Source organism: Barbus barbus (genome assembly GCF_936440315.1).
Source record: "Barbus barbus genome assembly, chromosome: 37".
NCBI classification, from domain to species: domain Eukaryota; kingdom Metazoa; phylum Chordata; class Actinopteri; order Cypriniformes; family Cyprinidae; genus Barbus; species Barbus barbus.
Window position 1 is genome coordinate 1,089,617 of NC_136715.1, and position 144,179 is coordinate 1,233,795.

A 144,179-nucleotide genomic window follows, 5' to 3' on the forward strand; every position below is an offset into this window, starting at 1 on the left:
TATGAAGGCACGGATTCAGAATAATTCTTGTGTTTTCTGGGAGTTTAATCAGATCCACTGAAACTGAAAGTGTTTGGTTCCCTTCACTTATCCGTTGCATGTTATTCTGTTCAGACAAAGGTTTATTCAAACCGAAACAATAGACAAGCGCTCATGGGTTGACATGACTGTGACCAATCAGAAGCAAAGACGGCCAACAATGTGTCTACTGTCAGATTAATGTGAAATAAGAGCGTGGTTCTACCTACTTAACTGTATTTTGGAGACAAATTTGTACCTAGAAGTGTACTTCAAGAAGCAGAAGTTCCAGATGTCAAAATAAGACTTTATTAAACAAAGTAACAAAGCTGTGATAACGGTAACCGCATCTCATTCTCTGTCTGTCCGCTGACCTTTTTTACTACCCAAAATAGTTTTTTATTGGTTATGTCTGTCTGGTTTGCCACAATCAATTACTAGCCCACCTGGTCCATTTTTTAATGGTGGAATTTGGCCATTTTTTAAAAACTTTTATTTTATGGCCTCCTATTGGTTGGAGGTGGTCACATGAGACATGCATCAAACTTGTTTACCTGTATCTGTCTTATTCTGGAAATTACCCATAGGGTTATTTAAGTTCACCGGTACAATCCATTGGAAAACACCAGTACTGCCCAATGGATGGCCCCTTGAGACTCACCATCTGTATTAAGACATCCAGCATATTAATCAGTATATGGATTACATTCCTGACCATACATCATATTTTGAGTAAAATAATACCATATTGAGTAAATAACATAATATGACCAGCTTTGTTTATTAGCTGTTGTTTATCTACAGTGTCATGATTGTGTGTTAATATCCTTATTATCTCATTATTACACATTAAACTGTCTTAATTTAATCTATAATGATTTGTAGTAACTGATTAAACTATTTGAATTTTGACTCAACGTCGCGAAGTTTGAATCATTTGATCGAATCGGTTCTTTTGAACGGCTCGTTTTAACGGTCGCCTGGATGGTGTGAATCATCAAAAAGATCCGGTTTCACAGAACGATTCACTCGCGAATCTGACACCGGTCTGTGAGGAAGCAGCTGCACCGGGGGTGTGTGTCCGTGTTGTGTTTTCAGCTGTCGCTTGTGTGTGTGTGAGTGCGCGTGTGTGTGTGTGTTTCACCAATGGAGTCGAACAGTGTGGCGTACGGAGCTTCGCTCGCCGGAGCGGGATTCGATCCAGTCAAATTCATCAAACAGCCTCAAACTATCATACGGTTCCTCAGCTGGGTGAGTTACATGTGTCACGCTCAAATCATCAGCTTCTTATGATTAATAATCGACAGCAGGATCAGGGTGAAATGGGTTTAAAACGTTCGTGAGTTTCTGTCAAAGTTATAAGCAAAACCAGTTACCTGGTATTTAATAATGTTCTCAAAAAGTTCAAAAATGTTACTTATGTATCTTTTTCTGAAACGTTTTAGTTGAATTAACCATCGCTACTTGTTTCAGAACGTTTCATATAAAAGTAACGTTCTCTTAATGAGAATAAAATGGAACGTTCCCTTAAATGTGTTCCTTAATGTTTGCATAAACCAAGAAAAATGTTTCGAAAACATTTAGAAAACTCGATGTTTTGAACATAACAGAAATAACGTTTTCATAACGTTAGTAAAACATATGCATGTTTTGGTAGCTGGGTTAAGTTTAGAAAACAAACAAAGATTATTGGCTTTATCTGAGCTGCTTTTAAAGTCGTTTCATAATTGCTGATGAACTGAATCTTAATTGAGTTGAATAATAACTGCTTTACAGCTGCCATTTAGCATCATAATTAATGCATTTCACAACATTAACGCTGTTTTATATGTATTTTATGTGTATAAAGTGCTACAGAAATAAATATGACTTGACTTAATAGTGTAAATTTATAAAAGAGTCAATCTGCATGCTTTAATTTCAGGACAGAAATCAATCATCTGCCTTTTTTCGGACTGTTTCAGAATCATCCTACTGATTAACTTATTCTTTTGTAGACTCTCTATCTCAGAAAACATCCTCAAATCTGCCAAATCCCTTGAAAGAGACTTTGTTCAAATGTAAATTCTCAGAATAGGAGCTAGATTGTGAGTTCACTAGTGTAAACGTGGTTAATTTAGCTGTTCAGGCATATAATATGAAGGGGCTTTCCATAGACGCTGAGAAAGGAGTGATTCATATCTAGTCCTGGTCTAGATGAGACTGCATCAGATGACCTTGTCAGCCATGTCTAGATTTGCTCGGGGTAATTTGTTTACGGCATCATACACATTTGCACAGCAGCAGTGTGCTTGGTTGTGTCTCTCTGGTCACTCAGTAGTTAGTTAGTTGTGTCTGTGATGCATCATGTGATTTAGTGCAGAAGTACAGAATGTCCCAGTGCTGACATGTAAACACAGCAGATGGCTTGTAATACAAGAGGCCTGCAACAGAACGGCATAACACTTCTCCGTTTCTGCTACACTGATTCTGAAGTTTTTGCATGAAACATTTGCATGAAAACCCTTCAGCGGAGGCCTGTGGCCGCGACCTCTTCCTGCTCTGTGTTTCTATCTTCCTCTCGCTGCATGCTCATCCATTTCATATGCATCTTTACTTTATAATGTAAAACATATAAATTATTACACTTGTCAGAAGGCTGCCGCTCTTCCACAATAACATGAAACTCATACAGACACATGCTTTTAACATTAAAGTGTGAGTTCACCCTAAAATGACAATGACAAACAATCCTTTGCAGTGAATGGGTGCCGTCAGAATGAGAGTCCAAACAGCTGATAAAAACATCACAATAATCCACAAGTACTCCAGTCCATCAGTTAACATCTGGAGAAGACAAAAGATGAAACATCCATCAAGACGCTTTTAATGTCTAAAATACTAGTTCATAATTCTTCACTTTCAAACATTCAAATCCTTGGTGAATCTTGGTGAAATTGTAAACATCTGCCTAGAGAAATGTTAGAGAATTTCCCCATTTCCCATTGGGAAATTCTGAGCTAATATTTAGAGAGAGCGTTGCTTCTGAAAATGTGAAGATCTGGTTGTTTTATTTCTGCTTTTATGTTTGATGCAGCTTTCACTTCTCTTCATGTCAGGTGTTCGCCATTGTGGTGTTTTCCACCATAACCGCCGAAGGTTACGTAAACAGCAACGTTGAAGCCCAGGTGAAGTGCGTCTTCAACAGGAATGAAGAGGTTTGTCATTATGGCGTGGGTATCGGCGTCATTGCCTTCCTGGCCTCCTTCACCTTCCTATTGGCTGATATGGTCCTGCCTTCGATGAGCAATGCTCAGGAGAGGAAGTATGTGGTGATGGCTGATCTGGGCTTCTCAGGTGAGACGTTCTTCAAGTCGTTTCTGCGTCAGTGATCAAGGTTTATATTAGTTTCCTCAGAGCTGTCTGTTCCGTTTGTGGAAACTCAGGTTGCATTTTGTGAAGTTCTTTTTTCCACTTCACCTGTTATTGTGGCAACACATGCGCATGTCACTCAGATGGCCTCTTCCTGTGTGAAAGTGTGAGATGCCAAACATCCTACTTGTTTTTTCCACTTTTATTTAAAAAAATACTAACTTAAATGACAGTTGATGTATATCAGGGTTATTCTTGTTAACTCAATCCATAAGAAAAAAAATTATGTTACTTGAAATAAAATAAACATTAACTGGAATAAAATATAATATAAAAAACATATTTGATTTCAGCTAGTTGCTATGGCAACATTTCTCATTTTCATTTAGTTTAAGTAAAAAAAACATAATAAATAAACTAAAACTTAAAAATATAAATTAATAAATGGTATATTAGTGCTGACAAATGATTAATCACGATTAATCGCATCCAAAATAAAAGTTCTTGTTTACATAATATATGTATGTGTTCTGTGTATATTTATTATGTATAATATAAATACACACACATGCAGTATATATTTCAGAAAAATGTTATGTTTATATATTAAATATATTTATTTATAAAATAACATTTTATGAATATAAATGTAGACCTGTAAATACATGTAAATATTTTCCAAATATATACTGTATGTGTGTGTGTTTATATTTACATAATAAATATACACAGAACACATAATATGCAAACAAAAACTTTTATTTTGGATGTGATTAATTGTGATTAATCGTTTGATAGCACTATGGTATATAGACATTAAAAAACTAAGAAAAATGACAAAATCAACTACAAAATTACTAAAACTTTAATTAAAATTTTACTAAAATTAAATCTAATTCAAATTCATAACAAAAACTGTATATGATACCCATATATCAATGATGATATATGGGTATCATATACAAATATAAACCAGGAGTCTCTGTAGATTAAAATAAACCAAAATTATAATAATTAAAATCAAATCAAATAATAAAATTTCAACATTCCAGAAGCTGAATGAAGTTTAATGTTCTTCAGGGTTCCTGCTCTTTTTAATTAATGAATTTAGATGACTTTTCCAGTTGTTCATGATTAATTGAATAGGGTTTTACTCACAATTTCTAACTGAAAAAATATTTTAGAGATTGGCAAAACTAGATAAATATACATTTATTATAAAAATTCCCTTTGTATTTTAAAATTCAATTAATTTCATGACTTTTCCAGGTCGAGAAATCAGACTTTTAAAATGAAGCTTCCTCATATCCAGGTTTTCCAAATTTCTTCAAAGATAAAAGTATGTAAAATGGATACAAATATGGATTAACTTGATTTTTAGTTGTTTTATGTTATTTTGATGCTTGTTTTATCTTATTTTAAATCACTTTGAGCCCCCTTCTTGCAGGGTTTGAAACCAAAGTCCTGTATTTCCTGTGGCTTCAGTTAGCTGGGTTAGTTTAATTTAATCACTGACCTATTTTGTCAAATCTTTGTTTTAATATTAATATATTTTAATACTATTGCAGTAATAGTTCACCCAATAATGATCATTCAGACTAGTGAAAAGAAAACATCCAGAGTACACAAGTGTTTATTTTATTGCACTTCATCTATATGCGTCTGTAGATTTCAATTACAATACAGTTCTTTAAAAGTTTTTTCTCCACTTCAGCAGCACTTACATACACCAAACTTTACAGTTTTATTCCTCTCTATATTCTGAAGGTTTTTATTGTGGGGTTTGTTCATATTTCACTCACACTGATTTATACAACCTTTTTTCACCTGTTCATTCTGTCATCATGTACACACCTTTTGTGTTTTCAGTGTGTGAATGGTTTCATGGTTGATTTGTTGTCTGATTGTCTAATCAATGACTCGTGTCTGTGTTCTCTGTTGATCAGGTGTCTGGACGTTCCTGTGGTTTGTGTGTTTCTGTTTCACAGCGGATCAGTGGTCAAAGACTCAAGACATCAATGGCATCCCTACAGACGCCGTCCACGCCGTCATCGCCTTCTCATTCTTCTCCATCGTGTCGTGGGTGAGTGTGTGTGATCTGTAAAATATAAATATAACTGTGTCAGAACAAATTCATCTTGATAATATCAGATAACTTTGATAGAAAGGTATGTAACAAAACATGTTCAGGTCAAAGTGTCTAATCAAATTTTTATAAATTTTACTGGTAGTCCACTGTATGAAGAATTTTGGGGTATAATATGTCAGATTTTACTTTATTTTGCTATCCCCACTTACATAAATTAACTATAGTGTCCTGCACCCATTAGTATAAAAAAAATCAAAAATGATATCTGGTGTCTGAATAATTTTAGGTTTGACTGTATAGTGAAATTGATTAGTTCATATTTTTACCCTGTTCTCCTGTGGTGTCTTGCAAAAAACTAAATTTATAAAAAACCTTGACACAAAGGGTCAGCTCACCCAAAAATGAAAGTTAGCCTGTGTTTTACCCTCGAGGCATCCTATAGGTGACTTTCTTTCAGACGAATCCAATTGGAGTTATATTAAAAATTGTCCTGGTTCTTCCAAGCGTTATCATTGAAGTCAGCGGGTGTTTCTGTTCAACAGTCCAAAAGACGCCAAATAAAGCGTGTGCATCCATAATAAAAATGTGCCTAACACAACTCCAGGGTGTGAATAAAGGCCTCCCGTAGCGAATCCATGCGTTTTTGTAAGAAAAATATCCATATTTCAAATGTAATAAACACTTCTCTCTCACTTCATCTAACTGTCATACGCGGAAGCTGTTCTGGTGAATGAGGTGCGTTTTATTATGGATGAACACGCTTTATTTGACTTCTTTTGGACTGTTGAACACAAACACCCATCCATTGCAATGATAAAGCTTGGAATAGCCAGGACAATTTTTAATATAACTCAGATTGGATTTGTCTGAAAGAAGAAAGTCATATACACCTAGGATGCCTCGAGGGTGAGTAAAACACAGGCTAATTTTCATTTTTGGGTGAACTAACCCTTTAACTTGACTGACAGTCGAATCTCTCATCTTCTCAGGGAGCGTTAACGTACTTCGCCCTGATAAGGTTTCGTCAGGGCATTACAGACATGACCCAGAACTACACCGATCCGCCAGCAGACCCCACATCACCGTATCCCACCACCTATGCGCCGCCCACATATCCGTCCTTCCAGAACACCGGTCAAGACATCTTCCAGCAGCCGCCCATCTCACCGAACCCTGACCCATCCGACCAGAGCAGCTATAAGCCACCTATCTACTGACCCCTGACCTGCACAGAAACCTGAAACACAATACCAGGTCACGTGACGCCCCAGGCAGCCAATAGGAGACTGTTTGGCATTTTACATGTGGCCTTAAATGTGTAAATATTGTTTTTTTTTGTTTTGTTTTTTATGTGGCTGTAGATTAGTTCAGATTTGCACTGATGAGCTGGAATAAACAAGTTATTGTGGAACAGGTCTGTCGCTCACACTGGAATCACAGGATTTGTTTTGTTAACGTTTTCCCAGCTGAAAGAGTAGGAATGTGGCGGAAACAAAAAGAGCCCATTGACCCCGTTTACTAATTGTGTTAGCTGTGCTATTCACTTTAGAAATGTGGGAGAGTTACCAGATTACAATCAGTCAAGCTGCAATGGAGGTTTTGGGTTGAAGCTGTTATGGTGCTTTTATTTGCTTCCAAATCTGAAAACATCTGGTTTAATGTAAAAAACTGATTCTCGAGTGACTGGTTTTGGATGTGAACACGTTCACTGATCTACATAAACACACTGTGTTGTTGATCTCTGGTGCTGTTTGATCTGTTTTTCTGGTTTACCTGCCTCACAGCATTGAGTTGAACTTTATTCATTACACACGTGCATACATGAGTATTTAGAAAAAAAATCTCAGAAATGAATTGATTTTCATCATTTGATTTGCAGTTTGCTTAATGGGTTTAGCATTTGATTTTTGTGCATCTTCAGATTAGATTAATTTTTGTTGTCGTTGCTGTCTTCAAACTCTGAATAACCAGATTTTTTCTTTAAGTGCAGCTAAAAACAAAAACAATGGTTTGTATTCTAAATAAAAATAATTGCAACCGCTTGGATACATGTCATTTTTAGATATCTGTGAACTGGGTTCTTGTGGGTCTTAATTTGCCCTTTCAGAGATTTAGGCCTTAAAAAGCTTCTAAAGTAGAAAGTTTTAAATTCATAAAGCCATGGCGTTAAAGTTTGCATGCATAAAAAAAAAAAATAATTGTCGTCTTCAGCATTTTTGTTTTCCAAATACAAATATCTAAACATCCTCAAATCAAGGTATATTTACTTGAAATGCAAATATAAAGTGAATCGAGTTTATGCTTAAAACAATATATTTGTTTCAATCATACACTCCAATTTCACAGATAACAAGACTTCTGCATATCTCATCTAGTCGCCCTACAAACCCAACATTTCTATATTACAAATATTTCCAGCTCTTTGATGAATTATTCTGTATTCTGCTAAATACATGAAATGTAAAATATTTCTGTTGTAACATGCACACGAAAAGCAACACTGAAAAACCATACCAAATCACTTATACTCTCATTTTAATCATCATACATCACTTATTGGCAGTTTTCCATGGTGTCAGCTGGTTGTTGTTACACAATTATAAATTAGTTTAAAACCCTTTAAATTAAAACATATGATTGACTCATTTTAAAACGGAAAATACAAACACCAAATTTTGCTGGACCTGCTTTAAACTAGGTTAAAGTTATTATATACAAAGAAACCAATAGCAAAAAAACACAAGCAAACATACAAATCAGATGCTAGAGAGTTAAATCTGTGTAGTAACAGTGCTACTGTAATACACTGCAAAAAATGATTTTCTGCCTTAGTATTTTTGTCTTATTTTCTAGTATAAATATCTACAAATTCTGGAATTAAGATGCATTAACTTGAAGTAAAATTACTTAAGATGTGTCAGTTTTTTTGCGTAAAACAAGTCTACCAGTGGGGTAAGAAAAATAATCTTGTTTAGCCTTTGAATTAAGAGAATTTATCTTACTCCACTGGCAGATTTATTTATTTTTTTAAGAAAAGACAAAATCTCTCAAATCATTTTACTTGTAAATGCATCCTGATTCAAGAATGTTTTTATATTTAATATTAGAAAACAAGAATACAAAGGAAGAAAATATTTTTTTTGCAGTGGTACGGCTGATGAGATATTTTCATAAATGAAGGGAAGCGAAGAGTTTTCGTGGAGCGCTTTGATTGGGCTGTTTTCCTGCCATCACATGCGGCGGCGTCTCCTCTCTCTGCGGATCGCAGTTCTCCTTACACACCGCGAGCCCTCCGTAACACCCTCGACACACAGCGTGATACTTATCAGCTCCGCCGATCACCTCCACCTGAGGAAACCAAACACAAGATGCCGTGAGGTCTCACTTCTGCTGACAGAATGAGGATGTGACACGGAGCGTTTCTGCTGCGAAAGTAAAACACCGTCAGACCGCAGCGCGAGTTTGTCCAGACGGCACAATCCTTCAGTCGTCTGGAAGGATTTTTGTAATCACCTCTTGTTCAGCTCCGAGTCTTTTAGTGTAAGCGGCTTCTTTGAAGCACTGCATGCAGACGGCGTTCAGTTTGACCACGCTCTCCGCTAGAGGCACCAGATTCAGGATATTACCGAAGGGCTGCACAGACACAAGGGTCAAAGGTCATCAATATAATACTTAAAAATAAGTATTATAAACAATGTTTTTATAAATTACTCATGTAAATGTGTATATGAATAATTGTATATTTGTGTAGATATATACATATAACATTTTGTAGAAATACTTATTAACATAATTATGTGTATTTAATTTATATAAATACTACATTTTTAGAAATATATATTACATACTCCTGTACGTGTGTGTGAGTGTGTTTGTAGTAGTAGAATATTTATTTATTTAATGCCATGTCAGCATCTTAGGCTATTTTCATGGCAAAAAACGATAAAAAAAAACACAAGTCTAACAAATACAATAAAAACCAGCAAACAAACAAAAGTTATATTACACAAGATTTTTAACATGATAAAATTCTGGCAAAATTATACTAAACGGTTTAAGTGAGGTCACATACATTAAAATCAGGACGGTCTAATAAAATATGTTTGACAGAAAGGGGAATCTTGCAGAACATGCGTTGAGTAAGGTCTTCTGTGTGCGTTTATCAAATTACATTTAGTTTATACAAATAATTATGTAAATGTATAGATAGAAATTTATACAAAATACATTTACATAAATATTTGTATAAACGTTATAGAATTTTGAAGAAATATTTATAAATAATACTCAAGTAAATATATTTACATGCATGTTTGTAACAAACACATCTATAAAAAATAATCAAATATTTATTCAATTTTGTAGAAATCTATATAATTATGTATTTATATAAATATTTACTTATATCAACTTAAACCCATTTCCATTTATATAGATATGCAAATAAATAATTGTTTGTAAATATACATTTTATCAATTTATATAGAATGGGGTAAAGAAAAATACAGCAGATCTCTCATAATCGCACCTTTCTCTGGAAGGTTCCATCAAGTGCTGCTACGATGATGGTTTTTCCCATGTTGGCCATTTCCTCACAGAACTCGACTGTGTCTGGGAACTGCAAAAGCCAAACATCTCAATTAATAATCAGGACATTCAATGCATAAAGTGAGCTGGATAATGACTGAAGTGAGTGGAACGGAAACATACGAACTGTCCCTCGTCGATGCCGATGACACAGGCCTGCAGCGCCAGAGTCCGGATGTCTCGCAGACAGCTCGCAGGAACGGCCTCCATCATACTCCTGCAGCACAAACCACACCGACCCCTCAGATAACCACACATGCACTCACACACACACACTCGCGCTCACACACACACACACACACACACACACACACACACACTCTCGCTCTCACTCACACACAGTAAACTTTCGGATTCTTAAAGCACTCCCAGATACTGAAAGTGCTTTTTGTTTATCACTTGCAATGGTCTCACACACTCGCGCTCACACACACTCGCTCTCACGTGTTTGTTTTTGTGAAAAGTGGGGACATCCCATAGGTGTAATGGTTTTTATACTTAAACTGTGCGTGCTATTGCCCTACACCTAAACTTAGCCCTCACACCAGTGTTAATTTCGTCGACGAAGACGAAAAATATTTGTCAACGAACCTTTTTTCTGTGACTAAAACGAGACGTTGACGAGCTAAAACTAATATTTGATGATAAAAACTATGACGAAATTTATGCCACATCTTCGTTAACAAGACGAGACGATAGAAGTGCTCTCTCTCTCGCGCGCTCCACTTCTTCAGTTCTCATACAGCGCGCGATCAGTTCTCAGTGCTCAAATACACACACAGCAGTCCAAATGTCTCTCATGTAGAGCATCTCACAGAAATACAGTCCGTTATGGTTTAAGTGAGCTTAAACAGGTGGGTGAAAACTGAATGTATGTCAGTAGGCTGTTACATGTATACCTTCTGTCTTAAATGGACAGCATTCCTAATTATCTGTCATAAATGTTAACCAACAAAAGATGTTAAATAAATGTATACTTGTTAAGTAAACCTACTGTATCTGAAAAATGAGTTTCATTTATATCTCTACCAAAAAAAGAAAATTTATTCCAGTTTTTCCCAATTCAATCCTTGATTCAAATTTCTCATAACTAAGCTTAATTGATTAGGTCTAAAGAGAGAAGTATTGATGACTATTTTTGTTAGAATACTACATATAAAATAGCTACCAAAATAAATGTTGGTAACTGCAGTTTGACTAAAAGTTGACAAAAATGCAATGACTTTTCGTCGACTAAAACTAGACTAAAACTATGATAGACTCAAATGACTAAAATGTGACTAAGACTATTAAGCATTTTCGTCTCAAGATAAAGACTAAGACTAAATCAAAAATGCCTGCCAAAATTAACATTGCCTCACAGGAGACTGTGCATTTCTACTTTCCCAAACAAAACCTCACTCTGTATGATTTATAAGTGTTTTGAAAAGTGGGGACATGGGGCAATGTCCTGAAAAGTCACCTTCACCTTGTAATACCTGTCATTATACACATTTATGTCCTCATTTATCACACTCTCTCTCTCTCTCTCTCTCACACAAACTCACTCTAACACACTCAATTAATTAATTGTTGAAATTAATCGTTGCATCGATGCAGTAATACACCATAACCAATTATAGATTATTGGCATCATTCGCATACGCACGTGTCACGCGACACACTCTCCATTTTAAAATCCGAGCTTGGCTTTTTGCTGCATGTGTGTGTGCGCTCGAGACACAGAATATGTGCTGTGAGACACGTCTGCATTGTTTAACAGTGCTTCCACTCGCTGTTATTTCAGTCTTTTACTTTAGATATGCTTGTATTTCTGCCGTTTGGAACGCAGTATGCATTACATGCACTCATTAGATGCGCTTTGTGTTTGTTTGTCCTGAAGCTCGATCGCGGCTGCGGTTAAATGCACTTGCATCTCCAAACACTTATGAAATTGATGTAAACACAGTCAGTTATGTTTTCAGAGCAGGACAAAACATCTGAGGTATATCAAAATAGATGTGTGCATTAGTCTATTAAAGCTGCCACTGTCTATGATCTCATCAGTAATAATCAAACGGCAATAATGCTGAAGAAAAAAGAAAAACCCATAACTATGACGGTCTGTAAACTTTCAGATTTTTAAAGCTCTCCCAGATACTGAAAGTGCTTTTTGTTTATCACTTGCAATGGTCTTTTTCCCCCTTTATTACTTTATATTTGATTGTATGTTTTGAAGCTATACTTACTTCGTTTAATTCTTAATAATTAATGTATTAATTTAAGAAGTAGCCTGCTTATATAATGTAATAAAAATGCACAATATAAATGTGATATAATCATGATGCATCCTGATATTGAATTGAATCATGAAACCAGTGCCGACTTACACACATCACACACACACTCTCTCTCCCCATCACACACACACTCTCTCTCCCCATCACACACACACGCTCTCTGAATGAATGATGCATTTATATAGTGCTTTATTGTGTATTGCTGTACACCCAAAGCGCTTTACAATCATGTGGGGGTCTCTCCTCAACCACCACCAGTGTGCAGCATCCACTTGGATGATGCGACGGCAGCCACAGTACAACGGCGCCAGTGCGCTCACCACACACCAGCTACAGGTGGAGAGGAGAGAGAGTCATAGAGCCAATCAAGTGTATGGGGATTATTAGGAGGCCATGATAGATAAGGGCCAGTAGAGGGAATTTGACCAGGACACCGGGGTTACACCCCTACTCTTTACGAGAAGTGCCATGGGATTTTTAATGACCACAGAGAGTCAGGACCTGTTTAACGTCTCATCCGAAAGACATTAAAAAACGTCTCTCTCCCCATCACACACACACACTCTCTCTCCCCATCACACACACACTCTCTCTCCCCATCACACACACACTCTCTCTCCCCATCACACAGACTCACTCTCTCTCTCTCCATCACACACACACATATACACACACACACACACACACACACACACACACACACACACACACCAGCCGCTCTCTTACATGTCATGTGTTGCCATCCCCGTCTGAGAGTAGCGTGTGTCTTTGGCGTATTTGATGAGCAGACAGGAATACTGAGCCACCTGGAATCTCCGCACGCGCCGCATCAGTTCAGTGCTGAACACACACACACACACACACACACACAATGCATTCAACACATCATAATCCAGATGATTTTATGATAACCTAATGATATGCATCAGAAAATGTGACATTAGTGCTGCTGTTAGGAGTCTCAAAGAGCCCTGATATCAGACTGACAGGAGTGCATGATATATTTGTTGACTTTGATTGTATTTTTCAGCAATGAGACCCCAAATAATGTCAGATACCAATGACTTCTAATTAGTTCACCCAATTAACAAGAATGCGCTAAGAACGTTTGGCTAACGTTATGAAAACATTATATCTGAACGCTCTCAGAACAAAAAAAAAGTAAAAAAAAAAAAAGCATGAAACATGAAGTAAACATTATATTTGGCAATGTTTGCAAACGTGACAGCAAACTTGACGCATTAACGTTTTTAAAAAGGTTATTAATCTAAACTAACATGTTTCAGAAAAGCGTTCATGAACAAATACCGCTAACATTGGGCTTTTTATCAAGCAGATAATCTTGAAGGGACATATATTTAACATTCGTGGAAGAATGTTTGTTTTATTACTTTGAGAAAACCTTCTGGGAACCTGTTAAATTATCGGTCTTTCATCATAAACCAGTGTCAGTCGAACTATTCACTTTAGAAAATGTGTATAATATCTACATGAACAGTATTATATTTATATTTAGTCATTTGGCAGACGCTTTTATCCAAAGTGACCTACAATCGCGATTCATCTTGAAGAGGCGGTCAGAGGAAGTGCTCAACAAACTGGTTTTTGGCGCTAAATTCTTGTTGTGTTTGTAACAATGTAACCGTTCTCCCGCCAAACAACTGTATTTGGCGCCATTCGCTGAACCAAAACTCTGTTTTACAGTTTATATCTATATATTTCATAACACAGCATGGGTGTACTGATGATTTATCTTCATCCTCACCTTTTTCCTGAAAACATCGGTCCGAAAATAACCTGAGAGGATGACAAACAGACTTATATTAACATTTACTAAAGCCGATCCACTACAAAACCTGAAAAACACCACGCTCGCTTTTTTAAAACATCATATTATCTTCACATCAATATTGAGATATTATCTGCACGTTATCTGTGAGACATAAATGATATTAAACTGATATTACCTGAATCTGTCCTCGTATCTTCCGTGGGGAATTCGTTGAAATCTTCGCTATATTCACGCAATCCATGTTTATTGTTTCTTATGTATTTATGACTGTACAGTTTGACTTACAGTAAGATTTGAACTTCGCGCCGCCGCCGCTGTGTCTTTTTATAGCAGCTGTGTCGTCACGGGCCTCTGGACCAATCAGAATCGAGGCCGCGCGCAGCCGCGTTTGCGCACAGATCTATCAGAGAACTGCTCGCTGCGGTCATTCATCAATCTTTTTATTTATTTATTTTATTTTTTATTAATGCCAAGGTACCAAAGACAAAAGAACATAAAATATCTTTAATATATTTTTTCATCAGGTTTATCAGTTTTATTTTATTGTCCTCATTTGTAAGTAGCTTTGTATAAAAGCGTCTGCTAAATGATGTAAATGTAATAGTATATCCAAACTATTTCATCTTCCAAGAATCTTAAAGCTGTTAAATTTATTTAGTTAAAGATTTTGTTTTGCATTGTTTATTTATTGTTACAGCCTATCCAGTGCGTCTATAAATCCCTGACGTCACCGGAAGCTCGTGAGAGGGGAATGCCACGAGTGCATTAAATTGATACACAACTTTTTTTTTCTTCTAAATTTTGTTAGCTTTTAATACTCACCGATCCATCACAACTATGTGAGAAATTCATCAAATAAACTATTAACTATGGTTATGAGCTGAAAGACGCGTCGCGCATCACGTGACTTTCACGTTGAGTTTTTATTAAACTCTTAATATTAATTATTGACTGTGTGTCAACAACACCTGAGCTTCTCTCGCTTCAGCAGCTCCAAAGGTCTCTAGTCCAGCAGAACACATCATCATGAGCGACTGCAGGAGAATGAGCAAAGACGTGAGTAATTCATCATTATTTATTAAACACACAGCACTAGAGTTTGAAGGGATTGTCGATTATGAAATGTGTTCATAAACCGCTAAACACTCGTTCTGGCACGTGTATGTGAAATATTTATATTTCAATTTATATTTTTATATTATTTATTTATTAATAATAATTAAAAAGCATTTATGACAAGCAGGTGAACTGCAGAGGAAGGAGAATACTATATGTGACCTAAAAACTCGAAACTTTGCATGCTTGGAATGTGAAAACTAGCTCACTATTAACTGAATGCGAGTATATACTTCTTATATTCTGCACTACATACTTATTATGACGTCAAACAGTATGCAACAATAAATGCTTTCTAACATTGTTTTGATATGACAAGTGTTTTATATCTTTATTTCAATTTTAGTAACATTATTAGTCATTGTGTGTTTTTGTCTTTTTTTATTAGTTTTAGTTTTTTATGGCAATATGTTTTTTTAAAATTACATTTTTAGTTTATTTATTTTTAGTAATTTCATTACTTCAAATTAAACCATGTGAGAGAGAAATACTGCTTTGGCATCTAACTGAAATAAATATTTTTATATTTTATTTTATTTCAGTTAAACTGTATTTTATTTCAAGTAATGATTTAAATTTAAATTTTTTTATTATAGTTAACCCTGGATATGATCTCACTGCTATGCATGTTTTATTGATATGCATGTTTAGTTTTATTTATATTTTTAATTAATAACATTGTGTGTGTGTGTGTGTGTGTATATATATATATATATATATATATATATATATAAATAAAATATTTTATTTTTAATTTCTTTAATATTTTATTTTGAAATCTAAGTATAAATAAATGTGATTTATTTTGCATTCTATAAAAGCCCTAACTTTAGCTAGTCCAGTAAAAAAAAAAAAAAGGCAAGAAAGAGATGTTGAAAATCACAGCTGATATTACTTGAGGGTTTTTTTGTCACACAGGAAATGGTCGCATGCGTTGCATTTGTCATGCAGTATTCTACATTAAGTGCACAGTTTTATACTGCACAAAATTAGTCCAAAATAATAAATCATCCTAGTATTGCATGCATACAGATAATTCCCATGCTGTGCACTGTTTGCATGTTGCGTACTGCAGAGATAGTGAGCGTAGTGTGCTCTTCCGTGCATACTGTGTGTGTTAGTGTGCTGTAATGACAGTGTCTCTCCAGCTGGTGCCGCTGTGTGTGTTTATCTGTGCACTGAGGGTTTCTGGGTAAATGTGTGTCTGTCTGTGTTGTTTTTGACAGGAGCTGGAACATCAGTTCTCTCCCAGCCGCTGGTCACACAGGATGTCTGCCGATGACGTGATCAGTGCCCATGTGGCCGCTCTCAAAGCAGGTGAGTGTGTGTGTGTGTGTGTGTGTGTGTGTGTGTGTGCTGGTGAGGGCTGTACTGCATTTCATTCATGCAACACCGTGAAAGAGCTCATCTTCATCCAGATACACTGCTTTTAAGACAGAAAATAGATTATAAATGAGCTTTGAGCATGTGACCTACATCTGTGAGTCTCTCACTGGGATTGTGTTGATGCTCTGTTGTGTTTGCATGAGCATGTGCAGTGACACTGAAATCAGAAGTGTGTGTGTGTGTGTTGTATGCAGGCACAGAGAAAGCTCGGTCCGTCACTCAGACTTTGCTGGACGTCCCGTACGGTGATGGTGATGGAGAGAAGCTGGACGTTTATGTTCCCAGCAGCTCTAGTCCAGGTGCGCATGAGAACTGATTATAATGAGTCTCTAATTATCTAACAAATGTCAAAAGAATAAATACAATTTTGTAACTTAAGACAATTTGTTTACAATGCACATTAATAAACATAACTGTAAATGTGCCAGAATTAGCCAAAAAGGCTTTTTTTTTTATTTATTTTTTTTTATCCCTTGACAGAATGTTAAAAGGTCACCCTAAAAACATCATTAAACATATACACATCATATGGAGAAAAAAAAGGAAGTTAAAAAACAAAAGAGAATTTTTTTTACAGAAACATATATTCACACCAAAAAAATAAAAATGTAAAACCTACGTCGGTGAGCAGTAATATTCACAAACCGTTTTAGTGGTGAAGTCAGGCTATGTATGGTCTTAAACAGTAGACCAATATCTACATATTTAATCAAGTTAACCCAGCTTAGCAAATTGTATTTTTTAAATATTGAACAATGATGAAACTGAACTGAGTTTTTAGTGATTGTTTATACAAAGACTGTAGTGGTTTCAGAGTACTAGCTTGCGACCAAGTAGTTAAACAGTAAATAATATGAGAAATAATCATGGAATGCACACACATCAAAGCGGCCTCAGACGACATATAATCATGAATAAATCTAAAATATATTAGACTAAATCTGACCTGGTTACAGACCTTTTTAACCTGCACCTTAAATGAAAGTTTGTAACCAATCAGAACACAGAGGTACATATATTCAGATACAACTTGTAATCTTTCCCCGGATACAAATACATCTGGCACTACACTTAAACTGTTAGTTTTGGTAATGAACATACAGATGTTTAACGGTAAGCAGCACTGTTCTAGCCAAGCTGTAACATGAACCATGCAACTTGTGACACTACTTCCGTGTAAATAAATAACAGTGTCATCTGCATACATTTGAATGTTAGTGTTCGGACAGACGGATGGAAGATCATTGATGTACAACGTAAAAAGTAAAGGACCCAGAATAGATCCTTGTGGAACACCAGTGGATATACTTATAATTCTGTATACTAACACACTGTGTGCGACCTGACAAGTATGATTCAATCCATCTTAACGTATGTGGAGAGAAATTAAAACTTCATAATTTAGACATAAGAATTCTGTGGTTTACAGTATCAAAGGCCTTCCTGAGGTCAAGAAACACAATCCTGACGACCCCTCCTTTATCTAATAGAGACAGTGAAGTAGTAATTTGCCATCTCAGTTGTTCTGAAGCCAAACTGCATTGCATGTAAAGCAGGAGAACTATTATTTAAATAATTAGTTTGTGCAGCCATCAATTTCTCTGCAACATTTGAGACTATAGGTAAAATACTAATAGGTCTGTAATTACTAGCAGAGGATCGCCACTTTTGAATATAGGCACAGTTACAGGTGACTTCCACGCACATGGGAACATCCCCTGAGAAACTGAAAGATTGATCATTTTAGTGATGGGATTAACTAACGACTCACTACCACATCCATACCAAATATATCCTTTGCTCTGGATGGTTTAAGAGATGTAAATGTTCTTGTGACGTCTAATTCAGAGCCTGCCCTTAGAGTAAGGGCTTCCACTTTATTAACAGATCATTAATGCAGTGGAACAGAGAAAGAACAGAGAATTGCTGATTTATTAATGTGTCTAAATCAGCAATTCTCTGTACTTTTCTATTCAGAAAACTGAACTGAAAATAGTCAACAATTGTACGTATACATACAGGTGTACTTTACAATTTAAATGATTGTTTTTATTAAAAAAATATAATATTACAATATATTAATAAAAATGAAAAGAATCAAAATAATGAAATAATTATTTAAAAAATTAAGTCTTTACAAAAAAAATTAAATAAGCCTTTTTTAAGCCATTAAGATTTGTAATATCATAATGACAATTAATTATTGTGCATTATTATAAATATGTAATAAAGTGCAATTAATAAATCAACAATTCTCTGTACATCTTTCTTTCTATTCAGTACTGAAAACAGTCAAGAAATATAAATAATAAATTATTACAAAATATTTTATTTTTATTTTAGGGTGAAATGTGACATTTGTATATGTTTTTTGTGAGATTCGCTCATTGTAAATGATTTAGAGATCTAATTTCTGTCTGCTAAAGCTTGAATATAAAGCTCTTTGTGTGTTTTTCTGTCAGTAGCAGGTCGTTGCTGACTGCCTGTCCATGTAATGTGTTTCAGACGTGCCGCTGGTCATTTACGTTCATGGAGGATACTGGCAGTTCCTCAGGTCTGATCCGACCTGTTCTCCTCATGTTTCTGTTTATTTCTGTGTCTAGGGACATTTTCATGTGATTTCCAAATCAAATATCAGTGACAGCAGAGCTTCACATTTGCATTGTGACCATGTGCTTTTCAGGCTGAGACTCACAGCAGTGGCATGCTGAACTGATTGTTGTTGTGTAATATAATAATCAGCATAAAGGCCTAGAGAATGAGTTGTGATTGTGAACTAAAATGCTATTTATTTATTTAAAGCTCAGGTTTGCTGTGCTTGTTTGTAGGGTTTATTAAATAAAAATATTAAACACTGTAAAATAAAATAAAAACAAGTATTTAGGAAAAATAATTACAGCATTACGTCTGTAAAATTTTCAAATGAATAGAATAATGAATAGAAAAAAGCTAAAATAAAAAACTACATAGACATAAAACGAAACGACAAAATTGAATAAAAATTACAATAAATATACAATAAAATAACTAAAACTTAAGTAATTAATAAACTTAAAATGAAAAGGAAAAAAAATGTTTCTTAAAAATAAAATAAACTACAATTAATAATATAAAATATTAGAAAACCTAATAATAAACTTGCTAGTTTAAATTATTAAAATCTATATAGACATTTTAAAAAAAGAAAAGAGAAAAAGACAAAAACATACAACAAAATTACTAGAGCTTAAATAACTTATAAAATTAAAATAAAGTGCAAAAAACTTTTTTTTTTTTACTGGAAATAAAATGAAATGAAATAAAACAAAACATGGGAAAAAAAAATGGAACCTATTTTTATTTCAGCTAGTTACCAAGGCAACATTTCTCATTTTTGATGGGTTTAACTCGCATTACTAAAATAACTAAATGTTTATCTATATAGACAGACATATTAAAAAAAGAAAAACACCTAAAAATAATAAAAATCATTTTGCTTAGTTTAATTTAAAGTACTAAAATAATTAAAGGTAAAACTGAAATAAAGGCAATTCGTTTTATTTTTAAGGCAAATAATTAAATAAATAAAAATGATGAAATTCCCCAACAAAATTACTAAAACTAAATTTAAAATGAAAACGGAAAATATAAAAGTGAAAAACCTAACTGATAATAGAACTAGATACAGTTCAAGACAAACTTTAGGTTGGTTTGAGAGCCTAGTTTGAAAGTTTAAAGCGGCTGTAAAAGCTTGAAATTTGAACATTTAGATGAGTTAACGTTGTTAGCATGAGCCGCATGTCGTTAGCATGTTTCCAGCATGATTAGCGTGTTGTTAGCGGGATTAACATGTCACTAGCATGCTGTCAACATGATTAGCATGTTGTTAGCATGTTTCCAGCATGATTAGCGTGTTGCTAGCATGTCGCTAACATGCTTCCCATAGATATATATGTATGTAAATGCCTCATTAGCGACTGTTTCTATGGGCCGTGATACGTAAGCCATCCGCCATTTTTGGAACGGTCTGCAAACCTTTGTGTTGACTGTGTGTGTCTACAACAGCAAGTTATATGCTTCTATATCTTTGAATATTCATTGATTATTATGGTGAATGACGTCAAGTTGACCGTTCCAAGATGGCGGACGCGTCAACGTATGTGGAGCGGTCAAATAGGTCATCTATACATAGCTATGATGTTTCCGGCATTGTTAGCATGTCGCTAGCATGCTTCTAACATGATTAGCATGTCGCTAGCATGCTTCTAACATGATTAGCAGGTCGCTAGCATGTTGTTAACATGTTTCCAGCATGATTAGCAAGTTACTTGCATAATTCTAGCATGAATTGCATGTTACTAGCATGTTGTTAACATGTTACTAGCATGATTAGCATGTTGTTTGCATGATTAGCATGTTACTAGCATGTTGTTTGCATGATTAGCATGTTACTAGCATGTTGTTTGCATGATTAGCATGTTACTAGCACGTTGTTTGCATGATTAGCATGTTACTAGCATGATTAGCATGTTACTAGCACGTTGTTTGCATGATTAGCATGTTACTAGCACGTTGTTTGCATGATTAGCATGTTACTAGTATGTTTCTACTATGATACTAAATGAACCCATGCTCTGGTTACAGTAAGGATGAGTCTGGGTTTCTGGCCGTGCCATTGGTCCAGAGGGGCGTGGTCGTGGTCGCCGTGGGTTACAGCATCGCTCCTAAAGGTACGGCCCACATGTGAGGATTGAGCAGGGATGATGGGAGTAATGTGTTTGTGCTGGTTTATTCAGGGAATATGGATCTAATGGTGTCTCAGGTGCGCAGGAGCGTGGTGTCTGTCGTTCAGCAGTATTCTCACATCAGGTCTGTTATATGTGACGAGGTGGGTCTCAGGTGAGGTGGCTGATGGGATACGTGTCCTTCATGGCGTCTCTCTTGTCGTTCTGCAGTGGTCTTTACCTGTGCGGTCATTCAGCAGGAGCTCACCTGGCCGCTATGGTTCTGTCCACGGACTGGACACAATATGACATATCACCACAAATCAAAGGTAAATCTGCATTAAAACACTCCTGCTGTTAATCTACAAGCACTCAGAATTAACCCTGGAAAGCCTGACATATGAAATAATAACATGTTTTACATCAACATCAGGTGCGTTTCTCGTCAGCGGCATTTATGACCTGCAGCCCATTCTGTCCACCTACGTGAACGAGCCGCTGAAGATGACCGAGTGAGAGCCTCATTTTTATGTAAAGTCTTTGAAAACATGCTGCTGTTGTTTTTTAAAGAACAGGAAAACATTCCCTAATAACTTGGTTTTGTTGCATCATGCTGTGAAGCCCCGCCCACAGTGGAATCTCATTGGTCCACGATCCTGTTCCGCATAACTGAGTATTAAACGTGCGGTTATGGGTTGTTTAACCCAAATGAAGGATCTCAGTGATGCAGCGTGAGTTTGTGTTTCAGGGAAGTGGCGTTGAGGAACAGCCCCAGTCACTTCCTGCCGCAGCTCAAGCTCTCGTCCGCTTCCTGTGACATCATCGTCGCTGTCGCGCAGAACGACTCGCCCGAGTTTCGCAAGCAATCGGAGGAATATTCTAAAGTAAGTGTGAAATCAAGCGCTTCACGGAAATCATGACATTTACTCTCACACATTATTATTTATGCACTTTATCAAACACTGTATTTTGAGGAAATTGTTTTTAATTTTATATTTTGAAGAAGTTGATGTTTTTGTTGTTCTAGGCTTTAAAATCTGCCGGTCTTAAAGTCTCTTTTGAAGACGTTCCCAACACGGATCACTTCAACATTATAGAGCAACTCGTCGATGAGAATTACCATCTTACAAAGGTTAGATGCTCATGTTAGGCCTGCGTGATTTAGAGTAAATAACCAATTGATAATTTTACTTATTTACTGATAAATTGCGATTGTGGTTCAAAATGCTTTTTTTTTTTTTTTTTTTTAAGTTTCAGGTTTGGAGGGCTGTACAATTAGGCTAAATAAGTAGATAAATACATAATTTATTATTATTAATAATAATAACAGCAGTATATTATCATTACTTTTAATAATAATAATAATATTTAACTGCATTTATAATGCATTGTATATTTAAATACGCAACAAATTATTATTAATAATAAATAAATAAATAGAAATATTAAATATGAATAAAAATAATATTTTTGGTTTTTAATAATAAAAATAAAATTAGAATTGTAATATTTTACTACTTTTCTGATATTAATAAATATTAAATACTATTTAATTTAATATTCATTACAATAGTGATGCTTTTATTATTATTGTAATATTTTACTCTAAAAATCAACCTATCAATCTAGATAAATTTACTGTACAACTGTAACAATACTAATTAAATACTACTAAGTTACAACAATACTAGTATTTATGGTTGTCTTAATTTCTTAATTTCTTGATCTTGCATTGCTAAGAACTTCATTTGAACAACTTTAAAGGAGATTTTCTCAATATTTAGATTTTTTTGCTCCCTCAGATTCCAGATTTTCAAATAGTTGTATCTCAGACAAATATTGTCCGATCCTAACAAACCATACATCAATGGAAAGATTATTTATTCAGCTTTCATATGATGTATAAATCTCAATTTAAAAAAAATGACACTTACGACTGGTTTTGTGGTCCAGGGTCACACATTTATTAATTAATTAAATCTCAGGCTTTGTGATTGGCTGCTTGCACTAAGCCGTATCATGATTTCAGGTTTATTTTGATGAATCGTGCAGCCCAATATGTTACTGATCAGCGTTTCGTATCTTCTAAAGCTCCTACTAAAGATGATGGGGAAAAGTTGACGATCGTCAGATTACCCAGAATGCACTGCGCTGGAACAGACCTGTTAGTTGAGCTCAAAGAGACCTCACTCTTTGTCCAATCAGACACTAGTGTTAACTGTTTTACATTATTATTAAGACAGCAGTAGTGTATGTCGGTACATTAAAGTTTCTGCTGGGAGAAAATTACTGTAAATGTCTTTAAATGGTTATTTAAATGTTTTAATTTAAAGTGTTACACTGATGTGCCATGAATCAGTTGTGGATCATATAAAATCACATATAAATATAGCCAATATTTAACATTTAAATTATTTGTTTTGATTTAATGGCACTGGAAACAACTCTCGCTCTGCAATGTTTAAGCTGCACAGATGTATTTGTTTGAGGTTTTATTGAATCGGCATAGATTACCCTTCAGGATAAACCGGTCTTGCACTGGTCTGCAATGTTTGGTTTGTTGTTGTTAGCTGGTCAAACTGATGGTTTACACATTTTTGGTGTTTGTGTGTGTTTTGAAGCATTGTCAGTTGAATAAAAGGCTGATATGAACACAGTCGTTGTGATTAATGTTGCTTGTTCATGTCACAGGCCGGCCCAGCAGATAATGGAGATATTGTTTATAAAAACAACACAGTCTCTGTATTGGAGGACCGATATTATTCAAGACATTAACTCAAGACAAACCCACTTTTGTACTCGATGTACACTTATTATATTCTTAGAAGCAGTTTAGGACCATATTATGACACACTGTATCCAAAACTACTCTAGTAGCTCATGAATATTAATTAGGTTACGCCGCCGTTCCTGCTTTGATATATCCAGTTGCGTAACCTAATTAATATTTAAAAGCGAAGTCGCATTGTGATTCTTTGATTGGTCGGCTAACTTAACGCTCGCCTCGCGACGTCTGCTTTCAACCAATCAGCGAAACGTACGTAGCGTTGCGTGATTAATATTCAAGCGGCGTCGCGTTTCATGGGCGGGGTTTCGCCTACCGGTGTGTTGGCAGCCGGCGGTTCGTTTCGGTCTGAACGGTGCCAGAACCGGGATGGAGCGGTGATGAAATACCGCCTCAACACACGAGACTAAGCTTCCACATCGGACTGAGATATACAGTAAGTATCTGATGCAATATAAAGAACATTCAGGACTTTCAGAGCGTTTCATCTTCAACGCGTAAAGGGTTAAATCCGGTTATTCAGCCTGGAGTTACTTCAGTCTAATGTGTTTCTTATTAAAATTAAATTTTCCAAGAAAATCAATACATTATAACTCACTTATAGCAAAAAAGAAATGTCTAAACGCTCATAAGTTTCGTTTGTAACTGTGTAAAAGTCGTCTTGATGCGAGGTTTATATTGACAAAGCTCAATATAATAGTACATTGAGATAGGACAAGCATTAAGAATGCTGAAATCCTCCAGAATGGCTATTTGTGATGAGATTATGCTGTGTGTTTGTGAGGGAATTGTGTAAATAAAGCCGCGCGTGTCTGCCGGAGTTTCCGCGCATGCGCAGACCGGGACACTTCCGGCTGGAGATGATGATGATGATGATGATGATGATGATGGTTTGGTTGAACTCTCTGTCACAGTACTTTAATAGCATTAATACTCTGAGATGCTCTGAGTGACCAGCAGTAGTAGTCTACATGTTCACGCTGACTTGTAGATAAAGTTAATTGTTATTAACTTATTATTATTATTAATATGAACAAATGCATCAGGGGGTGCAAGAGTTACAGACCCAAAGATTTTGTTAGCAACTCTTCATAATAACTTTTACTAGAAACGTGATCTAACATTACTACAATATGAAATAATCATCAGTTAGAAAGTGTAATTAATAGACAGAAATAACAATTTAATGATTTATTAAATAATGGAATAAAAACATGAATATATTTAAAATTTTAATTTACTATGCATTATATATTAAATTGTAATAAATTGAATCTAAAATAAATTATATATAATAAACTATATTTGGAAAATGTAATGATCTGTGTTTTGTTTTCTCCACATTCATGTATATATATATATATATATATATATATATATATATATATATATATATATATATATATATATATATATATATTAATGATAATTTAAATATTAAATTAGTAACAGTGTAATTATAATAGTTAACATTAATATAAAATATATAATGAATAATACTAGAATTATAATACTAATATTCTGTAAAATGTTAATTTACATGAAATAATTTATATAATAATTTAAATATAAAATTAATACATAAGTTAACATTAATATAATATTCTGTAACACGAGATATATAAAATGTATTAATATGTTATATCATATTAATGAACAATAATACTATAATTATAATAATGAATATTAATATAATATTCGTTCAAATTAAATATGTATATTAAATCAATAAATTACTATCATCAATAAGATTAATTATATATCATTCTAATTATACAGGATTAATTAAATACAATATAACCACTAATATAGTACATTTGTTTGTTCATCAGAAGTATTAACAGCTACTGATCTGATTCTGAGTATAATAGAGTATCAGCAGAATATTATATATATATGTAATAGTTTAGTTGAGCTGTGTGCGCTTCTCATCTGAGTGGATCAGACAGAAGAGATCTGCATGTTCAGTCTCGCTTGCAATCATTTACCAAGCAAATCAGCTTTTGTTCGAGAGAAACTGGGCAGTAGATATACACACAAAAACAGTCGGTATCATTCATTATTAGTCTTTAATCTGAGAACAAATAAACCCTTAATGTGTGGTTTCAGATCTCTGAGGGTGTTAAGATGTGTTTAATGTGGTTTATATCCGTCACCTCTGGCACAGAAGCTCAGCAGGTCCGAGTCTGAAGGTTAGTGAGTGTGCAGTAGGTTAGGGTTCAGTATTTGCCTCGTCATTGCGGTGCGGCTCAGTGATCTCGGAAGATGATGACAGATGAGCGCTGGGAGAAACTGATAATAAACCACAGCAGAGAGCGAGAGACGGACACTCACACTGAATGAATGAGACACACACCACACATGAGGGCCAGAAACAAAGGTTTGCGTTATTCCTTACTATTCACAATTACTATATTGAGAAGGACTGCATTTCTGTTGTAAAGCTTCTAATGTGACTTCATTCTTTAGTAGGAAGCTAAATTACGTAGTGAAATAATTGACTGAATATTTTTTATTTTAATGTGGTCCAGACGTTTGACTCTAGTTGTAAAAAAACAGTTCTGTGTGTTTGCAATCTCATTACTTCTTGTTATTGTTTTTATTTTTGCAACTTAAGCGTTAGACACATTTAGCTAAAAACAGTATGAATTATATCCATTACTAATTTAAATGGTTATTTTATTAATTGTGAATTTTATGAATTACAAATGATTTTTGAGTTCTGTTTAGTGTCTGTTGCTGAACTTGATGAACAATGTTAATTGTTGTTTAATTGCTTATTTTGTTGGACTGGTTAGTTCACAGGTGATCTCTCACCTTTCACAGGTAAAGTCATGGTTGCCGTGTCAACGATTACATACATTACAGGTGTGCTGTGATTGTTTGAAGCTTCACGTGTGTCTAGTGACCTTCAGATGTTTTCCGGTTAGATTAATTATTCAAGATTCTAATTTGATTAATTGTCCTTTTGTAGGAAGCTAGATTATTTAATGAAATAATGGATTGAGTATTTTTTTTATTTTAATTTTATTTTATCTACTAGCAGTGAAAATACTTTGGTTTTGCACGTTTTTATAAAAAGTTTTTTATTTTTACAAATTATGATTGGCATATGCGTTTAATATGCATTTAATCCATTTTGTGTATATGTACTATTTTAAAAGCTTATTTTACGAAGATTTTTGGCTCATATTCATGTTTCTAGTGTCTTTCAGATGTGTTTCTATGTTAAGAATGATCCAGTGTTTTCTGTGTTCTCCACATTTTTTAATTAAATCATGAGAGAGAAAAAATATAATTTTACATATGTAATTGTATTTATTTTTTTTACATTTTAATATTAGGCTGTATATTAAGACAGTAATAAATTACTAAATAAATAATAATTGTACTAATACAGTATTAGTATCTGATCTGGTATAATATATTACTGTGTTACTAAAGGGTTTTCACACTTCTAATGTGAATTAATTCTAATTTTATAGGACACTCAATTATTTAATGAAATTTAGTTTAATTGAATGAATACTGAGTGATTTTAAATACAATATGGTCCAAAAAATCTGACATTGCTAGTGAACGTTGTTTGTTGTATTGCTCATTTGTAAGTTAAATGTTAGGTCAGCTGTGTGTTTTATGAGGGTTTGTTGCTGAGATTTGTGTGATTAGGAGCTCTGGGCGTGTAATTTCTTAATGAAGCATGTGGTAATGACTCGGGCAGGTTGATAAACAGCCGTGTTTAGCGCTGAACTCTCTCGGGATGGCATGCTTGCTGTTGTTTCTGCATCTGTTGTTTCGTTTTGTGCCCGTCTGGGAGATGCTGAATATTTTGCTGCATGGGGAAAAATGCAAAAAGGCTTGGTTGTGCACCTTATTTTCATTATTTCATGGATGTGCATGCGTTGTTTGGCCGTTTATTTGAAATGCATTGTCAAAAGTTGATTCAGTAGTTTGCTGATGTGTTTGAGGTAGTCAGACGTGTTCGGTTTGGTATGATCAGCATTGCTGTTACTTAAGGATCTGGTTTGGGAATCCTGCGTCAGGAAATTTGATAGTCACACAGACCAATATAAACTCAGCATGTGATGCAGAAGCTGGTGTTTGATAGGCAACACAATAACAGCGCATGAATAATCATCTACTAACACCTAAAGTAAATATTTCTTTAATATGACCTAATCATGAGTATTAGTACATGATAATTCACGTGCTGTTATTGTAGAGTGTTACCAGTAAAATGTAAACTAAATATCAATATATCATATCAATATCACCATCCTGACCCAGCTGATTAATTAGAGTACATTAAGGCAATTGTTTTGTATTACAAGTTTTCTGAAATATGCACTAGTTTTCATTCATTTCCAGAACATATATCTGAACATCGGAAAAAGCCCTCTCTTTTTATCACTCCATTAATCAGAAAATACTGTCAACAGATAGAAAACCATGTTTTTAGGAATAAAATGTTGTATAGATCAGTGTGAATGATATATGAACAAACCCCACAGTAAAACCCTTCCGAATATAGAGAGGAATAAAACTGTAAAGTTGTGTATGTAATAGGGCTGAGCGATTAATTGCATTTGCGGTAATATCGATTACACTGTCACGTGACGCGAGAGCAAAGAGCTGTGTCAGACTATACTACAGATTAAAGAGATTTGGGTGTGTTCGACTCGGTGTAGGACATCAGTGCACGGCGAGAGGAAGCAAGGAGACGCCTGCTCTCTTATAGCTCTCGCAGTATTTGATGACACACAGTGATCGGTCTCGCTCTGCTGCTTCAAGCCGAACACATCTAAGCAGTCTTCAGAGGAAGCATCAAGTTAGCACGCTATGTTGCCAAGTCTGCAGTTTGCGGTCTTACATATCATGCAGATTTGACGCGCTACATTTAAATTATATCCTTTGTTGTATTTTCCTGTCAAAATAACGGAGTTGCTTTGGAATTCTTCAGCTTTTAAGAACTGCAGGGTTTTCTGGTAGTGGGCGGGACTAATGCGCAAACGGCAATCTCATTGGCTGGCGCTCAGCTATTATCCTCCCTGTTTTGAATTCAGCGAATCAGTTCAAGCGAACGCAGACAACCTGATTAATATTCATGAACCCAGCAGCTCAATAATCCTGAGTGCGTTCTATATTGTTTTTATTAGTAGTAGAATTCGTAGTAGTTTTATCTTATCAGTATTATTTGTAGTCCCCCCCCCCCCCATTTTTTTTATAGAAACACTAAATGACAAGCAATAACCAGACCTAAGTTCAGTCAACAAGACAAATATGCATTCATACATGGTTATTCTAATTACTAAAGTTCTATCATCATTTAATGCTAAATTATTATAATATCATATAATGTTTGACTGACTGATGCTAAGTGGGATATTAAAAAAAAAACCTGCCATTTTCCAAACATAATCTTTTATATATATATATATATATATATATATATATATATATATATATATATATATATATATAAAAATTAGTATATCAGATAATTAATATTAGTCTGGTGAGTAAACTAAAAAAAATGACAAGCCAGTGGAGATTCTATTGCCAAGTAGAGGGTTGATAATATTTACAATAATCAGTTGAATTTGATCGGTGTCTCTCATTGTCCCTCAGAAACAGTAAAATAGTGTAGATTAGTGTACAATGTTTTATAATAATAATGTATTCTATGTAGCAACCATTTCATTAATTTAACATATTTAATATTGGAGGCATCCAAGTTATTTGACACATTTAAACATTTTAAAACAAAAGTAACAGTTACTTTCCCTGGTAATTAGTTTATTTTATAATGATGTAACTCAGGTACTGTTTGTGAGAAGTAACTAGTAATACAACTAATTACTTTTTAAAAGTAACATGCCCAACACTGCATACTATGCAATGATTTATTACTGGTCTTTGTTGAATAATACCGAATATAAAAAGCTTTAAAAAATAACCGCATATTAAATCGCAATATTGGTCAAACAAATCGCAATTAGATTATTTTCCAAAATCGTTCAGCCCTAGTATTGCTGCTAAAGTGGAGAAAAAAACTAATTTTAATAAAAATTACTTTAAAGAAATTAATTATAATTTAAATGTACAGATGTTAATAGATAACGTGCAATAAAATAACACTTAAAATTGTATTTTGGATGTGTTCTTTCCATTAATATGTCACTAAATAAATCAGAAAATACTGTCAACAGACAGAAAAAAACAATCATCATGATTTTAGAAATAAAAACATTGTATAAATCATTGTGAATGATATATGAATCAGAATATAGAGAGGAATAAAACTGTAAGGTTTGGTGTAAGTGGTACAACATTTTATTCCTAAAAAATAGAAAATGTATTGGTTTTCTGTTTGTTGACAATATTTTATGATTTTTGGAGTGTAAAAACCTTTGACTCTAATATATTTATGTCCCTGCAGCACAAAAGCAGTCATGAGTAACACAGGTATATCTGTAGCAATAGCCAACAATACATTGTATGGATCAAAATTATACATTTCTCTTTTATGACAAAAATCATTAGGATATTAAGATCATGTTCCATGAAGATATTTAGTAAATTTCCTACTGTAAATATATCAAAACTTCATTTTTGATTAGTAATATGCATTGCTAAGAACTTCATTTGAACAACTTTAAAGGAGATTTTCACAATATTTAGATTTTTTTGCTCCCTCAGATTCCAGATTTTCTAACAGTTGTATCTCAGACAAATATTGTCCGATCATAACAAACCATACATCAATGGAGAGATTATTTATTCAGCTTCAGATGATGTATAAATCTCAATTTTGAAAAATTGATCCTTATGACTGGTTTTGTGCTCCAGGGTCAACAAAGTCAAACAAAAATTTTGAAACTGGCTTCATCCAATATTCAGATTTATTTTCTGGGAATGTATGCAAATTAAAACATAGCATTTCAGAAAACCTGTAATACCAAATAATTGTCTTAATGTACTTATTCACCTGTGGTGTCTTGCTTTAAATCTGCATTTGCACTTATATCCCAATCTCCAAGAGATGTTTTATTTACTTGTATTCATTCGTCATCTTCTTCTCTATTCCATGTCAACAGAGAGCCGTGACCCGATGCACTCCATGCGGGTTTCTGTTCATGGTGTCTCCATGTTCTCCTCCATCACCAGCTCCATCTCCGACCCTCGTTTCCGCTTCCGATGGCGAGCCATCACGGTGGCGACCCTCCTGGCCTTGGCCATCCTCGTGTACCTGCACCAAACCTCATCCAGCTCCACCGACAGCAAAGTTAGCGCTCAGCGCTCGTGGCGATCCAGCCGAGACGTGTCCGGCGCAGAGGTACATTTATTTGAGTATTGTACTCGAGTACACTTTGTCAGTATCTGTATTTTACTGGAGTATTATTTTTTTCTGGAAACTTGTGACTTTAACTTCTCTATATTTGAAAGAAAAATAGCATCCTTTTTTTCAGACAGTCTATCAGTAATCACTCTTGTAGGACTACTGGACTAAATCCAGAAGAACTGTGTCTCTGCTTCAAGAAACCTCCTGCAAAGCTCCTGAGAAACTCTGCTCAAGTGCACCGAGGACAAAAACTGCTTTAAACACAGAGCATGCTCATTTCATTTAGTTAATTGATAATCTATTTATGACATTATATTTGACAGCATCCTCATTTTACAGCATTTTTACACAAACTTTTAACAGCACTGTAGCTTTGCAGGAGGTTTCTTGAAGCGTCTTGGAGACACAGTTCTTCTGGATTTAGTCTCAGTTTGTTCTGTTTCTTCATGTCATTCCAGACAGACTGATGATGATCAGATCACATCTCAAACATCTCACTGGATTATTACTATTAATGACTAAATGAATGTTTGGAAACGTAAACTGATATTTCCTAATAGAAAAATATATAATTTTGACCCATACAATGTATTGTTGGCTATTTCTACAAATATACCTGTGTTACTGATGACTGCTTCTGTGCTGCAGGGTCACATATTTGACCAGCAGTATCTGTAGTTTCACTTAATAATGGAATTGTGCTTTGTGCACCTCTAGGCTGCATCGGTGGACTCACATTATAACGACACGTACCCGCTCAGTCCACCGGAACACACGGCCGGCGGGATCCGTTACCGGATCGGAGTCATAGCGGACCTGGATACGAACTCACGCAGCCAGAAGGACAACACGTGGTTCAGCTTTCTGAAACAAGGCCATCTGCTGGTGTCCGACAGCGGGGACAGTGTGTCTGTGGAGTGGGATCCGGAGACGGTGGTTCTGGAGAGTCATCTGTCGGAGAAGGGCCGGGGCATGGAGCTGTCTGAGCTGGTGGCGTTTAACGGGCATCTGTACAGCGTGGATGACCGAACGGGTGTGGTGTACCGGATAGAGGGCAACAGAGCCGTGCCCTGGGTCATCCTGACGGACGGAGACGGCAGCGTGTCTAAAGGTAAATACTAGGGATCAGAGGCGGACAGTAACTAGCAAAAAAAATGGGATTTGCCTGCAGTGTGAACGTAGCCTATAAGTACATTTACTTGTACCTAAGTACACTTTGAGTATCTGTATTTTACTTGATTATTATTTTTTCTAGAAACGAATGACTTCAACTTCACTACATTTGGCACTTTTCACTCCACTACATTTCTATCAAGGTCCTCGAAGTAGAAAGTTGTTACTATGTAGCAGCTTTGAAAGTCAGTGGGTGATATTTTTTTTTCTTCTCTAAAACATGACTTTTTTTCAGACAGTTTATCAGTCATCTCTAATGTAGGGATAGGTCATTTCCTAGCATTTATTTAACACTGACCAGTTGCAAATGTGATATTTATTTACAACAATTCAATAAGAATTTAATATTGTGATATATATTAGACACAATATTGTCTGATTTTGCAGAATTGTAAATAGAAATATTAGATATAAAGCCACAGAAGAACTGTTGTGCATCTCCTAACTAAACACAGTAGGTGTTGGACTTGAAGCAGCACTGCACAGATCGTTCTGTGTATGACATTAAAGTCTGCGAGAGCGATTCGCTTTTTTGCTTTTTTGTTCAAGCAGTGTTGCTGTTGTGAAGTTATACAGCTACAGTTGTGTTGCTGGGTTTTAATGGGGATTAATCACATCCAAAATAAAAATGTGTGTGTACATAATGTGTGTGTGTGCTGTGTATATTTACACACATGCATGTATATATTTAAGAAAAATGTTATGTTTATATATTAAATATTTATATATAATATAAATATGGATATAAATAAATGCATGTAAATGCATGTCTTTATACACACTACCAGTTTTAATGTTTTTAAAGAAGTCCCTTCTGCTCACCAAACCTGCATTTATTTGATCCAAAATACAGCAAAAACTTTGAAATACTTTTACTATTTAAAATAACGGTTTTCTATTTGACTATATTTTAAAATGTAATTTATTCCTGCGATTAAGGCTGAATTTTTAGCATTATTACTCCAGTCACACGATCCTTCAGAAATCATTCTGATATGCTGTTAAAAAAAAAAAAAATATATATATTATTGTTATTATTGTTGTTGTTGTTGAAAACAGCCGAGTAGAATTTTTTCAGGTTTCTTTGATGAATAGAAGGTTCAGGAGAACAGCTGTTTTACATTCTAATAATATTTCACAATTTCTACTGTATTTTTGAGCATTTCTTTCAAAGACACTACAAAATCTTTTGACTGGTAGTGTGCATATATTATGTAATTCTGTATCATTAGAAGTCACATGAAATCAGAATGGACTCGTAATACTAAGTATGAGAATCAAGTGCATGTACTCTTCAGTATGTTTCATCACATGGTGTCTGCAAGGAAGGTATTAGCTAGACAAGTTTATAATGCTGTACCGTTTTACACGCTGATAAGTACTTTAGTGCGCAGTGCAAGTGTGACCTCTGACCCTTGTCTGCAGGTTTTAAGGCGGAGTGGTTGGCGGTGAAGGACGAGCGTCTGTATGTCGGTGGTCTCGGTAAGGAGTGGACGACCATCACCGGCGAGTTCGTTAATAACGACCCCCAGTGGGTGAAGGTGGTTGGTTACCATGGTGACGTGGAGCACGAGAACTGGGTGCCGCGGTATAATGCGCTCAAGAAAGCAGCAGATATCAAACCGCCAGGTGAGTCTCACACACACACACACACACCTGAACATGATCACATGACCTCAGTGCTGGAGACAGAGATACATTCAATACGCTTCATTTCTGAAAACATGAAAAAAAACTTTAGACTTAAAACATGATACATTATTTGCTTATGTATACGAGTAAATACACTTGTTTATGGATTTTAATTTTTTGTAGTATCGTATATACTGTCCTATATAGTATATATTATCATAAGTCATCATATATAGTATATACTGTCTAATATATTATACTATCTTATAAATATTATTTTATATGCCGTCTTAGATTATACTCATTATTATAGTCATTGTGCAGAGTACAAGTAGAGCCAATGAAATGTAGTTAGCATCTAACCAGAAGTGCAAATATATCATATATAGCATATACTATCATATCACCTTACATACTATCTTATATATGATCTATTATATACACTCTTATATATCATCATATATAGAATAGACTCTTATAGTATTACTGTATTGACCTGAATATAAGACGACCCCCCTTTTATCTGACATTATCAAGATGAATTAGAATTAGTTTGTCATATTTTATTACCATTGTCTAAAAATTATAGTGAATAAACTGTGATAAAGAAATGTTAAAGGTGTCTGAATACATTTTGGTTTGACTGTATGTTTTCTTGTATACTAGTTTAAATGCATTATCTTGTGTGTGTCTCAGGTTATCTGATCCACGAGTCGGCCGTGTGGAGCGAGCGTCTCCAGCGCTGGTTCTTCCTCCCGCGCCGCGCTAGCTCCGAACGCTACGAGGAAACAGCGGACGAACGCCGTGGATCAAACCTGATCCTGAGCTGCTCGCCGGACTTCAGTCAGATCTCAGCGTCACGCATCGGGCCGCTCAAACCCACGCTCGGCTTCTCCTCCTTCAGATTCATCCCAGACACAGACGACCAAATCATACTGGCGCTCAAATCAGAGGAGGACGCGGGACAAATCGCCACGTACATCACGGCCTTCACGCTGGACGGACGAATCCTGCTGCCCGACACCAAGATCGGAGACGTCAAATATGAAGGGCTGGAGTTCATATAGACAGACTTCAGTGATGTAAAACAAGAAAACAGCAGGCATCCGTTACCCATAATGCAGTGAAACGGCGGCCAGTATATTTCCAGACTCGTGTTTATGTGGTCTATGCAGACGGATGTCCTCAGTGTGGGACGAGACGCAGAGAAACATCACTACAGCCGCTCAGGGGAAAGATGCAATAATAGAGGAAACCTCTAACAATAACAGCAGGGTTTAAAAACATCCTAATTCATGTTTTTACAAATTAAGGCCTAAAAATGTCTCGGTAACACTTTACAATAAGCTTCATCAGTTAACATTAGTAAACAAACAATACTTCTACAGCATTTATTAATCTTAGTTCATGTTAATTTCAGCATTTACTAATGCACTATTAAAATCACGAGTTGTGTTTAACATTAGCTAACATGAATAAACAATGAACAACTGTATTTATTAACTAACATTAACAAAGATTAATAGTGTAATAAATGCATTGTTTGATCATGTTAGTAAATACATTAGTTAATGTTAATAAGTGACACTTGTTGTAAAGTGTTACCAACGTCTCAAATCAGAGCAGAAAGTCTGTCACGGCATTAAATGATGCACGCACTGCAACAAATTAACATTTTCCAGGTAATATCCAATATGAGATTTGTGTTTTTAAACTGGTTTTAATGTTTTTAATGGAGGCTCTTCTGCTCATCAAGGCTGTATTTATTTGATTAAAAATACAGGAAAAACAGTGATGTTGTGAAATATTATTTCAGCATGCTTTGATGAATAAAAAGCACAGCATTTATTTAAAATAGAAATACTATCACTTATTATCCATTTAAAATCCTCGCAGAATAATAATAATAAAAAAAAAGTACAAAAATTGACCGAGTGTGTATTTCTATTTTGAATAAATGCTGTCTTTTTAATTTTTTTTATTCATAAAAGAATCCTGAAAAAAGTATCACAGGTTCCAAAATATTATGCCGCACAACTGTGTTCAACATTGATAATAATCAGAAATGTTTGTTGAGCAGTAAATCAGTATATTATTATGATTTCTGAAGATCATGTGACACTGAAGACTGGAGTAATGATGCTGAAAATACAGCTGCAAATCACAGAAATACATTACAGTTTAACACATATTCACATAGAAAACAGCTGCTTTAAATGATAATAATATTTGACTATTTTTGATCAAATAAATAGCCTTGATGAGCCGAAGCAAACTTAATTAAAAATAAATTACAAATCTTGCTGATCCCAAACTTTTGAATGATAGTGTAGATATATTGTGTTGCTTACATTTTTTTTGGTCTTAAAAAGTCTTATTTACATTCATCAAACCTTCAGAAACCCTTCATAATGTGCGTTGAGAAATACACTAATGAAAATAATTTAAAAATCCTTCCATAATTATTTGCCTTTATTAAAAACTACAACACCTCAAAGCTTGTTATTTTTGCTGATTTTAGTGTATAAACTACACTGGATATGTTTAATTAATATTCATGTGATTTATGGCATTAAAGACATTTAAAATGAATTTGCAAATAAAGATTTATTATTTCAGACATTTAGATTTTTAAGGTGTGTCTTCTTGCAGAGTTAATTTATGTTTGGGGTTTTATACAGATTTTACAAAAAAAGTAAGAACTAAATCATGGATTTAATCACAGAATGAATTATGAAACATAAATTAACAGTCAGAGTTTAGTTCCCATGATGACCAGGTTGGTCGGAAGCCCATCGGCTTTCAGAACCTGAAACACGTCCAGCGTCTTTAAGAAGTCGAGCATTCGTCTGTCGTTGGATCTGAACTCGCTAAAAACTCCTTTAGACCCTGTAAACACATGCGGTGACACTTAGACAGACCGCTTACGATCAATCAGATGAGACTGATGATGACTAATGTAACACTGCTGATGCTCTGATTGGTGGAGAGTGTTGTTAAACTCACCGCTGTCTCTCAGCGCTGACAGCATCTGTCCAATCAGCCGCTTGGCTGTGCTGTGATCAGGAACTCTGGAGTGGATCTGAATGGCCAGGACTGATGGGAAGTCCTGTAGCATCGTCTCTGGATACTGGAGGGAAGACAAAGGCCAGATTTACTAACAGCTTCTTTAGGCGTTAAACTAGTACTGTCAGGATTTACTAAAGACGTGCAGTGAAGAATTAGCAGGATGTGGTCATTTTTGCACCAGACCTTATTGAATATGCATTTCTAGGAGTTTCTCTTTCAGATGTGAAATTTATTTGGTGAGTATAACATCAATCACGTAATGCGATTTACTAACGTTTGCGCTCGTCATCTTTAAAGGTGATTTTTCCCCGCACACACAAAAAAAATATATTTGGTCAAAGTCCCATGTTATAAAGATGAAATGGTATGCAAGCAAGCACATCTCAGACCTCAAATACATCAAATATTACCCTCTTTAGACATAGTTTTTGAAGTAAAGAAAATACTATACAAAACTTAAACTAATTAAATCTCACAGGTGACCTATTATGATCTCAAAAAAGTGTGTTGTCACTGAAAGGTGAGGAGTTTGCATCTATGCCCCGTTTAGTAAATCTGGCCCAAAGACGTTGAAGTTGAAGATATTTGTTAAGTGTTAACACTTGAGGTGGTTTCCGTACCTGAGCTTTAGTCATGGCCGTCTTGGCATCGCTGAGGGCAAAAGCGTAGCCGCAAACTCCAGCCGCATCATCTAGGATCAGACCGCAGTTCTGCGACGGCGTCACATGACCCTCCACCAGCCTGACGGAGAAACCGCTTTGATTAAGTGTTCAGAGACTAACCTAACCAGACTAACTAGCTGGTGTATTCTCACCAGTCGCCCACCAGCTCCACCTTCTGCTGCGTCTCAGTCTGCATCTCCTTAAAGATCTTCTGCACCTCCGGCTGGAGAACAAACAGGGAGTCACAAGAAAATAGAGCTCAGATTTTACTGTCGCCTTAATGTTTGATTTTTATATATAATTGTACATTTTTCATAACATTGTAAAGTATGCTCCTTGCTGGTTTTTATTGAAATATGACATGTGAATGTACTTTCTTGGACTGAAATATATGGAGGGCAAATATATATATATTTTTTAATGCCTTTTAAAAAGCACTTTAAAATATATTTTCAAAAGTATACACAAAATGGCCAAAAAATATATTGGTAGAAAATATATTTAAGTAAATATGTTTTGAAACATTTTGAAATGTATTTAAAAACTTTTTTTGACATAGGTACTAAATGGTTTAAGTTCCCATTAACTGGTCAAATGACTGGAATCTGTAAGATTTTTTTAATGTTGGTAAACAAAGTCTCACTAAGGCTGCATTTAAAAAAAAAATTCTATGTAAATATATGTACAAATGTAATTGATTTCTGGTTAACATTTCTGATTATTATCAATGTTGAACACAGTTGTGCTGCACAATATTTTTGTGGAAACCAAGATACATTTTATTTTTCAGGATTCACAGATGAATAAAAGTTCAAAAGAACAGCATTTATATTTTGCAACATTATAAATGTAGAGAGTAGAGTATTCATTTCTTTAAAAACAAAATTTACTTCAAACTTTTGAATGATAATATCTCGGTTTTCCACAAAAATATTGTGCAGCACAGCTGTGTTCAACATTGATAATAATCAGAAATGTTTGTTGAGCAGTAAATCAGTATATTATAATGATTTCTGAAGATCATGTGACACTGAAGACTGGAGTAATGATGCTGAAAATACAGAAATAAATTAGTTTAACATATTCACATAGAAACCTATGTAAAAAAACTTAAATTCTAATAATATTTTAAAATGTTTCCAGTATTTCCGATCAAATAAATGCAGCCTTGCTGAGCAGAAGAGAGTTTTTCAGAAACATTAAAATGATTATCTATTCCAAACTTCTGACTGACTGTTTGGCTACCAACATTCTTCACAATACAGAAGTGCCACAGGTTTGGGAAGACATGCAGCTGAGCAAGCAGTGATGTTGATGAGGACTCTCTCTTGAAGAGCGTGTCACCTGGTCTTGAGGAGTGCAGGGTCGTATGGTGTAGACGCGTGTGGCCGGAGGACAGCGGAACAGATCACGGTTCCCATGAGACGGCAGCATCCGCTGAACATCAACACAAACACGTCACGAGCAGAACAATCCTGGTAACACCATACAACTATATATATATATATATATATATATATATATATATATATATATATATTCTCTGGCCAAAATAGATTAAATATATGCTAAATGTGTGTTGTAAACAGGGAAGCGCAAAATAAATAGATTTTTTTAAATTGAAACTATATTTGCTTTCAGCCTTCATATACCAAACAATATTTCAAAATGTATTTCAGGGGCAATTTTACAGTAACCTTAATGTAAATTTTTTTATATACGCGTACATTTTTTGAAATTAAGATTTATGCATCATCTGAAGCTGAATAACAATCTTTCCATTGATGTATGGTTTGTTAGGATAGGACAATATTTGGCTGAGATACAACTATTAGAAAATCTGGAATCTGAGGGAGCAAAAAAATCTAAATATTGAGAAAATCTCCTTTAAAGTTGTTCAAATGAAGTTCTTAGCAATGCATATTACTAATCAAAAATGAAGTTTTAATATATTTACAGTAGGAAATTTACAAAATATCTTCATGGAACATGATCTTAATATCCTAATGATTTTTGTCATAAAAGAGAAATGGATAATGTTGATCCATACAATGTATTGTTGTCTATTGCTACAGATATACCTGTGTTACTCATGACTGCTTTTGTGCTGCAGGGACACATGTAAAGTAGCTCCTTGCTGATTTTTATTCAAATGTGACATATGTGAATGTATTTTCAAATCCCTTTTAAAAAGTTTTAAATATTTAAAACATATTTTCAGAAATATACACAAAATGGCCAAAAAATATATTGGTAGGAAATATAGGTTTTGGAACATATTTTAGAAAATATGCCAAAAAAAAAAAAAGACTAAAATATATATTTTGAAAGCGTGTCAGGAGCAGAAGGCCGGTTGCAGGTCAAAGGTCAGTACCTGGAATTCTCCGGACAGTCCTCCTCTGAAGCCCCAGGGCTCGGGGTCATCGGTCAGAGCGAGAGCGGAGTGAGGCGTCTGACCTCCTGTAACACAAACACATGAAGCGTTAATTATTATTATTATTATGCAGGACGAGCGGCTGGCGTCTGCTCTCTCACCCAGAGTCTTGACGTAGGCTTTGGCCATGGTGACGCCGCTCTTGATGTCACAGATGTAGTTGTAAAGGTCGTACAGGATGACCCGGTTGGGAACGTTGGACAGTCTGTTGAACATCTGCACCACAGCGACACACATGTCATCAAACTTCTCCGCTCTCTGCCGCCATTCTGTACCCTGCAGCCATCCACACACACACACACACACACACACACACACACACACACATCAGTGCATCTGACAGATGCTGCCCTCCAAAACAACTTCATGCATTCAGAATCACAATCAGATTTATTGCCAAGAATGTGTCTTGGTGAAGCTCTCCGTTCAGTAATCTAGTTGTCTAATAAACCTGACATTGTATATTATGAATATTGCTGACAAATTGCTTTTGTTCCTCTCTTTTAAGTTGATTGGATAATGTCTGCTAAATATGGAAGCCCGTTTCTGCCACTGAAGAAAACATTTAAAAGGTAATTGCAACTTTTTCCTCACAATTCTGATTTTTTTCTCGCAATTGCGAGTTTATATCATGCAATTGTGAATTTAGAAATCATAATTCTGACTTTATAACTCGCAATTCTGTGAAAAGAATTCAGAATTGTGAGATAAGTCGCCATAACCTTTTTTTATTCAGTGGCAGAAATAGCTAAATGCATAAAATGTAAAAAAATAAAATAATAATAAAATAAAAGTAATATAAAAACCATTGTCAATAAGTGAAAAAATATATATGCATACAAGACAATTATAATAAATAAAAGATTAAATAAGCAAATATATTAATTTATATTATTTTATATAACTATAAGACTACCTACACACCTGTGTGTGTGTGTATATATTTTTTTTCATTACTTTAAAATATATTTTCATATACTTCCATTGCTTGAAATAAAACAAAACAAGTCTTACTTCTCATTTAAGTTTCATCTGATGTAAAAAAAAAATAATAAAAAAAAAAATATATATATATATATATATATATATATATATATATATATATATATATATATATATATATATATATATATATATATATATATATATATATATATATATATATATATATATATATATATATATATATATATATATATATATATATATATATATATAAATAAATAAAATAACAATAAAAAAAAAAAAGTATAAAATAAGTAATTTTAAAAACAAGCCAAGACATTTTAAAACAGGCCTAGTGTTTGTGTGGAGACCTGCTGCGGATCGTCTGCAGTGTTGCTGTGTCTGCGCAGCCAGTGCAGCTCCTGCAGCATGAGGACGGCCGTGGCTCCGTGTTCATACGGCAGATAGAAGAGCTCGGACAGCAGCGTCAGATCCTCCAGCGTCAGCGGCTCGGCCGTGTACAGCGGGTTCTCTTTGGGTCCAGGAGTGTAACCGTCTGTCTGCATCGGCTCCTCGTCAGATGCCTCACGTTTAGAGCGGCCGCCGCCAGCATCTGAGAGCACAGGTACAACAAAACCAGGCATATTACAGAGTCACAGGAATTAAGAGAAACAAGTCTTTAGGACCATTAGAATTGTTTTGGAATCTAATATATATCTTCACAGCAGTGCCATTTTATTTATTTTGTTTTTTAATTTTTTTTCATTTTAATTTGTAGGTTTTTGTATTTTTGTCATTTTTATTAGTGTTGTTTTTTTTTTTTTTTTTTTTTTTTTTTTTATATATAGTTTTTTTTTTGGTACTTCAACAGACTATGAAAATGTTGCCTTGGCAACTACCTGAAATATCAATAAATAAATAAATAACCCTGTCGCACATGAAAGCAGGGTCGTTTATTTACCGTCAGGTTGATCTGCTCTGCCGAACTCAACCAGCCAATCAGTGAGCGCCAGCCGCAAAGCCTCATGGGGGTTGTAGTCCGAGCCCTGATCGTCTCCATCTGTGGAGCGATGACATCATGTCAAAGACAGATGGACATCAATAATGATGAAAACGATAGATTTCAACAGAACACACTCATAATTCAGCATATTTACCCATAGAAACGTCTTTCTGTCCGAAGCTGCACCACGTGGCCAGCGTGTGAATGCCCACGAAATTGGGCTCAAATTCACAGTTGGGGTTGGTGAGGACACCTCTGAGTTTGGGGAGGAGCTCGGTGGACCGGTTCTTGAAGGGTCCCATGAAGACTCTCTGTGGGTCGTAGTCGTTAGCGTGGATGTTGTCCCAGATGACCGGCGGACGCCGCAGAACAGCGGACACCTCCTCTATAGACGCCACACTGATGTCCTGGGACACCACCTTCGGCCCTGCCAGGACAAAAGCACATTATACACCTCAAAACAGTGCCTTTGACATTTTTACTGGTATGCATTCAGTTCTGATTTCTCATTGCACCAACATAGGTTTGATTCGCAGGGAATGCATGAACTGATCAAATGTAGACTCTGAATGCAATGCAAGTCATTTCTGCCAAATGCATTAATATTCGTGATGTTACCTGTCCAGAGAATGTCAATCCCAGCATTGAGTTTCTCACCGACCGTGTTCAAATACGCAGACTGCGGCACGCTGGGAGAGCAGAACGCAGCGCAGTAATCTGCAGAAACCAGAGAAATGCACAGAAATAATCAAGCGTTTGTTTGAGTTCTTTATTTTGTTGTGCATTGAAGAAACGATCAAAACTGAGAATGATGGTCCTGCTGGAGGAAAATATGGGAAATTATGGTTATTTCTTCTGTAGAGGAATGGTGTTATTTTAGTATCATTTATATACTATTATAGTTTTGTTAAAATTTTGCATGCTATCAAATAGAAAATTAAGAACAAATATTAAAAATGTTTAAATAATAATTATTATTATTATAGTAATGAGAATTGGTGGTAAATGTGCTTAATTTGCATTCAAATAAAACCATAAAGGTCCTAAAATAGGCCTAATCTAGGAAGAAACAAAAGAAGTTAACATGCAGCAAATGTGTAGAAATAAAGAAATGAGAGTTTATCGAGTGTTCGGTTGAGTTTTGGTTCTTTATTTTGTTGTGAATTGAAGAAACGATCAAAACTGAGAATGATGGTCCTGCTGGAGGAAAATGTTAAATACTGATATTTATTCATTTATTAAATAAATAAATACATAAACTCACATTATAGTAATGAAACTGTGTGAGTAAATGTGCTTAATTTACTAAATTAAAATAAAACCTTGAGGGTCCTAAAAATAGGCTTCATCTTGGCAAAAATGTAAGATGTTAATATATAATGAAATAATTTATTATTATAATTTTTTTTTTTTTAAATATGTATATATGTGTCCCTGGAGCACAGAAGCAGTCATCAGTAGCACAGGTATATCTGTAGCAATAACCAACAATACATTGTATGGGTCAAAATTATACATTTCTCTTTTATGACAAAAATCATTAGGATATTAAGATCATGTTCCATGACGATATTTAGTAAATTTCCTACCATAAATATATCAAAACTTAATTTTTGATTAGTAATATGCATTGCTAAGAACTTCATTTGAACATCTTTAAAGGAGATTTTCTCAATATTTAGATTTTTTTGCTCCCTCAGATTCCAGATTTTCTAATAGTTGTATCTCAGACAAATATTGTCCGATCATAACAAACCATACATCAATGGAGAGATTATTTATTCAGCTTTGAGATGATGTATACATCTCAAAATCAGAAAATTGACCTTTATGACTGGTTGTGTGCTTCTGGGTCACATATAATGTTTATATAAGATTTTAGATTTAATCTATTTATTTATTATTTAAACTGATAAATGTTGCCTTGGCAACTACATGAAACAAAATAAGTTTTCATGTAATTTTTAAAAAAATAAAAATGTTTCTAGCGAGGAGAGCCAGTGTTTACCGGTGGGGCAGAAGAGGAAGGTGTGTGGCTCCTCCAGGTGCAGAAACACCTCGTTAGTGACGGACACCTGAGCTTCAGCAAACGAGCTAAACGCCTCTTTATCAGCCGGACACATTTCCGTCTCGATGTCGTCAAACAGCAGCGCAAACGACCGGCAGCCGAACCCGCTCACCTGCATGCAATTCAGAATAAATGATTAAATAAGAATCAGTGATGTTAGGCGTGATTGTTTTCCAGCGGTCGCACCTGGCTGAGTTTCCTCTTGAGCGCCGTCACCTCTTTAGGGTTCGAGAAGGTGATGTCCAGCCCCGGTGAGATGGCATAGACGAACTCCACGTTATGCTCCTTAGCAGCGGAGATCAGCGTCATCAGCTGGGCTGGAAGACACAATCAAGCAGTTCATCTTCAGAAATTACCGTCTTAAATACATTAGAAATAAATACATTATTAATACACATTAACCTTTTAAATCTTTGTAGTCAGGCACAGAGTGCAAGCATAAGTGTCAGTCTAACATAATTCTGTATTTTTAACTAAGCAGAAACATGAATATTTATATTCTGGCTATTTTATCATGTTTTAGAAGTAACTGTAAAAAAAAAAAACTCTATTTTGCACTTTTATTAAGTAGAGTTGCACAAACATTTTAATATGAAGGGCTAAAAAAAATTAAACTTAACTGAGGCCTATGGGCCGAAAGTACATTTTGCATTAAATCCAATTCTATTATATTAAATGCATTATTAAAAAAAAATAATAATAAAGACACTAAACCAAAAATAATTGTTTTTAAACTTTTACAGTATTTTTTAATACAATTATTTTTGAAATCTTTTTGCAATTTCTAATATTGGTTTCCTATGTGAATATGTGTTAAACTGTAATATATTTCTGTGATGCGCAGCTGTATTTTAGCATCATTCCTCCAGTCTTCAGTGTCACATGATCTTCAGAAATCATTCAGTGTTGAAACTTCATATTGTTTTTGGGAACATGATACTTTTTTCTTTGATTCTTTGATGAATACAAAGTTAAAACAGCATTTGTTCAAAATAGAAATCTTTTCTAACAATATAAGTCTTTACTATGGCTTTTTATTCATTTAACACATCCCTCATGAATAAAAGTATTAATGTCTTAAAGAAAGAAAAATGTACTGACCCCAAACTTTTCAATAGCATTGTATATTGTAACACAAAATTTATTTTTTTAAATAAATGCTGTTGTTTTTAACTTTTTATTAATCAGAGAATCCTAAAAAAATATCACAGCCCCCCCCCCTCAAAAAAAAACCCAATTAAGCAGCACAACTGTTTCCAACACTGATTATAAATCAGTTTATTAATATGATTTCTGAAGGTCATGTGACAGATGATGAGCAGAAGAAACTTCTTTAAAAAATATTAAAAATCCTACTGATCCCAAACGTTTGAGCAGCAGTGTGTATATATAACTGAACTATATATACATGTAAATATATAACTGAATGCAGTGTAAGTCGTTCTGGATAAATGCATGTAAACAGCTTCATATATGTGACTGGTCACTGTCACCTGCTTCCTCCAGTGAATACAGATCCCTCCAGTACATCCGGTGTTTGTAATCATCTTTTGGGGCATATAGATATGTGTTCAAGCCCCATTTCTGCTCTCTATGAAGATAACACACAGAGAAGTAGTGAGATAAATGAGCTGATAAGAGCTGATGGCATGTGATAAGAGGTTCATTCACCTCCTGAAGAGCTCCTTCCTCTGGCTCATAGTCCACGGCCTCCCATAAAACCCTGCAGCACACAGAGATCACTTCATACATGCTTCAATATAACCTTCAGACATTCAACTTCAACGCAATGCTGTCACAACAATACAGTTTCGTGTATTTATTGTAATGCATAATATGCAATACTCTATAAATTGTATATCTTGTTTATTATATATTCCTTTTGTCCTGCATTTATAATAATATAAGTGGTACACTCTGTGCATTTTTATTATAATCTCACTAAAATACCAGTAAAAACAATATAAACATTGTGGTTGCGATTTAAAATTTGATTAAAAAATCAGAAATGCTGCCCTTGTTTTTAGGGCTGCACAATTTGGCTAATGGATTTTTTTTTAAATAAATAAATTACTAAATGAGAACAAAAAAAATTACTATTGTAATATTTCACGGCGAAATGTAAAAAAATTACTACTGAAAAAAACGAAAATTACTAAATAAAAATATTACTATTGTAAAATTTTCCTTCAAAATAAAACCGAGTATTAACCTTAACACAACCCATTTATTGCATCGTCATATTTGACGTATGTTCATATTATATGACATTTATAGTATGTTATAAAATATATTTTCGACGCCTCACCCTCGACTACTCCACTGAGGAACATCTTGGAGTTCTTGGACATGATTCCTGGTTTTGCAGCAGATCTAAAGATCAGTCGGTTGTCACATGCATGCAGCTGATTGCTTTCTGTGGATCTGCTGACACGGAATCAGCTGTTCATGTTTATGTTTATAATCTCTCTACTTCCTTATTGTACTCGTGGTCACCCCGTCGCGCATGCGCGCTTCCGCAGCTGTCAAATTAACCCCGCCCATCTGCGCGTAGCTCCGCCCACCGCCAGCACGCTTTAACTCTACAGCAGTTTGAGGTATTCCCGAATAAACTATAAAAATGGTAATAAAAGGCATGAGACTACACTACATTTGAAATTATATTATAATTGTATGAATTCATGTCAAATGTGCCTTTGAAATGTTTGAAAATAACACTGAAGTGAACATAAACATTGGTTTTGTTTTAGTCAGGAACTTATACAAAGGAAAACTGATAAATAATTAAGAAAATATATACAGCCAGGCATTTATTCTTCGTTTTTCCATAGAAACTAAACGTGTTTTGTTGGGAATATTGTTTTAATTGGTAATCAATTTACAGGTTTATCCGTACGTGACATCGTTTTATGAATGGATATTTGATTAATTATCTATTATTTTATGAATTATCTGATGTTTTATCTATTATTTGATGAATTATCTGATGTTTATCTATTATTTGATGAATTATCTGGTGTTTATCTATTATTTGATGAATTATCTGATGTTTTATCTATTATTTGCTGCAGGAACTTTTCTATTCACTTCACATATCTATATAATTTTAAAGTAGTGGTTTTAGTGTAAACATTCATATTAACATCATCCACAAACAATCATCTTCAACACATATTATAATTTCAAAACAATCAAACTTCTGTCAAATGTTTTAATTATAAAGTTTGTTTGAACATCTTTTACAGTAAATTACACCTGCTTTAATATTTAAATATAAAACGAGTCATTTTCAAGCGACTTAAGTGTTAAAATACTTCTATTTTAATATACACATCTGAATAGATCCCAGTATGAAAAATAATAAAATAATAATTTAAAAATATTATAGGGTGACTTCTATTGTTGTTTTATTTTTATTTTATTTTCAAATATTTTTCTAGTTTTATTTTATCAAGGTTTTTTTTTTTAAATCACAAATGACATTTTATAATTATTACACTTTTAGTATTTTGAGGCTGCCATGTGCTTTACTAAACTTGTGCAATTACCCAACCAGATCATTAAATTGATCAATCTAGTTATATAAATCTCATTATATATATAATATAATCAGAAACCAAAATGATTAGCAGATAACTGAAATCAATTACTTGAAAGCATTAATTTGACAGAGTTCTGAGTTTAGAGTAAAAGAAGAGACGTAATAAACCTCTTTATTCAGGTAAAGAGTCGTCATTCCAACTGAAAAACATGTTTTTGGTATCACTTCAAAAAAACTCAGCCTATATATATATGTATATACTATAAAAGACAAACCATTAACCATTCAATTGCGTTAAATGTCCTTTCATAATGATGATTTCATCCTTTAATGCCGTTCCATTCTTATGTACAACATTTAATGAGCACAAGTACTTCTTCAGAGGTTTTAACTGTCAAGTAGAAAGAGCTGAAAGCAAAGTCAGTTTAGTGAAGTGCAAATAACCCTGATGAAAAATATCAGCTTTTCCAGGTCAAGCTCAAGCGCAGCTCTTTGGACACCATCTGCAGGGCAAATGATAAGAGCATTTATATCTCGATTATTTCCAGCAGCTTACAGATGCTGTTGATAGAGCTTTACTCGTGCTTAACCCAGAATGTTCCTTTAAACCAGTGTGAACCAGCTTTAATCGTCTGTGGCCAATGTCAACAACTGTACTGGTCATTAAAGCTGGTCACTCAGTGCTCTGAGGTAATGTTGAGTCTCTCTTCATCTTCTGTGCTGCTAACTCGTCAGTCCTCTCTGAGCCTGTTTCAGCAGCGCGTCGAAGTCGAACGACTCGCATCGGCTCCTGGAAGCTGGATCCACATCCCGGTTCGAATCTAAATGACGGAACAAGAAATAAGGCAAAACCGAAACATCCTGATTTTAGTAATGCATTACACTGAGAAAGCATCAGAAGCTCACACACACTAACAGTTCTGCTCGATTAGGGGGAAAAATTCAGATTTTTCTGATTAAAAATGGTCATAATGGGTTTTATTTCAATTAATCTTGCAGCTCTAAGTCAATGCAAAAATACATTTCTCCTCATATCAGCTAAAAAGACCAGCAGCACAGAATAAGTAAAGTAATATGAAATGAGAAATTGTTCAGGAGACCAACCTAAATCTGCATAGTTGGATTTACAAAACTGTCGTCTGCCGCCAAAGCAAAGGTCAAAGGGCAGCTCGTCTGGGCGCCTCAGTTTACTGCCGTTCTCGATGGCAGCGTAAGCGTCGTCTGTGCTGTGATACGTGATGAAGCCGTAGTTATCTCTACAAGGAGAGAATAGAAACACAGAGAAACACATCAGCTGGGATAACAGAAGCCGAAGCGGAGCTCAAACACTTGTTTTCTGAGAGTAATGCACTAAATAAGGGATGCAACGACATAAATAAATCATGATAAAACACCGTTTCATATTTTAATTATCATTATAACCGTATAAGCACATTGTAACAATACCGTGATAATTTAGGTCATGATAATCGTGATAAGAAATGTTCATATCGTTACATCCCTACAGCAAAATTAATTAAATTAGCTGAAAACTGAAACTAAAGTTAATCAAATGTATTTAATAATCAGCACTCAAATAATAACTGTTGTATATAATAAATTGCACATGAGGCTCTTTAATGATCTAATTATTTTTCTACTCCAATTCATTGTTAAAATATAAACATTTCATGACAGATTTACTCAAACATGCATTAAATAACGAAGACACCACTAACATGTTAAATAAAAATATAATTAATATGTAAAATAGTGCATATATTTATCAAAATCCATCTCCTTTATTATTTTTATTTTTAGTAGAAAAATAATCTATTGTAATATTTCACTGTGTAAAAAAGGTATAAGAAAATATTTTATTACTACTATTATGATACTGAAAAACAAGTTACTAAATGAAAACAATATAAAAATATTAATATTGTAGTATTTCACTGTAAAATAAAAATACTAATTCTATTTTACACTACAACAGTTAAATTTCAATATTAACATTAATATATCTTAATTTATTAATTTTAAAACATTAAACCAGCAATTATTATTATTACTACTACTAAATAAAAACATAAAAATTACTCAAACTACTAATAAATGAATAAAAATGAGAAATATTAATATTGTGATTTGACTGTATAATGATACTGCTTTGATTTGCTGGTTTGTGTTTGTAAATCTCACCCGTGACTCCTGAGATGGACCGTGCAATCCTCCACCTTCCCAAACAGTGAGAATCGATCTGTGAGGTCCGACGGTGACATGCTTCCACGGATTCCTCCCACATACACCACCCTCCGCTCCTCCTGAGGATCAAACCCATCATCAGGCACACACACACACACACACACACAAACAATCATTCGTACACCTACGATGGCTTTCTGCTGGTGGAGTTTACGAGCCTCTTCATGTCGGCGCTTCAGCTCCTTCTGTCTGCGGCTGAGAATAATAAAGACTGATTTAGACTTGCAGTCAACACCAGAAGAATCACACGGTCACACTAGCTACGTTTCCATCCACAGATGCACATTTAACTTGTGCACAAATCTAACGAGTGAAAGAGAACAAAATCATCACTTCCTGATAAACTGGCTCTAAATATCACTAAGAAAACTAGAAGAAGCCACTGAATATTATAATTTTCATATATGTGACCCTGGAGCACAGACGCAGTCATGAGTAACGCAGGTATATTTGTAGCAATAGACAACAATACATTGTATGGATCAAAATTATACATTTTACTTTTATGACAAAAATCATTAGGATATTAAGATCATGTTCCATGAAGATATTTTGTAAATCTCCTACCATAAATATATCAAAACTTCATTTTTGATTAGTAATATGCATTGCTAAGAACTTCATTTGAACAACTTTAAAGGAGATTTTCTCAATATTTAGATTTTTTTGCTCCCTCAGATTCCAGATTTTCTAATAGTTATATCTCAGACAAATATTGTCCGATCATAACAAACCATACATCAATGGAAAGATTATTTATTTGAAAAATTTACCCTTATGACTGGTTTTGTGGTCCAGGGTCCATCCAGCTTTTTTCTTTATGCACTATTCCAAAATGCACATAAAAGTAGGTGGATGGAAACATAGCTACTGACCTCGTCCATCTGCAGTGAGACTCTCTCCAGTCCGGCTCAGGCGAGCGTGAACCCGAACGAGAGCGGCGCAATGATCTGGATCGTGATCTGGTTTGCGATCGGGATCGTGATCTGGAGCAGCGGCGTCCACGCTTACGAGGAGGAGAACGAGAAGACGACCGTGAACTGGAGCGCGAGGAGGAACTGCTTCCAGAATGCCTGTACCTAAAATCACAGACATAAACAATAGGAATGGGTGAAATGGGCTTAAAAATATATCATGATAATTTCTAGTATTTATTGCGATAACAATATCAATGACGATAATTCAGGGAATCTTATTCATCCACTAAGAGACCATTTTTTTTTCTTTTAAAATCCTGTTTCTTTAGAGAAAAGTATTATCTTTCCTATCTATCTTTCCCAAAATAGGGTGTTGTGAGCATTACTGAGTACACACGTTATGTATTGACTGTTTAATTCATCCTGGAAGCCGGAGGGCGCTCTTGTGCAGAGACTCCACATATGCATCACAGAAGTAATAGAACTGATGACTGATTGAATCATTATTCAGAAGTTCACAGAACATTTTTTATTTAATCATTTAAATTATTATATTTTAAAAATTTTAAAGTAATATAATAAGTGTATAGTTATGAATAAAAGTATATATATTTTTAAATATGTAATTTTTTAAATGATCTTATTACACGTTTATTGTTGCATGGATTCATATAAATAAGTTAACTGACGCAATTATTAATTACTAAAAATCAATAAGTTTAATATTTTATAATAATTTATTTTATTATTATTTTTAAATTGTATGTGTATATATATTACTTAAACACACACACACACACACAAATCCTGTTCCTTGTTACAAGGATGAATATACATAATCTTTGATTAAATTATTTGATTGCACCATTACTCAAATAATTAATAAAAATTCTTAACAATATATATATTTTTAATTATTATTGTTTATTATATCATTTTAATTATCTAGATACATTTCTAACAAATAATTTCAAATAATTTCTTTAATATAATTAAAATTATTTATTACATAATTTATATATTTATTTATTTTTTTTGCAAGAAAATAATGCTGCTCATTATTATATGGATGCATATAAATTAATTATTAAATAAATTTTGTTTCACTATATACTAAATTAATATTTTCATATTATATACTAAAAATCATGATTATTTTAACCATATTTTTACTGTATTCTAGTGGCAACAGCGTCCATTTACCTTTTTCTGGGTGGTGAACGAGACCTGGAACGAGAAGATGATGATGAAGACGATGAAGAACACGAGGAGCAAGACCTCGAGCTGGAGCGCCGGTATCCGCCATCATAACCCCGCCTCTTCACCCTTCCGCGGTCCAATGGTCTCAGAGAGCGGGAGGAGAAGTGCAAGCCCCGCCCCCTCAGAGACTCCGCCTCCATCCTGCAGGGGGAGCTGTCAGGAGACAGCAGCACCGAAGCAGACAGCGTCCTATAATTGCAGCGTGAGTTTGTGTTTGTCCTGCTGCCCTGAATCCCGCAGTAGTCGTGGTCCAGGAACGCGTGAGTGGGATTCAACGCAGGAGTGAAGGTGGGAAGTGAGGGTTTTGAATGAGTTTTGCTGCGTGGCATTGGCCGAGGTTCGATAATCTGAATAGTTTTGCAGGGAGATGGCTTGATGGATTCATGTTTTGTTCCTTTAACCGACGCCAGGGGCCTCCAGATCTGATGTGGAGGTGTGGCGGGTGGAGTTAATCCTGGAGAAAAGGAAACAATCATGAAAATATTCAATGACACAGTCAGACTAAAGCCAGCTTGAAAAGTTGCATTATGCTAATTAGTAATGCTCGACCGATATAGTTTTTTTGACAGCCGATGTCGATATCTTGGCAAGCAGGGTGGCCGATATCAATTTAATAATTTAAATTTAAGAAATTTGAAATCATTTTAAAATGGATTTAAAAATAACTGTAAAATAAACCCTTATACTTCAGATATCACTCGCTAAAAGACTGAATCGCGATCCATTTTTTCCCCGACCCCTAGTGTTTAGCAGGGTCCGGGCTCTGAGATGATCTCTCACCTGCAGTGCTGCTGAGGTCCGTCAGACGACTGTGTTGTGAACATCGATCCTGATGCTCGTCCTGAGAAACTTCTGGAAGCATCTGCCCTTCAGAAGCTGAAAAACCAACACAATATGATTGATTGATGAACCCACGCTGACCGGTAGCAGCTACAGGTATGAATACAAATACATTTCCTATGACGTCCAGTTGTGTTTCTAGACATTTAAACTCCTACGAACATACAAACATCATTCCCCATTTATGAGCTGATTTCCCATAGCCATTAAGTCATTAACGAACTGTAGTTCTTAATGACTGTAATGATTCTGCTTTAATAACACTGGGACTGTGTTCGTCTGTCTGCATTAAATCTGTGACAATATCGTCTTCTGTCCTGAGGAGACAAACACGGAGACAGGACAATCAATTCAATCTGAAAGCACAAGGCAAGATGAGCCTTTATGGACTGAAAATGATTTAGAGCTGATAAAGCGCATGGTTCTTATCTGAACTGATAGTACATGCGATCAGAAACGAACATACCTCGAGTCTCAAACTGCTCCAAAAGGCTGGTCAGATCAGCGGCTTCAATTCCTGCAAAACACAACATCAAACACTGTCAAACTGTTTATATCACCAATATACTACTGTAGTTTTTAGCAAATTAATCTGAATTCCTTTTTTAAATATTTTTCCATTTTCATTTTTAATTTAAAAGTTTTAGTGATCTTATTTTTGTGAGTTTTTTTTTTTTACATTTTTGTTGTAGCTTTTATTTAGTTAAAAGCTATATATATATATATATATATATATATATATATATATATATATATATTAGTGCTGTCAAAATTAGCACATTAATGCAGGCGATTAATTTTGTCGTGATCAGTTAAGTCATGAAGTTACCAAAAAGGCGATTAAAGCTGCGATTAAAAACTGTGCATGCATGTAATATATTATATATGAGTTACATTAAGAACATGTCTCTGAAATGGTTGTCCTGGAGCATCCTAGCACTGTCTCTCTCATCTAACACACTCGATTCAACTCGTCCGCTCACTAGAAGAGACTGAAATGTGTCAGAAAAGGTTGAGTTCAGATCAGCTTCATGTTCAGCAGCGGCAGCTCTTAAAGAAACAGCAGCCAATACAACCTCATAACCAGCTGCTGTGATATCTGTTCATCAAGAACAAAAGAGGAAATCCATAACTTCTATAGTTTGAAGGACTCATCTGTATTTAGTGTTTGATAACTTTATTCAATGTCTGTATATTTCTGCTGAGGGACACAGGTAGATAAATATGACATTTATTATAATGGGTTTATGTGAAGATTGTTTTAAGTTCACTTAAATTAGAAGTTATTTATATATTAGCTATATATTTTTTTCTTTTCTAATAAATGTTAATTTATTAATTAAAATGATTGTAAAAACTTAGTTTTTATATTTGCTTTCTTTTTAATTTTAGCTAAACCTTTTAAGAAATATATATTTAATTAGTTTTTTTAGTCTATTTAGTTTCTATTATAGTTTTTATTAATATTTTAATTAAATTTGTTTTTATATTTTCCATTTTTATTTTAATTTTAACATTTTAGTAATTTTTTTCATTTTATTACTTTGTTATTTTAAAAATCTATTTAAGTTTTTTTTATTTCTGTTTTATTTTTAGTTATTTTAGTACATCAAGTAGATTATTTTATTTAGTTTCTATTATATGTTTTATAAATATTTTAAATGAATATTTTTAGATTTTGCATTATTTTAATTTTGCTGAGTGTTCTTTGTCATTTTTATTAGATTCTGTTATTTTTAATTTTCTGTTTAGTTATTACTCATTTTTATTTAAGTTATTTTAGTACATCAAGTTAAACTAAATGAAAAACTAGTTAAACTTGATTAACTAAAATTGCTTTGGCAACTAGCTGAAATAAAAGAAGTACTTTTTAATGTTATTGTATTTCAGTTAATGTTTATTTTGTTTCAAGTAACAAAATGTTTTTGTATGGGTTTAGTTTACGAAGACTACCTTGCCTTGAAAGCATTTTAATTGAAGAGCAAAGTCATTATTGTCTTTAAACTCGAGTACATCTTTATCAAAGAGACAAATGGTCAGCTCACCGATTTCTCCACACGTCGTCTGGTTCTGCTGTTCTGTGATAGTCGCGGGCATCAGTACAGACGGCCGTCTCCTTTCTGAAGCTTCAGGTTTGACCTCCGAGAGTCGAACCTCTTCACAAGAAACACAAGCATCCGAGTCTGAGCCGAGCGGTTCTGAGGCCGAGTTTGTGTGTCCCGTGTGTTTCAAGGGCACTAAAACCGGGTTTGGAGGGTCAATGCAAAGATCTACAGCCTTTCTAGCATCTTTCCGAGAGATTTGGGATGGAGATGTTTTCACTTTAACAGAAGCTATGTTTGGATTCAGCTTTGGTGCGAACAAATCCAGCAGGATTGGCGGAAGCTCCTTGGGAAGGTCGGGAAGCGAAGGCCATTTGGTCCGAAAGTCCATCCGCTTCTCCTCCAGAGGTCTCTTCTTCTGTCTGAGGAGACGGTACTGGTCTAGACTGAGCGCTTTGGGCTTCTCAGGGGAAGTGATGTCATTTTTAGAGGATGTGGATTGAGGAATCTCTTCATCATCAGGTGGAATCTCGTGAACGGAGATTAAATTTAATGCAAAAGTCACTGTTTTCTTCACCCGCCCTGCATCGCTGGTTTGGACTAAAGCGCTGCGTTTAGGTGTCGTCTTAACGTTTTGGTCTGAATATGTGGCGTTTTCTTTCTGGTATGTATTCTGTGCATTTGGTTCTGCTTTCGGATTCAAGTCTTTTCCTGATTGGTCCAGAATGTTCTCGTCCTGTTCCTCGTAAGCTTCTACGTCAACAAACACCTCCTCTTCCTCTTCCTCCTCCACAGACACACGTGTCTCCTTCTCCAGGTGTGTCCTGATGCAGTACGGATGCATGTGTCTCACTAAATCTGCCAGTAATTCACGGCTGTCCTGTGGGAATAATATCGGGTCGGACTCGATCCGGAAGGTTCTCACAGATCGGCTTTTCTTCTCACCGTTGCCTCGCCGTGAAATCTCGCTCTGCATCTCTAAATGACGACGGGGTCTCAACTGTCTGTCTGACATCATGACCTCCTGATGGAGAGGAAAAATAAAACACAAAACACTGAGACACAACTAGAGCTTGAGCGATATACAGTGCTTTTTTTCAATAATCATGCTGTCTAATCAGCATCTTGATATGCCACACCTGTGAGGTGGATGGATTATCCCGGCAAAGGAGAAGTGCTCACTAACACAGATTTAGACAGATTTGTGAACAATATTTAGGAATATTCACACACTTTTCTTCCATGTATTACTTTTGACAGTAAACCTTTGTTTGTTTTCCAAAAAATAAAAGGTTTACCTAAAAATAAATACATTTTTTATGCCTTCATTTGATTATCAGAAAAATTAAACCAAGAATTTCTGGAAAAAAGAAAGAAAGCAAAAGATTGTAGGGCCCTATTGTTTAAAATGTTGAAATTGAGAATTCTGAACTTATTTTTTTCACTGAAATAAATGTTTTTGTTATTATACAGAGAGTAAAGTACTGAAAAAAGGTCAAATGTGAAGGGTACCCGACCCTAAAACTTACTCGTCCTGACTTTGCAGCCGGTGACTGAGAGCTTTTGTGCCGATCCGGTGACGACGGACTCAAATGAAGCAGATTCCTGAGCTGTGATAGAAACACGTTTGACAAAAGTAAATACCTTAACATGTTTTACATATGTGACCTGTGCTGGCAAAATCAGTCACGATGAGCACATTTTAAAAAATGAGTTCTTTTTATTTTTACATGCTCCATTAAAAGACCTTCAAAATGAGGAATTCAGAGAAAAACTGATTTAAAGTTTTCTGACGGTTCCAAAGCAAAATCATTTCCCCCCCACTTCTTATCTTAATAATCATTACTAGATTAATAATCACAATATAGCTATTTTTAATTTGTTGTTATAAGAGCCGATGCAAAAAATAAACAAATACAGAGAAAAGGTTCTCCTCTCAGAAAACGTACAAATAAAGATACTTTTAGAGGTTTAATTACTATTTGGATCGCTAGATGAGGACTTAATGAACTCATTTTTGACCAAAATCCACATTTCTAGTATTTTTTTGCCCGTAGCTCAAAATTAACCCGTGTAGGGATGGGCGATATGGGCTTAAAATATATCACGATATTTCTGGTATTTATTGCGATAACGATATCGATGTTGATAATTCAAGGAGTCCTGTTTCTTTAGAGAAAAGTATTATTTTTCCTATTTTCACCCATAATAGGGTGTTGTGAGCATTACTGAGTACACATGTAATAACTGTTTAATTCATCCTGGAAGCCAGAGGGCGCTCTTGCGCAGAAACACACATTGCTCCTCGTTTAGCGATAAACTCCTCAAATTCACGTCCGCCTTCCGCGATGTCGCTCCGCACACAGAAATATGGTAACAACTAGACTTTATCGTTATTATCGTGGGAAGACTAATTCTTATCGTAGGGAGAATTTTTACCGGTATATCGCAAACGATATGATATCACCCATCCCTACCGTGAACATTACTACTCATTTTGCCAGCAAGGGTCACATATATTGAAACACTAAACAATGATAAAGTGTCCATCTAACCATGTGATCCGAACCCTTCTGAGCCAAGAACATCTCCGTGTCTGGCAGCGTGTCGAATGGAGACAGCGTCTCGACGTCTACACTGTCCAACATCTCGGTCAGAGCGGACAGCAGCGACGCCTCGCTCTCCACGCTGTCCGTCGACGTCTTCTCCTGAAACATGGATAAAATGGACGGATCCAGGCTTCCGTGGAAAGCATCGGAGATCCTTCCGACGTCCAGCTCAAAGACGGGAACATCGTGTTTCCCAAATTCAACCTATGGATAAAACAAATCACACAAAACAATGTCAGATTCAGATCCAGGAGGATAAACTCTGGCCTTAATATTCCAGTAAAGTCATTATGATAAAGAAAAAAATAATACAAAAATTGGTAAAATAATACAAATTATTTTAACATTTAAATTATGTTTGCCCTTCAAAACACCATCGTACTGCCCTTAGAAAACTTTATCATGGTAACTACAGTAAAAATACCGTAGTTACTACAGTAAAGCTGTACGTGATATAATCCACCACTATTTCTAATTTTACAGAAGTAACAAATTAATATAACATTAACTATATATATTTTATTAGTTAATTGTTAAGTTTCAATAATAATTACAAGACAACAAAGTCTGAATTTTAAAACTGTCCATCAGAAATTTAGTACACTTTCGGTACACTAGATTGTAAACAACATTTGGATTAAAACAAAATCTAATATTTATTGTACTCTGCATTTTAATAATACAAAGTGTACAAGCATGGACTAAAGAACTAACTCTGCAAAACTTGATTTTCTGATGTATTAACTGTGAAGACGAGCAAGAGGAGGATTGTTGATTGATTCGGATTGAATCTTGATCTGAATTCAGTGTGATTCCGCCAGGCGTGCGTGCGCGTGCGTGCGTGAGACACGTCAGCGTCATATGAGCTGCACAGTCCCGCTGACAGCTGAGAGTTATCAGACAGTTAAGATAAGCTTATAATTACTGATTCATTTATTCATGCATTTAATTATGAACACGAGCGGAAAAGGTCGTGTTAAAGACTCCTTCATTCATTCATTCATTTAATGGCGTTTCATATTGATTGAATACAGAAGCTGTCAATGCAGCGATATTACTCATTATTATCAACTTAAACTATATTTTATTTTTGATGCACAATTATATTTCTACGCCATATTCATATACCGGTGCCCGATCATTTAAACAGTTTAAAACCTAAAACTGGTGTTCAAGATTCTCAATCGAACACTTAAACGGCATCGACCGACACACTAAACCACCTTTGAGCCGTTAAAGAGCTGTTATAAGCGCATTTCTGCAGATTTATAACGCGTGCATAACTTCACATCCGCCTCGAGTCGCGCTGGCGTCCACGTGTTCACATCTCCAGCGTCTTTCATCGCCACAGCGACTTTATCTAAACACCTGCAGATAAACAACAGAAACATATACAAGACCTGAGAGTCCTGCTGCGCCTGTGCTGCGGTATGATCCGTCAAATCGCACTTTAAATCCGTCGGTTTTACGCCATGCGGCGCCGCCATTTTGATTCGGAGAGCAGGGCTGCCTGTGCACGAGGCGCCGGGTGAGTCACGTGATGCGGAGGTTCCCGGGAAAATGACAGCTCGCCTCAAATACGTTTAAAAAAAAACGTCGTTGCAGTTGCCAGGCAACAACTTACAACAGCCGCCTACTCGCTTTATCTCAGATGTGTTTTACAGTATTCTATTATTACTATTATTGCTCATATTTTATTTGTTTTCTGTAATTAGGATGACGGAATAGAGTGGCATCTGGTGGACGGTTTTGTCAGGTAGGGCAGATTATTATTATTAGTCTCATTGCTTTCATTTCATTAGTTAGGAGCCAAATAACGGATTATTTATTTAAAATAAAATACTAATTTCTTCAACTCTGCATTTCACTAATATCACTCTTAACATGATTCATATTACAATATTACTGAAGTATCAAGATAACTTACATTTACCTGAGAAGTAATATACCATAAAGACTTCAAAACATAAACATTTTCATTATTACTTGTGATAAACATTGAAATAAAAATAAACTTAAACTTGTTTCTTTTTAGCTCGTTTCCAGAGCAACATTTCTCATTTTCATTTAGTTTGAGTTGAACATCACTACAACTAAATAAACTAGGCTAAATATAACACTAGAACTTAATCAAATGTAATATAAAATTATAATACATCATATAAAATGTATATACATTTTTTTTTATTTCGTTTATATAAATTTAAAATGAAAACTGAAAATATAAAAATAAAATCTAATTCAACAATAGTAGTATTGTCAATTTTACTAAAATAACTGGTTTTAAGCACAAGAATCTCTATTTTAAGAGACTTTCTTAATTTATTGCTAATAGTCAATATTAAATTATTTAGTGGATACTGGATATCTATGGAGGGCCAAATTACTCAAAATTAAATCATTAAATAAATGTTGAGATATATAAATAAATCGTTAAATGCATAATTAAATAATACATAGATAAATGCATAAATTTGTTAATTTATTTATTAATTTTCTCCACATTTCATTTTTAGCGTTATGGCACAACCGACAACCATAACCCTGAAAATGAAATGTGGAGAAAATTAATAAATGAATGAATATTTTTTTTATGCACTTAATTATTTAATTATGTATTTAACGATTTATTTATATTTGTTCAACATATTTTTCATAATTTTATTTTGAGTAATTTGGCCCTCCGTAGATATCTAATGCTCATCTCTCCCATTTGTACATTTAACGCTCACTTAGTTCATCAAAAAACAAAATAAACACTAATAAATTAATAACACTGTTAAATATCATCTTGATCTCAAAATGAATATGCATTTTTCATATTTTTCATTATTATAATTCATGTGTAGATTTTAAAACATTTGATTTTGGTTTTATTTTTTAATTTCTTTAGACAAAATAGTATGGCTATTGGCCATGCAAATAGATAAAGCGCATTAAAATAAACACTTAAATGTGTATTTTGGATATTTTGTCTCATTTGTAATTGTAAAATTGACCAGTGCATGAAAAAAGACTGTTTTCTGCTGTAGTGTCTTGATTTAATTTCAGTAAAGTGCGTTATAGTATGTCACATTAATCTCTTCTCAAAGAACAAGAAAAGTCCTGTTTTCCACAGTCAGCAGAGCGTTATTTTCAGATGTTCTGGTGGTAATTCCTCCTCTCTTTCTCTCTCTCCGAGGCGCATGCGGTTTGAAACGAGGCCAGCGTGTTTTGTGAAGCAGAAGGGAGCTCCGTGAAAGTGGGTCACCTTCCGGATCAATCCGGACCCTGCCGTTTCTCCCGAGAGATTGCCATTATCTGGACACACACAGGTAGATCCGCTCACCTCCAGCAGACGAGGTGCTACGGTCACAGAGCTTCCTCCTGTTCCTTCATTTCTCGCTCTCGTTTCACCCTCCTCTTCCCCCGTTTCCAGTATCAGTGTCCTCTCAGAATTTGGCAAGAAACCCAGAAAACCTCTCAAATGAAACATAGAAGAGAGAAAACACACACACTTTTAATTTCCTTCAACTAGTGTGTTGTTTAATGTTTATTTCTTTTGTTAGTGGGTAGAAATTAAGTTCATAAACTAATATGTGACCCTGGAGCACAAAACCAGGCAAAAGGGTCAATTTTTCTAAAATGAGATTTATACATAATCTGAAAGTTGAATCTGAAAAGCTAATTAATCTTTCCATTGATGTATGGTTTGTTATGATTGGACAATATTTGTCTGAGATACAACTATTAGAAAATCTGGAATCTGAGGGAGCAAAAATAATCTAAATATTGAGAAAATATCCTTTAAAGTTGTTCAAATGAAGTTCTTAGCAATGTATATTACTAATCAAAAATTAAGTTTTTATATATTTACAGTAGGAAATGTACTAAATATCTTCATGGAACATGATCTTAATATCCTAATGATTTTTGTCATAAAAGAGAAATGTATAATTTTGATCCATACAATGTATTGTTGTCTATTGCTACAAATATACCTGTGTTACTCATGACTGCTTTTGTGCTGCAGGGACATAAATACAAATAATTCTTACTTGAAGTGACAGTTCACTGAAAAATTTAAATTTTGGCATCATTTACTCCCCTCATGTTTTTCCGTGTGTGTGTGTGTGTGTGTTTTGGTCCGCAGAGCGCATCAGTCAACACACAGGACCCCTGACCTTTAACCTGACACCCCATCAGCCATTGGCAGCAGGACGCCAGCCTAGTTACTACAGCACTAAAAGCTGCTCTGTCATGTGTGGTGGTGCAATCATCTGATCCCAGATCAGCCTGAGAGAGAGAGAGAGAGAGCTGAGAACACAAATGTAAAAGGAAACAGGCTTTTTCTGTCTTCATACTCACTGTTCGTCTCTCAGAAGAGGAGGACATTAACATGTGTGCAGAGAAACTGAACGCTGAAACCTGACAGAGCGACACCGGAGAGACAACCGGCTTCGAAAAAGATCACAGCTGTAGAGGTACAGCACCCCACACACACACACACACACACACACATTTCTAGATACTGAATGCCAAATTTACACAAAAGCTGTGCATGTGACGCTCAGAATACATCAGAATAACTGCAGTAATATCTCCAGATGAACTCTTACTGGACTGAAGCAGCTCAGCTTTACTTGATTCTCCATCAATCATTTTCTAGATAAATCAGTGCGTCTCAAATCTGATCATCAGGATCTTTAGAGGAGCGTTTGTTTCCAGAAGCTTTACTTTCACTGTTCCTCAGCGGAGGAATGATCTTCATCTGAGGAGCGTTTATTATCTCTCAATCAGCATTGCATTATATGTTTGGATCGTTTAGATATCATCTTACTGAGACATATTACTGGGAAATTAAACTGCAAAAATTACTCAGAAATCTTCATGACTCTGACATCAAAGCCATGAGGGATGCACTGATATTCAGTCTGATGAATATAGATAAGATGGTTATTATTTTCATGTTATAGCTATTTTGTAAAAAAACTAATAATAATAATTAATAACTAAAAAAGCAGACTAAGAACTAAAATCAATTATTTTAAATGCTACAAATAAATTTAGCCATCACAAAAAAATGGATTTTCATTTTAAGATTACATTTATTAAATTATTAATGTTTTTAAAGCTTAACTGAGCATTACATATGGCACAGGTAATCTAAATAGAGCAGATGAACATTAGATATCCAATATCAGATAATATATCTAATAAATAATAAATAATTTAAAAAAATTATATATATAAAAAAAAAGAAAAGTCTAATAAACTATTAAAAAATAAGAAATTACACATTTAGAGACGTTTATGCTTAAAGCAAGTGAAAACAAATGTTATCGGAACAAGACAAAATAATTTTCCTTAAGTCTCAAGTCTTTATATAGTCTTTATATTTTGGTCATTTCTTCTCATATAAATAACTTGATAATTTACTTGAAAACAATACAGAATTACTAATTCAGTTCTGAAGCGGCATTTAGATGTATTTCTCAATGCTGCTTAGAGACGGCGTTTACACAGCAATTATAACTGTATGCTGTAACACTAGAGGTCAGAACAGGCTTTTATGCAGCATTGCGTCTTGACACTGTATTTTGAGCAGCTTTAACTCGGCTGTGTGAAAAACCTTAAAAGAGGTCGTACCCTTGACTTTTGTTTTATATGAAGCTTATTCTTCAGCAGAAAATGTGACTGCGTCTTGAGATCTCTGACGCAGCCTGCAGTTCTGATGACGCATGAGAAATCTGCACATTACAATCCAAATACCCCCGACGGGGCAGTTATGATCATATCAGTGCTCTCCTCAATCAGATAAACCAAGAGCCAATCACAGAGTTTCTAATTAACAGGTCTCAGATCGTAATGATCTCATACGGTTGTGTTCTGGCTCTGGTTACATTGAGCTGTCATTTAGCTGGTTGTCTGTCAAGGGCGAACACGCGTGTTTATGTGTGTGTGTGTGTGTGATCCTGCACATGTGATCTGCCACATTGCCATGGTGACACTGCTGTCTCTCTCTCTCTCTCTGTTTCTCCTGTAATGGGCTCCGTTCCTCTGTCTCTAACTCCAGCAGCACTGACAGACAGACGGAGGAGCTGAGTCTGCTGTTGCCACTGGCAAATGCATTGAGTGGAAAATGCATATTTTTAAACTAAAAATCAATTTGAATATTTTTAGAATATTTTATTTAAAAATGTATTAACATGTATAAATTCTTATTTTTAGCTTATACAGCGGGTAAAATAAGTATTGACCACGTCACCATTTTTCTCAGTAAATATATTTCTAAAGGTGCTGTTGACATGAAATGTTCACCAGATGTTGGTAACAACCCAAGTAATCCATACATACAAAGAAAACAAAACAAATAAGTTCAGAAATGAAGTGATGTGTAATAAAATGGAATGACAGAGAAAAAGTATTGAACTACTGAAATTTCCTTACAGGGGGGGTACAATGCTGTTTCGTCCATTCAGAGTTGTTTACACTGTTACAGAGTTGGATTCTCATACTAAGCAAGGGCCATAGTTTCAAAATGATTTGGAAGTATGACTGAGTATTTCTGTGGCAAAAATCTTCCTTCCGGGTTCGTACAAGTTTCGGAAAGCTCTTGCTGACGTAAACGACGGTGGAACTCCGTATATGGGCATTTCTCCTGGAAGAGTTCGCCCGTGCACACATCGACCGCAGCGAGAGCGAGAGCTTCATTCCACTGCACTGCTGCACGGGACTCGCTCAGGAAGAATGTCTCTAAAGAAGTGTGTTTTTGGTTGTGAGGGAAAGATAACCTTGTTCAGCTTCCCAAAAGGAATTTAGTGCTGTCAAAACATTAATCGCATCCAAAATAAAAGTTTTTGTTTACATAATCTCTATTCTGTCACCGATGGAGTTTTGGTTCCTTGCCGCTGTCGCCTCTGGCTTGCTCAGTTGGGGACGCTTCATTTCCAGCGATATCGCCGACCTTATTGCAAAGACACTATTCAAACTTATTGACACTTTATTTTCCTTTTTTTTTTTTTTTTTTTTTGATATTGTGCAGTGCTTTGACACAATTTGCATTGTAAAAAGCGCTATATAAGTAACGGTGACTTGACTTGACTTGACATAATATATGTGTGTGCACTGTGTATATTTATTATGTATGTATAAAGACACACACATACAGCATATATTTTGAAAATATTTACATATATGTACATGTATATATTTATATCATATACAAATATATTTAATATATAAACGTAACATATTTTTCTTAAATATACATGCATGTGTGTGTATTTTTATAAACATAATAAATATACACAGTACACACGATATTGTGTAAACAAAAACTGTTATTTTGGATACGATTAATCTTTTGACAGCACTAATTTAATTAATGTGTTGTTATATTATTAAATAATATTTCTTTATTAACAATTAAATAAAACATTTTTTACCTCCCAGCCTCAGTGGCTTTTGAGTACTCTGAGAAACATACAAAAATAAATAGGAAATAATTGTTTTTGCTTAGAAAATGTATCAGAATTAGCTTTATTTGAGGAATTTGTTGTGGTTTTTAAGAAGCTCTTGATACATACATGCATATATATCTGACATGAGAACAGAAACTTTTAAATAAGACTTAATAATAATAATAATGTGTATGAATCTGGAACAGAAGATTTATGTACAGATATGTGCCTTATTTACTCTATATATACAGCTGTATAGAAAAATATGCATATATATTTACATAGTACTTGGGAGAGAGTCAATAATTAGAGATGGGGAATGGTCAATACAAGACGTCATCCATCCCTCCATCTCTCTTCTCTTCCCTTTTTTTTGTCTTTCATATGGCTTTGTTTAATAATATTTGAGCTGCTGAGCTGTAAAGGCTCTGATGGAAGGTCTCAGTGCTGATGTATTTCCTGCAGCTGTATTAATTAATCCCTCCGTCAGTAATGAAGGAGGTTTATAATGTTTAATGAGCACTTCCATAGACTTACACTGTCTGATCATCTGGCAGACGGTTGCTAAGGTTGTACTGCTCAGTAACGGCAGGGTTAGTGAATTCAAGGGGTCAGAGGTGAACATCTGCAGGTAAAACAGCCGTGACCTCTCTGATGACTTGTAGAGCTGCTGAGGTCAGTGCTGATGGATGCGACAGGAAGGGTAATGGTGACTTCGGAGGGATGAACAGTAATAAAAGAGAGAGAGAGGTAACCTGTGACGGTAACAAGCCACTCACCCCCCATCTGTCCTCCCTCTCTCTCTCTCTCTCTCTCTCTCTCTCTCTCTCTCTCTCTCTCTCTCTCTCTCTCTCTCTCTCTCTCTCTCTCTCTCCTGTGCCAAAACATAGACAGCTGCCTTCTAAGGCAACATCCAAAATGAAACGACTGCTTTGAAAATAGCAGGCAAATAATTTGACAATAATGCGACACTGTTACTGTATATTATGTTGTAACTGTGATGTTTAGATCCTCTGTTGCTCAGATGTCTTTGCATGTTATGAATTCACAGGTCAGAGTTCATCAATGCTGATACATTGCAGATGAAGACGAAGATTTTTGTCGCATGAGCTTGTGTTTCTTCAGGAATAGAAGTGAATGGAGTCTAGTGTGACTGATTGCTTTCATGTGAGCAAAAGCAGGCGTCTTGGAAGGCAACATGACTGTGCTTCACAATGCCTCACAATGCCACCTCTATAGGCAGCTCGCTAGGATTTGGAACAGAGCCAGAGCTATTTTGTCTGAAAAAGCGAGAGCAGCTCCAATAATGTCAGATGAGAAATGATTGACTTCACAAATACTATAGAACATAAGATCAAATAGTGTGTAAATCACTGATTTTTTTAAATCAACAATGGTGATTATGACGATCAAAACGTCTAACTAAAATGCTTGCTATATTGAGCTGATTTCTCTTAACTTGACACTGAGTCTGTCCACTGATTTATGTTTTTGGATTGTCTTCATTTTGTGGAAAATATTGGTAGGCAATTTAATTGATTCGTTAGATTCATTTCCAGCATACCAGTAAGTTAATTAAATCAAACGAATTAGGACTTGGGGGCTGCAAGGGAGTATTAGGGGGTCCGTGGAAAAGTTTTGAGGAAAACGGTGTAAAAAATGTACAAATCAATTAAATAAAAAAAGAGTTATTAAACAAAAAATAAATAAATATAAAAATATAGTAAAAATAAATAACTAATAAAAATAAAAGATGAATGTATAAATTGTTTAAAAAGTTGATATAAATAAACAAAAACATAAAAACATAAAATATGTAAATAAAATAATGTATAAATTATTAAAATAAGTTATATAATAATTAAATAAACATTTATAAGAAGTAAAAAAAGATTAAGTAAATAAATAATAAGAATTGAAGTCATAAATATGCAAAATAAATTAAATAAAGAAACAAAAATTAAATTAGAATAAGTGAATAAAAAAATACAAATTAAATAATAAAAGATTGAAAATTAAATTAAAGAATGCTAACAAACAAACAAAAAAGATTAAACTAAATAAGAAAAAAATTAATTCATGAATAATTAAAAAAGTTAATAAAAAAGCAAATGCATAAAAATCTGTTAAAATACATAAATAAATAGCCAACAGTAACTTCATAGAAGCTGAATATTTTTCCAATAATATTTTAGACATATTTATAATTTATATTTTTCACAGTATAATTGGATGTTCATACAAGAAACTATATAGATGCCTTTCATGCGATGATGATCATATTTGGGGGTCTCTGGCATCTAAAAGATCGAAAACCCCTGAATTAGACATGCCTTTGAGCTGGAAACTGATTAAACCACAAATGACACTTATATTGAACTACAAAAGCCAAAGAAGCCCAGTCCAGTCTCTCTCCAGCAGCTCTGCTCTCCGCACACTAATGAGAGCAAGCGGCTCCGTCTCTCTCTGCTCTCATTCCTTTGTGCTTGTTCTTTTTTTAACCTTTCCCTCTCTCTCTCTCTCTCTCTCTCTCTCTCTGTTTCCAGTCTCTCCTCCCTCTCTGGCTCTCAGAGCTGCTGTGTGTGTGTGTGTGTGGAAAACAGACGCCCATGTGAGCAGCAGCAGCGGCGCAGGAGGATCTCATCGGCTCCGTTCCAGCGTTCGGCCGCGGCTCCGGCGAAGGGGATGTGAGAAGATGTCCGTGGGAGGCTGCGCGTGTCCCGGTAAGCTCCAGGCTTTCGCTGCAGTGACATACGGACAGGTTCAGAGGTGCAGAAACATGGCTGCCCGTCTTCTGACGTCTGACTTTTGAAGACGCTGCTTTTCATTTTGCTCAAACAGCTGGTTTGTGTTGCTGACATTTAGGAGGTTTTCTCCGCCAGGGTGCATCGGCGGCTTCGTTTCGTGGCCTAAATCTCAGAGTTGGGGGGTTTGTTTTGTTAAATGGAAGAGCAGGGGCTGAAGTGAAGGGATAAATCAAAGGTTTGTGGAGTGGCATGATTAGAGGATAAAGGTCATGTCGCGTTTTAAACTCGACCCATGCCGTGTGACGCTCACACACACACACACACACGACATCAAACGCGCTTTCTGTCACATCTCAGACGAGGGCTTTCCTGCAGATGATTTGTGTGTTTGTGTATGTAGTTTAGTAGTGGATGAGAGCAGGTATTTGTGAGTGTTTGACACTAAATAGAGACGCTCTCGCTTCAGTACAGTACAGTACAGCCACGTCTATCATATAAATCAACAAGTGTTCGGATAGCATGCATTTAATACCAGGAACATTGATAGAAAATAGTTCAAATTTAATTGAATCTTCTCAGTATTTTCATGATTTTATTAGTTTAACAGCATGGTAATGTCAAAATACTTTCAAACTATTGTATATCTTATATATAACACAATGCATTTAATAACAAACAAAAAGTATTTTACCCAATATTTGCACGTTCTTATTAGTTTATTAACATGATAATGTTAAACTATATTGTCAAACTATTATATATGTTATATAATATAATTAAATGCATTTAGTGCCAAAAATACTGACAAAATATTTTGAATCAAATTAAAAAGAAAATATTTTACCCAATATTTACATGCTCTAATTAGTTAATCAAGATGATAATGTCGTGTTGTATAATATATATATATATATATATATATAATGTGTTATATAACATAATGCATTTAATACTAAAAACAATTGAAGTATTTCACCAATATGTGCTTGTTTATTAGCTTATCACCATGATTATATCAAACTACTAAATAATATTTTATAATATGTAATGCAATGCATTTAATGCTAAAAACATTCATAAATTGTTCACATCTAATAAAAAATGAAGTATTTCATCCAATATTTGCTTGTTTATTAGCTTATTAAAATAGCATCAATCTATTGTCAAACTAGTTATATATAAAATGCATTTAGTACCAAAATAATTTACGAAAATATAATTAAAAATTAAGTATTTTACCCAATATTTTAATTTGCTTATTAGCTTATCAGCATGATAATGTCAAATTATTGTCAAACTATTATGTATTTCATATATAACGTAACATAATGCATTTACTAAAGCTTCGTCTGATTTGACTCGAACACTTTCTCAGCTCCTCCAGTGTTGTGTGGCGTTGCTCTTTGTGAAAGATAAACATTTCCATCTTTCCAGGGAATGTGTGTGATCCAAACACAGATAACGTTGGCTCTCAGGGGCCAAAGGGCCCTCCAGAGTCTCCAGACCTCTTATGTCTCCTGTGTTTACAGCGTGACGGAGTCTCTTCAGCGAGGCCTGATCTGATTCTCTCTCACAGGACTATTTTACAGTATTTACAGTCTTTGAATACAAACACTGAACGCTGTTGAACACAGAAGAAATTATAAGTCAGTCTGAGGGGTTTAAAAGCAAATAAAGTCCACAATAATAAACGCATCTGCTAAATGTAGTGTAAATGTAGAAACACATCACATTACAGGAGTCATTACTGTTGATTTTGTGTTGAGACTCTTATAAAGTTCAGTAAAGCATTCCTTCCTCGTCTGAAACTTTACGAAGCATTAAATTCGTTCAAGCACGTGAATGGAGCGGCTGTAAATCCAGACGCATTCAGCATCTGTCAGTCAAACGGGAATCTGAAACCTGAGTGTATACGGATTTATTGATTTGCGTGAGGATTCAGATTGATTTGTGGCTTCATAACTTCATGGGCTGTTAAGTTTACGTTTTGTAATTCAGTGGAAGCTCAGATTCTGTCTGTGGGGACTGCGGTTGGACTTTTGTTTTGTGGGAAATACAGGTGAACCTGCGTGTTTGACTGGAGAAGTGAACACAATACTTCAGCTCTGATCTCTGATATCAGCAGGTTTGAGTTCAGTTTAAGGCTAGTGTATAGTAAACATCATCACCACTGCATAACACCCCTCGTGTCTATGAGATGTCCTCGTGTGAGAGCAGTGTGTGTGTGTGTGTGTGTGTGTGTGGTCCCAATCCACGTCTACATGTGTGTTTGTGTAAAAACACTCATCTCATGTTTTCTGATGTTATGTTTTGCACTTCATTACCTGCAATTATAAGCAACCAGATGAAATACCGTTCAACAAGCACATTTATGATTTTCTGCTCAAATCAGATTCTTTGATGTCTCATATCAGACATGGATGTTTGAGTAAAACATCATATTGTACATTATCATAACATCATTAGCATGAACATTTGACCTGTATTGTCACCGTTCAAAGCAACACTTAATACTCTAGACTTTGAATATCAAATTTGATATTCCAGTTTATTCCATTTATATACACCAAAACAATTTTATGATATAAAACATTATTTTTATATCATATAGTAAAAATAGAATAGAAAAATATTTTATTATTTAATATATTATTAATAGCAATATTATATATATATATATATATATATATATATATATATATATATATTATACATGATATAATAAAAAATAATACATATATAATAAATACTATAAAAATATATTTCTGCACCTTTCTGTGTAATACTATAACACTAAAGTGCAATTTATAAATTATTATAACACTATTACTATAAATTACTATAATAATTATAAATTACTATAATAATTTACTACTATAGTAGCAATTGAATAGTATAATAGAATTAACACTGCAAGACTATAATACAGTTTTGTAATATGTGCCACATTTACATTACGTTACATGAGGTATGTATGAAACATTATATGAGGTATCATTGTTACATTATGACGAATGTCAAATCACACAAAAATGGCATCTGATTTATTTCGACATAAGAAAATGCCTCAGATTTGAAGTGAAAATGTAAAATGTAATTGTGAATTTTCTTGTTCAAATGAGGCTTCGGAGTGAAGGCAGCCTCTGGATCACACACACATCACCTCGTTATTGCTCTTTCCTCCTCTCTGTCTGCAGGAGGAGAGGTTTGTGCTCTCATGCACAGAGTCACATGATCTGCTTGATTAGAGGAAAATCACTTAAAGCAGAGCGCTGCGAAAACGGCAACAGCCCAAAGCAGCGCAGACAGACAAAGAGGAGGAGGAGCGGCGAGGATGTGTGTGTTGAAGCGGGGAGGTCGTGTCTCTGTGTCTGAGTGTTTCTCTGGCAGGCTCATCTGTCATTGGTCAGGCTGTTTCTGCTCATCAGACCTGCTGTCTCCTGCACAACGCCACAGATCTGGAACAAAATGGCTTCCTGTGCAGCATCAGAGCGATGTGACGTTACCCATCAGCCACCAGACACACAGACTGACACCGTGTGCACTTCACTCTGCCTCGTGTGATCTGAACAGTGAGCCGACTCTGTCATGTTATTTGGCTCATCAAACCGTTTGGAGTCTCAGAAACTCTTTTACAGCTAATAGCAAACAGTTTGGCATAAAGGACACTTGTGTTCTTATAAATAAACCATCTGTTTGACATTTTATTAGTAGTGAAGACGCGAAAAGCGGAGGAACAGACAACCCGAATCAATTGAGTGATTCAAACTCGTGACCGCGAGTCGTAACAGCAGCACTAAACAGCAAAGATCAAAACAGCGGCGCGGATCACATAACAAGCTCTCAGAGTCGTTTATGGCAAATATCTTTCAGCACTATATCCTCTAGTATTTTTATTTAAAGCCAAACACACTTTATTCAAGCCCTTTCAGCTCCGTGCGCTGTCTCTCTCTATCTCCGGACGTGCACCGGCACAGATGACGCGGTTATTTTAACAACAACAGAAACACAGAGAGCAGACAAATTATAGACTACTAAAACACAGCAGAAAACTACAAAGCTGCAAATATAGTTATTTCTCTTACTATCTATTAATCTAATAACCTATGACTATTTACAAACCAGATGTGAGAAGACGTTTCTGATCTACATTTAGCATTATTAATCTGTAGTCTAAGAACATTTCAAAAGAATCATGTAATTATAATTGCTGTTAGATGGCCAGGATAGAACTTAAACTTGCTGGTTATCTTTCTTTTCTGCTCAAGATGAGGAAGTCTTGATTATTGTAGCTACATTGTTTTTTGTAGATAATGCTTTTAAGTAAAATATTAAAATCGTACAGATTTCAGGAGGAAAACCCTGAACATAAACAGTATTTTTTGTCACATGGCCTCGCATGTATCTAAATGTATAAATACAGTACATGCAAAAGTTTTTTTTTTTTTTTTTTATCCGGGCCTCTGCTTGGAGGTTGTGCCTCTTGGAATATTAATTGAATACCCCTGACTAATATCATAAAGAAATACTTTATTTGTATGGTTTTGTAATATCTGTGTCACATATTTCCTTATGTGTCGTGGTAGATCGGACTCTTATTGTAGAATTTGATTACAGAAAAACTGTTTTGAACATGGTAATGGATTAAAACATGGAAGTAACAGGCTGGATGTACATTAACCTTACATCTTAACACCGCTTTAAAAAAAAAAAAAAAAAAAAGCAGATCATATATTTTGTTGATAGTCTATAAAACAGATTCGTAAATTGGAAGATTTCAAGACATGATGATTCTGAATGGGATTTTTTTAGCGAGCCATTAAATGACTTGAGACTCGACTCGGACTCGTGACCAAAAACTTCAACTCAAAAGTTAAAGACTTGTGAACTCTGGTGTGCATTACCTGTGTCTGCGCGTCTCTCTATAAACAATGAAGCTGGGATTACTTCATTAATCTTTTATTAATAAAAGTCGCAGGGCAGCGCTGACAACAAGTTTCTGTGTGCCCAGCGTGATTTGCGATCTCCGACCCCTCTCTGTCTCTGTGTGTGTGTGTGTGTGAGTGAGTGTGTGTTTTTGTGACAAATGAGGACATAAATGTGTATAATGACACAGGTATTACAAGGTGAAGGTGACTTTTCAGGACATTGCCCCATGTCCCCACTTTTCAAAACACTTATAAATCATACAGAGTGAGTTTTTTGGGGGGAAAGTAGAAATGCACAGTCTCCTGTGAGGGCTAAGTTTAGGAGTAGGGCAATAGCACACACAGTTTGTTCAGTATAAAAACCATTACGCCTATGGGATGTCCACACTTTTTGTGTGTGTGTGGTTGTGTGCTTGTTTTTTGTGGTGTGTTTTTGTTTGTCTTTTTTGAGCAACAGTAGGCAGTATTGTAGTATTTGGTTCGTGTCAGACTCTCACCACTAGGTGTCGTATGTTGTACTCGGTCAGTAAGCAGACTCGATCTGACAGCTCTTCACCGAGCCGTTTACTGCGTCTGAACAGATCAGGGTGTCTGCTGTGATCACTGAGTGTGTCTCCTGAGACTCTGCTGTCTGTCTGTAGTGCCTCCAGCTCGCTGCATCCTGATCCAAACGCTGTGATCAGCACTTTACAGCAGCATTGATTTACAGCTTAACGCCACAGATATACAGCAGCCCCGCGGGAGACCTGTCAATCATCACAGAGCCACGCCCACCTCTTTGTGTCAGAGGGGGAGGAGGGGCTTGGCTGCTCAGAGCTGTCAATCCAGGGTCACTTCTGTTCATTATATCTGTGAATCAGAGTGTGTGCAGAGGTGCATTATGGGTCACACTGCTTAAAGGGAATGGGTGCAAATGTCGCTAAGTTTGCAAATGAATAATCATTAAGGTGCGAACACTTTTATTGTTTATTTTCAAGGGCAAAATCCAGTCACTTCAATAGGAATTTATAAATTCATGGATTTATCTATATACAGTTTTTTTTAATTGTGTACAATTTTTTTTTAATTTTCTAGAAATAGTTTTTATGGAAGCCTGTTTTCGCCACAGAAGAAAAGGTAATTACAAAATGTGTATTTTTTTTTCTGTGGCAGAAATGGGCTTCATAGATTTTATGTGATGTGTGTGTATTTGCAATATAAATACCTATATACCTATATTTGCAAAAATGTATAAATTTAATTCAATTTAATTAATTTAAATAAATTCAAATGCATAATTTCAAAGGTTTTTAAGTTATAAATGAAATATAAAATATTGTCTTTTTTTTTTTTTTAGAAATTGCCATTTTTTAAACTGTGCAAAATATAAAAGGATTTTTAAAAATATTTATCCAGTGATTACAAACATGTGTAAAATTATTAAATTATTTCATTTTTGAGTGCAATTTATAAAAATATTTTTAAAAAATCTTTATCTAGTGGTCATTTTATTTAGCGTCAGTAAAAATAAAATAAAACTGAGATGACTTGAAAAAAAAAAGGATTTGCAATATGTTTTTTTTAATTTTCAAATATCACGTTTTTTATTATGTTATGTTTTTATTGTGTTTTATTGTGTTAGTTAGCTGTATTTTTTAACCAAATAAAAAACAACAACAACTGCAGTTTGGTTGAGATTAATTGGAATGCACAATGAAAAACATGCTTTTTGAAAATAGTTAAAAATGGAGTTATCTGTTTTTGCAAATTAACTTTTCATATATATATATTCATATATAAATGTTATATTCACATTTTCTGAATTAAAAATCTTATTAAACAATGCTGTTTGGAAAAATAATTATATTAAAATATTATTATTCACATTTTTCTGAATGATTCCACCTATATTTGCATGATCACACATGTGTGGAGAAGTCCAAGACAAATCTTGCAGATTCATTGGTTGTAAAGTGTGGGGAGCCCATTGACTCTGAGTATTAGTATGAGTGAGAGTATTGTGCTGTTATAATGCTAGTCTGTCAGCTGTGGGGCAGTTATCAGGGGCAGCGGGGGCTTTGCATTAGCGGCTGTTATCAAGCCTGTGACAGATGTATACTCTTGACTTCCTGTTGACTGGGGAACACAGAGGGGTTAGATAGACCTCAGCCTTCCCCCATCGCTGTAACTACACCCTTCAGCCGAAAGCCTGGCCTCCAGAGATACTCGAGCTCCACACACGTGTGTTTACTGTAGAGAGCATCAGCAGCATGACGAACCAACTCGACACATTCGGTGAGAATGGAGCTTTCTGCCGGATTATTCGCTGTTTTGGGCTTTGATTACTTGATTTTATGAAGGGTTTGACTTAATATCTATTTCATTTTAAAGTACTTTATTGGCATGATCGTGTTAAACTATAATATAATATTAGCAGAGTGTTGTACACAAAACAAGTCATGACAAGAAAAAGAAAATGCAATATAGCAATAAATATAAAATGGTGTTAAAGTATTGTACTAAGTAATTCGTAAAAATAAGATAAAAACAAAATAAATTCATTAAATAATGATCAATTTATAATTACATTTAATTAAATAAATCTAAGAAAAAAATATATCTATATATTAAAAAATTAAACATAATATAAACATCTATAATTAAATAATAAATAAAAAATGAATACAAGTAAAAAATAATAATTTATTTAATTATATAATAATAAATTACATATAACATTTTAAATAATTAAAAAATATGTATAAATATAAATTAATTAAATTCAAATGAATGAATGATGCAATAAATGATGCATATATACTATTATATATATGTATTTGAATGATAATAAATTAAACATTATAAAATTAAAAATAATAAAATTAATTGCTTATGTAATTCAATAATAATACATTTAAGATCAATAAAAGTTTAGGTAATGAATTATATATAATAATAATAAAGCATTCATTACATAAAAAATAAATAATAAACTACTTCAGAATGTCAAAATTTGATTGAATGATAATAAATAAAAATAAATACAATTAATTAATTTAATTAATATATATATTAGACATTTATCAAGACATTATGATGAACAAAACCCATAATATATGTTTGTGGATGGTCTTTGATTCTCAGTAGATGGGTAACTGTCTTCCCTGTAACGTCTGCATCACTGATATGATATTGAGTCAAAGCTGCTTTTCAGAGTGAATTGAAATCATAAAGACTCTGCACTGGTCTTTAGAAACAAAGAATGAACCCTAAAACCATATTTACCCAGTGTATTGTGTTGCAGAGCTGCTTTGTGCTTCTCCCAGCATGCTTTAGTAAAGTTAAACAAAGTCTGCTAACACGGGCCTGCAGTGCATCTCTAAATGGGTTTAGCAGCTCAGAGATGTGATCCCAGAGCGGTTCTGAAGGATCTGAGCGCGTGCTCAGCGCAGCGTGTGTCGGGTTGAGCTGTGCTTCTGACAGCTAAAGCTGAGTTTGACCCCCGCACACGTCAGGAGATTAACCTTTGTGTAGCGCTTCAGTGCCACAAGCCTTCCTGGAATGACACTGAGAGCGTTTCCATAGTGACCGCAGGAACAGATTCAGATCATACAGACATGTTGATGCATTGTTCGTGACCTCAGGACTTGAAGTTTTTATTGGCTGTATGTCTGTTGTATTCTGTATAATTCATGCACAGCATTTCTGGCCTGTGTTTTGGTGCATATAATATGAAGATGCTCTTTGAAGACAAGTTTTGACCAGAAAAAGAAATGGTGTTAATAAAAATGAGGTAAAAAAATAATTAATTAATTAATTTAATAATTATAAATATGTAATTGTATTTAATTAAATAATAATAGATTCAAAACAAATAAATTTAATTAAATATATACAATTAATAATACATTAAAAACAACCAAAAAGAATGAACATTAAAAAAAGTAAAAGTTAAATTTTGCTTTGCTTGTATTAGGGCTGGACGATTTTTCCGATTTTATTGATTGATTCGAATTTAATGTTTTGCCACAATTTTATTTGTTAGAAATCAAGGAATCGCGATTTTTGATTAGAAATATTACCAAACGTTATAATTAGACACTTTGAAAATATTCCAATGATAACAGTAAAGAATTAGTGATTAGAATGAGTGGTTAACCGCTCATATCGCTAGCCGCCGTTCACACAGAATGCGCTTGTGTGTTGATAAAGATGACCGTGGACTGTGGAAGAGGAAAAACATGCAAGAAGATGGGAGCGAACTTCTTTTAACTTGAGCGACGTGTTTTTATAATGCTGTTTCATGAGACGCGAGCTCAACAGTCAAACAGTCCATGTTTACATAGAAAAAACAATGGAAAAGCAGCGCAAGCGAAAAAAAACCCTGTAACTACTACTGTATGTCTGATATTTGATGTTTGCATCATTGTGACAGGCTGAAAGCTGCTGTTGTTTTTACAGAACATTTATAGTTAATAATAATCTACTGCTGTTATACCTTCAGTCCTTTTGAATTTGAATTACCTTGACTTTTGAGATTTTTTTAAAAACGTTTTCCTGGTATTATTTCTGAACACATAATATGTATAAGACAAGTTTGTACAATATATAGTTGTAGGTCATGCATCTTGTGATTTGTTTAACATTTACATCATGTTGACAGCTTCATGTGTGCTGCACTCGGAATAGAATTTTCTTTAACTACAGGATTAATAAAGAAAAAGTTAATGTTCAAGTTGGCTAGTTAGAAATCGTAAAAAATCGAGAATCGGTGAAATGTTCTGAAACAAATTGAGATTTAAATTTTTTTGCCAAATCGCCCAGCCCTAATTGGTATAATGTCTGCTAGGATGTTAAAAAATATTCAGTGTTAAGTAAATATTTTTAAATTGTTGTTTTGTAATTTCTTTCTTTGAAAAGCAAGACAAAATACATAGCGGAAAAAACACGGAAAATCATGTTCAGTATTCGGCCTTCGGTCAAGAATTTTCATTTTGGTGCATCCCTATATAGAATTAATAATAAATAAAAATAGTAAGTTATATAATTATAATTTAAAATATATATATGTAATAAAGTAATAATACATTAAAAATAATAAAATTTAAAAAACATATTAAAAATAAATATACATTTATCAAGACATTATGAAGAAAAAAAATATTTATATTAATATATGTGACCCTGGACCACAAAACCAGTCTTAAGTCGCTGGGGTATATTTATAGCCAGGGCGAGTGAAAATCGGCGTTGGCGAGTACATGTAACCGTGTCAGTCGCCAGTTGGCGGGTACAAGTTTTACGAAATATAACAATGCAATCTAATGAAAACAACAGCCAGTTTTTAAAGAGATTCACTGTTTCTGATGCAAGTGAATAAAACAATCTTTTCCAAAGACAAGATCATCGTGATTAGCTGTTCATAAGAGACAAGAGCAAATCAAATAATAGATACAAACGGACTGATAAGGTCAGAGCAGTGTGATGGCCAGCTTGTCTCTAGAGTTGGGAGAAAATCAGATATGTGTCAGATCCACGTCAGGTTTTAAAGAGACAGTGCTGATTTTAAAGTGAAACCTGCTGAAGTCTGTCATTGATGTAAATTAAAGAACAAAAGAAAAAGAGAAACCATTGGACTGTTATAGAGGCGGATTAACTCTTGTAGCTTCAATAAAGATTAATCTGTATAGTTTATGCATATACAATTTACAGTTTATGTGAAGATTGTTTTAAAATCACTTAGATTAAATGTTGTTATATATTTCAGAGCCTATTAAATGTTAAAAATAATGGCTTTCAATTATACAGTAATGTTGAATGGCTATATTTAATAGGTCAAATTGAGGGGAAATGCATTTAATAGAGACACCAGTAGCAGGACAAATTAAAAACATTGTAAATATGTTTAGTCATTTTAGTAGTAATAACTGCCTGTTTGTGCAAAAAGAGTTTCATAACCGGTCAAAAACAATTTGGTCTGTAAATTTTAACATGTCACTGGCCATTAGCAGGTGTGGCCCCGTTTATAGCAATAGCCAACAGTACATATGGGTCAAAATAATTGATTTTTCTTTTATGCCAAAAATCATTAGTGAAGTGACATTCAGCCAAGTATGGTGACCCATACTCGGAATTCGTGCTCTGCATTTAACCCATCCAACGTGCACACACACACAGCAGTGAACACACACACACACACACAGCAGTGCACACACACACACAGCAGTGAACACACACACACCGTGAACACACACCCGGAGCAGTGGGCAGCATTTATGCTGCGGCGCCCGGGGAGCAGTTGGGGGTTCGGTGTCTTGCTCAAGGGCACCTCAGTCGTGGTATTGAGGGTGGAGAGAGTGCTGGACATTCACTCCCCCCACCTACAATCCCTGCCGGCCCGAGACTCAAACCCACAACCTTTGGATTACAAGTCCGACTCTCTAACCATTAGGCCACGACTTCCCCCCTTAATATTAGGATATTAAGATCATGTTCCAAGAAGATATTTTGTAAATTTTCTACCGTAAATATATTTATATTTAATTTTTGATATATAATATAGTAATATGCATTGCTAAGAACTTCATTTGAACAACTTTAAAGGTGATTTTCTCAATATTTAGATTTTTTTGCTCCCTCAGATTCCAGATTTCCAAATAGTTGTATCTCAGACAAATATTGTCCGATCCTAACAAACCATACATCAATGGAAACATTATTTATTCAGCTTTCAGATGATGCATAAATCTCTTTTTGTTTTTTTAAATGGACCCTTATGACTGGTTTTGTGCTCCAGGGTCACATATGTATGTGGATGGCCTTTAATTTGCTGTTGATGGGTAACTCTCTTCCCTCAGAAATGGGTCAGCATCTCAAAAACATCTGAAACACACATGCATGACGTGCAAATGCACTGCAGCATGTTTTGACAGTGTGATGTGAACCTGGATTGTTTGTCAGTCTATAACGCGGGAGCGTAACGTCATCGGCATTGATTATCCAGCTCTGCGTTAAGTGGCTTACCATTGACCTGGGTCAGAATTGATCATTTGAAATTCCCAGCTGTATAATTGTCATTTATCGGCAGCTTGTCAGTCGAAGAGCGTCAGACTATGAAGTGGACTAATGCAATTGAGATGTTTGCGTGTGTAATTGAATCATTGATTTGCTTTGACAGGCTTGAGTATGCTAATCTCCTCAGAAGCGTGCGTTATGCTGTTATTAATGTTTTATGTTGTGACTTGCTGACCGAGTTTGAAAATGAACAACAAAAGCTGCAAAAGCATATGCATGTTCTTTGAAAGCACAGTTTTTTACAGGCCTCTGCATCTGAATTCTGCATTAAAGCCTGTAAACTGATCATAATGTTAGCTGCGCTTGGCGCTGTAGAGTTGATGTGTGCATTTGTAAGTCAAGATTTATTTCTTTATCGGTCGATATGTGAAGTGATGACAGAGAGAGATGTGAAATGTGCTTAGCAAACAAACAGCGCTGGGGGAGGGAGACGGACAGAGACAGACAGATCCATCTCACTGAGACAGACAGCGCTTTAGCTCATTATTTGTCATGCAAATAAAATGGACTACATGCAATTGAAGTGAATTGGAAATTCAGATGGGGCACAAAATGCATAAACGTACAAAATAACAATAACAAATAACCATAAAAAATGTAATGCAATAAGATGCAAAGTAATTATATATATATATAAACGTTTAAATTATCTTTTTAAATGTTTTATATACATTTTTATCTTTTATCTTACATTCATTACTTTGCACCTTATTTAATACTGTGTGTGTGTGTACATATAAAGTACACATTTATCAAGGCATAAGAAATACTGTAAATGTATTACATACAATTTTATACAAGTATTATATATGAAAAGCTTTGACTGTAAATAAGCGATAATCCTAAAATTGAAGGAGATGTAGATGAGGTGAAAGAACAGAGGAGGAGGAGGAGAGAGAGAGCAAGAGAGAGAGAGAGAGAGAGAGAGAGAGAGAGAGAGAGAGAGAGAGAGAGAGAGCATCAGTCTGGCCTGTGCGCGTCTATTGTTCGCTCCGCGCGTGAACACAAAGACTCTCGAGGCGGGTTCATCGAGCGCGAGCGCCGCGGGACCTGCAGCTCGAGGCCTCGCGCGACTCAAACCGGACGATTCTGCGCTAATAACCGCCGTTTCCCATGATTTCACACCGATTTTAACGATCATCCGCGTCCCGGGATTCGCTTAAAGCCCGTGTGGAGTCGCTCGGTCCTCCGGTCCATCAGTGTTTCAGGTAAAGCTGAGGGGTTTATTTACACGGCTCTATTTAGCCGTTATTCTGACAGACTGAGCGCTTTATTTCAACTTCACTGTCGACTTATTTTAACGGGTTTATCGGATTTTGTTTTGCTGTTTTACTTCAAAGAGTGTTCTGTTCATGTCGGTGTTTTATTGCGCTGTTAGCATTAGCATGTAGCCGCGGGCCTCATCAATGGGCTTTATTTATGAACACTCAGCTCATTCAAACCTATAGAGCGGGTTTCATTACAGTTTTGCGTTATTAAAGTCTATCAGACTGGGATTTCACAGCAAACGTGTTGTATTCGTGAATGTGTGTGTGTGGGAATATAGTGTAAACACTGACTGATCCGATCATATGAGCTCATGACCACAGATTTTCACTCACAATCTGCTGTGAAGACCATCATATTCTGTTTATTTCACGAGTAAACTGACTTTTTAGTGATTGTATTTCGGATGTACATTTTGAAACCTTTCCAGCCCAAGAATAAACGTTTTAAACTCTATTTCTGCTACTTAAAATGTATAGTTTTCTTCATTAAAACAGTTTATTTCAGATTTATGTGCATGCATGATGTAAAACTTGTCTTGCTGCATTTCATAAAACCGTTCATCTTGACAGGTTATTTAGCTGCTTTTCTCCTATAAGACTATTTGTTTCTATTATTATAACAGTAAAATATTCCTGTGTCAGCACATGCATTGACTCTGTAAGTGTTTTTGCTCTTAATTCGCAGTAATTTCCATTTACTGGAAGCCATCAGCATCATCTCGAGGGTCTCTGTGGTGTTGTGGTGAAAACACTCATTAGCAGATCAGATGATCATCGTTTCCCACTTTTCACATGCGATGGACCATTAGCTCCTTACATCAGGCATAAAATCAACACGACGTGTCTGTATGTTGGGCGCTTTAATGACGTCTGCTGTCCTATATGCGCTCAACTTATCATGTGGCACATTTAGACGGGAATTAGATTATGGCCAGGCTATAGCCTGGAGTAATGTGCGCCACTGCTGATGTTTTCAAGAAAGCAATTTACTGCACGGGAAGTTTGTAGTTTGATTTGATTTAGTAAGTCATTAAGCAGCCGTTGAATGATATCTCTTAATGGGACGCTCTTAAGATCTAATGCTCACGTTTTATTTACTGACTAAATGGCAAAACAGGCTGATTTCTTTCGACGTTCTTTCTTGCATCAGGTTGATGTTTTAGTATGATTATAAATCAGAATGTTATGTGCGTATCTGTGAACTGTAAAGGTGTTTTGTGGGTCTTAATTTGCCTTCCACAATTTAAGGCCTTAAAAAGTCTTAAATTCATTAAGTCATGGCGTTAAATGTTGCATATACTGCAAAAAAAAAAAGAAATGTTGTAGCAAAAAGTTTATATTTCCTACTGTTTTTGAAATATTCTAGACATTTTTAAATCAAGATGCATTTTATTTGAGATGTAAGTGTAAATGAAGTCTTAAATAACTGAACAAAATTGAGTTGATGTTTAGAGCTAGAACAAAGTTCTCAATTGGGTATAAAAACTTGTTTTTCTTTTGAATTTAGATAATTTTCTTGAGCCCATCAGCAGATTTGTTCATGTTTTAATCATAAACTCACATCATTTTGATCAGTCTGCTGTTTATTTCACAAGTAAACTGACTTGTTTATTTCAGATTTTCGATTTTTCCCCCTAAGAATAAATGTTTAAACTCTAGTCCTGTTACTTAAAATCTATTATTTCTCCATGAAAACTCATTTCAGGTTTATAAACATGCTTGTTTAATTTGTCTTGCTGCCTTTCATAAAACCATTACAAAAAAATCTGAATCGTGCATTTTGACCTGTTATTTGGAGAAAATTCATTTTTACCAATTTTTCATAAAACTTCTTATCTTCTGTTATTGTGTGTCTCCAGTATTGTGTCTTGATTTTAAATCTTTACACACTTGTATTGGAGAACAAGAGAGAAATACTAAGAAAGAACATCACTTTTTTTGCAGTGCGATCAGAAGATATGGTGAAAGTTGTTTCCATAATCTGGTGGTTTGGAGCAAAGCTATTCAAGCCTTAAGCTATTGTTTATTTGGAAAGTTGTTAGTGGCTATTGAAAGTTGTATTTTCAAGCTTTGAAGTGTTGCTAATACAAGACATTTACATTATGAGACCATATTGACATGTTGTGTTCCCTTTATTACATTTTCCGTAGTTGTTCTTAACAAGGTCTTAGAAAGTCTTCATCAGATCTGCAGAAGTGCTGGTTGTTTCCCGTGTAATATTGATAATCATAGCACTGTTGTGAGAGGGATTTGTGTCCGTGAACAGGACTAACCTGTGTCCAGTGTCGTCCCCAGTGAATATTTAATGTCTGTTATGAATGTTTAATGAAGGATGTGCTCTGATGCCGGGATGCTTCCTGTACGCTGTGCGAGCGTGAGATTTTTATGTTTTCAGATTGATCTTTGGACTGTCCTGCATTTGCTCTGAATCTCTCAGCTGTCTCTCTTTAACCAAAGAATGCTATAATTCTCCACTCGGACAGTCTTTTAGATGGACGGTTTTCTCCAGGTCCAGTCAGATTTGCTGTGGGGTCAGAAGTGTGTCTGTTTCATGAAAATAAAGCAGGACAGAGGTGAAATGATGCTGCCCTTTTGTAGTGAAGATGCATGAGGAAACTGTTGAAATCCACATCGGACAGCTGATTGTAGACGTTAATGTTTGGGAGGATCTTGTTTACATTGAGCATGTGTTGCTGCTTCAAGCTCACTGGCAGATTTTATACGTTTTCCACCGCTTTTAACTTCAGCAACATGCTTAATGGTTACAGTGCATGTTGGTTTATATTAGATGGATATCCATGAGCATGTTTCTTGTTTCTTATCGAACACATGCATCATTGTCTGGTCATGTTTCATTGCCGTTTGTAAGTTATTTTGGTTTAAAAGCACCTACTTGGTAAATAGTGTCAGTGTTTGATGTTTGCATCCAATGTTGTTATTTTTATAATTAATGATTATTATTTAATGACAATAAATTTAAATAATAATAAATATAAATATTTTCACTTATGTTTAAGAATTTTTTAAAATAATAATTCACACATACGTATATGTGTGTAATCTCTCTCTCTCTCTCTCTCTCTCTCTCTCTATAATATATATAATACAAAATTATAAAATTTATGTATTATTACATAATACACATTATAATATGTAGCCCATAGGATTAAAATAATACAATTTATATATTATTCCTATTATATGTATTTGTTTTATATATATTTATTTTTTTATAAATATAATTTTTAAAATTTCTTTTATTTGTGCATTTATTTATTTTATTATGTTATATTTTATATATTTGCGCACATTTCATAAATACATTTCTTTGTATTTATTTCTTTTGTTTTTTTTAACCTTAAACATATTTTCAGTAATTTCCAGAATACAGTACCTGTATTTTGACATGTTTTTGAGTACTACTGTTCACCTTCGTTCTTGTATTGTTTGTGTAATTCAATTAAAGAGTCTTGCTGTGCCATATCGCCCTCCATTTTACGATGAGCCGTGATGTTGACAGCTCTCAGATTTATTTGCGAGACACGTCGAGCGGTCATTACGAGGCGGAGCTGTTCCTGCGACAACAGGGGTCATGACCTCATTGTGGCTGAATGCATCATGTTATAGATGTGTTTAATTGGCGGGATGGAGAAGGTGAGGGGTGTGGCTGACCTCCGCCCCTGCGCTCTGTTTATGGAGGGTCTTTACTGCTCGTGTGTGTGAGACAGTCACTGTATTGCTTTTCCCCAACACACACACACACTATACATTCACTCTTTCACAAAGGTCAATTCAAAATCAGCATCTCTGTGTTTTAGCAGCTTTGAAACAATCAGCATGCAGCGCCTGAATAGCCTGTATTATGATGGTCAATATACACTACTGGTCAAATGTTTGGAATGAGTACGGTCTTTTTAAAATATTTTTAAAAGAAGTCTCTTCTGTTCACCAAGGCTGTATTTATTTTATTAGAAATACTGTAAAAATTGTGACACATTATTACAAATTAAAATAGCTATTGTCTGTGTAAATATTATATTAAACTGTAATTTATTTCTGTGATGCGCAGCTGTATTTTCAGCATCATTACTCCAGTCTTCAGTGTCACATGATCTTCAGAAATCATAATAATATACTGATTTACTGCTCAACAAACATTATTATTATCATCAATGTTGAAAACAGTTGTACTGCACAATATTTTTGTGGAAACCGTGATGTATTACCATTCAGAAGTTTGAAGTAAGAAATATTTAAGAAAAAAAAAAGGAAATTAATACTTTTATTTGTACTATTATTAATACTCAATTGATCAAAAGTTCCAGTAAAAACATTCATAATGTCATAAAATATTTCTATTTCAAATGAATGCTGTTCTTTTGAATTTTCTATTAATCTGTGAATCCTGAAAAAAAAAGTTTCTAGACTGTTTCCGCAAAAATATTGTGCAGCACAACTGTTTTTCAACATTGATAATAATCAGAAATGTGTGTTGAGCAGTAAATCAGTATATTATAATGATTTCTGAAGATCATGTGACACTGAAGACTGCAGTAATGATGCTGAAAATACAGCTGCAGATCACAGAAATATAGTACAGTTTAACACATTCTCATAGAAAAGTTATTTTAAATTCTAATAACATTTCTCAATTTTAACTGTATTTTTGATCAAATAAATGCAGCCTTGTTGATTTTGCAAAACTAAAAATTCTACAGTTCATAAATCAACTATATTGTATTTTTATTGCATTGCTTTTATATGTAATGAACAAATAATAATTTTATTGTTGTTGCGACCATTTATAATAGTATTAAACCACTTGAGGATGTTTGTGATATTTCCCACTCTTAACGAAGTTTTAGTATCTCTGTGTACTCTGTGTTTAACTAGTGAATGTTGTCGAATCACAGCTGAAGATGTTCATCTCTCTTTCTCTCCCCGCTCAGGCTGTTCCTCCAAGTCGTTCAAGCTGTACTCCCCAAAGGAGCCCCCCAACGGAAGCGCTTTCCCCCCCTTCCACCCCGGCACCATGCTGGACAGAGACGTGGGGTGAGTCCGTCGGTTTCAAAAGCAGTAGCACCTGTATCAGCTCAAAATCAAGGGATATTATAACTCCCTTATACAGCGGGTAAAATAGGTATTGAACACATCACCATTTTTCACGAACTATATTTCTAAAGGTGCTGTTGACATGAAATTTTCACCAGATGTTGGTAACAACCCAAGTAATCCATACATACAAAGAAAACAAAACAAATAAGTTCAGAAATGAAGTGGTGTAATAAAATGGAATGAAACTATTGAACTACTGAAATGTATTTAATACTCTGTATAAAAGCGTTTGTTGGTGATGAGAGCTTCAAGCTGCCTCCTGCAGGAGAAACTAGTGGCATGCGTTGCTCAGCTGTGATTTAGTCTTCAAATCTTGAAGGTTCTGTGAGTCTCTTCGATGAACTCTGATCTTTAGCTCTTATTTTCTATTGGATTGAAGTCAGGTGATTGGCCGGCCGTTCTAGCAGCTTTATTCTCTTTCTCTGAAACCAGTCGAGAGTAGGGGTGGGCGATATGGGAAAAATATCATATCACGATTTTTTATAGAAATATCACGATTCACGATTTTTATCCCGATTCTTTGTTAGTTTTACTATTTTGGTTTTACAAGTTGTCTGAGCATTACAGCCAAACTAGAAAGACAAAGATGCATGGCAGATATTTAGGCCAAAGTGGGCGAAGATAAAAAATCTTTGTCATTATTTTATTTTCTTATTAAAAAATAAGAACAAAGATACACATTACAAATACACATAATATACAAATAAAACAAACAGTGCTTTATTTCCAGGTACAATAGGTGTATTTAGCAGAGCATTCAATGAAATTGAATGAACAAATATCAAAATAAAACACTAGATAGACTGATTCCTAAAGCAACTGTATTAAAGTTTTTCAGTCAAGAATAGTGAGTGATTTTTCTCTTTTGCGTTTTGTTGTTTTGTTAACGTTAAATGAATAGTTCCCCCAAAAATAAATATTCTGTCATCTGTCTGTCAATTCTGTCATAATGTTGTATTTTTATATCATCATTTACTCAAAAGTTGTTTTAAACCGGAATGAGTTTCTTTCTTGTGCTGAACATTTATAAATGCTATTTTGAAGAAGGTGGAAAACCAAACAGTTGCTGGTCCTCAGTGACTTCCATAGGATTTTTCTTTCCTACTATCAAAGTCAATGTAGACCAGCAACTGTTTGGTTTTCCACTGAGTAAATAATGACAGAAATTAAATTTTAGGGTGAACTATCCCTTTAATGACAGTCGACAGCACGTTTAGTGTCCTGTCCCTTTAAGAGCTGCACGCATCTAATATACAGTACAGGCACGCATCCGTTTCTCTCTTAACTATTTACTTTCATTTTAGAGATAACCAACTCAGTCTGTATGTAAACCTTGTGTGTTTTGACAGTATTAGCGCAAAATATAACTTAGTTGAGTAATCAGGCGCTGTTAGACAGGCGTTTTAGTGCGCGTGCTTCAGGTGTATGCGCTCAGAACAAGCGCACGTCAGACCAGCGCGCGAATTAAACATTTAACCAGCAAGGCTTGTATGCAAATAATGTACTTTTGCGATCGCGAATAAGTGCAGTGTCCTGTCTGAGTAACTCTACTGCTGTATGTCGTGTTGTACAGTATATAGAGAGTGAGACGGAGGCGCCAGAACTGTATTTGACATAATGTGCGCTGTAGCACGATACTACGATATTTCTTAAAAAGCAGATCGTGGAGACATTTTTATCGTCCACGATCAAAAATCGTCATATCGCACACCCCTAGTCGAGAGTTTGCTTGGCTGTGTTTGGGATCATCTTCATCATCCTGGTACTGTAGGTGTTGGGACTGAAGCAGCTAATATTAATTTCCACTGACGAGGGGCAGGATTGCTTTCTAATTACTGATAGATTTCTGCCGGTGTCTTGGCTTTTCTTTCCTTTCTTCATGTGTTCAATACTTTTTCTCTGTCATTCCATTTTATTACACTTCACTTCATTTCTGAACTTTGTTTTGTTTTCTTTGTATGTATGGATAGCTTGGGTTGTTACCAACATCTGGTGAAAATTTCATGTCAACAGCACCTTTAGAAATATATTTACTGAGAAAAATGGTGACGTGGTCAATACTTATTTTACCCGCTGTAAAGTACTAAAAACTATCCATAAAGAATAATGTATGATGTGCATGAGTGGCCGTTAATGGAGAGTGTTTCAAATCAGTCACTTGTGATGTTCCTGTGAGCGTCTGTGAGGACAGAAGAGCGTTCAGCTTCATCAGCAGTCAGTGGATGTTTCTGTCAGATAGCGGGAGCAGGAAGTGCCAGCTGACAATCGGTGTTCAGGATTGGACAGCGTCCAGAAAGTGGGTGTGGCTTCCCTTGTGGCAGGGCAGTAAAGTCTAGCGAGTGTCATCTCTACTGTGGCACGCTGATAAATGCAGAAAACGACTCTCTTCCTGACTGTGATAGTGCCTGCATGCAGAGAGCTGCACTTACTCACTTCACAGCGTCTGGATGTGCTACAGTCTGTTTTATGACCTCATGAGGGCGTTTATAAAGCATGTTATGTGAACTTTATGAGGTTTGACATGATCTTTCATGGTTATTTGCTTTGTCTTGTTTCTGCAGGCCGACACCCATGTATCCCCCCACATACCTGGAGCCGGGCATCGGGTGAGACATTTACACATCTTTATTTTATTTAAAATATAAGTATCAGTATCACATTTTTATGAAAAATATCAGTATCACATTTTTATGGCTCATATAGTCTGATATAGTGAGAATATGGTGGAAAAAAACAGCTCAATTTTATTCAGAGACTCAAACTGAGCAAAAATATGAATTTGCTTCAGATGCTGATATTTCTATGATGACATTCTGATGCTTGTAAATCAATGAGATGTTTATAACAGTAGAGCAGATACTGATCTAAATATCAGCAGTCGCTCTATTTCTCCAATAATATGTCTCAGTAAGATGAGATGTAAGTGATCCAAACATATAATGCAATGCTGATTTAGAGATGAAGAAATAAACAATCCTCAGAAGATGTGAGATGAAGATCATTCCTCTTGAAGACATGGAGAAGATTGTGTGTGAAACAGGTTTAACAGCAAAGTTTGATACTGTAGCTGTTAAAACATGCAGGTTCTGTATTAGGATATGTATTATTATAAGCACTATGATGATTCTGTTTGTGTATATAAAGTTGATGAAGTCTCAGTGCTAAAACAAGTCTGTAATTCTCAGGAGACACACACCTTATGGGAATCAGACAGACTACAGGATATTTGAACTCAACAAACGGCTTCAGAACTGGACAGAGGTGAGGCAGATCTTCTGCTTTTCTGTTTACATTTATAGCTCTGTGTTTCTCAGTCTTAACTATCAGCACTTTAAACATTTTAATAATTTAAGATGCTTTTGATATGCCTGACATAAACCCTATAACGCTAGCACAGAAACTTCAGATGAATGAAATCAGAGAGCCGTCTCTTACTGTTTCTCTCTCAGGAGTGTGATAATCTGTGGTGGGATGCTTTCACTACTGAATTCTTTGAGGATGACGCTATGCTCACCATCACGTTTTGTCTGGAGGACGGTCCTAAACGATACAGTGAGTATCACATATCAGACGTTTAAAGATATTTGTGTTAAATGATTCGCTTGCATTTCACTGCTGGTTATACTCTGTATAATTGTGTATGTGACGAATACAAATCTTGAATCTTGAAATGATTCTCAATAAATGTATCTAGAGACATTTAGGCCTGATATTAAGATCTGTGTCAGGCGATCCGATTGCAAGTGGTCTATTGAGACAGTTTGCACTTGGTGTTACCATGTAACTGTAAATTTCACAAATAATTACAAAAAAGGCAAGTAACACGTGATATTTTGAAGTAGTAAAAATTACTTTAAAAAAATTACTAGACTTCAAATTTGATATCTGTCAGCTTTAATGCACTCATCAAAATAACAAGAGAAGTCAGATGTCAAAGGTTTTAATGACAAAAAGTATTCAAAATGTAACATTTAATTTATAATCTACAAAGGAGTGGGAAAATCTGTTAATTTAGTGTCATAAAGTTTACTTATGTAAAGTTTGTCGCCTCTGGCTTGCTCAATTGGGGACACTTAATTTCTAGTGATTATCGTCAATTTGATTTCACAGATACTATTTAAACTAAACTGAGCTAGACAATGACATCACTGAACTCAATAATGAAATGCCTTTAACTGAAAATTGAGTGTTTAATCTTATTATTATTCATTACTGACTCTCTATCCTCCAATCTGATACTGTTAAGTGCTTTGACACAATCTGTATTGTTAAAAGCACTATATAAATAAAGCTGACTTGTTTTTTTTTTGTTTTTTTTACAAAATCTGTAATTTGTTTGGATGCAGTAAAACACCTGCAGATGCAGCAGAAAACATCTGGCTCATGTTTGCATTTTCACTGGCCATAATTCTGATCTTGAAATCAGGATTAGAATATTAAATAATGCATGTGATTCTCATGCATGTGAAAATTGGCTGAAAATTGAATAGTTGTGATCAGGCTTAAATTCAGGCAGGAATCATGTCTTTGTGGTGATTTTCTGCTGAATAAGGACGATATAAGACTACTCCTCTGCACAAATGGTTGTTGAAAGCAAAAATGCTACAAAATGCATCATATTTTGTACAAAAGTGACATGATTGCGCAAAACATACTATTTTTGGAATCAACACCTCAAAATTAGCAAGAAACAAGTATTGTTTCATTCAGCAAATATGATGTAGGATGGTGTTATCATTTGCACTACAAATATGATGCAACCTCTGAATGTGATATGAATGATCGGATTGCTTGAGACAAACATTACCAGCTGCAATTAAGGTTTTAGTTATTTATAGTAATTATGAAAATATCACCGTAACTGTCAGCTGTTCACATTTAGTTACAGATTCTCATGAAATAACAGCCAGTATGTTTGAGAATTGAATTGGTTCCTTGTCTTAATGAATGTCTTATTGTCTCTTACAGCGATCGGCCGGACGCTGATTCCTCGTTACTTTAGGAGTGTGTTTGAAGGCGGTGCCACTGAGCTCTACTACATTCTCAAGCACCCTAAAGAGTCCTTCCACAACAACTTTGTGTCTCTGGACTGTGATCAGTGTACGATGGTCACGCAGAACGGCAAACCCATGTTCACACAGGTGTGTGCACGATTAATCAAATGCGATTGTCATGCGCATCTTGTCAGTAAAGCCGGTTCTGTGATCAGTAGTAAGTCTCATCACCTTCTTTCAGAAGGAGCAGCATTTATTACACAGACCTGTAGTTCACTGACAAGCTTCCCCTTTCTGTCAAACATATTGTATTGGACTGTCCAGCTTTTAATGTATGTAGAAAACTCTTTTATGAAGTGAACTCACTTAAAGAGTTTAGTATAATTTTGCTAGAAATGTTAATGTAAGAAATCTTGTGTAATATAACTTGTTTGTTTGCTGGCTTTTATTGTATTTGTTATACTTTATTATTGTTTTTGCCATGAAAATAGCCTAAGAGGCTGACATAGCATTAAATAAATATATAGTACTTCTACTACATTGACAAGCTACGCAAAAACAGCGTTCATAATCGCAGATATTATTTTGCGATTATGAAATCGAAGAAATTGTTTGCGATAATGACAACTGTTAGTGTAGCTTCTCAGTGAACTACGACTCTAATAAATGCTGCTCCGTCTGAAAGCACATGAAAATACCACATTTAATAACATGTTTTCACTCCAAACTCACTTCATAACGTCAGTCGAGTGTTTGAAATAAATCCTTCGGTGAGATAATCTGGCTTCTTACACAGAATAAGGCACGTAACATATTTCATAGTATTCTAAGCAGTGATAAAGGCTGTGTTGATTAGCACTGCATTATTATATACTTTATTATAATGAAAATTATAATAAGAACTCAGATAAACCATATGTTGTCGTAGTCGTGTGTTTATTAGTCACGTTGAATCAATGAAAGCTGTTAAATCTTCAGTTTATTTAGCTAGGGCTATAGGGATGTCCTGGGTTTCTTCTGCGGGGCGTATTTGGTGTTTCTCTGGCCTTCAGATGGAGATTTACTACTGATCACAGAACCGTGCTTCACTGACAAGATGTGCATGACTATCACAGCTTTTGCCTAATCGCGATTTCATTTAGATTTATTGTGCAGCGCTAGTTCAGCGGGATGTTTCTGTGGTGTAACTCTGCTGGTCTCCTCAGGTGTGTGTGGAGGGCCGTCTGTACCTGGAGTTCATGTTTGATGACATGATGAGAATAAAGACGTGGCATTTCAGCATCCGGCAGCACAGAGAGCTCATTCCCCGCAGCATCCTGGCCATGCATGTCAGTTCCTCTTCTTGCATCTCAGTGTTTCTTCTTCTAGCTGGGGTTTCATCCCTGATGATGGTGTGATTTTGTGTCTGTCTCAGGCTCAGGACCCGCAGATGTTGGATCAGCTGTCCAAAAACATCACCAGATGCGGCCTGTCAAACTCCACCCTCAACTACCTCAGAGTACGAACAACACAACACTGTGACATCTTCTACAGCTTTCATTCAGCTCATTAGTAACTGGGACTGTCGATTTAACACATTAATTTGAAAGATCAACGCATTTAACTCACCCGCCAGATTTGTGCATCATCTTACATTGTTTAGGAACATGCAGGACGACTGACTGCATGATGAAGCAGAATACAGTCATATACCTCTGAAATTCAAGACAAAGCGGAACTGTTGTGCATCTGAACAAGACGCAGCAGTGATTCATTACTGAATAAATCCAGTTTTGAACAAATCAAGTGAACAAATGATTTGTTGACTCATTCATAAAGATATCAGTCTCTTGCTTCATTTCTGAATGAATTAATGATTCAATGACTCATTCATGAAGACAGTCACTTGCTTTGTTTCTGAATGAATCAGCCATTTGAACAAATCAAGTGAGCTAATGATTCAGTGACTCGTTCATAAAGACTTGCTTAGTTTTATTTCCCTGCATCCTAATGTGCATACTATTTACACTATCTGCCCTAAATAGTATTGGAAAATACTAATATCGCAATGTAGGATGGATAGTATACACATAGGGACGCAGGCATTGTTTCTTGAATGAATCAGTCATTTGAACCAATCGAGTGAGCCAATGATTGCTTCGTCTGAATGAATCATCTGTTTGAACAAATCGGTTGAATGAATGACTGAATGACTCCTTCACTCAGTCACCTACTGGCACATTTAAAAAAAGAAGAAAAAACTAATTTCATATTTACATTTCTTTAAACCCATTAATGCCCATTTAAAACCCCCCATTGATCTGATATCATTATTCATGCAGTTCTAATTCAGTCTGTGTAAATACACCTAAATGCTATGTTGAATCAAAATATTTCTTTCTGAAGTTACTTTTTTCAATGCTTTTCTCATCTTACACAATAATGACTTTAAATAATATTTTGTGAGGTAATTTCGCAGCCCAATTTGATGTCAAGTTAATTTACGAGTAATTAGATTAATCGGTACAGCATGTAATTAATTACATTAAACATTTTAATTGCTTGACCGCCCTATTAGTAACGTTGTGTGTCTCTGTCTCAGTTGTGTGTGATCCTGGAGCCCATGCAGGAGCTGATGTCCAGACACAAGACGTACAGTCTGAGTCCCCGAGACTGTCTGAAGACGTGTCTGTTCCAGAAGTGGCAGAGGATGGTCGCTCCTCCAGGTCAGGAGGCGCTCGTGTCTCTCAGAGACTCTGCTGGTGTTTGTGTTCAAATCTCTTTTATTAGCATTTTCAGTGACAGTTGCACCATAAACCATAGGAAACTGTCCATTATTAATCTCTCCCAAAAAAATTCCCCCCCACCCAAATAACCCACTAAATAATTCAAATTTAAAAAACTAATTTAAATCATAATAAACAGCAAAAAAAGGCCTAACACTAGCTTGCTCTATTCTTTTTCTATTCTATCTGTTTTCTTTTTATTATTATATAATAAAAAATTTAAAAAACCTTGCTCTGTGTTCTGCGTTAAGCTAACTGAGACTTGTTATAGCACTTGCATATTATTGCTCTTTTGTCGGTTTTGATTGCTTCTGTTGTCCTCATTTGTAAGCTGCTTTGGATAAAAGCGTCTGCTAAATGACTAAATGTAACAAATAAGTAAATAAGAATAAAATTAAAAAAATAAACGAGTAATTAAAGAAAATAATAATTACAATAAACTTTAAATTCCTTCCTTTTAATAGTTGAAAATTATGGATCGTTACCAGTTGGAGGTGGGCAAGGTAAACCTTTAATATAATGTGTGACCCTGGAGCACAAAACCAGTCATGAGGGTCAATTTTTCGAAATTGAGATTTATACATCATCTGAAAGCTGAATAAATAATCTCTCCATTGATGTATGGTTTGTTATGATAGGACAATATTTGTCTGAGATACAACTATTTGAAAATCTGGAATCTGAGGGAGCAAAAAAATCTAAATATTGAGAAAATCTCCTTTAAAGTTGTTCAAATGAAGTTCTTAGCAATGCATATTACTAATCAAAAATTAAGTTTTGATATATTTACGGTAGGAAATTTACAAAATATCTTCATGGAACATGATCTTAATATCCTAATGATTTTTGTCATAAAAGAGAAATGTATAATTTTGATCCATACAATGTATTGTTGGCTATTGCTACAGATATACCTGTGTTACTCATGACTGCTTCTGTGCTGCAGGGACACATTTAAGAAGGGATCCCAAGTCTTGTAAAAGGATTTAAGTGAACCAAAGAGTGAGCATCTCAATGTCTCAAGCCTAACACAATATAAAATGTCCTGTATCCACCTGTCATGAGTTGGGGTGAAGTAAGCTTCCACTTAAGTAGAATAGCCCATCTGACCATGATTGTAGTGAAAGCAATAACTTTACGATCCTGGCCCGTCAAATCTGGCATAGGAGAAACCCCAAACAGGGCTAGAAATGGGTCAGGATCAATATTAATGTGGAGCTTTTTTAAGCGTCTTAAATACTTAGGACCAAAAGGTTACCAGCCTCAGACATGTTCAAAACATATGTAAATGATTGGCAGGTGAATGTTTGCAGCTCTGGTGCTGCTGGTGTTTGTGTAGCGTGTGTCTGAGCTCGTCTGTGTGGCGTCTCTCCGCAGCTGAACCGGCCAGACAGGCACCGAGTAAGCGACGGAAGCGCAAGATGTCAGGCGGCAGCACCATGAGCGCCGGCGGCGGCTCCAATAACAACAGCAACAGCAAGAAGAAGAGCCCAGCAAACAGTTTCCCGCTGTCCAGTCAGGTCCCAGTGAGTAACCAATCACACGTCATCTTACTGCAGAAACACACGCAACAGTTTACAGTCCGTTTACTGAAGCAACAAAACCCAGCCAGTCAAAGCACATCTGAAATTTAAAAGTGATTTTTAAATAAAATGCATTTATGCATGTATATTTATACATTTACCTAGTTTATAATATATGTACAGTGGTGGCCAAAATGACCAGAACACTAGTATCTCCAGCAGCTAAAACTGGTTTGAAGTCAGTTATTTCTATCTTCTGCTGGAGTGTGTCAGTAGGAAACATTCATTTAGTCATTAATAGTAATAATCCAGTGAGATGTTTGAGATCTGATCTGATCATCATCAGTCTGTCTGGAATGACATGAAGAAACAGAACAAACTGAGACTAAATCCAGAAGAACTGTGTCTCCAAGACGCTTCTAGAAACCTCCTGCAAAGCTACAGAACTGTTCAAAGTTAGGCACTTGTGTAAAAATGCTGTAAAATGAGGATGCTGTCAAATATGTCATAAATAGATTATCAGTTAACTTTTATGAACTAAATCAAATCAACATTTGTTGTGAGCATCCTGTGTTTAAAGCAGCTTTTGTCCTCGGTGCACTTGAGCAGAGTTTCTCAGGAGCTTTACAGGAGGTTTCTTGAAGCGTCTTGGAGACACAGTTCTTCTGGATTTAGTCTCAGTTTGTTCTGTTTCTTCATTTCATATAATATATGAATTTACATGAATATGAATATATAAAAAGCATCTGTGGTTTTTACAATATATGTGTGTGTGTGTGTGTGTGTGTGTGATTTATAGTATATACAAAAAAATTTTGTGGCAAAAATACTCGTACTATATGACTGATTTTTTTACCCCAAATGGTGTTTCTAATGCTAATGGTGTGTTTTGGTGTGCTCAGGACGTGATGGTGGTGGGCGAGCCCACGCTGATGGGCGGTGAGTTCGGGGACGAGGACGAGCGTCTGATCACGCGGCTGGAGAACACACAGTTCGACGCGGCCAACGGCATCGACGACGAGGACAGCTTTAACAACTCGCCCGCGCTGGGAGCCAACAGCCCCTGGAACAACAAGCCTCCGTCCAGCCAGGAGGGCAAGAACGACAACCCCACCTCACAGGCGTCTCAGTGAGACTCGGGCTGGGGCTGGGCTGGGGGTGGAGCCAGGGAGCATCGGCATCCAATGGGAAGAAAGAGGTGCGGTCAGCTCATTCATCTACCTGCAGTAGCTGGTCTTCCTGTCAGCAGAGGAAGTGAACCTGGAGGACCAGAGATGAGCGTCGCACCACAACAGAAACCGTTTACTCGACACAGGACAGTTTTTATTCACACACTCGTGGTTTTGTTGGTGATTTATGAGGAGCCTGTAGATAGTTCATATGTTTAAGTTAAGATGAAGAAGAGAAATCTGACCACGTAAAACGCCAACAAGACCAAGAAATATCCAGCTCCGGTTTCACTCACAAGAAATGACATTTTGCATGAGGAAAATATTATTATTTTTTTTTTTTTATGATTATTTTCAGTTTAATACTGTTTTGTATGGAAGCTTGTTTCCGCCACTGAATAACAATAAAAAAGGTAATTGCAACTTTCAATCTCACAATTTGGGCGAAAATGTCTTTTTTCCTCAGAATTTGATTTGCAATTGCAACTTTTTCTCACAATTCTGACTTCTTGCAATTGAAAGAAATTGGAAAGAATGGAAATAAATTTCTTTTTTCCTCTGAATTCGATTTGCAATTGCAGGTTTATGTCTCTATTCTGAGAAAATAGTCAGAATTGCGAGAAAAAAGTCCAAACAAAAAGTCGCAATTACCTTTTGAATTAGCTTCCATAGTTTTGTCACTGTATTGCAATGACAGAATTAGTTTTTTGTGAATCAGCATAAATGAAAACACTAGTGTTCGTATTCTCTTGTTTGGCATTACAGTAATGAGAATTTGCTGGGGAAGAATGTTTAATCATCATTTTAATGCAAACAAACTAATGGTTCTAATAGTAGGCTAGATATTTTCTTTCAGCAAAATGTTGTTTCTTCTGTTTGGAGTAAAATATCAAACACAGCAGATTAATTTGCAGTCTCACATCTTCCTCTGATTGCTGGAGGATGTTTAATATCACATGAAGAGCGTTTCGACTCGTTTTGGAGAATTTTATCCGTGTTTTATACCAGCCTCTATTTCCCTAGAATGTTTTATTTGATTATTTTTCTTTTTTTTTTTCTTTTTTTACTGATGTTGAAAGCTGCAAACCAAGGAGTAACAGAACCGTCGAGGTCCTTAAAGATTTCAAGCCTCAGATTCTATTGGTTTGTCTTATTTTTAAAGAGAGTGGTTTAGCGTGGGCTTTGATTGATTTCTGTGTACTTGTGCTTGTATATTTAAGGTAGTAGCAGAGTTCTGTATAACTGTATTGAGATGTATTCCTCCTTAGAGTTACATAAAGCCATTCTGATCTAATGTGTAAAAAATGCAAAACGTGAAAGATGAAAACACACCAACCTCGTCTTTTCCCTTCTTGATAATTTTTTTAATTTGCATTTACGACTGATGAATTGAAATCAAGGGCACGGTCTGTTTGTGTTGCCTGATTTTGCTGAAATCCGTTTCTGCCACAGAAGCAGTGTTTGTTTTCTATCAGTCTGTTTCTTCATCTTCTGTTCTTCTTGTGTTTAAGGGAGACAACTGTGATCAGCTAGTCATGTTTCATTAACATGTTGGTTGTTTTATTTCACTCACACCCAATACTGCTGAAACTCAGATTTTTGTACTATTTGATGATTTTTTCTCTCTCTTTCTGACCAGCTGAATCGATCTGAATAAATTAAAGGTCTGCACTTGTGATTGAAGCAAACTGGTGATCTTTTCCACCTTTAACCTTGTAGATGCCCCGGTTTGATATAACTTTGTTTTCTTAATTTCTGCCCTTGATTAAATTAATGTATGGAACCAATAAAATATTAATTTTCACTTTAAGGATTTCTGCTTCTGTGTGATTTGTAGTTTGTGTATATAATTATGTATCAAATAATTTATATTTGTTTATATATTTTTTATTTATATTTAATATTTGTGTTTTATATCTGTGTTTGTGTGTCTGGATGGAGTTCAGTCATCAAATAACATTTAATTAATCTAGAATTAAGTAGTAAATAATATAATTAGATATTAATAATTAATATTTATGTTTTGAAATGTGTATAATAACAGTATATATATATATATATATAAATTCGTATGTGTGTATAAATATATAGTATTCATATATTTATAAGTATAAACATTTTGATATTGAAAATAAATACATTATAAATTTTACATGGTATGTGTGGAGCTCAGTTGAAAATAAACATTTTAAATGTTTATTTTAAATAATTTTAAAATAAAATTAATTATAAATAAGATAAATATTAGAATATAATTAACATTCATACATATATTAATATTATAAATAATTGTATGTAATATTAAAAGTATAAATAATAGTAATAATTACATAGATCATTATATCTGTATGTATTTATCTTCGAAACAGTGAATCATTTTGCGGCTCAATGGTTTCTGAGTTGATAAAAGCTCTGTTTCTCCATCACTATACGTGCTTTTTAAAATCATTACAAATGTCGAAATTGGAAAATGAATGTCTCTTTTGATCTGGTTTTTGTAGTGAATCGCTTGAACTGAATGATCGACAAATGACAAATAAATTTGAATTTGAATTTGATCGAAGTCCCGAGTTTGAATCAATCGAATCGGTTCCAGCGTAAATGACTCACTCAATTGAATCGGTTCATCTGTTTCTCCTGTTTTCTCGTCTTCAGTCATGTTTACACGACACTGTCAGAACTATTACTGGCTCATTAACTGAAATAAGCGAAAAAAGTGTGATGTTTCCACATAAAATCTCCATATTTCCATTCATAACATCCAACACAAATCTATGAACATATTGAGTTGAGGAAACCTCAAAATACATGTTAGATGGACACATTGTGTTTATGATGGATTTATAACTCCATAAGTTTTTAATTCAGAACCTGAAATGCCCTTTTATAGGCTATTTCATATATAAAATAACATTTTCCAACATTCGTGTGTGAACTGCTCAGAAAATACCGCAGATTTTACTGACATCTAGAGCTTTGACGCAAAACACATTTTTATTCGTCAGTTTTACTCTGATTATGCTTTAAAGCACCGGTTAATTTGGATTTCATTAATTCAATAACCGCTGTGTCACGTGATAAGTGTTACTTTTCTCAGCGTTGAGTAGGATCATCCAATCACAACGATTTGTGTTTACTCTTTTGTGTGTGTGTGTGTGTGTGTGTGTGTGTGTGTGTGTGTGTGTTTCTCCATTTTTATGTCAGAATCCAGTTAAAAGTATGAAAACATTAAACTTTCCGGTGTCTTCAATTAGGAAAAACCATAGACTGTAAAAAAACACATCCTGCGAATTTAACGGAAATCTGCTCCCGCGGTACGAACTATGAATTGTGGGAGATGTAGTTTTTTTTTTTCAAAGGAGCCTCATTCTAATTGGCCGGAGCGCGTCACGTGACCTTCCTCTGGTCACACGTGGGTTAGAATGTTTCCCGTGGCGCGGAATCGACGGCAGTTCAGTCAGGATTTCAACAGGTCGATTTGAGCAAAATAGAGTTTTATTATCAAAACAAATGTTAATAAACGTGTATGTGGGACAGATATTACAGTTTTAGCTCGTGAGTCGCAGGATGACGCAGAAACAGCTGTTAGAGGTTCGCTTCGTGGCAGATGAAGATGTTTTGGATCATATTGTAGAGAAACAGCAAGGTAAAGCGATTAATAACTCATTTAACTTAGCTTTTACTGTCAAACTATAAATTACTATATAACCAGTCATTTCTCTAATACTATAGTACTAGTAACGTTTATACACACACATATATTAATTTATTGATCTGTTTATTTTAGGTAATTAATATATGTTATACTTTATATATTATTTATTTATTGATCTATTTTGTTTAGTTGTGTATATATATCATATTTCATTAGTGCTGTCAAACGATTAATCGCATCCAAAATAAAGTTTTGTTTACATAATATATGTATGTGTTCTGTGTATATTTATTATATATGTGTATTTATACAGTGCCCTCCATAAGTATTGGAACAGTAAAGACAAAATTGCTCTGTTGGCTGTGGAGTCAAGACATTTGCAAATATAATTAAAAGATGAATATGAGACAAAACTACATTTTATTATTGGGTGATTCAACACAGATGTTTTAGCAGCTAAGAAGTTCAGCACTTTTATAGTTCATCCCTCTATCTGATGAGAGCATAAGTATTGGAGCAGTTGCCTCACAGGTCTTTCTAAGTGATCAGCTGTGTCCTGTTGCATTAATTCTTCAGATATTAAAAGCAGGGAATGTGTCGTATCAGTTATATCCATTACTTCTGTATTCTGAATCCTGCATTCAATGATGACACACAAACCAGGATGAAGACGAGGGAGCTGACTTTGAGAGAAAAGCAAGCAATGTGGATGCTAAAAGAAAAGCTTTTAATATCTGAAGAATTAATGCAACAGGACTGATCACTTAGAAAGACCTGAGAGGCAACTGCTCCAATACTTATGCTCTCATCAGATAGAGGGATGAATCTCTAAAAGTGCTGAACTTCTTAGCTGCTAAAACATCTATGTGTTGAATCACCCAATAATAAAATGTAGTTTTGTCTCATATTCATCTTTTAATTATATTTGCAAATGTCTTGACTCCACAGCCAACAGAGCAATTTTGTCTTTACTGTTCCAATACTTATGGAGGGACTGTATATGTCTGTGTATATATATATATATATATATATATATATATATATATATATATATATATATACATATACACACACACACACACACACATGCATGTATATATTTGAGAAAAATGTTATATCGAATATATTTATATATAATATAAATATATACATGTAAATATTGTCAAAGTATATACTGCATGTGTGTGTATTTATATATACATAATAAATATACACTGTATGCACACATATATAGACAAAAACTTACGAATAATCATTTAACAGCACTATTTATTGATATATTTAGCTTTATTTAGTTTATTAAAATGTGCTTTGTTCATTTTGTTTATTTGTTTTATATATAATATTTAAAAAATATATGATATCTAAACATTCTTTTACTTATGTATTTATTTATTGTTTTAATGTATTTATTTATTTATTGATTTTAGTTTGTTTATTAATGTATTTTATTCTTCATATATTATTTATTGATATGTTTTTTAGTTTAAATGTTTTTATCTAATTTATTAATATAGGCCTATATTATACTTTATTTGTGTTTTTATGATTATTGATAAAAATCTGAAGTTTTGCATTGTGGATCTAGATATAAAAGCAGCTAATGGATCCATACAGGCGCTGGTGACCCTAAAAACCCAGCAGAAATCCAGAAGACCTGAGGAGGAGGAGGAGGATGATGAAGAGGTGTTTAATGAGCAGAAGTATGTGGACGTTCTGTGCACCGGATCACAAGGTGACCATTAACAGCCATAGATACTGACAGATAACGCACGGTTTTCACAGTATAAAGATCGCTCGGTGGGAATCATGATGTTTTCAGTTCTGTTGTAATTCTAACTTCTCATTGGTTGTTTATTTCCCAGATGAGAGTGAAAATAGCACCGTCACTGCCGGAGCATCTGTCTTCTCGTTTCAGACCATCAAACGGGGCAATAAAATGGCTCAGATGGGTGAATAAACACTTATCAAATGTTACATATGCTGCATTTCAGTTTGCATACACACTAAAAGTATATATGTGACCCTGCAGCACAGAATCAGTCATGAGTAACACAGGTATATTTGTAGCAATAGCCAACAATACATTGTATGGATCACAATTATACATTTCTCTTTTATGACAAAAATCATTAGGATATTAAGATTATGTTCCATGAAGATATTTTGTAAATATCCTACCATAAATATATCAAAACTTCATTATTGATTAGTAATATGCATTGCTAAGAACTTCATTTGAACAACTTTAAAGGAGATTTTCTCAATATTTAGATTTTTTTGCTCCCTCAGATTCCAGATTTTCAAATAGTTGTATCTCAGACAAATATTGTCCTATCATAACAAACCATACATCAATGGAAAGATTATTCAGATGATTTCAGATGATGTATAAATCTCAATTTCAAAGAATTGACCCTCATGACTGGTTTTGTGTTCCAGGGTCACATATTTCTGAATGTGTTGATTATAATGTTAATATGTCGTGTGTTTGTGTAGCGTCTGAATTGGCTCGAACGCCTGGGAAGAGCGTGACCTTCTCCACATCAGACACAAACGAGGAGTCGTCCAGCCCGACACGCGCCGCTAAAAGTCCGTCCTGATCCTGCGGTTTGTTTTCTTCTCTCAATCTCAGTTTAAAACGGACTGACTCTGATTTTCTCTGTTTATCCACGACAGAATCAGCCAATCAGAACAAAACCCCTCAGAAGGTGAACTCGTGTGTTTCTCTGCCAAAAATGATACATGTTTACATGTGGTTGTGTTTTACTCACATATATATACTTGTGTCTAATCAGGGAAAGAAGGTGCAGTTCATCTCCACAACACCACACCGACTGCGCAAGAGACTGTCAGGTTCGTTTGTTTCGGGGGTTTTAACAATAACAGGACAATATAATGACAGCAACACACCAATATAGCAAAAAAAAATAATAATAATAGACTATACACCATACTATATATATATATATATTATTGTTCTGTTAATTTTTGTTAGTATTTATCTATTTAAAAAAAAAAAAAAAAATATATATATATATATATATATATATATATATATATATATATATATTTTTTTTTTAAATAGATAAATACTAACAAAAATTAACAGAACAATAATTAAATGGGCAAATCAAGTTCTCTTTAAATTCTAGAATAAATACACATAAATTACATAAACATGCATTTACAAAGAAGTCGTCTAATTAACAAATCATTATTTGTGTAATTATTAACTTATAACAAATTATTACTAATTTATTAATATTAATGTAAAAAAATAATACAGTAGAAAAGTAAACAATATTAATCTATTTCCACAAATAAATAAATATTAACAACATTTAAAAGAATAATAGCTGAATATGCGAATAGAGTTGACTTTAATTTCCAGACATAAATTACCTAAAAATACATTTAGGCTTGCAAATAAAAGTATCATAATTAACAAATCAATATTTGTATAATTATACAATTATAATAAATTATTAATATTGATGCAAAAATAATTTATGACAGTAGAAAAAAGTAAACAAAATTTAGCTTATCTTTTTCCAAAAATAAATAAATACTAATAAAATGTAAAAGAATAATAACTAAATAATAGGCAAATAAAGTTCACTTTAAATTCCAGAATAAATGCACATAAATTACCTAAAATTATGCATTCAGGTTTGCAAACAAAAGTCTTAACAAATCATTTTTGTATAATTATCACATTATAATAAATTATTAATATTAATGAACAAAAGATTATTATATTGATTACAGTCGAAAGAAAATTAAACAATTTAATTTATATTAACAAAAGAAACTCACATTTATTTAAAGTTATATTTTCTCTACCTATTTAATTTTTCTAACATATAGTAATGTTTCTAGTATGTAGGGCATTAGTAATGGTCTATAATTGGATAAAACAACTGTTTAAACTCAACATTACATGACATTCATAATTATATTTTACTACTATAAGTTCTTTCTATCAGTGGCATTTTTTTAACAGTGAAAGAGGATATTAAACAGAATATTTCTTTAGAAAACATGCACTAGTGAATCATTCCCAATAAGACCAGGAATATGAAATAAAGTTAATCTGATGTCATGAGTTTAAAAGTTTGTATGCAGTGCATGAATTATGGATTTGTTTGTAAATGTGTGTATTTCCTGTAGGGCTGTCCCTAACTGTTAGTCGACGAGAAGAGGCTTGGTCGACTAAAATGTTATTAGTCGCTTAGTCACAGAAAATAAAAATAAAACTCCACAGGCGAAGTCATGTTGGTCATACAGATAAGAGTAATGCACCTTTCGAATCTGTAAAGACTGTTTATTTGTGTGCACTCACTCACAATAACAACAAAACATTGCGCTTTTGTAAAATAATGAAAGCAAACAGGATGTGCTTTCTGCCGTCTCAGTGTCTGTGAACTTGAGCACGAAACTCTGTGTATACTTGCCTTACAGACAGAAATATATCTATAGAGAGTGAAACGCCTGCTTTCAAATAAACATTGTGGGAGGGTATCTCCTCATCCACCACCAGTCACTAGTTTACCTATAAGTTATTAAAATGTTAATGCAGCCTGCTTATTGTTTTCCCGACACATTCATAATCATTAGCCTACTTCTGCCGGTGTGTTGTGACAAGCTTTATGCGTGCGCTTGAGCGCTTATTAGGCTATGTAAGCAATTGAAGTCTCATTATATGATTTAAATTGTTTATTAATAAATGTGAAATTAGTCTAATGTTTAAAATGAACGACTACTAGTCAAACAGAAAAATCTTTAGTCGAGCCCTAATATCTCGTCATCCGTCACTCTCACAGGTGTCCATTTCATTTACTAACGTGTTTTTGTTGTCTTATTATTATTATCATGCAGCTCCGAACCTGCGTTCAGACAGCGAGAGCGATTTCTCCCCCTCGAACTCTGAGGATGATGATGATGCTGAAGAACACGAGGGGAAGAGGGTCGACCAGCCCAAAACACCCAGTAAAAACACATCCGCTGCTGCCCTCTATAAGACGCCCAGTAAGAAGAGCAAGAAAGCAGCAGAGGTGAGAGTCTCATCCTGACCTTTGACCTTCAGACCGTCTTCAGACCTTCAGTTCAGAACGTGAATTAGTGTTTCTCGCACTTAAAACACCTTAGCAACCACCCTCAACACCCTAGCAACCTGTAAGTCAGTAAGTAATATAATAACTGTAATAACTACTATAATAAATGTAACTATAAAGATTACAATAACTATTATGATATATGTAATGATAACAAGCTGTAATGATAAAAAATAATGATATATGAAACTTACAAAATGATAACTATACAAATAACAGTAACTATGACAAATTTAAGGACGATCATAAACATAGCTATAATGAAAAATTTAACGATAACTATGATAAATGTGATTATATTCACAATTTTAGCAATAACTATCATAAACTAAACTGACAAATTTAATGATAACTATGATAAATGTAGCTGTAATGATAAATGTAACAATAACTATGACAAGCGTAACTATTGACAAATTGAAAGATAACTCATAAACCTAACTGACAAATTTAACGTTAACCTTGATAAACGTAGCTATAATGACAATTTTAACGATAACTATGATAAATGTAACTATAATGACAATTTTAACGATAACTATGATAAATGTAGCTATGACAATTTTAACGATAACTATGATAAACGTAACTATAATGACAATTTTAACGATAACTATGATAAATGTAGCTATGACAATTTTAACGATAACTATGATAAACGTAACTATAATGACAATTTTAACGATAACTATAATAAATGTAGCTATGACAATTTTAACGATAACTATGATAAACGTAACTATAATGACAATTTTAACGATAACTATGATAAATGTAGCTATGACAATTTTAACGATAACTATGATAAACGTAGCTATAATGACAATTTTAACGATAACTATAATAAATGTAGCTATGACAATTTTAACGATAACTATGATAAACGTAACTATAATGACAATTTTAACGATAACTATGATAAATGTAGCTATGACAATTTTAACGATAACTATGATAAACGTAACTATAATGACAATTTTAACGATAACTATGATAAATGTAGCTATGACAATTTTAACGATAACTATGATAAATGTAGCTATGACAATTTTAACGATAACTATGATAAATGTAGCTATGACAATTTTAACGATAACTATGATAAATGTAGCTATGACAATTTTAACGATAACTATGATAAACGTAGCTATAATGACAATTTTAACGATAACTATGATAAACGTAGCTATAATGACAATTTTAACGATAACTATGATAAACGTAGCTATGACAATTTTAACGATAACTATGATAAATGTAGCTATGACAATTTTAACGATAACTATGATAAACGTAGCTATAATGACAATTTTAACGATAACTATGATAAATGTAGCTATAATGACAATTTTAACGATAACTATGATAAATGTAGCTATGACAATTTTAACGATAACTATGATAAATGTAGCTATGACAATTTTAACGATAACTATGATAAACGTAACTATAATGACAATTTTAACGATAACTATGATAAACGTAGCTATAATGACCATTTAAACGATAACTATGATAAACGTAGCTATAATGACAATTTTAACGATAACAATTTTAACGATAACTATGATAAACGTAGCTATAATGACCATTTAAACGATAACTATGATAAACGTAGCTATAATGACAATTTTAACGATAACTAGAGAGTCGAACTCGTAATCCAAAGGTTGTGGGTTCGAGTCTCGGGCCGGCAGGGATTGTAGGTGGGGGGAGTGAATGTCCAGCGCTCTCTCCACCCTCAATACCACGACTGAGGTGCCCTTGAGCAAGGCACCGAACCCCCAACTGCTCCCTGGGCGCCGCAGCATAAATGGCTGCCCACTGCTCCGGGTGTGTGTTCACGGTGTGTGTGTTCACTGCTGTGTGTGTGTGTTCACTGCTGTGTGTGTGTGTTCACTACTGTGTGTGTGTTCACGGTGTGTGTGTGCACGTTGGATGGGTTAAATGCAGAGCACGAATTCTGAGTATGTCTTGGCAGTATGTCACTTCACTTCACTAATGATAAGTATGATAAACGTTTTAACGATATCCTTACTCTGTCTGTTTATGTGGTAAGTGAAATTTTATGTACTGTAACAGGCAACTGTTGGCAATCGTTATTTGTTTTCCTTGCCGTTCTGACATGACACTAATCTGCGGTGATTGGTCGATTGGTCTCATTTTCTTCTCATCTCGCCTGTAATGCCTGATAAAGCAGTGTTTGTAAGGCAGTGCTGCTTTGTGTACAGCGTTATCAGGGAAACCGCTCCAAAAGCGGCACCTAGTGACAAATAATTAATTTGCATTTTCATTCAGACCAACGCCAAAAGACCAACAAGTGGGCGGCAATATGCTAATGTTTGATGTTGATATCCATAATAGGGGCACTTTAAGTAAATCAAGCACGTCCCATTTTGCAAAAGTCACGTTACATGATTTTACTGAGTTGCACGTGAAATTGGGCTTTTATGGAGGAGTGAAAGTGCACCGCTGGAAAGCGGGCGGAATGGGTTGCAATAATTGTTTTATCTTGATCATTGTATTTTCATAATCGTTGTTATTTACCAGCAATTTCTGAGTGAAAATGGTTTCTTAGTGTAGAATCACAGCAGCACGTTTTGCATTTCCTTTGTTTTTAACTTCAAAAGTCAACTCTGAAAGTCTCTCTTGTTGTGTGATTGTTCTCCTGCAGTCTGATCTGGTGGAAGAGTATTTTGAAGCTCACAGCAGCTCTAAGGTTCTCACGTCCGATCGGACCCTCCAGAAACTCCAGACGCCCAAACTGGACCGGGTCAGTGATCTTCATCTGTCTGTGAATATGGGATCTGTACGAGATCTAACGGAGGTGTTCAATTGTGTTTTATAGGAAACTCTGCTCAGCCTCTTGGGTTCAAACCAGCCACGCTTCGCAGAGGAAATTAAACAGCTCAATGCAAAACACGAGAAGAACTTTAACCAGTGGATGCTGCAGCTGCAGTTGAGTGTGTGTGTGTGTGTGTGTGTGTGTGTGTGTGCGTGAGTGTGTGTGTGAGCATGATGATGCAGCACATATTCATCCTGTGTATCTCTGTTTGTGAATATTTCAGCATGGGCTTTAACATCTTGATCTATGGCTTGGGCTCCAAGAAGCTCTTGCTGGAGAAGTTCCGCACATCCATGCTGTCTGACTACGATCATGTGGTGGTCAATGGTTTCTTCCCCAGTATGACCCTCAAATCGGTTCGTTCGCTGCTTCTGCTTCTCTCACATACAAGTGAATTCTCTGTCATCGTAAATGACTTTATTATGCAACAAAAAATGTTTTGCACAACCTTCATGCTGCTTTTTTCATACAGTAAAAGCATCATGTGACAAAACAGCAGTCATCATGACATGTGATATCGACTAATATAACAAAGTCCCGTTTGTAGCACGAACTATAACTAAAATTATAAATATAATACCTTTACAGCAACTACAAAGGCAAATGTAATGATAACTTTAACAATAACAATAACAGTAGCTATAACAAAACAATAACAAAATAAAAACAGTGATAACTATAACATTTAATATAACAGTAACTATAAATATAATGATAACTGTAACGCTATCTATAACAATCATGATAAATATAAAAACAACTCTAACGATTACTATAGCAATGACTATAACAGTAAATATAAAGATAACTATAACAATAACTATAATAACGGTAATGATAACCATAACAAAAATATAGTGATAACCGTAACAATAAATAGCACTATAAAAATAATAACTACAATGTTAACGATGATAAATATAAAGATAACTATAACTGTAACTAAAATGATAATAACTGTAATGAAAAAAATATAGTGATATCTGTAACTATAAATGTAACTAACGATAAATATCATAATTGTAACGATAACTAGCAACTATAATAACTAAATATAATGTTAAATATCACGATAACAACTATAACAATATCATAACTAACGTTAACTAGCAACTTTATAACTATCATGATAACTGCAACTATAACAATATCATAACTAACTATAACTAGCAACTATATAATAACTATAACGATAAATATCACAGTGACTACAATGATAAATATAACTGCAGCTATAACAATATCATAATAACTAACTGTAACGATAACTAGCAACTATTTAATAACTATAACGATAAATATCACAATGACTACAATGATAGATATCACAATAATTATAACTATAACGATAACTCTGTCTTCAGCAGCGTCTGATAGTGTTCCTTGATAACAGCTTTGATCAGATTGACGTCGTCTGAATCTTGCTGTAATCTGACAGATCCTGAATTCCCTCACCTGCAACGTGTTCGGACACGAGGGAACTTTCCGTAATCCTGCAGACCAGATCGACTTCATCATCAAATCTCTCAGAGAAGGTAAGGCTGGCGTGTGACGTCTCCAGTGGCTGTAAGTAGGGATGGGTAATATCTTATCGTGGGGAGAATTCGCAAACAAAAAAAATTAGTGCAATAATAACGATAAATTAAATGATTTGTTTAAGTGTTTATTTTATTTTAGGATTTAACCACGGCTTGCTTTATTTTATTTTATTTTATTTTTTTTTTATTTTTGGTTTGGCGTGTGTGAACACGCGAAGATGTCTAGTTCACAGCGACTTTTGTTTCTGCTGATTACTTTTTTGGTTGGAGTGGCGTGCATTTCTCTGCTGGAGCAAGTCTACACCGCAATGCTTTCCAGGGAATACATCTTGAGCTTGCGCTCAGCTGCTGATTCTATGGACCCAGTGTGTGACATCCCTGTGGAATTGCGGAGAAATATCCGTGGGATTGTACAGCGGAGTTATGGCGGAGTTCAGTCTTCGGTGAGGAGGATTAAAAGGAAAAGGGGTAAGCGTGGAGGAGTTAAGCACAGGTTGAAAGCGTATTACAGATATACCCCGCTGCCCAATATTATACTGAGTAATGTGCGCTCCCTTCGACACAAGATGGATGAGTTGCAAGGGAATGTGGCCTTCCTTCACGAGTACAGAAACTCGCACATGGTGGTGCTAACAGAAACATGGTTGGATGATTCGGTCAGTGATGACTATCTACGACTCAGTGGATACTCTGGACCTGTACGGCTGGATAGAGATAAAGAGACTACGGGGAAAAAGCATGGTGGTGGAGTTTGTGTGTACATTAAGGAGAGCTGGTGTAACAATGTGATTGTGCGGGAAAAAATATGCTCCTCTGAAATTGAATTACTTGTTTTCTCCGCTCGACCTTTTTATCTACCACGTGAGTTTCCCCAACTTTATTTTCTTGTTGTGTATATTCATCCTCGCGCAAAATTGGATATTGCCTTAGATCTGTTGATGAAAATTCTGAACAAACTAGATGCCAAATCTCCAGATTCTCCTAAATTTATTTTGGGTGATTTTAATCAGTGTCATTTGGACAATGTTTTAAAAGGATACCATCAGTATGTCTCATGTGCAACGCGTGCGGACAAGATTCTGGACAGGTGCTATGGTCCGATTCAAGGTGCTTATAAGTCCGTTCCCCTGCCTCCACTGGGGTCAGCTGATCATAACACAATTCTTCTGGCTTCGGCATACGCGCCAGTTGTAAGGCGTGCAGAAAGACAGAAAAAGACCTTTAAGAACTGGACTGACACAAGCATCGGAGAGCTGCAAAGCTGCTTTGAGCTTACGAACTGGGATTTGTTTTTAAGTGATAGTTTGGACTTGAATGATCAGGTTTTTATGGTATCCAGTTACATCAATTTTTGTGTTGAGTCGATAATACCCACTAAAAGTTTGACTGTGTTTCCAAATAACAAACCGTGGGTAACCAAAGAGCTTAAAAATATTCTCAATATGAAGAAAAGAGTATTTTTATCAGGGTCCAATGAGGAGAAAAAAATGATCAATAAGGAGGTTAAAAGAACAATCAGATGTGCTAAACTAAATTACAAAAATAAAATAGAAAATAAATTTGTTCAAGGTGATATGAGGGCTGTCTGGCATGGGATTAAGAACATGGCGGATATCGGTATACCTAAGCAAGGAACAGTGTTAAATAAGGACGCTGATGGTAACTTATTGGCTAATGACTTGAATTTGTTTTTTACACGTTTTGAGAAGCATGACACAAGTGCTGTTCTTGATGATTTTAAGCAAAAATTAAGTCCTCTCAACACTTTGAATCTGCATCCTTTTAATGTTATGAAACAGCTGAAAGCTACACCTGTTAATAAAGCGCCTGGTCCAGATGGTATCTGTGGGAGAACACTTAAATACTGTGCGGAGCAGCTCAGTGTTGTGTTTCACTCTCTGTTTCAGGCATCCCTGGATCAGGCTGTAGTTCCTTGCTTATGGAAAACGTCTAATATAATACCCATTCCTAAGCGAGAAAAGTCACATTCTTTGAATGATTTTAGGCCCATTGCATTAACTTCTTTAGCCATGAAAGCCTTAGAGAGGGAAGTTAAGTCACAACTTATTACAGTTACGGGTCATAAGTTAGATCCTTTGCAGTTTGCATATCGCACTAAAAGAGGTGTGGATGATGCAAAGCTCTTCCTCCTAAATACCATACATCAACATTTAGAGAATGGAGGCACATTTGCTAGAATGTTGTTTGTTGATTTCTCCTCTGCGTTCAACACAATGAATCCTATCATTTTAGCAAAGAAACTTGTTTGTGAATTTGATGTGAGTCACGGTTTGGTTTTATGGATTTTAGATTTTTTGACATGTAGGCAGCAAAGAGTCATGTTGAATGGAGTGCTGTCAGATACGCTTGTTACGTCAATTGGATCTCCTCAGGGATGTGTACTCTCTTCAATCTTTTTTATACTTTATACAAATGAATGTCGCAGCACTAAGGATAAATGTCATGTAGTTAAATATGCGGATGACACAGTTCTTCTATCCTTGTTAACTAGTGCAGAATGTGATGACAGTAATGATCACAATGAGTTCTTTGAGTGGTGTAAAAAAGTAGAATTACAACTGAATATTACTAAAACGAAAGAGATGGTAATTGATTTTAGGAAAAATGCTTTAAAGGTGAAACCTGTGTACTTTTATGGAGAAGAAGTTGAAAGGGTACAGGAGTATAAGTATCTTGGAACGATCTTTGATACTACTCTAAAGTTCCAGCAGAATACAGAGGCTATTATTAAGAAGGTGAATCAAAGAATGTATGTTCTTAGGAAATTGAATTCTTTCTGTGTACAAAAAAACATTCTGAGAACTTTTTATGCTACCTTTATTGAGAGTATCTTGAGCTTTTCTTTTTTATGCTGGTATTCATCACTCTCTCTTAGGAACAAGAATCGTTTGCAGACCTTAGTTAGGACTTGCTCAAAAATTATTGGTGTACCTCTGCGGAGTCTAGCAGAATTCTATGAGCAACAAATGTTCAGGAAAACTCGTAGTATCACGGGAGATGACTCTCATCCCTTGAAGGTTTACTTTGAAGTACTGCCCTCTGGAAGAAGATTTAGAAGCATTAAATGTTTATCTAATAGATATAAATTTACCTTTGTTCCAGAGGCTATTCGTTTTTGTAATTTAAAGTCTTAAGGTGTTTTAGTTTTTATTTGTATTATTATTATTATTTATTTATTTTTTTCAAGAAGAATTGAATTATGAAGCATGTCGGGTTTTTTTTTTTTTTTTTTTGTTTTTTTTCTTCTATTTATTTTTTTGTATCTTCTATGTGATGTCTTGTGTTTGCTGTGTGATTCTGCTACCCTACTTGAATTGCCCCTTGTGGGATTAATAAAGTTGTTAACTTAACTTAACTTAACTTAACTTAATAAAGTCTAGTTGTTGACATATTTCTGTGTGCGACCGTGTGGAGCGACATCGCGGAAGGCAGATGTGAAATTGAGGAGTTTATCGCTAAACCAGGAGCTCCTACAGTCTGGAACTGGTTTGGTCAGGGCTATACTGTGCAACAAACATCGGTCTGAGTCTTGAGTAAATGTATTACAGTAGCACAGTTTTGCATGTGTATGAGCCGGTTTACAAACCTGGTGTCCAACAAAGATATCCTTTATTGACATGCTTTTTCTCCAAATTAACTTCATAACATCAGTCGAGTGTTTGAAATAAGTTTTTGTGATCAGACGTGGATTCATATCACAGAATGAGGCAGAAATCATACTATTTTATAGTATTATATACAGTGATAAAGGCTATGTCGAGTAGCATTGCATTATAAATTTACTTTATTCTTCTAAAAATACCCAAGATTGCTTGAAGAACACAGATAAACCTTAAATTGTCGCAGTCATATGTTTATTGTCTTCAAGTTTCATCAGTTAAAATTTCTCTGCGTTTTATTCAGCGATAACTGATAACTTTGTCCATATTAGGGATTTCCTGGAGCTTCGTCAGTGCTATAACTTCTGCGATGCATATGTGTTTCTGCACAAGAGCGCCCTCTGGCTTCCAGTATGAACAGAGGTGGACAGTAGTGAAGGATTTTTACTTTACTAAAGTACATTTAAAAAGTATCTGTACTTTATCAGTGTTTTTCTTTGGAAAACTTTTACTTCACTACATTCCAAAGCATAATGTTGCACTTTTTACTGCACTACATTTCATAAATAAAAGTAGTTTTTTTATTTTTACTTTTAATACTCAAGAACATTAAAATTGTAGTACTTTTTTGTACTCAAGTAAAATTTTGAAGTACTTTTACTTGAATAAAAGTAAGAAAGTACTAGAGCAATATTATGCTTTGGAATATTGTGAAGTAAAAGTTTTCCAAAGAAAAACACTAATAAAGTACAGCCACATGTAAAATGTACTTTTAAACCAGAGTTAAAAATACTTAACCACTGTCTACCTATTGAATTAAATAGTCATTACATGATGTGTGTACTCGGCAATGATCACAACACCAGGGTAAAAATAGGAAAGGTAATCAGCCTACTTTTCTCTCTAAAATAATAGTTAGTTTTGGTCTCTCAGTGGATGCATAAGATTCCCTGAATTATTGTCATTGATATCGTAATCTCAATAAATACCAGTATTATTAAGCACATATCGCCCATGCCTAGCTGTAAGTTGCACGTTTGTCTTCCAGACCCGAGCAATCACGTCTTCCTGGTCATCAATAACATCGACGGGCCCATGCTGAGAGGTGACAAAAGCCAGCAGGCTCTGGGGCAGCTGGCGGCGCTTCCCAACATGCACCTGCTGGCCTCCATCGACCACATCAACGCTACACTCGGTCAGTCTCACGCTTCAGCTTTAGGTGATGCTGATCACTGGTATTATGGGCTTGTAATGTTCTCCTGGTCTGTGTTTGCTCAGTCTGGGATCAAGCGAAGATGAGCATGTTCAACTGGCTGTGGTACGAAACCACCACCTACCTGCAGTACACTGAAGAGACGTCATACGAGAACTCCCTGCTGGTGCAGCAGACCGGAGCACTGGCCCTCAGCTCACTCACACACGTGCTGCGGAGCCTCACGCCCAACGCCAGGTAACACACACACACACACACACACTCACTCACTCTCTCACACACACACACACACACGTGCTGCGGAGCCTCACGCCCAACGCCAGGTAACACACACACACACACACACGTGCTGCACAGCATATATATATCATATATAAACAACCATAAGACACTCTCACACATCATGTATAAAGCAACTTACCATTTTAATATATAAATGTGTGTGTGTGTGTGTGATTTGCAGGGGAATCTTCAGATTACTGGCAGAGTTTCAGCTGGAGAACAAGGACAATCCTGCATATACAGGTAAAGCATCCATCACTGCGTTTATAATGAAGCCTCTGCATATTAAAATGGATGATTGTTGTTTGTTCAGGATTGTCTTTCCAGGATTTCTACCAGCGCTGTCGCGAGTCGTTCCTGGTGAACAGTGACATCACGCTGCGCACGCAGCTCACCGAGTTCAGAGACCATAAACTCATCCGCACCAAGAAGGTCAGAACTCGCCTGAACTCACTTCACATGCAGAATTACGAGGGATGTAACGATATCAGAATATCACCATACGATAATGTCACAATATGAAGTGCACGATACGATATTTATTGTGATATTTAGGGGGGAAAAAACAAATGAAGAATTAAAAAACAAATTAAATTTTGTACATTTTAAAGTTATGTTATTCTATCTAATGCACTTTAAGAGTTCAGAATGAAGAGCTCTAACCCATGTTCTTAACTAAGAAAACTTACGTCAGAAAAAGTCAGTGAATTGACTTGTAGCTGAACTTTAAATGGGACTCAGCACTATTTTTATTTGTGATATACTGTCTGTCTAAATGACATTCACACTGCTGTTTTATTAGAATATAATAACAATGACAGTAATAGCCACACACTGTAAAATAAGTGAAAATGAATATTTCATAGGTACATTATTATTGCTTTACACTACAGTAGGATAATTACAATACTTCTTTGCTAATTTGTACACTTGAAAGAGATATTTTGAGTTTGGACTGCATTTAAACCGCTAGCTGTCAGTAATTCATGCTGCACTTTAAGCTTTTATTTTGAAGGAAACTCCAGCTTCAGTGAAAACAGGCACAAAAACACGTCTCGCTACAAATCTAGTGAAACGCTGTAATCATCTGCAGCTGAAATAAAGCAGAACTGGTGGCTGTTGTTCCCAAACGTGTGCTAAACTCACAGAACGTGAAATAAACTGCATTCATTCAGTGTGAACGGAGCCGTTCTGAGACGCAGAAAACACCGGATCATGAGCTGATCGTCTGAACCAAGTGCAGCTTCGCTTTAAAACAGACTTGATGAAGAGATTATATTGTGCTTTCGGTTTGAGTTCGTCTGACAGATACTGTGCTGAAGCATAATGACCCAAAACACTACTTTACAGACCTTTATGTTAGAATAAGAAGTTTAAATATATTTGAAAAACTACACTCTTTGCCTGGATCGTTTCATATGGAGATGTGACCATGATAATATCCAGACAGGTGATATTAATAATACCGTTACATCCCTAAGAATGACTGAAGTGATGATTTACGCAGCGTTGTTTGTGTGTCAGGGCGCTGATGGAGTGGAATATCTGCTGATCCCGGTGGATAACGGCACTCTGACTGACTTCCTGGAGAAAAACGATGTGGAGTGAAACCAGGAAAACCTCACTGCTGTCCACAGCTCAGTAAATGTGTTTAGCTGAATAGCACTTCATCTTGCCAACATTGTATCATAAATGATTTGATTTTGTAATTCAAGGAAGCGTGGCAGGTTTGACTGAACGAGAAACAGTTTGTTCACCCAAAAATGACATTGTGCTGAAAGATCAGGATGGGTTTGTTTCTTCATCAGGTTTGTATAAATGTGTCTCTGCATCAGTGTCTCAGCAATGGATGCTCTGCAGTGAATGGGTGCCGTCAGAATGAGAGTCCAAACAGCTGATAAAAACATCACAATAATCCACTCCACTCCAGTCCATCAGTTAACATCTGGAGAAGACAAAACAGCTCTAAACAAATATGTGGCTGGATTTTGATGAGAGAGACAACAGGAGATGCACTTTTTCACTGGAGGAAGAGATATTATGGATTATAGACTCCAAGTATTAAAGTTAAAATGCTGGATGTGTTTCAGCTTTTATCTTCTCCAGATGTTAACTGATGGACTGGAGTGGTGTGGATTATTGTGATGTTTTTATCAGCTGTTTGGACTCTCATTCTGACGGCACCCATTCACTGCAGAGCATCCATTGATGCAGAAACACATTTCTACAAACCTGATGAAGAAACTCATCCTGATCTTTCAGCACAATGTCATGTTTGGGTGAACTGTTCCTTTAATTCCTGTTTCTGCAGCTCCTTCATGTACAGTATTCTGTAAAGTTTTGTAGGATCACTATGTGAACACAATAAATATTCTTATGCATCTGAGTTTATTTACATAGAAAAATACATTCTCATATATTATCTCAACCCAACAAAACATTGTTACACTTCATTTAGATCATTACAAAGCAAAACAGGAAAAAGTCTTAATTTGAACAGGAAAAGGCAACTTGGTAACAATCACGAGCGAGGCGTTTAGACGTGAACATGAGCGATTCAAACAAACGAAACCGGTTCAGATTATTAGTTCTGTCCTGATCTGAGAACCGCAGTGATGTGTTTTAATGTTAATATCTGAGACAGCTGCTGGGTTAAGTGTTTTCCGCTGGTGTTCATGAGCAGATGGGAGATTTCTCTCGCTCTCTCCGTCGACTGCGTGATCTGAGTTTGCTCTCGGTGACTGACTGGATGATTTTTAGCTCCTCGACGTCCAGATCCTTCAGCAGGAGGAGAACGGCCTCCAGCGTGTGACTCTATAAACAAGACGGGTTATAAACACGACCTGTCAAGCCTTTTTGAACAGCTAGATTTTGTAGTTTTTAAAGAAGTCTCTTCTGCTCACCAAGCATGCATTTATTTGATCCAAAGTACAGAAAAAACAGTAATATTGTGAAATAATTTTAATATTTAAAACAGCTGTTTTCTATGTGAATATGTGTTAAACTGTAATTTATTTCTGTGATCTGCAGCTGTATTTTCAGCATCATTACTCCAGTCTTCAGTGTCACATGATCTTCAGAAATCAGTATAATATACTGATTTACTGATCAAACATTATTTGATCACAGGAATAAATTACAGTTTAACACATTCACATAGAAAACAGATATTTTAAACAGTAAAAATATTTCACAATATTACTGTTTTTGCTGTACTTTGGATCAAATAAATGCAGGCTTGGTGAGCAGAAGAGACTTCTTTAAAAACATTACAAATCTCAGTTGAAAACCGTTTGGCTGGTGGTGTATATGAGCTGCAGTTTAATAAATGGATGTGTCTCAGTGTTTGTCCTCGCTCGTACCTTCCTCTTCGGCGCGTCTCCGGTCTCTTGCGGGGACGACAGCGATGGAAACTTGTCTCTGGCCAGCAGCTTCATTCCCAGCTGAGCTCGGATCTTGCTGCACAAACACGAGCATGAGTTCAGTTCAGATCCGCAGATCAAACAGCAGAAACTAAGCCAGATCTTACTTGGTTTCCTCCATGCTGTAGTTCAGAGGATCCGTCTCCGAGTCGGCTTCTGCGAGGCCATTGGTTGAGCTGGTGGGGGCGGGGCCTGGAAGGGAAACAAGCTCCTCCCCTTCTTTCAGTGCTTGTGTGAGCTCCTCCTCTGTAACCACTGACAGAACAAACTCATGAATATTCATATCTTTAAGCTACTCATAAAAGAGCACATTAAACGTTTAAAATATAGAAGTTAAATGCTGATAAACTGACACCTGTGGTGTCACCTGATCAGTGTTTGCAGGAATTATTCCAATTACTTTATATATATAAAAACAGTTACAGATTAATGAACTATGTCTTTTTTTTTTTTTTATTAGAACATAGAACATTTTTTTTTATTAATGATAATAATATATGTTACCTGAAACTAAATAAACATTAACTGAAAATAAAATGAGCTTACGTTTTTTGTCTTATTTCAGTTAGTTGCCAAGGCAACATTTCTCATTTTTGTTTAATTTAACTTTTAAGTACTAAAATGAAAAAAAAAAAAATGTATAAACTATATGGACATAAAGAAAACCTTCTAAAAATGACAAAAACAACCAAATTACTAAAACCTCAAAATTAAAGTGAAAACAAAACATAAAAATAAAATCTACTTGATTTTAAAACTACTTTAAAAAAAATACATAGTAGTATATTGATTATATTAAAATAGCACCGATATATATTATAAAATAATATATTTTATACAATTTTATGATAATTTAACATTGGTGCATTTGATCATATTTCTGCTGCAGGTGATTGTAAAAGCCACTCCGATTTGACCAAAATAACTGCTTTATTTTATTTGATTCAGCTTTATTAGCATGACTGTAACACAATGTTGCCAAAGCATTAACATGTATATAAATAATAATGAAAAGAAAAAAATGAACATAGATAATAAATAAAATCCATCTAAATAAATGAAAAGATAACTAGAGTGAGTTTAGAGTTAACTGTGTTTAACACCTAACATTGTGAATGCAACACAAATGTAGCAGCGGTTGCCAAGTATGAAGGGTTTCTCTGTATCACTAAGTTCAGTAAATGATGGAATGTTTCCCTCACATGCTGATATTTAAGACAAATCGTCAGAAAGTGTTTGTTTTTATTATTCCTCCTGGTTTATTGTCCATGTGCTCACCCTGGTTGTCGAGTTTGTGCAGGCCGGGCAGGTTTCTGATGACGGTCAAGCGGTATTTGTGTGGGTCAGCATCACAGCACGGGTTCTCTGCGAGCCACAGCACCTTCAGACGGCTCAGCTGCTGCAGATGCTTCAGCTCCGACAGACTCCAGATCTTATTCCGTCTCAGATAGAGCTCGCTGAGATGCTGACACGACGAGATGTGCTCCAGAGACCAGATCTGATTCGCACTGAACACACACACACTGAGAGTTATTACAGTCATGTGATGAGACGGAGTTATGGATTATTACCAGATTCTTCAAAACAAACCTCAGTGTGAGAACCTCAATGTTAGGAATCTCCGCAAATATGGAGATCTGTGGACAAAATCAACACATAGTGAGATATTATACTGTGAGAGCACTTTGATATATGGGCTACTATGGTACTGAATAAATGACAGAATATTTGGTAATCATTTATATATATATCACGATTAATCACATCCAAAATAAGGTTTTGTTTACATAATATGTGTGTGTGTACTGTGTATATTTATTATGAATATATAAATACAAACACATGCATGTATATATATATATATATAATAAAAAACGTAATCTTTTTATTTCAGCAACATTTCCAATTTCTATTAAACTTAAAAGTACTAAAAATCCATAATTTAATTATACTAAAACTAATAAATATAAACTATATGGACACATTTAAGTAAAACTAATAAAAATAATAATATTTTTTAAAATGTGATAAAAAATGTAAATTGAAACGAGTTGAAATCAGAAAAGTGAAATGATATATTAACAAAAACTCTATTAGTATATTAATGATACAAATATTATATACATATATATATACAGTATTATGCATTTTAATCATTAAACAGAAGAAAACGATTAAAAGCTCACATCTGTCAGATTGCAGCCCCTGAAACACATGAATAAATGATTAAGAGAATACAGTTATATATATCATCCATTAAATGCAGATATCAAACTAGACACTGAATAAATGAATAATAATCATAATTAAAGACTCGGCTAACAGCAGAAAACACACCAGCAGTTCAGCTTCTTCACGCTTTCCAGGTCCGATGCTTTAGCCCGAGCTAGAACGAGTTTACGCGTTAATTTCATGCTGATAAATGTCAAGATTTGGTTTGGAAATGCGTCAATATTGATCTCAAACGCGTCCAGCGATGATTAGATCACTGCGCATGCGCCGCTCTGCGCCTCCATGACAACATCCGCTCTGCGCCTCCATGACAACAGCGCGTCGCAACATCCGCTCTGCGTCTCCATGACAACATCCGCTCAGTTCACAGCGTCAGCAGCAGAGCATTAGTCTGTCAACACATACAGATGCAGGAGAAATGCATGTATGACAGCTGGAGAGACTACATTAGGACACGTGCCGTGATCTGTGCACAGGATACCGAGTAATGTTTCAGTACTTCAGTAAATATCATGCTACAAGAATATGGTTTCCTTTCAGCAGCACAGTACAGGGCAGATTGGGGCTAGTCTCAAGATCTATTTCACTGGAACTTTAATGTTTGGACTGAAAATTGCAGTTACACTAATTATTGTTTTCTCTCTCAATGTTTTTGTAAGTTGCTGCTTCAAAACAGTCTTATATTAAAAAAAGTGCAAATTCTGTGCTCCAAATATTTAATCTTTTTGTTGTTGCTGTAGCTATTATTTAACAGTAAATTCCTGTATATAACATTCCTGAAGTGGTCAATTAGTAATTAGTGTCACTGAGATACATTTTATATTGACTATGTATTCATATTTTGAGTAATATTTACATATTTTCTGTTTATTGTCATTTTATTTACAATTGTATTATTTTTGTTGTTGTTTTTATTAGTTTTTTCAAATATATATTTTATTAATTTTTATTACTTGTATTTTTCACTGAGATACATATAATGTGTATTACTTAGATACTGACTACAGTATGTATTCATATTTTTAGTAATATGTTTTATATTTTCTGTGTTTATTGTAATTTTATTTACAATTTTAGTAATTTTGTTAGAAAGTTTTGTTTTTTGTTATAATATATATTTTTAATTTTTTATTACTTTTGATTTTATTTCAGTTTCAGTTCACTTTTCCAGTTTTCCAGTTTATTTTTTATTTATTTATTTTGTATTTTTTGGTCATTTTCATTAGTTTTTTGTTTTTTTAAATATGTATATTTATTATTTTTATATGTTTCAGTTCAGTTTTAGTAATTTTGTTGTGTGTTTGTTGGAGTTTTTATTAGTTTTTGTTTTTTAGAAATGTTTATTTATAATTATCATCATTATCATTATTATTATTACTTTAGTACATCAAATTAAACTAGATGAAAATGAGAAATATTGCCTTGGTAACTAGTTGAAATATAATAAATATAGGCTTTTTTATGGCTTTAGTTGAATTGATCTATAATTGATGTCAGTGTCTGCTTGATGGTGTTTGCAGTAAAATAAGGCCATAGGATGCTGTAGATTATAGCTTTGTCGCAGCTCAGCTGTTTTCTACAACCCATTAACTTCGTAAGTTAATTAAAAAGTTAATTGGTTCTAGAAAATAATTAGCCATTATGTCATAAAATAAACTGCTTTTGCTTCTTATTGTTGAAAAGCATGCAGAAAAGCTTCTGGAGGATCAGTCTCAGTGTTGCCAAGTCCTCGGTTATCCCGCATAATGCGTGTTTGTCATGCCATGGGTCGAAGCGACACCAATAAGGTGATGTTTAGCTCCTAGAATGAGATTTGACGGACCCATAGATATATAAGTATACACACACATACCCCGCTTGAAACGCAATGGACCGACAGTTTTTTACATTTAGTTTTTTTTTTTAATGTATGTACATTTATAACACTATACTTTGTATTATATCGGCTTTGCATCAAATTACAAATAGACCATTTCAACGGATATTCGGCGGTATAAGGAAGTGACGTCTTTGGTCCACGGACGTTTCCGGTTAGTGTTCAAAACAATGGCGGCAGGCGCTTGATACACAGTGGGATTGCGATTAATTTATTTAATCCTGCTGTTTAAAATGTAGAAATTAAAATTAGATCCTTGTAGTTCGGTGGTTGGGTGCTCCCGCTGGGCTCGAACTAACATTAATTTATAAATAATCGGAAATTAAAGGGTTAGATGCCCGAGAAACGCGCCTGGATTGCAGCAGTGAAGAAGCAGAATAGACACTAGCAACTCTATAATATACAGCGCACATTTCCATTGAGGTAAGGACAAGCTCTTGTTTTTTCCATCTAATTCTTTGTATTTATTTACGTTAACTCTTCAAGTATGATGCAGCATTGTGTTTTCGTCATTGTTTACATATGCGCCTAGCGTTTTGATTCTTTTTAAGTGAAAAAGGCCAAGCTTTTATTTCTGTTTTATTGCAAGCGTTATGTAGGCTATAAAAAATAAATATGAGTTCTCATTAGTTGTCTAGCTATCTTGTAAGCAGATAAATGCAGTGAGTAACACATTATAGAAATGTATTCTCTAAACTTGAATGCTGAATAGTGAAAGTTAACTGCAGTAGTTTACAAAAGCTAACGGTAAACATTTGTCATCACTTATGCTTGTCTAATGTTAATTCCAACATGTACTGATGTATTAAACAATAATAGTATTATTTGTAAATGTTGTGCATTAAATAAAATAATTGTTTTTCTACTTTTGTCTTTAGGAAAGCCATCATCTGTAATGTAAGACAGCTAAGACAGTGAGTGCTACAGGGAGACAGGACAGTGCCAAACCACATGTGACCATATGAACACCCAGATGTGTTTGAGAACTTGAGGATGAAATGCAATGTAGTACTCAAAGCTGCATATGGTCAGCCTGCTGCTTTTGATATTGATCATGTTAATAAATATGCTGGAAACAGTCTCTGTCTTTTGTTTATATGCAGTACTGGTCAAATGTCTGGACACATTACTATTTTTTTATGTTTTTAATACAGACAAAATCAGTAATATTGTCAAACGGTTTTCTGTTTTAATATTCGTTATATTTCTGTGATGCAAAGCTGGATTTTGATCAGCCATTACTCCAGTCTTAAGTGTCACATGATCCTTCAGAGATCATTCTAATGTGCTGATTTGATATTTGGTTAGTGTCAGTGTTGGAAACAATTGTGCTGATTAATATTTTTTTTTTTCTGGAACCTGTGATGCTTTATACAGGATTGATTAATTAAATCAAGACAGGAATTTTCAAAATTATAGAAGTCTTTTCTAACAGTGTCTTTTTAAAATCAATAAAAAAAAATATGAATAAATGTATTCATATTCTTAAAATAAAATAAATACTGACCCCAAACTTTTGAACAGTAGTGCATGTTGTTACAAAACATTTATATTACAAATAAATGTGGTTCTTTTATTCAAAGAATACTAAAATTATCTCAGTTTATAAACATGTTAAGCAGCACAACTTTTTCCAACACTGATAATAAATCAGTATATTATTATGATTTCTGAAGGATCATGTGACACTGAAGACTGCAGTAATGATGCTGAAAATACAGCTGCAGATCACAGAAATAAATTACACTTTAAAGCATATTAAAATAGAAAACCATTATTTTAATTTGTAATATTTCAAAATATTACTATTTTTGGACCAATTAAATGCAGGCTTGATGAGCATTGGAGACTTATTTCAAAAACATTAATAGTGGCCACACTTTTTACCTGTATGTGTGTTTACAGTAAATGTGCATAAAAACATACATACCCACATATAAACTCGTGTGTGTGCATTTATTAATCTGCATGTAGGCTATACTTTATCTAAAAAAAAAAAACCTAATAAAGGTTTATGCAAAACACGGTAGTCAGCATTGAACTGCATTCATCTTATTTATGACCACATGATGGCTCAGATAGAGCATTCTCGCACTGTTCCACAGCAACAAACTTGACCACACTAAGCACACATTATAAAACGATTGAAATCAGTAATAATGGGATGTGTAGTGCTTAGTTTATTAGCATTCATTTAGCATTGTAATAAACATGCATGTGCTGTAAAGCTGCAGTGAAACGATATGTATTGTGAAAAGCGCTGTACAAATAAAAATGAACCCTAGACATACAGACTGACCCAGCAATGCAAGTGAAATGTCCACCAAAAACCTCCCCGGATATCTTAGCACACACCATGATAAGATCGTAAGTAACACTGTTTGTCTTGCTTCAGTTTAACCGAACATAAGACTGATGTCATCCATCGTACAAACAAATGAGCCCAACTTCTGAGGAGTTAATTGTAAGCATCCAGACTGCGATACGCGTTTAACGCCATCTCTCGTGTACACGCACACAGCATCAATCAGAGCCGTCCGGAACACTACTTTTAATGTTCTCTGTCATATTTAAAGGGTAATTATTATTATTATTATTTTTAAATACCTAACTTGCGTTTTCGCTAGGCTTAAAAGGGATGCGCTTGCGCTAGTTATAGGTTTTTATAGATCTGAGATTTTAAAATGGCGCTACCGGAAATGCTTCAGGACCAGACATGCGCAGTAGCGCTCCAACGCCTTTGTTATTGTTTACGTCCGTGAAATGGTCTATAAACTAGTTAACGCTTACTCTGGTCCAAATCTCGCGAGAAGTAGTGCACCTGGCAGGTAACTCTTGTGATTCCTGAGGATTCAAACATACTTATTTGCTTCCTTCAGACAGTAATAGTGTGAATAAAGTGTGTCTATAGAATGATTAAAATAGGAATACTCCATGTCTTAATTCGATTTGTGTTTGTGTATGACTATTAAGATAATCAAAAATCTCTGTTTACATGTCAGATTCTTAATCAGAGTATAGTCTTAATCGTGTTAAAATCGGATTATTGTTAAACCAGCTGAGTGTTAAAGAAGGACTTGGCAACCCTGAGTGTCGTGATCTCGCGGGAACGCGCAGAGGAAAGAAGAGGCGGAGCTACGCAGAGTGCGTGCGCTACGTGAGGAGAATGTAAGAAGCTTTCATGGGAATCAGTGCGCAGGAAAACACCGTGTTTTTAATCGTTAAGGGCTAATATCTGCGATCTTCAGTCATGCATGTGGACTTTGAGAAGCTGCGGATGAGCGGCGCGGGGAAAGCCATCGCGGTTCTGACGAGCGGCGGAGATGCGCAGGGTAAACATGAGCAGAAAGAGCAGATAAAGTAGAGACAGACTGACAGCAGACACTGATCCACACAGACACTGATGCTGCAGACACTGATGCTGCAGACACTGGCTCAAACATGCACTAATTCTTTGATTTTCGAGCATTTGATGCACAAGATGCTGTATAAACAGGGATCATGCTTAATATTGACACGTGTGTATTATTATCTGTTGCAGAGGAAATACTAAAAATATGGTCTTAAGAACGTTTTGCAAACACATTATTTCTAAAATGTTCAAAAGGTCCGTTTTTTAATGCATTAAGATATTTTTTTCTTCGTTATGTTAACGATAAGAGAATGAGAATGTTAGATTTGAATGATCTCTCAATGTTTCAATCTCCTTATATCATATTAATAATATCATATTTCATATAAAAAAAAAAAATCTTGGTTATGTGAATGTTTGAGTAGCATTCCATTTAATCAGTTTGAAACTGTTATGAAAATGTTATTTCTGAATGCTTTTTTAAATGTTCAAAATATCCAGTCGGACAAATTTCAGAAACTTTCCTGGCTCAAATTTGTTTTGTCAATATTTATTTTTTTCTTAAGAAAGATAAACACGTATAGTGATGAAAGCAGAAATATTAAATGTCATAGATGCATATTTACTGAGTAATGCACTATTTTGTTGAGGGGGGGCAAAATGGCAATTTCCACCTGAGACTCTGAGCCTGATTACAGGAGGGTAAATATGACTTCAGAAAGATGACTGCATCATTATTTAATTTTGATTGATTGGTCAATTAGTAAATTAGTTGCATTATGTGCCAATGATGATTGTTCAAAAATGAGGAAAAAGCACTTTTCAAGTTTTTTCTCCAAAGTTTGCATGCCTGTAACTCAAGAAGTATTAAAGTTATCTTAATGCACTTTTAGATTTTAGATCTTAACAAACTTTTCTTTTGGCATCGTAATTTTTAAAGCCCTGTATGGTTCAGGTTCAGAGATACTGGAATCTCAATATGGCTCCAGGAGTAAATTGTACACACTTTCAGTGGCCAAAAACCAAATGCAGGTCAGAAATAATACTTTGTTTCTTTTAAAGAGAAACATCTGAAGAACAAATCATGTTGAAAGTAGAAATGTATCTTGTATTTCTCTATCAAAACAATTGCATATAGATCATACCTTGTCTTAGTGCCATAAATACTCTTTTTCTGAAGTTTGCATGCCAGAAGTATTAAAGATAGCTCAATGATTTGATGTAATTTCCTGATTTTCGTAGTTTTTTTCTGATGTATGTGTGTCAGAGAGTGAGTATCTGGTGCATCAGTAATGCATGCACTGACCGTTATGTAACCTGTCATGACCCCTATCTAGTGTGCATGCACATCTCATGCTTCAGTAATTCTGTTATTTGTTCCTAAACTGTTTCCAGATTAAATATGCATTGCATGTTGTCACCATATTGCATTACAAACAATGCATTTTTGTCAGTGCATTTCTCTTTAGTTGCTGCATTAAACACCAATTTCAGATGCTCTTTTCAGGGTTGTGTAGAGCGGCGTGAGATGCATGATAACGTGTGATTTCTGCAGGTATGAACGCGGCCGTGCGTGCCGTAACACGCATGGGCATTTACGTGGGCGCTAAAGTCTATCTGATTTATGAGGTGAGAGATGTTGCTCCGCATGCACCGAGTCACGGAGCGCTGCTGTCGTACTGATGCATGTGTTTCTCTAGGGTTATCAAGGCCTGGTGGATGGAGGAGATCACATCAAACTCGCCAACTGGCAGAGCGTCACCAACATCATTCAGCTGGTGAGTCTTCATCCGTTTTAATGCATGCTTGTTTTGTTTGTCACATGCATGTGTTATGCTGCCATACATGCTTCTAGAAGTAAATCAAATGAAACAGAATTCAGAAAAAATAAAGTCAATGTAGAATTCTGTGAGGAACTGATTGGATGGAAACGGAGGGCTTGAAGAAATGGTAGAGATTTGGAGCAAGTCATATTTTAATTAAAGATTATGAAGATAAATGTATTTATTTTGATGTAAATTATTTGTATTTATTTGTATATCAATGTTTTATTTTATATAAATGCTTTAGCTATTTTTATGTAAATGTTTTTATTTATTTGGAAGAACATGCACAAATTAATTGAGCTTGATTCAGGTTTCTATGGCTGTGGAAACCCAGAAAATAACAACATTGTTTTAAAATGTCATGGAAATGAATAAAAGTGTTATTGTAGTTCATTTTTTTTTTTTTTTGGATTTGTAGTTTTTGTTTCAATTTTAGTCAATTTGTTTTTTAAATCTTTAATGTCTGTTTTTTAATTTAATTTAAGTCTAATTTATTTATTAAATATCCATTTTATTGTTAGAATTTTTTATCAGTTTTAATTCTTCAACTTAAAAAATGTTTATCAAGATCAGAGTTTTTTTTTTATTCTAATTTTCATGCCTGGGCCTGTTATGGAAATTAATACAATTTTGTATAATAGTGGATATTTGTTTTGATGTTGAATACATTTTTTTTTCTAGCTACATCAAGCTTTAAAATATTTATTTGCTAGAAATTGCATTTTGTGAATGCAAATTATTATACAAATATCCAATATCAATATTCAAATCCAGGCAGCTGGTAAACTGGTTCAAATGTGAATTCATATAGATTTTTCACAGCCTTTAATAATCTTATGAAGTCAGTTTCTACTGTTTGGAGTTGTGAGTATTTATACAGGAAACTGAGATGACTCCTCTTCTGTGTCTTCCTGCATGTTTTACTGACAGCAGCAGGAAACAGGATTGAGATTAAATCTGAGATTACATCTGTGACCCTCAGCAGTGTTTCCATCACAGACAGACTCGTGACACAGTATATTCTGGAGTATTTGGCTAAAAACAGTGTGCAGAATGCCTTTCAGACAGTAGCATACTTATCATTAGGGATGGATATTCTTGGCCGAAGCTGAACAAAAAGAAACACTGGACCGAATACCGAACATGTTCTTTTTCATTATGTATTTTGCCATTTTTTTCACCATTGCATAAATTAAATAGCCATAATGTGCTTTTTACTGTTTTGTCTTATTTTTCAAAGAAAAAATCAATTACAAAACAACAATATAAAAACATTGTTAACATACTTTCTGCTTTGATGCAGTCGTCATCTTCTCATGATGCAAACCAGACATCAACTGCTTTGGTCATGTGACACTGCACATATTTAACTGAGACCCTGTATTTTTTCTGTATTTGCAGGAAGTGCACTAAAGCACCAGTTAGTAAGGTTTTTAGAGCTTTATAAATGAAAACTGTTTTATGGTCACTATTGAGACGGGTGGGATGCGGTTTGTGTGGAACAGCGTCTGATCATTGAAGGTTGAGAGCAGTGCATGGTGCTGTTGTAGTGCTTCATCTGACCCACAGATGTTGTGATTGTGGTCAGGGCGGCACCATCATCGGCAGCGCCCGCTGTAAAGCCTTCACCACGCGCGAGGGCCGTCTGTCCGCGGCCTTTCACCTGCTCCAGCGCGGCATCACTAACCTGTGTGTGTGCGGCGGAGACGGCAGCCTCACCGGAGCCAACATCTTCCGCAGCGAGTGGAGCGGCCTGCTGGCTGAACTCGTGCTGCAAGGTACACCAAACCGGCTCCACACTGAAAAAGCCACAGAAGAACCATCTCTGTCTTACCTTTCTTATCATCTGAAGAACCTTCTTTCACCACAAAGAAGCTTTTGTGACACAGAAAGGTTCTTCAGATGTTGAAGGTTCTTTATGGAACCATTTAGACAAAAAAGGTTCTTCTGTGGCATCCTGAAGCACCTTTATTTTTAAGTGTACGGTCTGATTTTACTATACAATTATTGCATTTTATTTTAATATCTTTTGTTTTAATGAAGTTTTAAGATTTTTTTTGTCGTTTTTAGTAGTTTTTCTTTTTTTAAATGTAAATTTAATTACTATTTATTTACTTTTTTATTTTTATTTTTTTCAGTTTCAATTTTTGAAATTTATTTTGAAAAAAAACTTTGAACATTTTTTTTTAAATGTATTTTTTAAACTTATTTCCAGTTATGTATTTTTATTTACTGTTGTGTTTAAAATATGTCCAGTTTATTGTTATTCACTTTTATTTCAGTTTCAGTCTTTAGTTTTAGTAATTAGTCGTGTTTTTTTTTTCATTAGTTTGTTTAAGTCCATTATTTTGACTCTTATTTCTTGAATTAATTTTTGTTTTAATTTCAATTATTTCCAGTTAGTCATTTTGTACCTTGTGGTATTTCTTTTTAATTTTTTTTTAAATTAATATTATATATATTTTTTTACTTCCGTTTCAGTTCAGTTATTTCCAGTTTAGTAATTTTATTTTGTGTGTTTTGTTGTTTTTGTCATTTTTATTAATTTTGGTTTCAGTTATTTATAGTTGTAGTTTTAGTAATTTAGTTATTTTTATTTTAGTTTCAGTTCAGTTTTTTAGTTTTAGCAGTTGTTTTGTTTGTTTGTTTTAATTAATTATTAGTTATTTTCAGTCCAACTTAACATAAAAAAAATTGTTGGCATGGCGAATATCTGAAATAATAGTTTTTTAACACCTCATTTATTTTCAGATAACATGTTTTTTAATGGTTTTGTTTTTAGGTTTAGTTAATGATAACGACACGGCGTCTGTACGAGACGGACTCTTACACTGAAACCAGATACTGCTGGTCTGAACAGCAGGACTTGAGAGAAAGAGCTGGATCTCTTTTAAAATTCTCTCTTTTCTGTGTCACGCTCCACTTGCTTCAGTACAGCAGCATCAATAGTGTTTCTGTCCACTCTCCATTAGAAGCTGCCAAGAGCTTCCAGTGTCTCTCATCACTGAGCAACAGAGCGAACGAACGCTGCATTTGAATGAAAACCCGCCTGAACTTGTCTCATGGTGAACAGGAGTTGATGTGGTTTGTGTGTTTCAGGCCGGATCACAGACTCTCTGGCGCAGCAGCACAAGCATCTGAACATCGTGGGTCTGGTGGGATCCATCGATAATGATTTCTGTGGAACCGACATGACGATCGGAGCCGATTCTGCTCTGCATCGGATCATGGAAGTTATTGATGCAATCACCACCACGGCACAAAGGTCAAACAAACACACACACACACACACACGCACAGACACATATATACACACACACACACACACAGAGCCAAGAGACACACGGCTAAAAATGAACTCTGCAAAGAAATGAATGCAAGTTATGCAAATCATAAAAACCATAGTCTGACCTTCACTGACCTCAGCAATGCCAGATCTTCATCTCATAATGACTTTCACACCAATGAAAAATGTACCTTCACTTTTTCTACCTCTCATTAAATAACTAATGATAATTCTAATTCTTATTATTATTATTATTACTAATAAAATATTACAAGTACTTAACACTTAATAATAGTAATAATAATAATTATTTGTTTTATAATTAATTGTTGTTAATAATAATATTATTAATAATACTATTACTGCTAAATATAAATATGAAAATGAATAATAAAACCAAAATAAGAAATACTACTATTGAATTAGGGCTGCACCTTGTGTTTATATCAATTTGGCTATTTAATAATACTAATAATAACTATTATTATTATTATTAATCTTTACAATTAATATAAGTATTATTGTTATTTTTACTTTCACTTTTTTTTCTCGTAGTATGCACAATATTCCTTACATTAAATAACTAACCATACTAACATTCATTAAGATATTTTTTTTAAAACAAATTAATGCTATTATTTATCAAGGAAGCATTAAATTGATCAAAAGTGACAGTAAACACATTTATAATGTTACAATAAATGCAGTTCTTTTGAACTCTCTATTCATCTGTGAATCCTAAAAAATAAAATGTATCAGTTTCCACAAAAATATTGTGCAGCACAACTGTTTTTAACATTGATAATAATAATAATGTTTGTTGATCAGTAAATCAGTATATTATTATGATTTCTGAAGATCATGTGACACTGAAGACTGAGTAATGATGCTGAAAATACAGAAATAAATTACAGTTTAACACATATTCACAGAGAAAACAGCTGTTTTACACCTTTTATAATATTTCACTGTTTGTACTGTATTTGTGATCAAATAAATGCAACCTTGATGAGCAGAAGAGACTCTCAATCATGCATTTGTGTTGTTTTCAGTCATCAGAGGACGTTTGTGCTGGAGGTGATGGGACGCCACTGCGGGTACGTCATGTTCACTGGGCTGTTTTATTCTTCATAAGGGCGTCTGGTCTGATCCGATCTGGTCTGGTTCTGCAGGTATCTGGCGGTGGTCTCCGCTCTGGCGTCTGGTGCCGACTGGCTCTTCATCCCCGAGGCTCCGCCGGAAGATGGATGGGAGGATCACATGTGCGCTCGACTCGGAGAGGTGAGATGCCACCGCTTGGCCAAAATCTTGTGATTATTGGTGACCCTGCAGCACAAAAGCAGTCATGAGTAGCACAGGTATATCTGTAGCAATAGACAACAATACATTGTATGGGTCAAAATTATACATTTCTCTTTTATGACAAAAATCATTAGGATATTAAGATCATGTTTCATGAAGATATTTAGTACATTTCCTACTGTAAATATATCAAAACTTCATTTTTGATTAGTAATATGCATTGCTAAGAACTTCATTTGAACAACTTTAAAGGAGATTTTCTCAATATTTAGATTTTTTTTGCTCCCTCAGATTCCAGATTTTCTAATATTGTCCAATCCTAACAAACCATACATCAATGGAAAAATTATTTATTCAGCTTCAGATGATGTATAAACCCTTATGACTGGCTTTGTGGTCCAGGGTCACATATAAATGCATATTGTATTATTTTATAATATATCAGTGCTTTTATAATATATCAGTGCTTTTATAATATATCAGACAGAGATTTTAATATAATCAATATACTATTTTATATATATATATATATAAATAACCAGTCATAATGGTCAATTTGGATAAAAACCCTACTAAAAATGACAAAAACAACCAAATTACTAAAATCTGAAAATTAAAATGAAAACAAAATATATTTAAAAAAAAACTAATTCAAATTCATATATATATATATATATATATATATATATATATATATATATATATATATATATATATATATATATATATATATATATATATATATATATATATATATATATATATATATATATATATATATATATATATATATATATATATATATATATATATATATATATAAACTAATTTGAATTAGTTTTTTTTAATATATATATATTTTTCACTTTAATTTTCAGTAATTTGGTTGTTTTTGTCATTTGTAGTAGGGTTTTTATGACTGGTTTTGTGGTCCAGGGTCGAAATGACTTGACTCTATGAATGAATGTGTGTGTGGTTTTGCAGAGCCGCAGTAAAGGATCTCGTCTGAACATCGTGATCATCGCAGAAGGAGCCATCGACAAACACGGCCAGCTGATCTCCTCCAACTACGTCAAAGACGTGAGACTCTCAGACGGAGCGATGTGTCAGTTCTGTGAGGGTATGAGCCTGTTGTTCACGTGTGTGTGTGTGTGTGTGTGTGTGTGTGTGTAGCTGGTGGTTCAGCGGTTGGGTTACGACACACGGGTCACTGTCCTGGGTCACGTTCAGAGAGGAGGAACACCATCCGCTTTTGATCGAGTCCTGGTGAGTGCATTAAAAAAAACTCATGTTAAGATGTGGACTTTTCAAATTCAGTTTATTATGCAGGGCTTGACAGTGCAAGCATTTCACACGCATTTGCAACTAAAATTAGAAGTGCATGAACTAGAAAATGTAGTCAACTCAAGTGATGCTAACCCTGGAACAACATATAAAACTACCAAATTTTGCTTAATAGCAACGTTTAATCGCAACACATAATCATTGCAGTCAATAGTGTTCACCGTCTGTTTGATCACGTGTAATTTATAACTAGCTGCATGATTTTTACTGTAGATTTCTGCTACAGTCACCGCTAATAACCTACTCCTGAATATAATGTAGAAACGTAATGTTTTCTGTAAAGCTGCTTCGCAACGTTTTGTATCGTGAAAAGTGCTGTACACATAGGGGTGGGCGATATGACCAAAATCTTATATCACGATATGACTATATACACGATATAGTTATATTTTTCTTTTAAAAAGATTTTTATGATTTTAAAAACTTTGATACCATATTTTAATCTTTATAATCCTTGTCACCAACAAGCCTAAAAAGAGACAAAAAACCCAAACTCAAGCTCACTGAAGATAAATAAACAGTCAGTGATGAAATAAGGATAAGAAACTAATTGCAAGCAATAGGACAAAAAACTACAATAAATAGGAAATGCTACATACATTGTGTAAATTAATTAGTTTTCACTGTGTTAATTATATCAATCTATCTATGGATACATAGAATTAACACGTATATTATGTATAGATTCTATACATATATAAATTATTATCATTTTTTTAATTTCTTCTTAAAGTTACAAGAGTGATTTAGTCTGGAGCAGTGACAGATTTTCTCTCACTGTTGTTTGATTAATATGAATGACAGACAGGACGAATATTGGACAGCTTCCCCTTTAAGACCAGATCCAATATACTGTTACATATGTTATCTTTTTCAGCTGTTTACTCTCTCTTAACACCTAAATCACTGTGTTTATGAGGATACTTGCAAAGATGGGGATTCTGACACATATACGTGTGTTTATGTAATCGTTCATGGTTCAAAGCCAATAAAGCGGCAAATCAGTGTGTTGGGGTCGTGTGTGTCTATAGAGCAGTAAGATGGGTGTGGAGGCCGTGGTGGCTCTGCTGGAGGCGACTCCGGAGACGCCGGCGTGTGTGATCGGTCTGTCCGGGAATCAGGCCATGCGTCTGCCGCTCATGGAGTGTGTGAACATGGTGAGCCAAACACGCGTGACCTTTGACCTCTGGACAGCATCTGATACAGAGAATCCAATGTAGCGTTGTTTTTCAGACTAAAGAGGTTCAGAAAGCCATGAACGAGAAGAGGTTTGAAGAGGCCATTCAGCTGCGTGGAAAGTGAGTTTTGTTTGTTCGTTTGTTAATGAATCTGTGAGATGGTTCACTGATTGTTACTTCATTGCAGGAGTTTTGAGAACAACTGGAACACGTACAAGCTTTTAGCTCATCAGAAGCCAGCTCTGTCAAAGGTAACGAACTCCATGTTTTCAAGCACGATATACTTTCTTTTTACTTGTTTTTTAAAATCAACAAAAATTTACGCCATTTACGTTCATAATAAATGTCTTTGATCTTATTGTGCACATTATTCTAAAGATTTTCATTAAAAAAAACAAATCAAAACTTTATTTGTCTCTGAAAACAAATAATTTATATTTATTTTATTTATACTTTTTTATGTGAATACATATATGTATGTGTAGTATTTAACAATTATTGCATTTAATATGCAATGTTACAATTATCTGTATGTACATATAATTTTTTATTAAATCGTGTGTGTGTGTTTATATAAACTGTAATTATAAAAAATGTATGTTCAACTGAAATACACAATTTAAAAAAAAAAGATTTATACATTTTTACATTAAAGATTTAGTACAATTTAGCTATTTTGTGTGGATACAAATATATATAATATAGTTAACTTTAGAATATTAAAGTACATGTGTATGTAAATGTATAATGTAAAATGTGTGTATATGTGTATAATAATTTTATATGCATTAATTTTTATGTATTTGTTGCATATATATATATATATATATATATATATTTTTTTTTTTTTTTTTTTATATATAGCATTTAATATTATAATTTAAGTCATTTTTAAGTTTATTACATGTCTTTAGTATTTATTTAAACTGTGTATTCATCTGAAATATATTATGTATTTTTTATAAATATACATAAATATATTTTTTAAATTTTACATTAAAGAAATTTCAAATATAGTTGTATTTAAGTTGTCTTTAATGAGCTCTTTAATGTGTTTGTGTAGAGTAATCACTCGATGGCGATCCTGAACGTCGGCGCTCCGGCCGCAGGGATGAACGCCGCTGTGAGATCCGCGGTTCGAGTGGGACTCGCTCAGGGTCACAGGGTTTACACGGTCCACGACGGCTTCGAGGGTCTGGCCAAAGACGCGGTGAGGGCCGCAGATGTGTGTGTGTGTGTGTGTGTGTGTGTGTCATACTGCTTGGTTAAATGAGACTTGTTATAGCTCTTGCATATCATTGCTCTTTTGTTGTTTTGATTGCTTCTATTGTCCTCATTTGTAAGTCGCGTTGGATAAAAGCATCTGATAGATGACTAAGTGTAAGTAATACTTGACCCCTCTGGTGTGTGAGGTTTCTCTGAGCTCTGCTCTGCTTTACTCCTGCAGGTGGCTGAGGTTCACTGGCATGATGTGGCTGGATGGACGGGGCAGGGCGGCTCACTGCTGGGCACCAAACGGTCAGTTCTGTGTGTCTCTGTGTCTTAACCAGACTGAACACCATGAGCCTCGAGCAGCACATCACACTTCATCCAATGATGTTTGTGTCCTGATCAGACCTTTCAGAAGTTGCTTGGTTTCGGTGTCTGTTCTGTCAGTCAGATTAGCCCCGCCCACAGTACAATCTCATTGGTCCATCTCGCTCCCATATCTGCATATTAAATAAAACACACACTCTGATTGGCTGAGATTTCATTGCTTCATTTTCACTTTAAGTTTGAAGAAATCAAGTACTCTTGACTGGAAAACATTAAACAAATGAATACTGTTACAATCCACAGAATAGTTACTTCTAAATGATTCATTTTTGACTTTTCTCAGTGGTTTGCATTGCTTTTTATTTATTTATTAACAGGATTATTATAGTTAAGTAAAACTAAAATTAAAATCTTTGTCGTTACTTGGGATAAAATAATAAATGTTAACTGAAATAAAAAATATATATTTCAGATGGTTGACAAGGCAACATTTCTCATTTTCATTTAGTTTTAACTTGATGTACTCAAATAACTAAAACTGAAGTAAAAATACAAAAAATACTATATAGACGTATAAAAAAGACAACACGACAAAATTACTAAAACTTTAACAAGAATTAAAATGAAAAGGGAAAATATAAAAATAAAAACTGATTCAGAATATTAATAAGAACTAAAATAGTACCAATGATACTAAAACAATTTATTTATTTTTCATTCATCTATGTGTATTGTAATTTGTCATATTAATGAAAGTTGTTTGTTTCATGTCTTTAAACAGCTTTTAAACAGACTTTTCTCAATGATTTGAATTGCATTTATTTATTTATTTATAGTTCCTATATGAATTAATTCATTAATTATATTATATTCATATATTCATTAATTTTATTTATTATATTTCATATAATGTGTTTTTCACAATAATGCATGTAAACTGTGTTATGAATGTTTCATGTTGTTTTTAAGCATCTGGATTTTTCTCAATATTTGGAAATGCATTTAATTTAGTTATATTTAGAATATTAATTAATTTAATTTGTTTTAGTTAAGTATTTATGAATTAATTAATTTTCTGTACTATATATAATTTATATTGTAATTTTCACAATAATGAAACTAAAATGAATTATGAATGTTTCATGTTTAAATGGCTATTTTACCAGCCTTTCTCAGTGGTTGGAATTGCTTTAATTAATGTCTTGTATTAATGTATTATGAATGTATTAATGCATTAATTTGTGTTTATATTTGTTCAGAACTCTTCCCAACTCCTGCATGGAGAACATCGTGGCCAATATCAGCAAATACAACATCCAGTCGCTGCTGGTGATTGGTGGATTTGAGGTACAAACTGAGAGAGTGTGTGTGTGTGTGTGTGTGTGTGTGTGTGTGTGTGATAACTGTGTGTTTGTCTCCTGTAGGCGTATGAAGGAGTTCTGCAGCTGGTTGAGGCTCGAAGCCGTTATGATGAACTGTGTATCGCTATGTGTGTGATTCCCGCCACCATCAGCAACAATGTGCCGGGCACAGACTTCAGTTTGGGAGCAGACACGGCCGTGAACGCCGCCATGGAGGTGAGACTCGCTTGCTCATATACAGCTGATCACAGCTCAGTCCTGAGTCTGAAACCAGCTTCTGTCTCTGTCTGCTCAGAGCTGTGATAAAATCAAGCAGTCTGCGTCTGGAACCAAACGCCGCGTCTTCATCGTGGAAACCATGGGCGGATACTGCGGTTACCTAGCAACCACCACCGGCATCGCCGTGGGAGCAGACGCCGTCTACATCTTTGAGGAGTCGTTCAACATCCACGAGCTGGAGGCAAGATCACAATCATCTTCTGCTCCGCAAGCCTGCATTTATTTGATCAAAAATCCTGCAAAAATTGTGAAATATTATTAGAATTTAAAACAGCTGTTTTCTATGTGAATATGTGTTAAACTGTAATTTATTTCTGTATTTTCAGCATCATTACTCCAGTCTTCAGTGTCACATGATCTTCAGAAATCATTCTAATATACTGATTTGCAAACATTTCTGATTATTATCAATGTTGAAAACATTAAACATTAAATTTTTGTGGAAACCGTCAAACATTTTATTTTTCATGATTCACAGTGAATAGAAAGTTCAAAAGAACAGCATTTATTTCAAATAGAAAACTTTTGTAACATTATAAATGTTATTACTGTCACTTTTGATAAATTTAATGCATCACAGATTAATAAAAGTATTAATTTCTTTAAAAAAAAAATCAATGATTTCTGAAGATCATGTGACACTGAAGACTGGAGTAATGATGCTGAAAATACAGAAATAAATTACACTTTAACACATATTCACATAGAAAACAGCTGTTTTAAATTCTAATAATATTTCACATTTTTTGCAGTATTTTTGATTAAAAATAACTGCAGCCTTGCTGAGCAGAAGAGACTTCTTTCAAAAACATTAAAAAGCCATAATTATTCAGAGCTTTTAACCTTCTCACTGTTTCCTTTCAGACAAACGTGGAGCATCTGACGGAGAAAATGAAGAATGATATTCAGAGAGGACTGGTGTTGAGGTAAAGCATCACATGACACCTGATGCTGCAGTGTGTGTAGTGATGTGTTGATTTGGCTCTTCTGTCCTTCATTCAGCTGTGATTCACTAATGCTTCATCTCTGCAGGAATGAGAAGTGTCACAAGCACTACACCACTGATTTCATCTACAATCTCTACTCCGCCGAGGGCAAAGGCATCTTCGACTGCAGGGTCAATGTTCTGGGTCACCTGCAGCAGGTGAGACGCCCGTCTAGTGATCATGTGACCAGCGTCCCGACAAATCAGATGCTCCCGGTGGAATCATCATCACTGGATTAGATTCACGAGTGTGTTATTAACGTTGCAGAAATGTTTCTGTCCTTGTTTTGAGCGTGTCACGTGTTGTTTTGTGTGTTTAGGGTGGCGTTCCCACTTCGTTCGACAGGAATTTTGGCACTAAACTGGGAGTGAAGTCAGTTCTGTGGCTCACAGAGAAGATGAACAACACGTACAGACAGGGTGAGACGCACATGCACACCAGTGTTACTCTCAGCTACTGCTAAAACCACTACAGAGCCCTTCTGTTAACGGAAATTAAAGAGAAAATAAAATACAAAACTTCAACAAAAATTAAAACAAGTTTAGGTATAAGAATTATAAAATTGTATTATAAAAGTACTAAAACTGAAATAAATATAGATCTATTATTTTTTTCAAAATTAATAAAAATGATGAAACCACATAACAAATGAACTAAAACTGAAAAAAATATATAAATTAAAGCTAGACATTTTTTTAAAATTAATAAAAATGATAAATGCACGTAACAAAATTACTAGAACTAAAACAAATATAAATTAAAGCTAAAAATAAATGTATTAGAAACTAATAAAAACGATAAAAGCAAAATTAAAATTAACCTAAAACTGAAATAAATATAAATTAAAGCTAAATTATTAATTTTTAAAGAACTAATAAATAAATGATAAAAGCACAACAAAATTACAAAGATTATAATAAATATAAATTAAATCTAAATAGAAGTATTTAAAATAAATCTACCACTAATAATAAAAGCACAACAAAATTACTGAAACTTAAAGTAAAAAAATAAACATTAATTATTCAGTAAATTCTATGACCGTATGAAATGTGGATTTGATGTCTATAGTCGATCACATGCTGACACAAGCTGTACTTACAAGCAATAGAAAAGAGTCTATTCTTTGTGAATCACTTCAGAATGAATCTTACAACCCTGATAATATTTCTTAATGTTTTCTGAATAACTGTAGCAATAGAAAAATGATTGATAAAACCTTAATTTAAATGAATGGATTATATATATTAATAAGAATCGATTTGAAGGCAGAGATGTTGTGTGAAGATCTGTTTGCTTGTGAATGGCAGGCCGTGTGTTTGCGAACGCTCCAGATACGGCTTGCGTGATCGGCATGAAGAAGAAGGTGATGTCGTTCAGTCCTGTCACCGAACTCAAAGCGCACACGGACTTCGAGTAAGAGTCACATGACTAAATATATCTCCCCTCACGAATAACGAACCAGGAGCTCATTATAATGTGATGTCACATATTTCCTGATAGATCCCAGTAAATGAGAGCAGAGGCGTGTTTTATGCTCAAAATAGCATTACAAGTAAAATAAATATGCATTACAATATAATATTAATATATTATGCATAGTGTACAAATATTCTGGCTGCAGTTAGAACTGCCCTTCCGGTCAAAACTTAAGAGTACTTATGATACTGAAAGAAGTCTGTTTGTCACTGCATTTATTTAATCAAAAATAAAGTAAAAATTGTGAAATATTATTAGAAATGACAATATCTGTTTTCTATGTGAATATGTGTTAAACTATAATTTATTTCTGTGATCAAAGCTGTATTTTCAGCATCATTACTCCAGTCTTATATTATTATGATTTCTGAAGATCATGTGACACTGAAGACTGGAGTAATGATGCTGAAAATACAGCTTTGATCACAGAAATAAATTACAGTTTAACACATTCACATAGAAAACAGTTATTGTCATTTCTAATAATATTTCACAATTTTTACTTTATTTTTGATTAAATAAATGCAGCCTTGGTGAGCAGAAGAGACTTTTTTCCAAATTTGGTCACCAGTTATTGAGTAAATGATGTGCTATACTTTGTTCTAGTATCTGTCGATGATGTGTGTGTGTGTGTGTGTGTGTGTGTGTGTGCAGACACCGGATGCCGAAGGAGCAGTGGTGGCTAAACCTGCGGCCCATGCTGAAGATGTTGGCCAAATATCAGACCAGTTTTGATGAGTATGTGACCGGAGAGATCGAACACGTGACGCGCCGCACACTCAGCGTGGAGACCGGATTCTGAACAGCTTCTCAATCCCTCCATCATCATCATCCTCATCCTCAGTCCACATTAACCCTCCATACCTCTGAGCCAATAAATCCTGCCATATTCATAGCTGCGTTTATGCTGCATAAAACACGTTATTAACAGAACATCAGTGTTTATGAATGACATTCATCTTGAAATGTGAAAGAATAGATGTTGTGTTTGTGCTTCAGTCCATCTGCTGTGCCTTTGTCTTGTATTTATTAGTTTTTAACCACTGGCCTGCTGTAATATTTCCTTCATATATGTGAGTCTTTATATTTGAGTGGTTGTGCATGTTTGACGCGGCCAGATGAGTCTGAGTTTGTGTAAAAGATGGCCACAATCTTATCATCTTTCTGTTGTGCAAACTCTTCTGTAATTATTTGGCAGTTGTTTGTTTCTTTATTCCAGAATAATTGAATTATTGTGCTCTTCTCAGTATTCTCCTCTGACTGACCTGTAGAAATGCTGCTCATATCATGTTTACAGATGAATATGTTAGATTTGCATGTCTCCACTTTAAGATGTGCTTCAGTGATTAAACCTGACACAATAAAAATAGAGATTCTCTGCTGATTAACAAAAATCATTGTGTGGTGTGTGTACTATAGATTTATTTTTAAGCGTAAACCATGATTTTACTGAAGCAGCATAAATTCATAGAGACAACATATTAACAATTCTGTTTTAAATATTTGATTGTGTAACTATAAATGTGATGCAATGCTTTTACTGAAGCAGCATACATTTATAAAGAGAAAATTATTTTAGCTATTACAATTAGCTCAAATTATATGATTATTTAAAAAATAATAGCATTTAAATATAATATATTTGTTACTATTATTATTATTACTATCTACAAGAAGGTTGCGTGTTCTGATGTTTCTGGAGTTGGTCCTCCGGTTGGTATCCCATAATGCGTCAGTGTCCGCGCTGGTAAACCGCGCATGCGCAGTGGCTCAGTCTCTTTTGGATCCGCACCTCTTCTGCTAAGATGGTGAGTGTTTTCTCCCTGAGAGAACAATCTTCAAACATCTTCTCCATCTCGCTGAAATAGCGCGCTTCTGTCGGTTCTCTGTGTTCGGAGGAGAGTATAAAGCAGCATCGGTGCTGTAGGTGTTCACACGGGCGATCAGAAGCACTTTATAGAGATCGCTGTAACGAGATGTTCGTTTAATAACATTACTGTATTTGTGACCGATTATAGTCTCCTCAGTAATTAGTTCCTGTCATTAACATCAGTTTATATTCTTATGATTCCTCTACATCTTTCTCAAATAGTGTTGTGCATTCTTTAGTTTGGGGGGGGGGAATTCTCCATATTAATTATTATTAAATAAGAGTTTCCCCTCGAAATCCAAATTTACTGCTTATTAATATGAAAGTAGTTATTAGTTTAGGTATAATCTGATTAATATGTGCTTTATAAGTGCTAATAAACAGCTAATATGTTTGCAGTATACACCGTAATGAGCAACTAATGTTACTAGAATTTTATTAGAATATAATAGTGTCAACATTAGAGTTATTTATACCACAGAATAAACATAAATCATGCTTTTCTCCTATCAGAGTTATGAGATATAAACAGAATTGAGATGAAATGCAGCTGTTATTGATTATAATATAATAATGGAAGCTTATTTCTGAATTAAAAAAGAGCAGTTATGACTTCACTATTAAGACTTTTTCTTGTAAATCTTACTTTTTCTCCTCAATTCTGAGTTTATATCTCTATTTTTGGATTTATTTTTTTCCGTTCTCAGAATTGTAAATAAGCTTCAATATTAAGCAGGTGGTCATTTTTCTAATTTGAGAAGCGCCACATTAATTGAGATGTTGATTTGTTTTTCCTGCTCAGGCCAAGCGCACCAAGAAGGTGGGGATTGTGGGGAAGTACGGCACCCGTTACGGTGCGTCCCTCAGGAAGATGGTGAAGAAGATCGAGATCAGCCAACACGCCAAATACACCTGCTCCTTCTGCGGGAAGGTGAGACGCTCACGACACCAGCACTAACCCTTCTGAACAGGACCATTCTCAAAGCCTCTAATGCTCTCCAAGCCTGCGCTTATGTCATCAAAACCAGTCAAATTGGGAAATATTTTTACTATTTATAATAACTGCTTTCTATCTGAATATATTATAAAATATAATTTATTTCTGTGATGCGCAGCTGTATTTTCAGCATCATTAATCATTCTAATATACTGATTTACATTTGTTGAAAACAGCTGAGTAGAATTTTTTCAGGTTTCTTTGATGAATAGAAAGATCAGAAGAACAGTGTTTATCTGAAATAGAAATATTTTGTAACATGTCTTTATCATCACTTTTGATCAATTTAAAGCATCCTTGTTAAATAAGTTAATTTCTATAATTTCCTTCCCCCCCCAAAAAAAAAAACTGACTGCAAGCTTTTGAATGGTGTGGTGTATAATGTTACAAAAGCTTTTTATTTCACATCAATGCTGATCTTTCTATTCAAAGAATCCTGAAAAATAAAAAGTACTCCTCTGTGTTCAACATTGATAATAATCAGAAATGTTTGTTGAGCAGTAAATCAGTATATTATTATGATTTCTGAAGATCATGTGACACTGAAGACTGAGTAATGATGCTGAAAATACAGAAATAAATTACAGTTTAACACATATTCACATAGAAAACAGCTGTTTTACATTAGAATAATATTTCACTATTTTTACAGTATTTTTGATCAAATAAACGCAGCCCTGGTGAGCAGAAGA

General features: G+C 34.8%; 11 protein-coding genes across 21 annotated transcripts in view; 7 read left to right on the plus strand and 4 right to left on the minus strand.

Annotated features, from left to right (window-relative positions):
* The first annotated feature begins 710 nt into the window (after positions 1-710).
* On the plus strand, positions 711-7,499 carry LOC306856942 (synaptogyrin-2-like). The gene is made up of 4 exons (XM_079396515.1): positions 711-1,269; positions 3,117-3,354; positions 5,316-5,452; positions 6,448-7,499. The coding sequence occupies exons 1-4, from the start codon at positions 1,165-1,167 to the stop codon at positions 6,673-6,675; spliced, it is 708 nt and encodes a 235-aa protein (XP_079252641.1). The 5' UTR covers positions 711-1,164; the 3' UTR covers positions 6,676-7,499.
* Positions 6,812-14,474, minus strand: LOC306856943 (thymidine kinase, cytosolic-like). Its single transcript, XM_079396516.1, has 7 exons — positions 14,292-14,474; positions 14,090-14,121; positions 13,051-13,164; positions 10,169-10,262; positions 9,987-10,076; positions 8,972-9,091; positions 6,812-8,806 (listed from the first exon to the last, which is right to left on the minus strand). Exons 1-7 carry the CDS (start codon positions 14,355-14,357, stop codon positions 8,627-8,629), a joined length of 696 nt encoding a protein of 231 aa, XP_079252642.1. The 5' UTR covers positions 14,358-14,474; the 3' UTR covers positions 6,812-8,626.
* A 365-nt stretch (positions 14,475-14,839) lies between these two features.
* Positions 14,840-23,989, plus strand: afmid (arylformamidase). The gene is made up of 11 exons (XM_079396517.1): positions 14,840-15,172; positions 16,459-16,549; positions 16,813-16,917; positions 19,124-19,172; positions 21,242-21,327; positions 21,394-21,466; positions 21,553-21,650; positions 21,755-21,833; positions 22,070-22,205; positions 22,349-22,453; positions 23,413-23,989. The coding sequence occupies exons 1-11, from the start codon at positions 15,143-15,145 to the stop codon at positions 23,440-23,442; spliced, it is 882 nt and encodes a 293-aa protein (XP_079252643.1). The 5' UTR covers positions 14,840-15,142; the 3' UTR covers positions 23,443-23,989.
* Positions 23,990-24,402: 413 nt separating this feature from the next.
* cant1b (calcium activated nucleotidase 1b) lies at positions 24,403-36,874 on the plus strand. 4 transcript variants are annotated; one of them, XM_079396170.1, is made up of 6 exons: positions 26,431-26,486; positions 26,905-26,974; positions 31,204-31,442; positions 32,166-32,559; positions 34,047-34,250; positions 34,950-36,874. In XM_079396170.1, exons 2-6 carry the CDS (start codon positions 26,941-26,943, stop codon positions 35,318-35,320), a joined length of 1,242 nt encoding a protein of 413 aa, XP_079252296.1. In that variant the 5' UTR covers positions 26,431-26,486; positions 26,905-26,940; the 3' UTR covers positions 35,321-36,874. The 4 variants fall into 4 exon arrangements, with proteins under 4 accessions (XP_079252297.1, XP_079252295.1, XP_079252296.1 ...); XM_079396172.1 differs by having other exon boundaries at positions 26,432-26,486; positions 26,905-26,932; XM_079396171.1 differs by lacking the exons at positions 26,431-26,486; positions 26,905-26,974 and adding an exon at positions 24,403-24,542 and having other exon boundaries at positions 34,950-36,872.
* Positions 36,706-46,944, minus strand: LOC306856738 (protein O-GlcNAcase-like). Its single transcript, XM_079396168.1, has 16 exons — positions 46,743-46,944; positions 46,106-46,157; positions 45,928-46,025; positions 44,621-44,751; positions 44,375-44,546; positions 42,985-43,083; positions 42,521-42,793; positions 42,325-42,423; positions 41,735-41,976; positions 40,520-40,694; positions 40,359-40,444; positions 39,329-39,421; positions 38,137-38,207; positions 37,943-38,063; positions 37,260-37,383; positions 36,706-37,142 (listed from the first exon to the last, which is right to left on the minus strand). The coding sequence occupies exons 1-16, from the start codon at positions 46,783-46,785 to the stop codon at positions 37,006-37,008; spliced, it is 2,016 nt and encodes a 671-aa protein (XP_079252294.1). The 5' UTR covers positions 46,786-46,944; the 3' UTR covers positions 36,706-37,005.
* A 1,165-nt stretch (positions 46,945-48,109) lies between these two features.
* LOC306857125 (uncharacterized protein) lies at positions 48,110-59,404 on the minus strand. Its single transcript, XM_079396832.1, has 12 exons — positions 59,288-59,404; positions 57,834-58,091; positions 56,808-56,888; positions 55,282-56,302; positions 53,703-53,753; positions 53,177-53,272; positions 52,340-52,850; positions 51,095-51,298; positions 50,348-50,414; positions 50,157-50,278; positions 49,080-49,231; positions 48,110-48,796 (listed from the first exon to the last, which is right to left on the minus strand). Exons 1-12 carry the CDS (start codon positions 59,372-59,374, stop codon positions 48,699-48,701), a joined length of 2,748 nt encoding a protein of 915 aa, XP_079252958.1. The 5' UTR covers positions 59,375-59,404; the 3' UTR covers positions 48,110-48,698.
* ldb1b (LIM-domain binding 1b) lies at positions 58,731-98,703 on the plus strand. Of its 4 annotated transcripts, XM_079396836.1 has the most exons (15): positions 58,731-58,790; positions 59,603-59,643; positions 61,069-61,201; positions 62,020-62,350; positions 67,876-68,052; positions 86,275-86,377; positions 89,002-89,046; positions 89,626-89,701; positions 89,890-89,992; positions 91,409-91,581; positions 92,640-92,762; positions 92,849-92,932; positions 94,016-94,139; positions 95,577-95,725; positions 96,625-98,703. In XM_079396836.1, the coding sequence occupies exons 5-15, from the start codon at positions 68,025-68,027 to the stop codon at positions 96,853-96,855; spliced, it is 1,239 nt and encodes a 412-aa protein (XP_079252962.1). In that variant the 5' UTR covers positions 58,731-58,790; positions 59,603-59,643; positions 61,069-61,201; positions 62,020-62,350; positions 67,876-68,024; the 3' UTR covers positions 96,856-98,703. The 4 variants fall into 4 exon arrangements, with proteins under 4 accessions (XP_079252962.1, XP_079252965.1, XP_079252963.1 ...); XM_079396839.1 differs by lacking the exons at positions 58,731-58,790; positions 67,876-68,052 and having other exon boundaries at positions 59,486-59,643; positions 96,625-98,699; XM_079396837.1 differs by lacking the exons at positions 58,731-58,790; positions 59,603-59,643; positions 61,069-61,201; positions 62,020-62,350; positions 67,876-68,052 and adding an exon at positions 75,146-75,278 and having other exon boundaries at positions 96,625-98,699.
* Positions 98,704-100,280: 1,577 nt separating this feature from the next.
* LOC306856947 (origin recognition complex subunit 2-like) lies at positions 100,281-117,546 on the plus strand. 3 transcript variants are annotated; one of them, XR_013783055.1, is made up of 17 exons: positions 100,281-100,537; positions 102,135-102,281; positions 102,412-102,498; positions 103,046-103,138; positions 103,226-103,257; positions 103,345-103,402; positions 105,428-105,603; positions 108,338-108,436; positions 108,512-108,621; positions 108,732-108,864; positions 109,947-110,043; positions 114,715-114,861; positions 114,945-115,116; positions 115,343-115,404; positions 115,475-115,593; positions 116,686-116,989; positions 117,359-117,546. XR_013783055.1 is itself a non-coding variant. In XM_079396521.1 (16 exons), the coding sequence occupies exons 1-16, from the start codon at positions 100,459-100,461 to the stop codon at positions 116,767-116,769; spliced, it is 1,695 nt and encodes a 564-aa protein (XP_079252647.1). In that variant the 5' UTR covers positions 100,291-100,458; the 3' UTR covers positions 116,770-117,546. The 3 variants fall into 3 exon arrangements, 1 of the variants encoding a protein (XP_079252647.1); XR_013783056.1 differs by having other exon boundaries at positions 100,291-100,537; positions 116,686-117,003; XM_079396521.1 differs by having other exon boundaries at positions 100,291-100,537; positions 116,686-117,546.
* LOC306856948 (cilia- and flagella-associated protein 410-like) lies at positions 117,538-121,041 on the minus strand. Its single transcript, XM_079396522.1, has 7 exons — positions 120,921-121,041; positions 120,770-120,788; positions 120,174-120,220; positions 119,862-120,091; positions 118,691-118,838; positions 118,524-118,620; positions 117,538-117,975 (listed from the first exon to the last, which is right to left on the minus strand). Exons 1-7 carry the CDS (start codon positions 120,995-120,997, stop codon positions 117,835-117,837), a joined length of 759 nt encoding a protein of 252 aa, XP_079252648.1. The 5' UTR covers positions 120,998-121,041; the 3' UTR covers positions 117,538-117,834.
* A 4,772-nt stretch (positions 121,042-125,813) lies between these two features.
* LOC306857126 (ATP-dependent 6-phosphofructokinase, liver type-like) lies at positions 125,814-142,025 on the plus strand. Of its 3 annotated transcripts, none has more exons than XM_079396833.1 (22): positions 125,814-126,023; positions 127,599-127,672; positions 127,744-127,821; positions 129,458-129,647; positions 130,969-131,134; positions 132,208-132,252; positions 132,328-132,436; positions 133,442-133,537; positions 133,631-133,723; positions 134,833-134,958; positions 135,035-135,099; positions 135,167-135,230; positions 136,043-136,189; positions 136,427-136,497; positions 137,775-137,862; positions 137,940-138,092; positions 138,172-138,336; positions 139,020-139,081; positions 139,188-139,299; positions 139,461-139,560; positions 140,452-140,557; positions 141,275-142,025. In XM_079396833.1, the coding sequence occupies exons 1-22, from the start codon at positions 125,942-125,944 to the stop codon at positions 141,420-141,422; spliced, it is 2,340 nt and encodes a 779-aa protein (XP_079252959.1). In that variant the 5' UTR covers positions 125,814-125,941; the 3' UTR covers positions 141,423-142,025. The 3 variants fall into 3 exon arrangements, with proteins under 3 accessions (XP_079252959.1, XP_079252960.1, XP_079252961.1); XM_079396834.1 differs by having other exon boundaries at positions 125,818-126,687; positions 126,745-127,672; XM_079396835.1 differs by lacking the exon at positions 127,599-127,672 and having other exon boundaries at positions 125,829-126,023.
* A 321-nt stretch (positions 142,026-142,346) lies between these two features.
* rpl37a (ribosomal protein L37a) overlaps positions 142,347-144,179 on the plus strand; it is a 2,228-nt gene continuing 395 nt past the window's right edge. The window contains exons 1-2 of the mRNA XM_079395794.1: positions 142,347-142,428; positions 143,293-143,421. Coding sequence (XP_079251920.1) covers positions 142,426-142,428; positions 143,293-143,421 — 132 coding nt within the window. The 5' untranslated portion in view covers positions 142,347-142,425. The remainder of the gene's footprint in view (positions 142,429-143,292; positions 143,422-144,179) is intronic.

What these genes read in the sequence shown, in the direction of transcription:
- LOC306856942 (XM_079396515.1), top strand. Translation starts at nt 1,165, where the DNA reads ATGGAGTCGAACAGTGTGGCGTACGGAGCTTCGCTCGCCGGAGCGGGA. An exon ending in TCATACGGTTCCTCAGCTGG is followed by an intron (nt 1,270 to 3,116) that starts GTGAGTTACATG and finishes TCTTCATGTCAG; the next exon opens with GTGTTCGCCATTGTGGTGTT. An exon ending in GGCTGATCTGGGCTTCTCAG is followed by an intron (nt 3,355 to 5,315) that starts GTGAGACGTTCT and finishes TCTGTTGATCAG; the next exon opens with GTGTCTGGACGTTCCTGTGG.
- LOC306856943 (XM_079396516.1), bottom strand. Translation starts at nt 14,357, where the DNA reads ATGGATTGCGTGAATATAGCGAAGATTTCAACGAATTCCCCACGGAAG. An exon ending in ATGGAACCTTCCAGAGAAAG is followed by an intron (nt 9,092 to 9,986) that starts GTGCGATTATGA and finishes GTGTCTGTGCAG; the next exon opens with CCCTTCGGTAATATCCTGAA. An exon ending in GACTCGGAGCTGAACAAGAG is followed by an intron (nt 8,807 to 8,971) that starts GTGATTACAAAA and finishes TGGTTTCCTCAG; the next exon opens with GTGGAGGTGATCGGCGGAGC.
- afmid (XM_079396517.1), top strand. Translation starts at nt 15,143, where the DNA reads ATGAGCGACTGCAGGAGAATGAGCAAAGAC. An exon ending in TCCCAGCAGCTCTAGTCCAG is followed by an intron (nt 16,918 to 19,123) that starts GTGCGCATGAGA and finishes AATGTGTTTCAG; the next exon opens with ACGTGCCGCTGGTCATTTAC. An exon ending in CAGCAGTATTCTCACATCAG is followed by an intron (nt 21,467 to 21,552) that starts GTCTGTTATATG and finishes GTCGTTCTGCAG; the next exon opens with TGGTCTTTACCTGTGCGGTC.
- cant1b (XM_079396169.1), top strand. Translation starts at nt 26,450, where the DNA reads ATGAGACACACACCACACATGAGGGCCAGAAACAAAG. An exon ending in AGACGGCAGCGTGTCTAAAG is followed by an intron (nt 32,560 to 34,046) that starts GTAAATACTAGG and finishes CCTTGTCTGCAG; the next exon opens with GTTTTAAGGCGGAGTGGTTG. An exon ending in AGCAGATATCAAACCGCCAG is followed by an intron (nt 34,251 to 34,949) that starts GTGAGTCTCACA and finishes TGTGTGTCTCAG; the next exon opens with GTTATCTGATCCACGAGTCG.
- LOC306856738 (XM_079396168.1), bottom strand. Translation starts at nt 46,785, where the DNA reads ATGTCCAAGAACTCCAAGATGTTCCTCAGTGGAGTAGTCGAGG. An exon ending in CTGCAGACGATCCGCAGCAG is followed by an intron (nt 40,695 to 41,734) that starts GTCTCCACACAA and finishes GGATGGCTGCAG; the next exon opens with GGTACAGAATGGCGGCAGAG. An exon ending in CCTGCACTCCTCAAGACCAG is followed by an intron (nt 38,208 to 39,328) that starts GTGACACGCTCT and finishes TTTGTTCTCCAG; the next exon opens with CCGGAGGTGCAGAAGATCTT.
- LOC306857125 (XM_079396832.1), bottom strand. Translation starts at nt 59,374, where the DNA reads ATGGCGGCGCCGCATGGCGTAAAACCGACGGATTTAAAGTGCGATTTG. An exon ending in GGACCTCAGCAGCACTGCAG is followed by an intron (nt 52,851 to 53,176) that starts GTGAGAGATCAT and finishes CCTTTTCTCCAG; the next exon opens with GATTAACTCCACCCGCCACA. An exon ending in TCCACCAGCAGAAAGCCATC is followed by an intron (nt 50,279 to 50,347) that starts GTAGGTGTACGA and finishes TTTGATCCTCAG; the next exon opens with GAGGAGCGGAGGGTGGTGTA.
- ldb1b (XM_079396836.1), top strand. Translation starts at nt 68,025, where the DNA reads ATGTCCGTGGGAGGCTGCGCGTGTCCCG. An exon ending in GGACGGTCCTAAACGATACA is followed by an intron (nt 89,993 to 91,408) that starts GTGAGTATCACA and finishes TGTCTCTTACAG; the next exon opens with CGATCGGCCGGACGCTGATT. An exon ending in CCACCCTCAACTACCTCAGA is followed by an intron (nt 92,933 to 94,015) that starts GTACGAACAACA and finishes TCTCTGTCTCAG; the next exon opens with TTGTGTGTGATCCTGGAGCC.
- LOC306856947 (XM_079396521.1), top strand. Translation starts at nt 100,459, where the DNA reads ATGACGCAGAAACAGCTGTTAGAGGTTCGCTTCGTGGCAGATGAAGAT. An exon ending in AGAACAAAACCCCTCAGAAG is followed by an intron (nt 103,258 to 103,344) that starts GTGAACTCGTGT and finishes GTGTCTAATCAG; the next exon opens with GGAAAGAAGGTGCAGTTCAT. An exon ending in AGACGCCCAAACTGGACCGG is followed by an intron (nt 108,437 to 108,511) that starts GTCAGTGATCTT and finishes TGTGTTTTATAG; the next exon opens with GAAACTCTGCTCAGCCTCTT.
- LOC306856948 (XM_079396522.1), bottom strand. Translation starts at nt 120,997, where the DNA reads ATGAAATTAACGCGTAAACTCGTTCTAGCTCGGGCTAAAGCATCGGAC. An exon ending in ATTGAGGTTCTCACACTGAG is followed by an intron (nt 120,092 to 120,173) that starts GTTTGTTTTGAA and finishes GTGTGTGTTCAG; the next exon opens with TGCGAATCAGATCTGGTCTC. An exon ending in TACAGCATGGAGGAAACCAA is followed by an intron (nt 118,621 to 118,690) that starts GTAAGATCTGGC and finishes GTGTTTGTGCAG; the next exon opens with CAAGATCCGAGCTCAGCTGG.
- LOC306857126 (XM_079396833.1), top strand. Translation starts at nt 125,942, where the DNA reads ATGCATGTGGACTTTGAGAAGCTGCGGATGAGCGGCGCGGGGAAAGCC. An exon ending in GTGATGGGACGCCACTGCGG is followed by an intron (nt 132,253 to 132,327) that starts GTACGTCATGTT and finishes CTGGTTCTGCAG; the next exon opens with GTATCTGGCGGTGGTCTCCG. An exon ending in TGGTGATTGGTGGATTTGAG is followed by an intron (nt 137,863 to 137,939) that starts GTACAAACTGAG and finishes TGTCTCCTGTAG; the next exon opens with GCGTATGAAGGAGTTCTGCA.